This window comes from Myodes glareolus, chromosome 4, assembly GCF_982192425.1.
Source record: "Myodes glareolus chromosome 4, mMyoGla1.1, whole genome shotgun sequence".
NCBI classification, from domain to species: Eukaryota; Metazoa; Chordata; class Mammalia; order Rodentia; family Cricetidae; genus Myodes; species Myodes glareolus.
The window spans coordinates 110,463,444-110,604,183 of NC_142029.1; the positions used below are offsets into that span (position 1 = coordinate 110,463,444).

Here is a 140,740-nt window from a genome sequence, read left to right on the forward strand (position 1 = left end):
AAACACTGATGACAACTTATGCTGGAGAGGTTGTGGGGTAAAGGGAACACTCCTGCATTGCTGGTGGGAATGCAAGCTGGTACAGCCCCTTTGGATGTCAGTGTGGCGATTTCTCAGAAAATTAGGAAACAACCTTCCTCAAGACCCAACAATACCACTTTTTGGTATATATCCAAAGAATGCTCAATCGTGCCACAAGGACATGTGCTCAATTATGTTCATAGCAGCTTTGTTTGTCATAGCCAGAACCTGGAAACAACCTAAATGCCCCTTGGTTGAGGAATGTTTAAAAATGTGGTACATTTACACAATGGAGTACTACACAGCAGAAAAAATAATGCCATCTTGAATTTTGCAGGAAAATAGATGGAGCTAGAAAACATCATTTTGAGTGAGGTAACCCAGACACAGAAAGACAATTATCACATGTACTCACTCATGGGTGGTTTTTAAACATAAAGGAAAGAAAGCCAGCCTACAAACCACATTCCCAGAGAACTTAGACAACAATGAGGACCCTAATAGAGACTTACATAGATCTAATCTACATGGAAAGTCAAAAGTAGAAAAAGACAAGATCTCCTGAGTAAATTGGAAACATGAGGACCTTGGGGGAGGGTTGGAGGGGGGAGGGGGGAGGCAAGGAGGGGAGCAGAGAAAATGTAGAGCTCAATAGATATTAGTAAAAGTTATCAAAAAAGACTTAATTTCCTCCTAACTTGAATTTGGGCTGGCCCTGATACTTAGCCCAAAAAATGCATCAAAATTTACAATGTCTCAGGAAGAGCACTAAGAGTCACATTCAGCTGGAGAATGCTCTCAGGACTCTCTGAAAACCCAGCGACCAAGCAGTGAGAGACAGATGTCTGTCTGGCCCCCACAGCCAAAGCACAGGAAGGTAGACACCCATTGAGCAGTCAACCAAGTCCTGGAGAGATGGTTCAGTGGTTAAGAGCGCTGCTTGCTCTTACAAAGGTCCTGAGTTCAATTCCCAGCAACCACATGGTGGCTCACAACCATCTGTAATGAGATCTGGTGCCCTCTTCTGGCCTGCAGAATACTAATAATACTGTATACATAATAAATAAATCTTTAAAAACAAAACAAAAAAACCAACCGAACAAACAAACAAACAAACAAAAAAAAAAAACCCGAGCTGGCAGGAAACATGCCAAGTGAAAAGAATACGCCACTTTGGACCTTCCAGGGTGGCTTGGTCTACAAAAACACAGGTCTAAAGGGTCTCAGCTAGAAGGCAATAGAGTCGCGGTGCACCGTCTGACGTTCTCAGCCTACTGCGCTTACTTTGATTCCTCATGTTTTCCTATTAAAAACAGAACATGTCCCAATCTCAAGTTTCCACCTGGGGATTTTCTTTCCAGACTCCAGCTGGGTAGAGTACATAATTTGTCCACTCAGCAGCTCAACAAAGAGAAGCTCTAAGTGCCAAGCAACTAAAGCAAACGCGTCTCAAGAAAAGAGATTAACAGCCCTCTAGCTGGCTCGCCAGAGAGCTGCCCTTTTCTACATTTCTGCTTCCGGGTCTGTGAAGCCAACGGGCTCCAGAGAGGAGCCCGGGAGCTGTGAGAAATAAAGGCTCGCTGCGCAACACTGCGCGTGCGCTAACGAAGGCAAGGCTGCGCGTGCGCGGAGCTGGAAGTGGGCGGGGCCTCGGCACAGCGCGGCCTACCCGGCGGCCCCGGCGGAGGCGGGACCAGGCAGCTTCCCGCGGTCCGCTCCCGCCATTGGCGGGCCGTTTGAATGACGGAAGTGACGAGAGCCTGGCGATGGCCGTCCCGCAGGTACCCGAACGGCTGCTGGGTAGCCGGGCGGCTGCGGACGCCCGTGTGCCGTGAGACCCGACCGCACACGCTATCAGGTGAGTGACGGAGGCCCGGCGGGGTTCTCCCGGCAGGCCTCGAGCAGGCGGGCGAGCCTCCGGCCCTTTAAACCGCCCCGAGGCCCTCCTGTGGAATCGGCCACCCGGAGCTTCTCTGGTTCCCTTCTGTCGCACCCAACTTTGAAAAAAATAGCAGTCCCAACCGCGCGGGTTGGTGCACCTTGCGATCCTAGTACTTGCGAGGCGGTGCTGAGGCCCGAGGAGCGCCTCGAGTTCAAGGCTAGCCTGGGCGACATCGTGACACCTTGCCTCAAGAAACACAGCAGCGAACGGTTGTCGTCAGTCCTTTTGTTAGAATAGGTGCAGCGGTTTTGCACTAATTAAGCCGCACACGTAGTCAACAACGTCTAGTGGGTATTACTCCCCTTACACGGAGTAAAGAAACAAGACCCAAGGGGTCTGAGACTTGGCCACTGCCTTCTGCTAATGCGTGGCAGGCAACGTTTGCTCTTGCATCCGCGTGGTTTCAGTCAGGTATTTAATGTTGTGATTACTGTGTGTCAGATACTGCCTAATCCTCAGAATGAAATATATCAAGTTAAGCCCTATAGCCATTATTGGATAGTTGCAAACCGGAACTTAAAAATCCACACTGATAGTGAGTAAACCAGGAACAGGTGCAGAAGAATAACTTTCTACTATTGGAAACCGTATTCCTTTCTTGGAGTCCCAAACACCCTTGGGAGTTAGTTTTTTTGTTTTTTTCTTAAGAATATTAGTGGGATGTATTGGAAAAGGTTTTATTGAAGCAATTACTCATATTTGCCATCAGAGCCCTCTTGTGTATACTCATGACTGGGTCCACCCATGTGCTACTGTACTAAATCACTGTCTCACTCAGTCTACCCTAAATTATAAAGTGCAAGACAGTTTTTTAGACAAAAACGTAAGGTAATGAGTAAGACCATACTTGTCCTGGCCACTCTTATAGTGGAGAATTTGCTGAAGAAAGTATTGGCTCCCTCTAGATTACCCAAACATTTCATCAATACAGTATTTTTAAGTTATTTTTAGTTATTTGCATATTGATAGTTCTAGAAGAGTCTACCAAAGGCAGACAGTGATGTGTGGAAAGCTAAAGGACAAGTCGTCCTTTGTGAATGTACATACAGATCGTCTGTATTCTAGGGAGATAGCGGGTAAAGCTCATTCCTGGAGGGCAGTAATACAGCTTGCCTGCTTGTCACTGTGAAGAGACCAGAGACATGCATTCATCTCAGATAGAGTCACAATGGTGTGCTGATGCCACGTGACCGTAGCAGCAGACTGGAAAGCATTTTCAAATTAGACCAGCTGTGAATGATCACATTCTAGTTGTCCACACCACCTCCCTCTAGATGACACCATGCTAAAATCTTAGCTCTGGAGAAGAGTGGATTATAGTGCAGTGGAAGCACCACACGTGCAAAGCCCCAAGTCCATCTCAGAACCACAGCAACAGAAAAGAAGTGTAGGGGGACATCAAGGACACCCAAAAAGTAGCAGTAGAATAGACCTGGCAATCCAGGATATACTTCATATAGCCAATTAGTAGTATTCTGAAGGTTTTTTTTTTTAAATATGGTCATTTTGGGAAAAAGGGGATAATGTATATTCTGGTTAGTAGTTTAGGTCGTCATGACGCTGAGTCATTTGGGAGGAGGGTTTCAGCTAGAACATGCTCACACAGTCAGCCGTAGGCACAGTTCTAATACATTTTCTTGGTTAATACTGATTGATGTGGAAGGGCCTGACCTGCTGTGTACTGTGCCGTCATTGGGCTGGTGGTGCTGAATGGTTTAACAGGCTGAGCAAGCCAGTGAGCAGCACGCCTCTACCCTGTATCAGCTCCTGCTCCCATGTTTCTGCCGATTGAGTTCCCTCCTTGACTTTCCTCAATAGTGGACTGTGATGTGGAACTGTAAACTGAAATAAACCCTTTATTTCCAAGTTGATTTTGGTCATGGTGTTTTATTGAAACCATAGACTCCTTATATAACATGTTTGCAAATAAGCTGGACTTTGCTCACCTGTTATTTTACTTGTGTATATACATGTATGTCTAAGTAGTTTGTTTGTTGCCCTGTTTTAATAATGTATTTTATAGACATTCATCAGTTTATTTCTCTTCAATTTAGATCCTTTATATTTAAAATACACAGAAATGAAAAGAAAGGTAATGAACACTGGAAAACTGAGATTGAGTCCTAATGAGGAAGCCTTCGTTTTGAAGGAAGATTATGAAAGAAGACGGAAATTAAGATTGCTTCAGGTATCATTTACTTGAGTTTAAATTTTTTGTCTTCCTCAAATCCTTGGTATTTTTTGGATTAGGTCATTCTAAACGAAATGTTGCATTTAGGAGCTTTCTCTCTCCTTGAAAGAGACCTGGCTCTTGTTTATAAACCAGTTTTGTACCATTTGACAAATGAGCGGATGGTGAGCAGATTGGAGAGGAACTGAAAGGTAGATGTTCCTTCACTCAAGTATTGGAGGATAGTTATTTAAATATGTATGGATTTTTAAAATTTTTAATTCTTTGGTAATTGCATATATGGATGTAATGTATTTACACCATACCCACTCTCTCTTATCCCTCCATTTCTGCCCCAACTTCCTCTCACATTCTCCCTACTTCACACCATCTTTTTCTTTTACTTTTTGTTCTTCTCCAGTAACCCACTGAGTCCATGTAATTCCGCCTGCACCTGCATGTGTATCCTGCTTCATTGGAACACGAGCAACTTACCATTGGGCCACATTACTGAAAGAAAACAAACTTTCCCTGCCAGCTATTGGCTCCCAGTGGCTCCTTAGCTGGGGTGGGGCCTCATAATGTCTGGCTTGATCTTATGCAGGTCTTGTGTCAGCAACCGTTAGTCTATGTATGCAACAGTTTGACTATCAGGAGACATTGTTTTACAGTAATCGTTCTCAATTTCTGGTTCTTAGAATCTTTCTGCTCCAGTTCTACATGATGCGTAGTTGGTGAAAATTAGAAAAGAAAGCTTAGGAAGAATTTGGAGAAGACTACTGGGAAGATGAAACAGGCTTATTTATATGAGCTTCTAAGACAAATTTATTAGGAAATTTAAGATTGCCCTCTCTAGCAATCTAAACTTAAGCCTTTGTGAATGATGTGTGGCTTTCTATGTAGAAGCAGAGATAATGTACCTAGAGAGGGAGCTCTCATCTGACCTTCTCGGCTATGAAACTTGTGCAATCACCTTTTCGTTTTAGCATTTTATATGTTATTGGGGTTAGAGAGAGCAGGTGAAACAAGTCAACTAAGGGACTGTAGAAATAGCTTTGGGGGTTGCTGAGTAGGTTATTACCAAGCTTGGCAGCCCAGGTCCTATTCTGGGGACCCTCTTGTTGGAGTTCATGCAGGTTGACCTCGTTTGACTCCTGTGCTATGACACACATATACAAATAAATGATTATAATAAAAAATTTGTTTTTTCTCTGTTCTTTTTTTGTTTTGGTTTTTGTTGCTAACTATGGCCCTTACTTAACAGGTATTTGGGAAAATTGAAACACCTGAAGAGAATTCATTTGAATTTCTATTCTCAATTAGATTTTGGAAATGTTTAAACCCCCTTCATATATTTTGTATGAAATACTCATCTTTCAGGTTCGCGAACAAGAAAGGGGCATTGCCTTCCAGATCAGAGAAGACATAAAACAGAGGCGAAATCAGCAGTTTTCACGTTTGGCTGAGGAACTAAGGGCAGAATGGGAAGAAGCACAAAGCCAGAAAATACAGAACTTGGAAAAACTGTATTTGGCAAGTTTAAGACATATGGGAGAGGGACATCGACAGGCTAAAGAAAATGTGAGTGAGCTCATCTCATCACTGCGCGAGACAGGGTGCTTAGAATAAAGTACGTTTATTAAATGCTTACATGCTAAGCATGTTTTAATGTGTAGAACTGGGAGAGGCAAGCTGACCTTTATTTTCTAAATCAGTTTAATCTACTGTGAGAATAATGGTGTTATTTGTTTCCTTGCACACCTTTCTTCCTCTGATGTTCAAGTTAGCATTATTTCTTCCAGTGCTTGCCTATATAAAGACAGTAACCTATGCCATCAGAAATTGTCTGTCTCAAGCAATTTGAGTAGATTCAGGGACTAAATTCAGATTCATTCCACTACCTCTAAATCCATATTAATGAATACGTATGCACTTGTGTTTCGTTGGTAGCTTTTCTAAAGGCAAGTAAAGCTAAGTGTTTCAACAGGGCCTTGAGTTCATTTGCTACTTATTGTGATTTATGGCTAGAAAATAGTTTGGCCAGGTGTTGTGTACCTGCATGCTAACACTCGAAAAAAGAGACAGGAGGACTTCCTTAAGTTCAGAGGCAGCTTGGTCAACATAGTAAGTTACAGGTCAGTCAAGGCTACATAACAGAACTAAATAAAAAGGGGAGGGAGGGAGAGATAAAGGAAAGAAATGCTAGTTTGTCATCCCAAAGTCAGTGACACAATAAACAGGCTGGCTCCAAAAAAGACAAATCTTTAATTACTAAGGAAATACCTTGAAATGATGTGGCATCTTGGTTTCTGTGTGTTTTTACCAATAGCTCTAAGTTCTAATATTATTTTGTTTATTTACATATCTATCTGTTTATTTATTTATTCATGCTTTTTTTCAGGTCAATATTGACCTTGTGTTTAATTTTTTCCCCAAGCCTAACTCATTTGAAGGACACCCATATAATTTTTGCAGACCAGAGAACCTCTTGTATTACTATAAATTGGATGTTTTAGTTTAAATAAAATATTTTAGTGGTTAATTTAATCTTTGTCCAAAGTAGCTTGATGTTTTATGTTTTCATGCTAAGCTAAATGATTACTACTATGATATGGTGGTAGTGGTACCATTCCTGTGCTTTGGAACATATGGTGTCCTTATGGGAAGGGATGACAGAATTGAAAGATAACTTCTGGGCTGGAGAGATGGCTCAGCGGTTAAGCGCTCTGGCTGCTGTTTCAGAGGTTCTGAGTTCAATTTCTAGCAACCACATGATGGCTCACATCATCTGTAATGAGATCTAATGCCTTCTGGCATAAAGTTGTACATAGATAGATAGATAGATATCTTAAAAGAAAACTTCTGTTGATCTCAAATAGACACATTTCTGTTTATCTTGTTTAACATGACTTTTTAAGTAATGTGTACTTGTAGGAACCTGACTTGGACGCTCTGGCTCAGCGGGCAGCAGAAAGAAAAAGAAAAGCTGAACTGAGGCATAAGGAAGCCCTGAAAGTGCAGAAAAACCAGAAAGAAGTGTTGATGAAACAGAAGACCAGGTGACATGATGACGTTTACCATATTTTCAGCTGAAACCGGTGTGGCTAGAAATAGAGGGTGTGTAGCAGGCTGTGTGAGGACATGCTAAGTAAAAGGTTGTGTAGACATTGTGCTCTGCACTGCACTCACGAAGCAGTGGGGGTGGTTTTCCTAGCTGAACCAACATTCTGAGTTCAGTAGTAGGGGCCACGTTTCTGAAGAAATGTATGGACATTTCATACTTAATATCAACCAAAAAACTTTCTGATGTAAAAAGGACGTTTAAAAAAAAATCTATGTGATTAAGAGCATTAAAGAGATCTTTGGGCAGGACATGGTGGTGCACACCTTTAGTTCCAGCACTTGGGAGGCAAAGGCAGGCAGTTTTTTTGTAAGTTCAAGGCCAGCCTGGTCTACACATCTAGTTTTAGGCTAGCCAGGGACAGAATATTTTGAGACAGAATACTGAGATTCTGTCTCAGAACACACAAGCACAGGATGTTGTGGACTGGAAAACCTCAGTTGTTAGTGATTTTTGCATGCTGTTACCAGTCTGTACTGGTCAACTGGTCATTTTACACATGGTCTATCTTTAACATTTCCAGTTCTGCTTGTTTTTTTTTTTTTTAGGTTTATTTATTTATCATGCATATAGTTTTCTGCATGCGTGTATCCCTGCAGGCCAGAAGAGGGCACTAGATCTCATTATAGATGGTTGTTAACCACCACATGGTTGCTGGGAATTGAACTCAGGACCTCTGGAAGAGCAGCCAGTGCTCTTAACCTCTGAGCCACCTCTCCATCCCCCTCTAGTTCTGCTCTTACTGTAAAGAACTCTAAACTAATGGTTCTCAACCTGTAGGTGGGGTCAAACAGCCCTTTCACAGGTCACCTAAGACCGTCAGCCTCTCAGATATTTAGATTATGATTCATAATGGTAATAACACTACCATTATGAGCTGGCAACAAAATAATTTTATGGTTGGGGGTCACCACAATATGAGCAGTTGTATGAAGGGGTTGAAGTGTTTGGAAGGTTGAGAACCACTGCTCTCTATGATTATTCAGTTGAACCTCCGGTCCTTAGATAAGCCTCTTGTAGTTGGTAAACATGTTTTTACATGTATGTTTGGTCAAACAGCAAATTGAGTGTGGACTCAGCTAGAAAATGAGTTTCTGCCTTTTATGTTTTTAACTCTGTGCACTGATATCAAGTCAATGCATTTATTTTCCTCTTGGTGACAGCAGGTATTACCTGAGAGACTGACTGGTGGCATCTCTTGTCTTTTAAGGCATATAAAAGCTCGAAAGGAAGCATTGCTTGTGGAGAAAGAGAGATCAGCTAAAGTGGCCAGGCTGCCGCCTCCTGTCCCAGCCCCTTTTGAGGTGAATTGCCTAGAGCTTTGTTTAAACAAGTTTTAGTTGTGTGATATAGGAGTATATATGGAGTGTTTTAAAATTCTAGATTTTGTTTTACCTATAATGTTTTTAAGAACTTTAAAAAGTAATAGTACTGACATTTTTCTTGGTTGCCTAATGCCCACTGTGTGTTGAGTTTTCCCCAGTGGGAGTTTTGTGTTTGCAAAGCATAGTGATTTTGATTTTTATAGTCCTACTAATCATTCTGCCTTTATACATATGTATATAGATAGATAGATAGATAGAGAGAGAGAGAGAGAGAGAGAGAGAGCGCGAGAGAGAGAGCGAGCTTTATTTGTCAAAAAAAGTTACATTATTTGTCTTATAGACAGCTCTTATTCTGGATTTGGTTCACAATCTAATAAAGAAGTAGAGCTCAGATACACTTAAAATTTTGTTTACAAGCATAAGGTCATGCAAAGTTTATTTATAGAGTATGGTGTATGCTTTATGATCGGGCTCAATTCTGTTTCCGTGTTTGAAACAGTTCAATTTAATGAGTACTAGAATGGACCTACTTGCGCACCTATATTCTCAGCACTGGTGACGCTGAGGCAGGAGGTGCCTAGTGAGCAAAACAGTAAGATTTGCTACAAAAAAGAAGAGAGAGAATAGGAAAAAATCAGTTCTCTTATTTATATTAGCGTTTTAGTGCTGATTAGCATTAGTGATTGGAGTTACTATACAGATAACTATCAAAATAAGTTACTTTATGTGAAAAGTTAAATAAAGGCTTTTTTTAAAAAAAAAGTTTGAAAACTTAATACTGGAATGAGTATGTCTATCTTGTCTTTGTGTATGTGTGATCAGCGTTTGAGTGTCAGGCCCTGGGGTCTTCCCTGCTCTGACAGAGCTGCCTGCCATGAAAGTGTCCCATTTCAGCCACTCTCCCAGGGCCATGCAAGATATTAGAAAGGAAGGCAATATTTTAACCTATCATGCCTTTTGATAGCTTTTTAATTTCCAATATTCATAAGCCAAAATAACTTTAGTTTCTTAGAATACTTTTTCAGAGTGCAGGATAGGAAGAATAATTAGTTCCAGGGTAGTAAATTTGTAAATATTGTGCTTTTCTTTTTTTCTTTGGTGTAGGGGTGATATCTTTCATTTTCATGAGTATCATTCTGGAGCTACTAAGTTTTATTATTCTGCACACAGCTATTGTCATTATTCTTTTTTTTATCATTCTGAAGTTTATTTCCTCGTTATTGAAGAAAAGGCTCTTTAAGCTTTCTCTGTATCCATGGTTCTCAAGTGTTCTGTAGCCCAGCAAATGACTCTGGCTTCTTGTGATCATACTTAGTCCCACTTCATTTGTATGTCTTTCTTGTGTTTTGTTGTTGTTGTTGTTTGTAGATATATCGCTTATAAATTAAGATCTGGGTGATTGTATTCTTGTTTGGCTTTATAGTTGGCTCTTTATTCAGACTACCCAGGTCTTTGGGGAAGAAGGGTATCTTAGAATATGTCTTGAGCTGGTTGTGAGTTGGTGATATAAAAGGAAAGAATAGGACTTTGTTTAAAGGTCTAAATTGTGGAATATTTGGGGAACCTTGAAGGTAAGTTGTACCCTTTAAGGACCTTGTGTCATATATATAGAATATAGGTGCGTCTGGGTCACTATTTTTTCAAACAGATAAAAATCAAATACTGAGAAACCTGAGGAAAGGAGTGTGAGCTATTTAGACTTCTCAGACTAAGAATATTTTAGCAGGGCATGGCAGCACTTTGAACGCCAGTCTTGCCCATGTGGCAAGTTGGAAGCTAGCTTAGACTGTGTGAGACCCACTCATGAAAAACCAAGCAAACAAATAGTTTTGCTTAATCCAAGGAAGAAATATCGTTTTGGATATACTAAGCAAGAACTGTCCCTATGATTTAGTGGGTGGGCTCTGTTGCATATCTGTGGTTTTAGTATGTCTTGTTTACTTACCCTGATGGCCATACAAAGTAAAAGCCATATCTGTTTCACAAGTGAGAAAAAATGGAGACAGAGGATTAACTAACTTGACTAGAGAACCAGAGTTTATATCAAGACCTGATTACAAGCTCTTGTTTTTCCTGTGGCACTTAGCTTCCCATGAATCCATTTCTTTAGACTTCACTGAGGTAAACTAGTCTGCACAGGGTCTGCAAATGTAAACAGCCATGGTATTGAGAACCTCAGTGCTGTGAGAATTGTACTGTCGTAGGTAGTATAAAAGCTTGCTCTTTCTTTTTTGCACTGCCTTTGGAGATAGTACTAGATACAGGAGGAAAACAGGCTTGTTTTATGTGTAGTTATAGGAGTTGTTGCATACACCCCCTTTTGCTGGGTGAGCCAATCTCAGCTGAGTTCTGCTTTAGCCTGCACCCTGGTGGTTTAAGTCCAGGGATAGCTTACAGCAGAGCAGAGCTCAGGCTGAGCAGTTTAGAATCATTTACTAATCATTCTAACAATGCTGGCAGTCCGTGGACTCATTTGTTGAAACTCTAAAGTCTAACTCACTAGAAACTGTTGTAACTAACAGTTGGTGGTGATTATAGTCTCAACAGGGAGTCTCGATTTCAGTCTACCATGATTTTGGGAGAACTGGTTCTTAGGAGTTTATATTGAGTCATCTGTTTATATCCACTTTTAAATATCGTTGTGAAGAAGTATGTTTTATTTGTTTGGTTTGGGTTTTTTTTTTTTTTTTTTTTGGAGGGGGGTTGGTTTAGTTTAGCTTGGTTTTAGTTTTTCCGAGACAGGGTTTCTCTGTTTAGCTCTGACTGTCCTTGAACACTCTCTATAGGCCAGGCTGACCTTGAACTGGAGACGCCTCTGCTTTCTGGAGCCCTGGGACTAAAGGTGTACGCCACCACTGCCCATCATGTTGTGTAATTGTACTGAACTGTAGTTCACAAATTAACTGCTAGCACATATTTGTAATCCCAGCTCCTAGGAGGTGGAGGCAGGAGGATCAGGAGTATAAGGACATCAACTATAGCAGGTTTGAGACCAGCCTGGGCTACGTGAGAACCTGTCACAGAAATAAAATAATCGGCTGATGTTTCCATGGATGGGAAAATGTTTATAGGTTTTGGTTGTTTTTTTTTTTTTTGCCTCAGTTATGAGACTTTGAATGGAATCACCCTGTTCTCACCCTTTGCTCCCTGTGTGTTCAGGTCCCCTCAACACCTTCTGACTTGTTTAAAGGTCTCAATTTGTTCTGAACATTTGCCACCTTAAAAAATTAATAGCAGTGCTAGACATTATCACCAGAGATCTGATTCTAATTGATTTGGCGAAGGACCAAGATGTCTAGTTTTCAAAAGCTATTTAGGTAATAATCTTAGTTAGCCCATTCGTGGTACTTGGTTTTCCTTAATCTTTTTATGTTTTCTTCTTTTTCCTTTTTTGAAATTTGAGTCCTGTTTTTTTTTTCCACTCATTTTTGTTAAAGTTGCATCTGATCATTTCTCAATTATACTTCTCCCTCTGAACTTGTCAGTATTATCTCTTCGTGGTTTAACAGGTGCTTTCTCAGACACATTGTAAGTCCCACAATAATTGTCACCATGACCAAGTGACATAGAGATAACTTTGTGCATTCTTTTCATAAGAAAACTGAGGGACAGAGCCAGCACCAGGAACAGAAGAGACTCGAGGAAATGGGACTGTTCATTTCCTGTTGGCAGTGCCTAGCTTGGACAGAGTAAGCACTCGGAAATCCTTTGTTTAGTGTAGCTGATTTTATTACATGTCAGGACATAATAAATTGTAACAGGCTGAATTACTTTTATGCCAAAGTATTGGAAGCAAGGAACTAGCTTATTTCATCTTTTTGAGACTTGTGGAATTAGTGTGCTTAAATATTAGCCGTATGATTAAACATTGAGGGATGAGACTAATGTGAACTCTAGTGGAATTTTTGTGATTAGTTGTGCTTCTAACTTGATTTTGTCTTGTAGGCATGTTTTTATTCAGGAGATTTGAAAGTGCTCTCAGTTCTGGAGATGGAGCTCAGTGGAAGAGCACCTCCCTGGGTATAGTCCCCAGTAAAGGGCACAGTAGAGGAGATACTATAGCAAATATAAATGTCTCTTTAAGTAACTTAGAAGTTAGGGTGAACTTCTGAACTGAAATAAAACATTGACATATCTAGAAAGTCTATGAAATATTAAAAAATCCAGTATTTTTATTAAAACTTGAAGTGATTTGCCAGGTGGTAGTGGTGCGTGCCTTTAATCCCAGCACTCAGGAGGCAGAGGTGGGTGGATCTGAGAGATCTAGAAGACTTACTTTAGAAACAGATAACCATGACATGTATTAGTCACTTGAAGGCATTAATCTATTCACTAGAAGAGCTTCCCTAATAACTCCAGAAATTTCTACCCTGTTCCCTCCTAACATCGCCTAGTGAGGATTAAATTTGAACAAATTTTAGCATGGATTAATACACAACTTTGTGGCAGTGCATGTCTGTAATCCTAACACTCTGGAGTTGGGGCAGACAGATTGCCATAAATTCCAGGCCAGCCAGGCTACATTGCAAAATATTATTTCAAAAATAAAAACAAATTTACCTTTTGCATTAGATCTAGGTTTATTGAAAATGTGTGTTCCCTTAATGGAGATGGCTTAAAAAAAAAAAGAAAAGAAAAGAAAATGTGTGCTCTTTACCTAAACTCTTATTTTATATGCTATTTTCCAGAACATTGAAGTGAACAGAATTCCTTCCTTGAAGACCAATAGTTCCACCTACCATCACATTTCAACTTTTGTGAGTAGACAGATGGGCATAAAGCAGGTGATTGACTTTGTTCATAGTTCACTGGGTCTTTGTGTTCATCGGTTGAGGTTTATCTTGAGTCTTTGTCTAGTGTGGCCATTTCTCAAAATTTGAACAATCCTACTAACTGTTCTAGGTTAAAAGAACAAAAAGCCTTGTAAATGTGTTTTGACTTTTCATGTCAGATAGATGGTTTTCTCCTATGAATGGAAGAGATGCATGGCTATTTGTGACTATCTTTTAAAATAGTAAATATATTCTTATGCATTGTACAAAATAGGTTTTATTATAACATAAAGAAGGTTTTAAAACTTTTGATCATGAGTAGACTCTTTGCAGAAATACAACTTTATATAGAAGGTGAACTCAGAAAAATATCAATGAATGATCTTACCACCAGAAGACAAAATGGTTAACATCATATGGGTTAGAGACTGTCTTTATGTATAAACATGCACACAAATAATATTTGTGAATGTTTTACTTTGCATTGTGTCTGTGTGCCATATCAAATGCCTGATACCCGCAGAAGCCAGAAGAGGTCATCTAATCCCCTATGACTGGAATTATAGATTTTGTGAGCTGTCATATGCATCTGTCTTCCTATTCCTTTATCTTTATAGATATTATGGCTTAAAAGTCTCTGCCAGTATTAAGAGTGAACAACTGATATTTCCTTTTTATAATTGCTATTACTCTGTAACAGTAATTTTGCATTTCTTTTTTTTTTTTGTCTATTTTGGGGGTGAGGGTTCTTGTATAACAGCCCTAGCTGTCCTAGAACTAGCTCTTTAGACCAGGCTGGCCTCAAACTCACAGAGATCCACCTGCCTCTATCTCCTGAGTGCTGGGATTAAAGGTGTGCTCCACCACCACCCGGCCTGTCTTGTTTCTTTTTGAGAGAAAGTCTCATCATATAACCCTGGCTGACCTGGAAATCTGCCTGCCTCAGCCTCAGCCTCTATGCTAAGATTAAAGACATATACTGGTATTCCTAGTTAATAACTTTTGTTGTCATTATTGTTCCAATTTATTGATATAATTTGATTAGATAAAGAGCAAGCTTTTTCACTTCTGGTTACATTCAAAATGCTGCCTGTGTGTTGAAGAGATGGCTCAGTAGTTAAGTGTTTACTGTGCTTGTAGAGGACCTACACCCACTTGGACTTCTAACCAGCTTTAACTCCAGCTCCAGAAAATCAGATGCCCTCTTCTGGACTCCCAGGGCACCTGCACTCACACATGCACATATACATAATTAAAATAAAAGTTAAATAAAATGCTGTATATATTTGAAAGTAGATGTTCAAATAGTAAAGAGTAACAAGTTATCTCACTGGCATAGTCACTGTTTCTGCATGAGTTCTAGGAAACCACGGTTATATTTAAGTCATTATTCTGGCCTTCTTAGGTGAATAAGCATTGCATTTAGAGGAATTTCTTTCTGTCTTTTTCTTAAAGATTTATATATTTATGCACTTTATGTCTATAGGTGTTTTGTTTGCATGTATATTTGTGCACCAGAACAGGGTATTGGATCCCATGGGAATACAGTTATAGATGGTTGTGAGCCACCATATTGGTGCTGAGAATTGAACTCAGAACCTCTGGGAGAGAAGCCAGTGCTTTTAACTACTGAACCATCCCTCTAATCCTAAAGGAATTTCTTAAAAACATGGAGTACTTATCTTTGAATGTACAAAGCCTGACGTGTTTTTAAATGTATTTAAGACTTTATACTAATAATCTGATTATTTTATAGCCAAATGCTATGATAATTGCAGATACTAAACATTTTACTATTTAATTTTATATAAGTAGAAAAAATTCTATTAGTGACATTGTTTTTAAAGCTATTTCTTTGTTTCACACACACACACAAGATCTAAATTTGTGTTGTTTGACTGCTAGCCAGATGCTCTTTTGGCTGCTGAAGAAGAAACTAGACGACTGGAAGGACTACGGAGACAGGCAGCACAGCAGAGAGCGGAGCAGTTTGAAAGGGCACACGTGCGGGGATCGCGTGCCATGAAGAAGGTCCACTTGGCCCAAGTAAGACCTGCCATCTCCCTGGGAGCTGTTGCTGGTAGACTGGTTGGTGGCGTTGTAGAACTAATAGTGAAGGAGCTCTGCTCTAGAGTGTGGATACAGTGTTTCTTTACTGTCGCTTCTCTTGCTGGGATAAAACACCCTGAGAAAAACAACTTAAGGAAGGACAGGTTTACTTTACCTCATGGTGCAAGGTACAGTCCATCATGGAGGGCAGGTCAAGGAAGCAGGAGTTGAGGTAGCTGTCACATTACAGCACAACCAGGAAGTGAGTACCTACAGCCGCTCAACTTCCTTTCTCACACAGTCCAGCACCCAGCCAGGGAATGATGCCATCCACACTGGGCAGGTCTCTTCCCTCTCCCCTGCCCCCAGTTAATGCGTTCAAGATAATCCCCCACAGCATGCCCCAAGATCTGTCTCCCAGAGGATTCTGGATTCTGTCGTGTTGACAACATTAGCCATCACAGAAAGTCTCTGATTTGTATGATTTCATTATAATTTTCCAAAATCCTTTTCCATCCTCTTTTAAGCTCAGGTTAAATAACGCTGTTCTCATAATGTATCTTTGTTTTATACATGTATACATGTTTACTGACACATTTTCCTTTTACATTTATTCAATCCAAAAAGAGCCTGAGAAAATTAGTCAGTTTTTTTGATGTAGTAATTTTTTATTGCATTTGTGTTTATAAATTTGCATAATTAATTCATTAAGGATTTTCTGAGCAAAAGACTTACTCTGGCCCCTTTGAATGTCAATTCAAAGGTAGACTCATGTCCTTACTTATTCTTGAAACACAGTGTAAGCATGATTCATCTTCTGTACGTTTCTCTCTGCCTCTGAGTTTGACCACATTCTTGTACTTTAAACACTCGTCACCTTAGGAGAGGGTTTTTAAGTGTGTCACTGAACATTAGGTGCTTATCCTAAGGAAGTCTACTTGGATAGTTTTCATAAGTTGGAAGTGAATTATGTCTTAGTTAACTGTCTGAATTTATTCATCAAAGAAATAAACCTATAAGAAATAACAACAGAAACTGTGAGAAACAGCTATAAGTTGAACACATTCTTCCATAAAAGCAGCAGTGTTGATTGTTGATTGGCCACAGAAGTGAGCTTCCATAGCTTGCCTGAACTTACCTCTGTGTTATTTGACTGTCTTAAGCTTGCCTTAGCTCACTTTCATCATCTGTTTCCTGAGGCCTGCCTGAAGCTCATAGGAACACACATGGAGTTTAAACATTCCCTGTTATTAGGAAAAATACTAACGGAGTGATACACCATGCTCAGGTGAGCCAGAGTAATGCATTTACTGTACTAACAAGTGACAGGTGTGCTATCATTAGAAAACAGCTGTTTGGGCCACTCCCTCCTCTTCTAGACTAGTGTTTCTCACACAGGAAAAGTCACCCAAAACTGTGGCATCTCAGTGTTAATAGATTCCATTACCCTGTCTGAACCTTTGCCTAAGACCTTTTGGTCCAGGAATGTACTTACTGCTGGGTCTATTGTTTTTGTTTGTTTGTTAATTTTATTAATTTTTTTTATTTAACTCTAAATTTTTTCTGCTCCCCTCACTGCCTCTCCTCTCCTCTTCAACCCTCTCCCAAGGTCCCCATGTTCCTGATTTACTCAGGAGATCTTATCTTTTTCTACTATCCATGTAGATTAGATCTATGTATGTCTAGGTTCTCTGGGACTGTGATTTGTAGGCTGATTTTCTTTGCTTTATGTTTAAAAACCACTTATGAGTGAGTACATGTGATAATTGTCTTTCTGTGTCTGGGTTACCTCACTCAAAATGATGTTTTCTAGCTCCATCCATTTTCCTACAAAATTCAAGCTGTCATTTTTTTTCTGCTGTGTAGTACTCCATTGTGTAACTGTACCACATTTTCCTTATCCATTCTTTGGTCGAGGAATATTTAGATTGTTTCCAGGTTCTGGCTCTGACAAACAATGCTCTTATGAACATAGTTGAGCACATGTCCTTGTGGCACGATTGAGCATCCTTTGGATATATACCCAAAAGTGGTATTGCTGGGTCTTGAGGAAGGTTGTTTCCTAATTTTCTGAGAAATCGCCACACTGACATCCAAAGGGGCTGTACCAGCTTGCATTCCCACCAGCAATGCAGAAGTGTTCCCTTTACCCCACATCCTCTCCCTGCTGGGTCTATTGTAATTAGCATTTGGATTCTGTCCCCCTCTGGTTTTGTATATTTTGCTTGTAATCCCCTTGCCCTCTACTTTAGCCATACTTTTAGCTCTCTGTGTCCTTCTCTGGTTCCTTCATAGCCATACCTATATGCTGCCCTTATTTTCTTCTTCTACTTTGTCCTCTTCTGTGTGACTAAATGCTTACCCAGAAACCGAGGAGATTTCTCTGATTACCCCTTTGCCTTCTACCATCAAAATTAAATTAGCTAACTTCATTCAACTTTCGTGTTAGTAGTACTCTGCACATAAAGTGATACACAAATCCCCTTAAGTCATGGAACTCAGCGTTTGCAGTGACGGGAAGTATCATCATTAAATCTCAGTCACTTAGGACCTGAGAAGTACCGAGAGAGCTAACGATGGCACATTGCAGGATTCCTGGTAGTTAAACAGAACGTGACAAAATGGTTTTCCTTTGCCCTGAGAATGGTAGTGCCAGACACTTTTCAGACTTTATGGTCTAGGAAGCATCACCTCTCAGTGCTACCTGCTTTGCCCCATTACAGCCTAGGGTTGATACTTTCCCCTAATATTCTCAGTATGTTATCCAGCAGATATTTGTTGACTAGATAAATTGGAGAAGTATGTCATATGTGAGAACAAATGGGAGAGGAGGGGGAATTTTAGGCCTTATTCTTTATACTTTCCCCTCTCCAGTTAATATAACTATCTGAAGTTTGACTTGACTGTCATTAATCTGTTTATTCTTGAAGAACCAAGAGAGACTAATGGAAGAACTCAAACAGCTGCAAAAAGAGGACCTGGCACGTAGGAGACAGACAGTGGCACAGATGCCACCACAACTCGTTGAACTGCCATACAGACGCAGTGAGGTGAAAGAAGACTGGCAGCGAGAGCTGGAGTGCGCCTTTGAGGATATGTATAACGCAGACAGGAGTAAGGGGCTTTCAGCGGTGCTTTTACGTGTTTTGGTGGGAAATAATATTTGTAGTAATAAGCAGTGTTTATTTTGAAATGAGTTATTGTACGGAAAGGGCCTTCATGCTTTAGACTTAGGATTTTTGTAGTTAAATTCCTTTTTATCCCCATCATATTAGAAGGAAAACATGTCTCTTTGTTTCTTTATTCAGAGGTGAAAGGAAACCTGATTTTGCATCTTACACCAGAGCCTTTGCTTGACATGTCTGAGCAGCTCCAGGATGAAGAACTGGACCTTTCAATGGAACGAGAAAATCGAGGTGAAAATGAGAACTTTCAAGTGCCAGTCAATCACTAAATTAATATATTCTAGTGGAATAGGTCGTAAAAGCCCCTAAGCTGAATGTTAAAACTCACAGTAAGGAATTTTAATCATTAGCTAAGAGTTAGGAAAATCTGTTTGATTTAAGCACCAATGGTAAGGAGTGTCTGTGTATTTCTGCCATCAGGGATCAGTTCCCTACTTGGTGGAGGGAGCCATTCACACATAATACCATCTGGAGATCTTTAGGTTGTGTGAGTTACATCCTTAGTTCTGAATTTATTTGAAGGATCAGCAATTTTTAGAGTTGACCAGATTATTAGAAATCCTATTGTGTTCCACTACTGCTGGGTACTTCATGTAGCATGATGAGTTATACAGACTTTGATCTCCTATCCTTCACACCTGGCTTCAACGTTGAGCTTTCCCACTGGTTGTCCCGTATGCTTAACACTCATCCAGCACTTAGTCATCTCTAGCTTACTGAAACCTTTACTTTGTAACTTAAGTGAATGATGGGGCCAGCAAGATGTCTCAGTGGGTAAAGGCACTTGCCTCCAAGCCCCATGACCGCAATTTAATTCCTGGGATCTCCATGGTGGGGGGAGGGAACCAACTCCTGCAGGTTGTCCTCTGACCTGCACGTTCCCTTCCCCCATAAATAAACGTAACAAAGTGAATGATGGTGTCATGGTTACCAGAGGCAGATCAAACGTTTTTTTCTTTCTTTTCAGTATTGGCTTAAAGACCCAACTCTACACTATTGATCTGACCTCATTTTTCCTCTTATTTCTACGTATATTACCTTAATGTCATGCCTCTTGGGTTTACTTCTCATTCCCTGCACCCTACACTGTGAAAGTGGCTCTTTATGCTCTGACTTGGTGAATAGTGTCTTCGAGAGGACATTTTGTTGTTGTTGTTGTTGTTGTTCATTTTGTTTGTTTGTTTTTATCATTTCATCCAAGGTTTAGGGGTTTTTTTGTTTTGTTTTTTTGTTCTTTTTGGTTTTGCGAGACAACATTTCTCTGTGGAACAGCCTGACTGTCCTGGAACTCACTCTGTAGACCAAACTGGCCTTAAATTCACAGAGCTCCACCTGCCTCTGCCTCCTGGGTGCTGGGATTAAAGGTGTGTCACCTCTGCTGGCTGAGTTTAGTTGTTTTAATGGAATTTATTGTTCATATTTCTAGTTAGCCAGAATTGAAGTCTAGCATTACCTGAAGAAACACTCTGTTTCCTACTGAACCTAGTTACAATCTGGCATAAGTTGCTCGGTCTTAAGCTGGGTGTTGTGGCGCAGCTGTAGTTTCAGCTGTTGAGGAGGCTGAGCCAAGAGGACAACCAGGGGTTTGGGACTAGTCTTGGCAAAATAACAAAACTTTGTCTCTTAAACAACAAAGAGCTAGGAATTCCCATTACCATTCAAAACTAAATCCTTACTGAAAAATAATCACAAATAAAAATTGGCAATGTAACTCAGTGGTAGAGTGTCTCTCTAGCATGTGTCAGGCCCTTGGTTCCATCCCTAGTATGTACACACATACATAAAAGATGGGTGGATGGAAGGAAGAGAAGGGTTGGAGGGAGGGAGGAGGATAGATAGATGGAGAGAATTAATCTGCCTTAAAATGGGAAGGTCACAGAGTAATGATTTAACCTCAGTACATGGCTCTGTGTTTATGAAGCGCTAAGGAGCAGGATAAACTAGTGTATGGTTGTGAAGTAGAGCGCAGGGGAGTCACCTTTTGTGTTTATTGACTGGGAAGGACAAAGCCTTGTCTGTGCTGGAGGTGGTGCACAAGATAGGCACTTCTGTGACATTTGCTGCAGTGTGCTGAGCTGTTTGTTACATTTCTAACTCTACCAGAATTTTTTTAAATATGTATTACGATGTACTACTTTGCCAGTTTTCAACCTCTTTTGATATAGGAGGCCACTTGTTTGTTCCTGCCTGCTTACCCCCAAAATAACCACACAGAAACTGTATTAATTAAATCACTGTTTGACCTCTTAGCTCTAGCTTCTTATTGGCTAGCTGTTACATCTTAATTTAACACATTTCTATTAATCTGTGTATCGCCACGTGGCTGTGGCTTACCGGCAAGGTTCAGTCCAGTGTCTGTCTCTGGCAGGACTGTGTGGTTTCTCCTTGACTCCGTCTTCTTTCTCCCAGCATTCAGTTTAGTTTTCCCTGCCTAACTCTGTTCTGCCCTACTATAGGCTCAAAGCCATTTCTTTATTCATTAGCCAATGAAAGCAACATATATACAGAAGGACTTCCTGCATCTTTGTTTGGTATTCTTAAATTTTTCTTTGACTAAACCAAAGCACAGTTTGGTCCCCCATAGAGAATTTTTAGTTAGCTTATGCTATCTGTGTGGAAGGATGCTTGCAGAAATACCTTGTTTCTGATTTTTGATGAGTGAAAGGGTTACTTAAAACCACAGAAAAATTTGCACCACGTATTAGGAAGAATGATTTGAAAAGAGGTGCTTTACTTCAAGACTGTAAAGTTGTTTTTCTCTGTAGCCTGCTAAGAACTCTTGGACTATTCCCTAGCACAGAGCACAAAACCTTCCAGTGCATGACTCAAGCATTAGCCTTACTCCTAAGCTGATTAGGAGTTACGCAGTCTGTCATCACCTAGCCAGCAGAGTGAATATCCTCCTCAGAGTTAAGCTTGAAATTAGTGTATGTGTATTATGTTGTTGGAAAATGGTCTAAATTTGAATTTAAACTGAAAAAAAAATATACTTCATTGTTAAACTAAGACCAGTTAGCATTGTTGAATATATTAACCTTTAAATGCTGAAAATAAAGTTGTGCTTTTGCTTTAAGTAATTATGACAGTGATTGAGCATAAAGATAGAATCATTTGCCTAAATGTAATGGTTTAAACTTTTTTTTTTTTTTTTAGTACCCTTTACAATGAAGACCCAACAGATCCCCTCAAGAATTCTTTTTAAAAGGTTGTTAAATAAGATTCGAAGCCAAAAATCTCTCTGGACAATTAGATCCGTGTCTGAGGACGGCAGTGAACTGACTGCAAGCAGCAGTGAGACTGAGAGTAGAACACCAACCATGGAATCAGGAACCGCTGCCCTCGAGGAAAGAACACTGTCCTCCGAGCAGGAACAAGGTGCTTTTTCCAGTAGTCTGTCTGATGGCACACAAACCCTCTTTAGATTGTTTAAAAAAAAATGTTCACACCTGAGTTGGATTTTAGCACCATAGTAGAGATTGAGAGCCCTGGTTTCAAGCCTGTATCAGTGATGGGATTGGAGGGTTGGGGGGAACATGGTGGTTGTCTCATGCATGAGAAAACAAAGAATAGAGGTCAGAAGTTAAGAGACAGGCTGTGGGGCTGGAAAGATGGCTCAGAAGTTAAGAGCACTGGCTCCTCTTCCAGAGAACCTGGGTTCAATTCCCAGCACCCATGTGACAGTTCACAACTGTCTATAGCTCCAGTTCTAGGGGATCTGACACCCTCACACAGACATACATGCAGACAAAACACCAGTGCACATAAAATAAAAATAAATAAATTACAAAAAAAAGAAAGAGAGAAAAGAAGAAAGAAAAAGAAATGGGCTGGGGATGCTCAATGGTTAAGAGCACTTTGCTATTCCAGAGGACTTAGATTCAATTTCCAGCATGCACGTGGTAGCTCATAGTCTTCTGTAACTCCAGTACTAGGGTTCAGACCCTCTCTCCTGGTCTCTGAGGATACTAGACAGTTAAATGGTACACAGGCATACAGTAGGCAAAACATCCATACACACATAAAATTAAAATTTAAAGCTAAGAAACAATCCTGTTACTTAAAAGACCACAGAAGAATGCTGAAAACCTTAATGACTCTCCTGAATCACTTTGCTCATTGTGCGCACTCCTGGAAGTCAGTGAACCACATCAGTTAGTCACTTGTGATGTTTAGGCTATTGTTTTCTTGTTTCTGTGTTGTTACTGAAGTCCGTACCCACATCCTTGTTCTCCGTGTACTGTGTGTGTGTGTGTGTGTGTGAGAGAGAGAGAGAGAGAGAGAGAGAGAGAGAGTTATATGTATGGTACACCATATGCCTGGTGTGCATCACTCTCATCTGTTTTATTCAGTGCATGTGTGTGCACGCATGCACCTGACCATGTGCACCTTGTGCATGTGGAAGTAAGTCAGAAGGCGTTAGAAGTTCCCCTGGGAAGGAACAAGACTGGGAAAAAAAATGTGTAGCTCAATAAAAACAAGAAATAAAATTTAAAATGATTGGCTACCAAAAAATAAAACAAACAAAAAATATCCCCTGGAACTGGAGTTGCAGTTGGTTGTGAGCAATTATATGGGTGTTGGGAACCAAACCAGGTCCTCTGTAAGAGTGGAAGGCACTCTTAAGCAGCTGACTGTCTCCAGCCTCCCCACATCATTTGTTTTTAGTAAGAATTTTTAGAAAACTTTTAATTAAAAGGCAGACATATGTTAGTGTTTTTGGAGTGTATTATATTTCTTTACATTCCTACCAGAGATCCTTTCCTTATTTAACTCTAAAGAATGGGGGAGTGGATCTTAAATATTGGTTCCATGGGGGTCATGCAATGATTGGGGACAGACCACCAAAGTCTATTAAGCCAGAAGCAAATTTTATTCCAGGAAAAAGAAAAGAAAAACATATCTCCATGGGGCACAAAAGCTTATCAGCTAGCTATGACCACAGCCAGAAATGGGCTCATATGACTGTTGCAATGGGCTGTTTCCAAACTCCCCTTTTTATAGTAAGAAGCAAGCATTAGGCATGAACAAAAGCATTTTTACAATCTCAAGGTAAAACTCAAATACAAATTGCTTTTTTTTTACACTTTCCATTAGCAGGATTTTTCAGTTAGTGTTTATATTTAGCCCATTTTTTTCTTTCTGTCACTTTTTGATGGTGTTTACCAAAGCTTTACTTACACTCCCCTGGTACTACCAGTTTTGCGTAGCAGGGAAGGGTATGGGACAATGCACAACAAAGGTACATCTCATCATTTAAGTTAGCTCACATCAGTTGCTGGTCATGAGTGGCCAGGGGCTGTCTAAAAGCAGAGGGCCGCTTCAGCCTTGCAGACAGAGCTGTGGGTTGTAAAGCAAAGTAACTCACTGTTAATAGTTAATCCTTAAGCTGCTGACAGTCTGCTTACAACGTTATATTTCTTTATTTCTACATTCTTATTTCTGGAACCTACATTTCTATATTATTTTTCTTGGACTCTTCATTAAGTATATTTTTAGAAGTTGCTAGGATCATACTAAAAGATCTTGAATTATATATATGAGCAAATGAGAATTGTGAAGATGTGATCTGATTTCAGTTGTATTTCTTAGAGGTTATAAGTTTTTTTTTTTCTTTTTTTTGGAACATACGTCTGTATGTTTATGGAGATGTTTTGCTACCGAACTTTTGAGTGGAATGATTGTTGGATTTTATACTGCACACAAGAACCCTTGACCTACAGCCTTTACTAGGCATTCTAAACACTTATTTTTTGTTTTTCTCCTTTGTGTTTTCTTTTGCTGCCCCCATTGGTCATTGCCCCCAGAGCCCATTCCTCGGATCTGTTTTTCCTTCGTTCAGAACTCCCTAGCTCACCTCAGATTCACACTGTACAATATTATGTATTTACTGATACCTTTTAAAGTGTGTGTTTCCCAAGTCAGCCTGTGGGAGCCCTTGACTAAAGGTCAGAGAGTTCAGACCTATTCTACTCCTTCTAGGTTATATGACAAGAGGTTTGACCCAAGATGTGGCTACTGACAGGATGTTTTGACCTAGGGTGAGATTACTTGATGTTTGGGGTATTGAGAAGGTGATTACTTTGTTTGTTCTTTGTATCCTGGTAAAGAAGCCTCTTGCCTTCCCCGTCTTCTTTGGATTGGGGTGTACGAAGCTTATGAGAAATAAACACAGGTTGAATGTCAGTATTTATTAGATGCCTGCCTGACTCTATCAGTTGTCTCTAGTCTATTTATTCCTTAATCCTCACACTTTCCTCCATGCATGAAGGAATAAGCCAGACTGGACCCTGCTGTTGTCGCCCGGATGCAACATAATGGCATCAGCCTCCTTGAATTCCACTCATTATTAGATACCTTCACTTTCAGATCTGTTATCATCTTACATTTGCCCCAAATTGAATTCTAGATAACTCCCAACCTATACAGCTGCTTTTTGTCCCCTCGTCTCCCCACAAGTCTCCCACATTCCCTACCTGGTAATATGTTAATTTATTTGCTGAAGCAAAAAAGTTTATATCATTCTGGTTTTCTTATTTTATTACCTACATCCAAACCATCAGCAGTTTCAGCTAGTCCCACACTTAAAGTATGCCCAGAGTCCAGCCATTTCTCTCCACCAACCTAGTTTCGGCTGCATTCGTTTTCTAGTGCAGATTCTTGTCATGCAGCTTATCTTGTCTGCAGCTTTTGCAGCTTCCACTAGAATCTCTTCATCAAGTGACTGTGAGAACCCTGGTCAGCTCATTTTCTTCTTCTGCATCAAGCCCTACAGTGAGAGTCAGACTGTTGACAAAGGCTTCACACACACACTCTGTGGCTTTGTTCCTTCCACATCTCTTGCTGTCACTGCGCTGTAGACACTTCGTACTGTTGGTGTTAGGCCAACATTCTGTAGGTGTTTCCATGGCTGTCTCCCTTCTGCATGAGTCTACTCACCTGTTGCTTTCTCAGTGAGACTTTCTCTGCTTACTTTATATAAAATACCACCCTCTGCCTTCCCAGTAATGCGCTCATCTCTTTATAATGTCTTTCACCCTGCTTTCTCTCCATAGGTCTTACCAATAAGCAATAGACTTACTTTTCTTGTTTATCTTCTTCACAGCTAACCCATTTGTGAGAGAGGAGCTTAAAGATTTTATTCATTGCCTTGTGAATAAAAAGTACTCAGTTTTGTTGAATTTGTTGGATAGGTTAAAGCAAGATTTGATAAGTCAGATATTTCAAGCCATAAAAATAGAAGTTTCCTTTAGAGGAAGACTTGAGGGAGAAGAGAGCTTACATATGACCACCTGAGGGATTCCAACTGCAAAGCTGTAGGCGGCCAGACAAGTAGAGAGCAGTGCTGGACTCCCGGTAAAAGGAATTCTGCTGTTGAATCTGTAGTTACATTTGAAAATGCCACCACGGGGCCTGGAGAGAGAGCTCAGCAGTTAAAAGCACTGCCTGCCCTTCCAGAGGTCATGAGTTTCAATTCCCAGCCACCACATGGTGACTCACAACTATCTGTTATGAGATCTGGTGCTCTCTTCTGACGTGCAGGCATACTGCAGACAGAACACTATACATGATAAATCAATAAGTCCTTAAAAGAAAGAAAGGAAGAAAATGCTGCCACATGAGTAGTCGTTATCCCCTTCCAGCTGACCATGCGTCTTGTCTGTGGGTCTTTCCGTGTCTTGAGTGACCCTAAGAGTGTGTGTGTGTGGAGGGGGGGATTGTTCTGTTTCCCTTTGTTTCCCTTCACAGGACCTTCATATCTATTGATGTGTGGCTATGTCTGTTCGTCCTCTCATATGACCTCCTTCCTCACTTTTCAGTGACTGCTTAGAGACTGTTTTCTCAGGGAAATCACACCTGCCCCACTAATCTATTGTCTTTATGGTGTTTTATGATATAGCCTGTTTTCTTTACACAGTTCCTGTTTTAACTCCCTGCATTTTTATGAGAAGGTTGTATGGTATTTCTGCCCCATCTTTCAGCCTTCAGACCTCTGTGAGGTCTTGTGTCAGTCAGCACAGTATCACTTGTCACCTCTGTGCAGGTAGCGGGCTACCCTGGTATGATGGAATCCACATCATAGTTATCCTAGGAAAGGCACCTCTTTAGTCTTTGATTTTTCTTGTAATGTTTGGCTTAGGTTGGGAGGTTAATGTATATAACTACCAAAAAATGACCGAGCCTTCACTGAGGGTCCACTTTCTGTGGACTAAGATAGAATGGTTGATCTGATTTAAATGCAGGTTTCTGTTATTTTGTTCCCTTTAAGCTTAACATCATCATACTAACAGTGGTATCTGTTACAGTCATGGACAGTGATAAGCTGACAATTGAATCTGGACCGCTGAGTAGTGAAGACAAGCCATTTTTCTGCCAAGCAGATGCTGGAAAGGAACAAGGTATTTCTGTCATATCCTCAAATTAAGCTAGCTTGGCTTCTCACATCTTTTTCGTAGTAAAGAAGGGTACTGCAGGGGAGTCATCTTTAGGAATTACTGAAGCTAATTTTTGTTCGGTGATCCTCCTAGCAGTTGCTGCATTTCCACCTGTCACAGCTGTGACACAGTGCTCAGCACTACTTCATCCTCAGGAAGAAGCAGTCAGAATTCGAATGTCAGCAAGGCACAAACAGGTCAGCAGGCCCTGGAATTACAGTTTTGTTTAACCTATGCAATTCTTCCTAATCTCTGATTCTTTGATAGTGTCTTTTTAATCTGACATAAGCATTTGGCTGATAGGATGCATTTGGTTTCTGCTTACACTCATTTGCCCCCTAGGTGTCTGCTGTGTGCTTCTTTTCCCTTTCTCTAGGTTCTCTCTTAATTCCCTTCGCAGTGCCAATGGCAGATTTAAGACTACTTACTTCATGGATAAGAGGTCCTTTTGGTGATGACATGTATTTATTCTTAATGCAATGTATGTGACCTTTTCTCTCGAGAGTCTCTTGTTAGAACAATGTGTTCTTGTTATCTAGATAATGGAAATAGAGGAGCAGAAGCAGAAGCAGTTGGAATTACTTGAACAAATTGAGCAACAGAAGTTAAGGTTAGAAACCGATTGTTTTCGGGCTCAACTGGAAGAAGAAGAAAATAGAAAGAAAACTCAACAGCCTGAGGTAGGAGGCCAGAAAGTAGCAGTCGTGGTGTTGAGGTTCCACCTGCTTTATGAATGTTTTTATCAGTGTGTGTGCTGTGCCATAGAGATGTGACCAGGTTTACTAGTAAGGTGTGTGCTGAGCTTTTTGGACTTACCTGTCATTGTAGAAAACATTAAAGTGCTTTATTTCTTTATTTTTAGGTTTGCTCTGCTCCAGTGTCACATGCTATGATTTCTGATGAAGACTGTCACAGGCAGATGATTCGTAACTATCAACATCAGCTTTTACAACAAAACAGGTGTGGACTGGGCTACATCTTTGGGATTTATTATTTGTTTTATATAAGTATCTAGTTGGAATTCTGTTAGAAATTGCCATAGTGTTTTTTTCAAGGGCGGTGAGTATATATTTTTCTGTGGTAAATATGGCCATTTTTAGATTGCTACCTACAAGGTTTAATGTGTAAATATTTGAGAATGTGAGGGTTCTTTTTAAAAAAAAAAAATTAGTAATATTTGTTTTTATATTTGTTTTTGATAGGTTACACAGGCAGTCTGTTGAAACTGCTAGGAAACGATTACTTGAATACCAAACTGTATTAAAGGAAAGATACCCATCCTTGTCACCCACATCACTGATACCTGATTCTGTTATATCAGGACCAGCACAGGAATCCCAAAAGTGTGCTGCTGCAGCAGATCACTGGGTTCCATGCCAGAGACTGAAGCTGAGTCCCAACAAATATCAACCTGTGCAATCCTCACAGATCCCCGCATTAGATCAAAGTCATATTCAGGCAGTAAGACAAGGTCACTTTCCACAGAGGCAAGGAGAAACAGGTACATCAGAGATGTTAGCCAAGCAGTCTGTCGGGTCACAGAAACACCTGCAGCAATTCTCTCAGGCAGAAGCACATCAGAGAGACTATAAATTTGTCCCTAAAGATTCTCATGCACCTTCAAGAACTTTGTCTTACGATAGGCCACAAACATTACTGGATACTGAAGAAGTTTCTAAACCACTGAGGGCGACAACTTGCCAAACTTTAGATTCCAAACATATATCATCAGAGGATAGTGAAAATATATCTTCTAAGCCAACTGAACCATCTTCATTTCTCCCACTGGTACCTGAACGTTCTTTTACTAGTCTCCCAGTTAAACATGAATCTGGAAAAGTTCAAGAACCCTTTACAACCATAAGCAAAAGTACAGTTTCCGTAAACCAGTCTGTAATCAGTCAAACGCATGATCAGCCTTTGTCATCTTCAGGCACTATCAAAGCCCAGCATATTAACTTCAAGTTTCCCCAGGAACATTTAGAACCACAGAAGGAAGGTCTTCAAGCGAGACAAGAGGCTCAGGAAAAGCTTGCTTATTGCACACAGAAAGAACTGGAAAAGCAGGCTGGTCTTCCAGTATTCCCCTCATCATCATCTGGAGATTTATTTTCTTCACTGCCGTCTGCCTCAGCTGAATCAGGAAAAATTCAGGCGTCTTCAGCAGAAAGTGAGGCCACTGTTTCCTCAGGCAGTGTGGACAGGCTTTGGGGTTTTTCACAGCCTGCCTCGTCACAGCAAACTAATTTGGAATTTCTCCAAGAACAGATCAGTGTTCAGAAGGATAACCTTCAGGCTAGGCGGGAAGCCCAGGAAGTTTTGCTGGCACATAAACAGAGTAAACTGGAGGAAATTGTACATTCTGAGGAGACCAGGCCCTCTGGGCCACATCACATGACTGAGAAGTCATTTAGTTCACTAACGTTGACTGATAGACAGCCTAGAAAAATCCAGGAACAGCCTTTACCTACGAACAAGAAAGGGCTTCTCCCAAGCCAGTCTGAAATCTCAAGATCTCAGGATGGGTCTTCAAGTTTTATACAGCAGATCCCACCTATACACAGTAGTTTAAAGTTGCTTCAAGAACGGCTAGCTACACAGAGGGATGCAATTCAGGCTAGAGATGAAGGGCAAGAGGAATTACTTTTACATAGGGAAAGAAGTTTGGGAGACACTGTGTCTGGACCAGTAAAGTCACTCTCCTCAGTGGTTACTCAGCATTCAGATGCTTCTCGTGTAGTTTCAGAAGTTGGGCCTAAGAGGTCCCAGGAACTATATTCATTTGAGAAGGAGAATATAGTTCCTGCTAGTCATTTGATCACCCCAGCACTTCAGGAGGAGACTCGTGGCTTTCCACACCACAGACAAGAACATTTTACAACACTCCAGGAACAGTTAGACTTTCAGAGGGTTATACTTGGTGCTAGAAAAGAAGCTCAGGAATATGCATACAAAGAAAATGAGTTAGAAAAAGGACTTCGTTGTCAACAAACTGGCACCTTGTCTTCTTCATCCCAGGGAGCTGAATGGGAAAGATTCCAGGAGTTTATGTCAGTCAAGAGTGACAGTACAGAGCCCTTAAGCCTTAAAATTCTAGGATTTCAGGAAAGACTGGTTAGATTTTCACAACATACATTTCCTATGCAAAATAATTTGGAGGAACACCACGGATGGGAATTCATAGAAAAAGAGAGTTTTCAGTTTAGTCCTCAAACTCGAGAAAATTCATCTCAACAGACAGGTCTTTCTTCCTTCATGCCCTCGTCATGTGTGTCCTTGCCTTCTGCTGACTCTGCTACAACACAGAGTGACAGTAAAGTAACATCAAGCCACCTGCAGATACCAGAATTGCAGGATAGACTTTGGAAGATATCCCAACTTATCCAGCCTCAACAAGACAGCTTGAAGGCCCTTCAAGAACAGTTAGCTACACAGAGGGAAGCCATCATCCAATGTAGACAAGAAGCTCATGAAGAAATACGAAGAGAGTGGAAGGAAGGAGTGTTCCCAGAGCAGGTTGGTCCATCTCCCCTGATACCTCAGCATTCTCTTGCTTCATTCACTCTTTCTGGCTTTGAAAGAACACAAGAACTTTGCTCAAGCACCAGTGAAGATGCAGTATCTTCCAGCTCGTCTGATATGCTGGCTTTGCCTGGCAGGGCATTGGGTTTGTCACATACTGCTTTATCTCAGCAGAGCAATCTGACCGCACACCCAGAACACCTCCATGCACAAACACATTCCTTTCATTCTATGGAGAAAGCCCAGGAAGAGTTGATGTTTCCCAAACCATGTAAATTTGCAGAGATGTCTGGTGAACATTTTATCCATCCTCATCACGGTGACTTGGAGGCACTTCAACAGCAGTTAGATGTGCAAAGGAAAGCCATTAGATCTGACCAGGAAATACAAGAGGAACTGCTTTTGCAGAGGTTGAATACATTGGACCAAAGGGTAGCTTGTAAACAGATTAGCTCCTCTTCATTTTCAGAACAGATAACACTACCTATTGCCAACTCTGAAGGGACCCTACAGTCTTTCCCAAACAAAAGAGATGACCCTGAAATGCCCAGCTCCCATGGTGAGCTACCTCAGCAGAATAACCTGACCATGCAGTTGGACTTAGAAATGGTATCTCATAAAGACCTGCTTTTACACAAACAAAACAGCCAGGATAAAAGTGGCTCTCCTGAGCATGCCATCCCTGCTTTGTTTCTCACCAAGGAAATAGAGCACCCATTCATTCCATTACCTTTTGCAGAAGCTAAATCTGAAAGCATTTGTGAGGCATATTTACCTAAAAAGGAGCTTGCAGCTCCTTCTAGGGAGGCTGTGACCCCAAGAGCGCAGAACATACTTTTGAGTTACTCCCAGCCTGTCTTAACTCAGCAAGACAACATGACTCTTCAGAAGCAGCTGCATCTACAAAGAGAAGCTCTGCATTGTAGACAAAAAGCCCAAGAGGAATTAGTTGTGCAGAGACAGACAGCCTTGAAGCAGCAAATTGAAAAACACAAAGAGACTTTGAAAGAGTTCTTGAATATCAATCAGGTATGGTCTGAATTTAAAACTTGAGCATTACACAAAGATGTTTAAACCTGATTCCATTTTAATCCTAAACTATTGTCCTTTTGGTTATTGGGAGTATGGAAATTAAAACAAAAATTTATCTATTTCATAGGGTCATTTTAAATAGTCACCATTAAAGAATATCCATCTTCATTTTTGAGTTTTGTTGCAGTAGATTCTTTCCTGACCACGGATAAAAATTGTAAAAAGGACTAGTTAACAGATGTCTTTCATAATGTAATAGATCCTGTTTTCTGATGACTTCATTGACATTTGTATGTGAATCAGATTCCCTAAGTGGCATATGGTATAGCTGGCATAGTTGGAGGCTGATAGAGACAAACCTACTACTTACATTTTAGTTAAGAAGACTGGTGTGGTCACTCAGACATTGCCATCTAGTCTCATGAATAGGAATGGCTCTATTCTATTTTAGACCATTTCTTAGGTTTTTTAGTACAGAATTCTGCAGCACATAGATGTTCGGGAGGCACCTGGGTCTAGAAGTTAAAAGTCTTAGAGTTGTGAAGGAAATGTAAAGGGGAAAGCACAGAAACATTCAGGTCTAGTCTGTCAACAGATGCAGAGGGAGCTAGGACTTGGATGTGTGGCTGTATTTTCTGCACTAGGAGTGTCCTCCCTTCAGTGTTGGAAGTATGACTCAATCTTGGCCTGCCAACATAAAACAGAGATGTTTATTATGAGCTGTACCTGGGGATATGGGTTCAGGTGTTCCCGAATAACATGTTCCACTATGGAAACAGTTACAGAAACTTATAGTCACAGGACAAAAGAAAATGGTGAATTCCTGGTATTTTCCAAGTGTTTAGTCGGGCCCATGAGGCAGGCGACTTGCAGAGAACTGTTGTCGTGGTGGAATTAGTAATTCGCTGTGCTCTGACTTAAGATGTCAGTTCTTCAGGGATCACCCCCATTTCCCTATCCACTTTTTCAGGCAAGGAAGCCCACAGGAGAAAATGACTTGAAAATTCAGAATATAGAACAGCTCGGAGGGTGGCTTCCTCTTGTCCAAGGCCCTGCCTGGGGCGTCTCTGATCCGGAGGGGTCTAATGGTGAGCAGCCATGTTCAGCAGACGTCCATGATGAGCACAGTGGTGAGATGGTCCCTGTTGTCTCTTTATCCTGCCTCTTTGCCTTCATCCCTGCAGCTTGCTGACTGAAGAAAAGCTTCCTGTGTGTTCACAATGTTTCATTTGTTTAACCTTATCTTTGACCTGATAGGTGAGAGTCTGGGCAAAGATCTGAGTGGTAGAGCCTCTAAGCCACCTGTCTCCAAAGTGAAATGTGGTTTGGACTTAAACCAGCATGAGCTTAGTACGATACAGGAGGTGGAGTCACCAGCAAGTGGCAGGACTTCCATGCCAGGTAAACAGTTTGGCAAAATTCAACATGTTACTAGTTTGCTAGCTTTCTACATTTTTTCAGTATGCTAAAATATATTCAAGAGCTGGTCTTTGAGTACTTGTAAAAAGAGAAACTGATTTACATAAAAATAATCCAAAATTTGGAACCAGAGAGATGGCTTACCAGGTAAAAAGTATTTTCCTGCTCACTATACAAATCTGACAGCTGGAGCTCAATCTCTGGATCCCAGGTGGAAAACATGAGCCAACTTCTTAAATGTAGTCCTCTGACTTCTACATGCCTGCCATGATACACACACACACACACACGCCAACGCTCACATATATCACATATACTCACAATAATAATAACAGAATTTATTGAAGTATTTAAAGTTTTGACTTAAAATATGGCACTGCAGCTTTGTTCTGTCTCACATGGTGAAGGCAGCATACACTAAACTGTAAATGTTAGAACTCTAAGGGAAAGTTTTCCTGGCAGTCGGAAGCCAAGGACTATCTCCAGCTCAGCAGGGAAAGGTATCCCAACAGAAGTGTTAGCAACTCTGTTTCAGTGGGGGATGATTTCTCCAGAAAAGATTTCCCTAATGCAAGGGTAGCAGCTCTCCTCCAGCAGGGGATGGTATCCCCAGAGAAATGTTACAGTTCTGCCCTGCTCAGGCCAAAGTTGTTACTGTAAGCTGTACAGCTTGGATGGAAAGATATCCTGGCATCCAGGAATCAAGGAATACCACTAAGTCACATCGCACAACAGACCTCACACAAGAGATTTATCGGGAGGGGGAAAACAGGAGGTGGCTGCCTCTTCTTAGACAAGAAGCAACAAACTGAACAGGATACAGGGCTTAGAGAGTTTCTTGGAAAGGGGGTGGAATTTTTCAGGGTGGAGCTTTCCACAGTGGAGATTGGTGGCATTTCATGTCCAGAGCCTGGGCTTTTTACTCTGTAGTGTCGAGGGCAGTGTCCAGCAGTTATTCTGTGGGTGGAACCTGGCAGTTGGAGGTCCTCAGGGGAGGGGTCTGGCCACTTGTGTGGCTCAAGGGTCTAACAGTTACAGCTCTGCTTTGCTAAAGGGTTTTCTCACAGAGATGTAGCTCTGCTCTGGTGAAAGTAAGTCATTAAAACAAACGTCACTTAAGAGATTTATTAGGAGGGAGGAATCCAGGAAAGTGGCTACCTCTGCCAGGGTGAAAAATGGCAGCCCCGAACTGGTACCAGACTTTTATAGGGTTTCTTAGGGGTGGAGCTGTCCAAGGTGGAGTTTTTCAGGGTGGGAATTGGTAGGATCTCAGTTCCTGAGTTTGAGACAAGCTCAGAGTGTAGGGTAAAAGGGCCAGCCAAAGAAACACACCCTGGCCTTGAAACCAGAGCCAATGAAAGAAACACACTTTGGTACTGAAACCAGAGCCACATCTGCCCCTGACCTGCTGAGCATGAAAACCAATTCCTGGGCATAAAATCTAGCCAGTCAAGCTTGTCCAAGCTTAAGGGGATTGAAATCTGACCAATTCCCATCCTGAAAAATCTCCACCCTGGAAAAACTCCACTCCTAAGAAGCCCTATATAAACCCTGTATCTGTTCTGTTGGCTGCTGCCTTTTTCCACCCTGGCAGAGGCAGCCACTCTGCCAATAAACCTCTTGAATGAGGTTTGGGTGAGACTTTTCCTTTGCTGGGGTGGAACAGAGCAGAGAAGTAACCTCTTTCACTGGAGCAGAACTGAAGCACTCTGGGGAAACCTTCCCCAAGCAGCACAGAGTTGCTATACTGTTCGGGGGTGAGCAGAGTTGTAACAACTTCACTAGGGTAACCCTCCCTTGCGGAACAGAGTTGTTACATTGAGGAAACCTTTCCCTGGAGCAGGGCTATAATTTACTGTTCTTATGGTGACTTTGTGGTACTCTTTGGATCACTTTTTATCCGAGCTGTAATGCTTACACGGATAGTGCATGGATCTAGTGCTCTGGGATTGGTTAGTTTTTGTGCTCAGGAATTGGTTGGATTTCAGTTCCTGAGTTAGGGCCAGGGTGTTCTTTCAATGGTACTTTTCATCCCAGAATAAGTAGCTTCTCTCTCACATGGGAAGGCATTGTGCCCTGTAAAAAGCTTTCTGGCAGTGTGCACTGATCAGCTTCTCTCACACATGGGCAAGGGCAGCGTGCTGTGGCCAGGTCTGCTCTCTCTCTCACACACTGACACAGTGCTTCCTTCCATGTCCACCATTTAGACACGTTTCAAATGTGGAACTCAGTTCTCTTTTCCCTTCTGCATCTACTCTCCCTACTGCATCTTCTCCTACATGTTAATGAAATATTTTAGTTATTTTCTTTCTAAATAGGCTCTCACTTTGTAGTTCTGTCTTACCTGGAACTCAGTGTGTAAACCAGACTGGCCTTGATCTTTTTCTTTTATAGGATAATGATGCCTAAAATGTTGACTTTACCAACAATTAGAACATATGTGTTTGTTTACTATACTATTATGTCCATACACCTAAAAACTACTTCTTGAAATCCTTGAATTTCTTAACAACCTTTAGATTTTAGAATCACTAGATAATTTTCGTGATGAAATTTACCAAAGCAGGGCTTGTTTAGGAGAAAATCAGCTTTTTGTTGCTTAAAAAGGTACATGGGAGGGTAATGTTATTATCAGCCATTTTGGTCAAGCCTTTGTTTCTTATGGAAAGACTGTGAGAAGACAGGGAAACAGAGGCCCTTTCTGTTCTTAGTAGGAATAGGCATGATATGTTTCATGAAATGAGTCAGGATTTTATGCCTGGCTTTGGAAGCTTTTTCCCGTTCAGAAATTAGTTTACTAATTCAGAATGATTGTGAGGAAAGTCATTGTCACTGATTCCAGTAGTTAACTTTTGAGATTACAAAATGTCATCTTGTATAAAGAGAAAATCCACTTCCTCTTTAAGGGTTGGCCCCTCCCTTGATATCCTCCTAACACTCTAGTTCTCTTTGAGCTCTTACACCCACCCATGTACACTCCCACTCAATCCTGACTGGAAGCCGAGCCTTGCAGTGTAGCTCAGACCATCCGCAGATTACATATGTGTGCCTGGCTAAATAAAGTAAGGTCATTCATAAAAATGGCATTTCCCCCAAAGAAGTGAAAATTGGTTGAGAAAAGAGTGGGGAAGCCTTGCAGTGCATTTTCATTCACAGAGTAAAGCTTGATGGAAATTACATATGGGTAGGGCAGGTAGAGGGGACACAGACTAGTCTGTATTGATTTTTCTTTTCTCTTTTTTTCCTTCTGGATAAATTTCCTTAATTCTTTTATTCTACTGAACAAAATTCTTTTATTTATTTTTGATGATCCAATTGCAGTTAACAGAAAGTCACTTTTTTCTTTCTGATTCCTCCTGTATGCCACCCTGGTAACATCCTACTTTTGTATTGGAGTTACTTTAAGAGTTACTTTTTGGTTTGGTTCTGTATTTTCTGTTGATCCAAAGTTTTATTTACTGTTGAATTTCATGGAAAAGGTGGGGCATTTTCATCAAGGACTCTCAATAGGAAACTCTCTCGTGCCAGCCCAAGCCTGGCTACTGTCTGGGTGGAATAACAGAGTTTATAGGCCTGACTAAACCACCAACACTTGAACCTTTAAGAGTTCAGATTTTCAAAAACTATTACCTATTATATATGATAAACAGCCATTTATTCACTAGAGAGGTGGTTCAGAGGTTGAGCACTTCCTGTTCTTCTAGTCCCCAGCACACAACCATTTTAGCTCCAGCTCCATGGGATTCAGTGCCCCTTCTGATCTCCAAGGGCACTGCACACATGGAGTATGAATACACACACACACACACACACAAACAGGCAAAACACTCAAACACTTTAAGTTTTAACTGGAACTTAATGAATTGGTTATTCCTCCCCTCCCCCAAGGTAAATCAGACTTTTGTCAAGATCGAGACCCCTTAAGGGTCTCAGTAAGCAGAGAACAAAGTTTCCTGGGGAGTCCACTGGCATGTGACCCATTTGGTTGTCACCAACCACCTGCCCAGAACAGCAGAAGCCATGACTGTGATGAAGCAGGTGAGTTGAAGTGTTACATTATACACAGGACATGTGGATAAAAAGTGGTTGCTGGGGTCTGTGTAGTAGTGGTAAGTGGCTTTGGTGACTGTTGATAGTCAGATCACTGTGGTACACCCATGCTCTCTTGATTTATGTAGTCACTAACAGTCACGAGGATGAGGCTGGGATGTATGGATACCAGACTGTTCAGGAACTCATTCTTCTGCCTCTGTCTCCCAGGTGACAGAAAATCTTTATTGTAAAGTCTGTCAATTCCACCACCCAGGGGCAACCAAAGCTAATTTTCTTGCTTTTGAATTTATGGATACATGTAGACATGAAGCTATAGATAAGAAGCTAAAATATTGCTTGCTGGCCTAAAAAAAGACCCAATACCATTTTACTAGTTGTAACATTCTTTTCAGTAGTTATTTTTGTGGGATTTCTTTTTATTTTAGCTTCATTTAAACACAAATAGTTAATATGTGAATTGTAGCTTCTGGAGGGTTTCTGAGAGGGAATGACTCCAACATCTGCCCTTTGTGTTACAGTGAAACAACAGTATAGGACATTGTCATTTTTGATATTCTGATATACTTTTCCTTTGACTCTTCCAACTCTAATTAATATTTAAATATTTTACCTCTAGACTAGCAGTGACTAATTTTTTTATTAAAGTAATGAATATTACCCTAATGAGTATTATAGATGATAAATAAATTGGTATTTTTTTATGTGGCTAGAGATAAGGCAACAATTTAAGAAATAAAAATAAGGTGTAGAAATGTAGGGAATGATACCCTCTGGTGCTAAAATTTTACTTTGTCCTAATTTCCCCTACCCGTTCTGAACCCTCCAATCCATCTTTCAGTTAAAGTCAAGGAATCTGATGTTGAGAATCATGCAGTATTGAGTCATGCTGTCTCAGAAGAAGCAGCAAGTACATACCTGGGTCCAGCTGGGAAGCCAGATGACAAGGTCAGTGATGCTACTTTGTGTACTATATTGAGCTGTTTGGTTCCATGTTTCTGTTTAGTTTGTTAGAAACTTTGTTCTCTGAGATCTACTAAGGTGGATCAGTGATGAAAATAGCCAAATCTGAGCATCAGAAGACCTTTTGGTTTGCTTGGTGCGTGATCTTTACAGTTCTGAGAAGCAAAACTACAAAATATCTTAAATAGTTAAGGAGGTCTGTTGTGTGATGCGAGAAGGGGTGCATGCGTGTGCAGCTTAAAGCAGTTAGGGTCTGTGTGCGCTGAGAGGTGTGTAGGGGCGTGTGTGTGTGTGTGTGTGTGTGTGTGTGATCATTTCTGAGCAATGATGAAAAGGCTTTAATACTGAACCTTGTCACTATGAAGGTTTCTACACTTGACCTGAGCTCAGAATTGACAACTAGCACTGTTGATTTGTGGTTTTTCTAGTTGTCCTCCTGATACATTATGATCCAATATTGTCTTTGAAATTTTAGGCTGAAACACAAGAGATGTCTCAGGAGCTGTTATCTTCAGTAACTGTTTCTACTGGAAGCTTTTTAAGTTATGAAGTCACAGATTTGAGCCTTACAGATCCAGGTACTATCAAACTTTGTGAATGCAGTGAAGAAGCAGCACTGGCTGCACGCCAGTGTGGTGATGGAGGAAGCGGGGCTTCTCCATGCTGTGTCCTGGTGGTGTGTTTGGGGGAAAGCTGTCTCAGGCCTACAAGGAAAACCTCACTGTTGAATAGAATATAAACGACAGTCGTGCACTCCGGCACTCACAGATTTCTTGGTTGCATCAGTCTCAGTAATATATACTGCTATGACATGTTTGTGAGGAAGTAGCCAGCCATTAAATTAATGTGTTACAAATGTTAATTAAATGTTTTGATTAAACTCAAATTTTAGAGTCATTTTCGGAACAGACGGAGCTTCAAGAACAAGACTCTACCACTAAACAAGAAGAGACTTCTCCTTTTAGTTGTGCAGCTCCTTCACCGCCAGTCAGTTATCAGCAGCCGCACCCCTTGGGTGCTAATGAATCTCTGTTGCCCAAGGAGGAAGAAAAGGCATCTGATCACACACATGTTCAACAGATCATAGACAAGGATTTACATGAAGCAAATTTGATACCTGAAAAAAGAGACTTTCAGGGTAAAATTTAAAAGATATTTTTCTAGCTTTCACCTTTCATCGTCTTTAGTTTTAAGTATTGTTTGAGGTTCGTATTTTTATCACCTGTACATTTATGCCATAGATATTGAGGGCATTTATGAGACAAGGCATCTGGGAACACTCTTAACTGGATAGTAGGGGCCAGCCAAATGGCTTGACATTAAAGGTTCTTGCTGTCAACCCATGACCCACTTTACGTTCGGTCCCCAGAATCCCCATGGTTGAGAGATGACTTCTAAAAGTTATCGCTGTCCTATACACAGCATTGTGGCAGGTGCCACAGGTACACATACATGTACATCAAACACATAAATAAATGAAGATAATTTTTAAACAACAAAAGTCTGAAGAGACGATTAATGAAGACATCTCCCTACAACTAAGGCAGGGATTTGAGTGAGATTCCTGCCATGAAACCCTTTAAGAATTTGAAATTAAGAGATTTGCACATAAGATGCACCCCAGTAACAAGACAGTATAACGAACATTTCCCATTTTACATTATTAATCATGAAGTGAGCTGAGTAAGAACTCAAAGCTTATAGTTAAGTTTTCCCAGGTAGTCTTATGTGGCTTGCATTCCTAATTAACCATAGAAACCTTTGAAGCTGGTAAAGTGGAGATTTGAATTTTAGTTTCTAGACTCACTGGATTCCATTTACACCTGGTAACAATCATGACTGAGCATGGAAAACAAATGGAAGTAATCCTGCTGTATCAGAAATGTCTGAACCCTTTCCCAGGTCTCATTCCACGGTTAACCATTTAACCTTTTTCTTTCCCTCCCTCCAAGTTTCAGGTGTGGACCTTGACTTTCCAGAACTGGAACATATATTTCCACACTTGCATCATCAACTCTTTAAACCCTTGGAGCCATATCTAGATTTTGACTTATCATCGTCCTCTGGGATTTCTCAAGACAACAGACACTTTCATGAGGTAAATTAAAGTTTACATTAAGTGACTTGTTTCATTCTGTTCTCTTTTTTGTAGTCCAAGATGAAACTTTATAAGTTGCCAAGACAGGCTGACCCATGTGGTTGGGCTATAGGTGCACACCACCACGCCCAGCCTGTCTTTCAGGGTTGGGAAGTTAAGACTGAATAGGCCAAAGTCCTTGCACTCATTCTTCAACACCAAGGAGGGAGGCAATACTCAATAGTGACATCGATAAGTATGCTGTCAGAGTTGACTAAGACCATTTCTATTTGACAACACAAATTATAAGGATTGATTTATTAGCACGGTTTTTCTAAAGGCAGAGGTTTACAGAAATCAGAGGAAGTGGTTAATTATCTCACAGCAATTAATCATTCCAGGCAGGGCATGGATTCGTGAAGTTTGATTTGACTAGTAATACAGAGTCAGTATTTCAGCCTTTGTTTTCAGCAGAGCTCTGAATCTTCATCTAAGATTAAGGAGTCCTCCAGAAGCACAGCATGTTTCACAGCACTGAGGGGCAACTTGCATTCTCTTAATTCAGAACAGCCCGTTAACCTAGCTCGTGCTGCAACACGGAGTTTTGCTGCTGAAGGTACGTCAAAATCCAAGACATTCCTCTTTTTGAGGATCCGTTTAAGTATGTTATTCAAAACCCTGGTGATTTATTCTGCCCATATATCAGCTTTCCCATCTAAAACAGGTCATAAAACCCTGTTTGCATTCTACTTAAAATGTGGCCTTCTCTTTTAACTGTAGGACCTGAACAATCTTTCAAGCAGCTTCTACCAGAATTCTCTTCACCGGAAAGCCAACATGCTGATCTACCAAGTATTTACAGCATCGAAGCAAGAGATGCCTCCCAAGGCATGGAAAACCATGACTATTCTGAAGAGACAGAAATACTACAAAAGAAAAAAAGTGTTCATTTTCAGTCCTCAGCAGAGAACCTTAGTCCAGTCTGCAGTTCTGATGGTGCCACTGTATTTAATCAGCTACACCTGCTGCAGGGCTCTCCAAGTTCTTCTACCCCTATGTTGGGCTTTGAGGAACTGTCAAGAAAAATGGTTGCAGTGCCACAAAGCCAAAGGCTCACTCAAGATAAGAAAGAAGCTATAAATCCACATGTAGAAAACTCAGAAGGGTCTCATTCATTGAGTGTTCAAAATGAAATGTCTATTCAGAACAGAGTTAAAACTGAAACCACAAACCCATCTCGGCTATCACAAGCAGAGCACATCATGAATTCATTTCCGAGCTCTATTCCTGTCTGGGTAAGCGTGTTTTGTAAAATCATCTTCCTGAGAAATCTTTCCAGCAGAATTGAAAACTCCATACAAGTTTGGTTCAGTTTGTTAGGTTACTTTTCCATCTTTATAGTCAACTGTGGTCTTACTTTATGCTAGGAAGGCAGAGATGGGCAGGTGCTGGCCAGCCAAAAGATTGAAAAAAGAAAGAAAAAAGCTGGCCTGGTGCCACAACACACCTTTATTCTCTTGTGGGTCTGAATTCAAATGCAGACACAGACGAAGGACAGCCAGGAGATCCCAGTTTTTCCGCACTGCTCCTCCCATGTCCTGAGTTCTTTTACAAAGACTAACCAGGTGGCACAAACCCTTAATCTCAGCACTTGGGAGGTAGGTAGATTATAGAGCGAGTTCCCGGACAGATAGGGATTTTACAGACAGGCACCATATGGACCAAAACATGACATGTTCCTCTTTGAATTGTTAAACAGGAAACAGAATCTGGCTATGGTATAATGGAAGAACCAGATCTCACTCTAGTAAGCACCAGCGACATCAGCATTGCTGAAACAGATCTTGCTAACTTAACCCTTGAAGAGAGAGACAGTGAAGCACAGAGCTGTTCCCAGGTAAATGTCCTTAGCCCTGTGGTAGACTGGCATCTATAACTGAAAACTGAAAGTCTTGTCATCCTCTCAGTCAAGTACAGCAGGTTTTGTACCTTAAAGAAACAGGTGAAGTTAGCAACTTTGCCCAGTGGTACCTTGTCTACAAAGGAAAATGGGGGCCCAAGATTTTGTTTAATGCTAGCAAACCGTGGAAAACACAGCAAAACAAAGTTACTTTCTCAAAATCAGGCAGATGCAACTTCAACAGGAGCTATATTAGAGTCTTGTATGGATCAACTCCAAGTGGCACCTTCAGGTAAGTCAGCCCTTTTTCCTTCTTTTTGAGAAGCTCTCTGGAGCTATGGTTGGAGTCTGATCTGGAACTAGCACTTGTAGTCCAGGTTGGCCTGCCTCTGTTTCAAAGCACCCCACTGCCTATCCTAATGTTTTAAGTGAAATGAGGATGTCTGTAAAAACCTTTTTAAAAAATTTGCAGTCACACCAATGAAAAGAAAGAAGACATTTATGGATCGATCCTACCAGAGACAGAGAGAGACGCGGAATAAAGCACAACTCACAACAGGTATGCTTCCTTATTTTTTAAAAAAGAAGGTAAAGAACCCAAAGAAATCCTTTAACCTATCCCTTGATCTTAGGTTTGTCCCTGAGCCGCGGGAAGGGTGTTAATAAAGTCAGAGCACCTCTCCCTGAAGAGAGAAGGTCCACACAAGCCCTCATACACCAGAGGGCACTAAGGTATGGGCATTGTTATTTACTTGTAGTATTGACTCATTAATACCCATTTAATCCCATGTACATTTCTTACAGATTATACAGGCAGTTAGCTGAGGTAAAACAGCAAAAAGAAGAAAAAACAAAGCAAGAAGTCTGTGCCCAAAATAGAGCAAGGGCAAAAGAATTTCATAAGGTGAGCAGGAGCCAGTTTTTCCCTCTAAAAAGCAAACAATTCAAAAACTAAATTAATTTTCATTCCTTCTGCAGAAAACACTAGAGAAACTTCGAGCCAAAAATACATGCTGACTTCCTATAAACTGTGTAAAGGGTTTTCTTTTAGTTTAATGTATAAAACTAGACAAAATTATTTATTGTAAATAAATTTTTATTTAAGGGATTTGATTCCATCTTGAGTCGCATGGTTTCCAGATTTCTGAAGGGAGTTAAAAAGAATTAAGTTAAGCTCTCACACTTCTGACTTGGGGAATGCATGTTATCTTCTCAGAAAAACATAACACTATCAAGTGCCTGCTTTCTTCTGTGAAGAACATCAATCTTTGGTCACAGCGTAAAGAGCTTTTGGTTTCACAGCCCAACAAGCCCTCTTTGAAATGACCTTCAGTGTGTTTCTTGTATACGCACCTTTCATTCCCCTTTCACTCTGATTGTGCTCTTTAGCCCTGCATAACAAAAACAAGGTAGGGGTCAGCACCTGAGCATTCTGAGATAATCATAGATATTTACTCATCAGGAATAAAATGTCCCCAACAGGTTAACTGCTAGCCAAGTAGCACATAAAAAACCTATTGGGAATTTTTTTTTATGGTCATGTCCACAGCAAATGAGAAACTGCATTCTCAAAGCCTTGGTAATGACCATTACAATAAGAACATTAAATGACTATTACAACTACTTGCCTTTTGTTCTCTTTTCTCCTTGAATTACAGCCAGAACAGTCATGACTAATTCAAAGTTTTTAACCTGTGGGAAAAAAATGTATGATGAAGATTAACATTACTCATTAATGTATCCTAAAAGCCACTGCCCAAAATTATCAGTGTTTAAAGTTCTCATGTTAAATTGTTCCATGTACTAAATATTGTCTGAAGACATGGCCCTTGGGAGAAGGCAGGACTGTTCATAGCCAGATGGGCTATGAAGCCGGATTGTCTTGCTCGTATATGTAAGCCACATTCCAGCACTGCTCAGTGGATTCAAAGAGCCTTTGTGTTTATATTTGCATATATGGAATCTGGGGAGACCCACCAAAAGACGATGTTCAGAAAGGCTATTTCACTCAGCCCATTCAGAGCAGTTGAACATTGTCTATCATCACAACATCATCTCTTACTGGTAGTGTCTTTCCACCAGAGCAGCAAATTTCAGTCTATCATCTCAAGTTAACATCTTACCAAAACAATTCTGGCGCCTTCTTCAAACCAGTTTTTAGGAACCTAAAAGATTGAGCACAGAAATAAAAGAAATATTATCTATGCAGTATTCTCAGTATTCTGCCTACAGGCCAGAAGAGGGCACCACCAGCTCTCATTACAGATGTGGTTGCTGGGAACTGAACTCAGGACAGGCAGTGCTCTCTTCAGCCGCTCTGACATGTCTGCAAACCCAAAATTATAGTGGGCAAATGTAACAGGCCTCATTGTCACCACTGTAATGCATCTACTGTGATGGAAGCATGACCTGTGTCTCAATGTAGCCACATTTACCAGTTCTGGACACTGACTGACGACAGCACCCATCTTAAGTAGATAGAATGAGGCTCAGTCTCATGTATTGTGCATCAAATAAAACCATCTAGAAGCAAACAGAAATGGGGCCTTACCATTTTAAGCCAGGCCTCACTTGTTTTGACACCTAAGAATAAAAAGAGTTAGTAGTTCATCAAGCAGATGATAATGCTTGCCACCAAGCTTAGACCAATTACTCCCTAGAAACCACATTGCAATCAAACTTGCCCTGACCGCCACAGGGCACCCATATCCAGTATAAAATAACTGTATCATTAGAAATACCAGGTTTATCTTGCACAAAGCCAAGAAACCAACGATGCCAGATAGTGAATTTCTATTGCACTGTCTTTTGAACACACCAGCAGGAAAGGACTGCTGAGTGCAGATACCATGCAGTGCCAATTCCTAATAAGAAATTTATCATTTTCTCCTCTAAGTAACACAAGCATTCCACATGTTAAGAAGGAGGCTGTATGGGCTTTCAGCTCTTCAGTTTATGCAGCATTCCATGCTCACTGAAAATTGCCCAAATCATTAACTGGCTAAATGTACCTTCTCTTTGGCTGCACACACTGCTGGTTGATTGTTTCTCAATGAAGTCAGAGTTCCCAGATTCGGCTATCATGGCTACAATGGTTCTGAACTGGTACTCTAGGTCAGATGGCTCTTTACTGAGCCACCTACTCAGCAAGTTTCCCTGTTCCCCAGGCTGGTCTCCAACTTGATCCTTGCTCCCAACTCCTAGGACTACAGGAGTGGGATACAGGAGTGTATCATTAAAGAACGCAGACATCATTTCTAGACATGATTTCTTAGCATGACATGAAAATGTTTTTTTCTAGTCTATACATAAAGCAATTGCTTTTGCTTAGAACACACTAAAAACCAATAGGAATTCAGTTTCACTTACCAGTGTGTTTGAAGAGTTCTGCTCACTCATTCCTAGAATAGTACATAAGATTTTAAGATTGGATTTCCAGTTATGAGAACTAAGTTCACTGTCCAGACTTAATAGCTGTATGTCAGTTCTATCAGAATTAAGTTTTAGTTCATGTCTGTATCATTCAGCAGCTGAACAGTTTTATTCATCATTTGAACTGTACTATACTTTCCCGAGATACAGTACCACCAGACTTACCTAACAACATACTAATCATTATGAAGGCACGCCAGGGCCTGAAGTTTAAAAGAAAAGGTGATATTATTGTTTCAAACTTTTTAGATGTCTTGTAGTTCCTTTCACAGACCTAACCATGAGCAGCCCTGTGAGTCAAGCAACCACAAGTTACTATATGAGGCGTTTCCAACGATGTGTGGCTACTGGGGAAGCCCCATCGGGATAGACCTCAAAAAGCAATCATCGTGAAGCTTACATATGAACATCTACAAATAGGAGCTTAAGGAAATCACAAAAAGTCATCACAGAACAGGGTTAGGCTCTCAGAAAGCTGTGTTCTCAAATATTAATCAGTTTCACCACATGGTAAGAATTCTTCACCAAACTGTTCTAATCACCAGTACACATACACTATTACTTTATTTACTTATTTATTTTGGTTTGTTTTCAGGGCAGGGTTTCTCTGTCCAGCAATGGCTGTCCAGGAAACTAGCTCTTATAGACCAGGCTAGCCTTGAACTCAGAAATTCGCCTGCCTGTCTCCAGAATGCTGGGTTTAAAGGTTTGTGCTACCACTGCCTGGCATATACTAAATGTATTTGAGAATAATGTTACAAATTTCTGCAGTAAGTATATAACTTTGGTATATACTGAAGGCCTTATAGCCTTCAGAGTTTATTCTTGCATTATCCTGCTAAACTTCTCATTCCATACTGTTTCTAAATATGCATGCTTGACCATCCTCCAGGATTTACAGAAGGCTGTAGCACTCCCCTTTCACACAACTCTGAAGATACAAATTGACACTTACTACATTGAAACAAACATCCCCTCATGGGTATCTTCAATTCTGACTTCATAAAGCCTTTAAAAAAGAAACATTCATCATATTAGATACCTATACTTCAAAGTCCAGGATAGTGAAGAATCACCTCATCAAAACCATAATCCCTTGATGCTGAATTATATTCCTTCTTGTTTGTATCAAAACTCATATTGAGCAATAAGTTCTGGGTTGCAAAAGAGGATTTATTTTTGCACCTGTCTAACCTGCTTTTGTCCACCAGCTGAACAAAAACATATACAAGTGCTGCCCAAGGCCATAAAAATCGTACACAAAACATCCTAGGGGAAGACACTCTTTTGACTAAAGAACTCCTAGTCAGAAGCTAGCACACGGGTTGAAGCATCCTGGAGCTGTGTTTGGGAGGAGTGTATGAAAAGACTGTTCACAGAAAAGAACTCTTAGAAGTTGTGATTTAGCTTACATCCCTCACAATATGGCTGGTTAATAACCATCTTGTAAACTGCAAGAGTCCTGATACTTTCTGGCCCTGGGTACTAGGATGTATACACATTCGTGCAAGCTAAACACTCACAAAGATATGATTTTGTTATAAAAATTTTGTTTGAACCAGTCACTGGGCTGAAATCAGAAAGACGTGTAGGATTTCCTATTAGCATTTTTCTTCCAGGATCAATATCACAATCGTTTTTAATGTTACAGTATCCAAAGCTCTAAAAAGAAATTATGAAGTATTCACTTTCCCAGTCCTCTGTGGCTTCTTTCCCAGGCCGGTTCAGGTCCTTTCTTCATGTATTTGGCAAATAAAACACCTGTAGTCATGTCTTTCTATTAAGTCACTGTTTGAGTGCTCTTTACCTTCTCGGACAAGTCAGATGTACAGCTCATTCCCAGGCCATTCCGCGTGCTCTCTTGTGCAGTATCTTTACCCTTAGTTATTTTTAGATAATGCAGATTCTTTCTTAGTCTTCTTTTGTTCTAAATTTCTCTTTGGAAATTCTGAGCTTATTATGAAGCAACTGTTTTGCTGCATTTAATAGAAAAATCACGGTTAGCAACTAAGCTCACCACTGACAGGTGGATAAGGGCTACATCTATTTATTCAAAGTCCAAATTAACTTCTACACTATTTTCTCATTTGTCATCCTACACATCTATTCAAATGTTAATTACAAAGCATTTTAATAAGTGCAGAGAAAAGAACACTGGCTTCTCTTCCTCACAGAGGACTAACATTCAATTCCAAGCACCAACATGTGTTTAACTTCAGTTCCAAGGGGCCTATGAACTCTTCTTGCCCTCCCCAGATTATCAGACATGCACATGTTTGCAGGACACACTAATACATAATTTATTAAGCAAAAAAATCTTAAGAATGGAGTCATGCCTATAGCTGAGGAAGAAAGTGCTAGGATGTTAATCCACTGGTCTGTGGTCTCAGGGTTCAATTATCTGACAAAATTAAGAAATGATACTGACTTCCATCCTCCACACTTACATGGAAGAGTATGAGTGTGTATGAGTACCTTGTCATAATGTAAATGCATAGCCCTGAGCTTTGAATCCCAACATCGGGGATATGCATTAAGAGCAGCAAAGAAAAAAGCTCAATATCAAATATCCTTGATTATTTCCATTCTTATGTCTCCTACACTAAGTTTAAACAAAATTTTTATAGAAACAGCTGTATACAACTTCTACATTCCATAAATAAAAATCAGCCACTTACAACCAATTTGATATCACATTCAGACTCAGGATTTGTTGCCTCATCTTCTGTTCTGTAACATCAAAAACATGTATCACAAACCTTACCTTATATTTTGATGCTATGAAGACCTATACTCTAATACTTAATATCCTGTCTGTAATTCTCCAAACTGATACCCTGTGCATCTACTTAATATTAACATAAACAATCCTAAATAAATGTGGTGGAAATTATGGTTACTGCTTCAGCATTTAATTGGTGGATGAGTAGTTTAGCAAGGTCACCTGTCTTTACTACTAGCACTTGGAAAAGAGGTAATGAGTTCAAGCCCAGCCTAAGCTATATAGCTAAATGTGGAATTGCACACTAAGTTACCTTAAAAAATAAAAACACAAACAAATTATTCTAGGAACAAATTATTCTTCAAGGTCCAACTTACAATGGCTCATCAATGGGAGAAAGAGGACCATCATCATCCATGTACTTGTGTCTCCGGCTGTCAAAGTCTTCCTTTTCTAAATCTTCCCCAGCATGCATTTGTTCCAAACATTCCTTAAGATGGTGCTCATACTTGAGTTTTTCAATGTGGTGAAAAAATCCTCTTGCAACAGCTTGCTTCAAGTTAGAAAACACAATTCCTTAAATCAAATAAAGACTGAAATTCTACAAGGGGCTGGGAGATGGCTCACTGTGCATCAAGTGGAAACAGAAACCATGTAAATGCTGAGCGTACAAGGTAGTTCTACTACAATTCCTGACTTAGAAGGTGTAGACAGTTCCCCAAGAACAAGCTCAATATAAAGATAACCTAAATTTGCTAGCTACGCTAAGGGTGTACATGCATGTACATGAAGAGAATGACATTAATCCTTGTTTACAAATTCCTACAGAATTTAATACTCAAATATTTGAAAAACTTATCTGGGTACTTAAATTTGTCTGCTTTCATGTATATGGGTGTTTTGACCGCCTGTATATCAACACACTACATGCATGACTGGTGCCCTCAGAGAACAGAAGGGAGCATCACTGGGGTTAGAGATGGCTGTGAGTGACCATGTCCTTAAATGTTCTTCAGCTATGTAACTCTCTCCATGTATCACTTGTCCTAGTTAGCTTTAACTCAATTGACACCGCTCAGAATCACCTAAGATGTGGTCCCAAACTGATGGACTAGTCCTCTTATAGTGTAGATTGCCTAGACTGTGGGCGGTAACATTCTCTGGGCAAGGGCTGCTGGGTTAACAATGCATGACGACCAAACAGCTAACAATCAGCATCCTTTATGGTCTTATTCTCCAGCCCTTTGGGTACTTCTAAAAATGGACTTGAGGAAGTGATGCCTCCTTACTTTGAAATGACAGGTTTGACTTGGGCTACTGAAATGAAAGTTGGTCATGGTATACTTGAGAGTAGTTAAGACAAGGCTTTTCTGCATAGAACACTTGGAACATTATTCTCTGAAACTGTATGCATACTAAAAAAATGCCAGTGCAGACTTCACTCAGAAACACTTGAACTGAAGGCTGGAACAGACTTTACATAGAAGCCACTGTTTAGTGTCAAAGTAACCAAGTGTGTTCCAGGTACGCCTTAACTAAGAATGGCCAACAACCATGTCTTCTAGTCTACAAAGTTCTGTGATAGTCAGAGCTGTGACAGAGAAACCCTGACTGGAAGAACTAAGAAAGGTGGGGGGGGGGGAGACAACAACCCATTCAATTTTACCACCTACATGAGAATGACTCACCTCGTATGTTAAAATTTTCTTCCAAGGTAAGGGTTTTCTTCCATTTTCAGATTCTAAGAATGGAAACACAGCTCCTTTGTCTTTAATTTGTTTCACATCTATTTGTGACCTCCTAGGGTTTCTAGTGTTTTTTATTCCAGGTGGTCTTTCCCTTGGTCTCAACTTTGGCTTGTATTTCCTCTTTTTCCGTTTCTTTTTCTTAAATCTTTCAAAAATGGCCTTTAACGTCAAAGGCCTTGGTTCTATAGAGGAGTCACTTGAAGAGTCAGTTTCAACGTTCCCAGGAGAAATGACACATTTTGCAGTAGGGTTTCTTTGCTTTTGTGTGGGTAAAGGAATGTACTGTGTTTTAAATAAGCTTTCAGATGAGTCATCACTAAAATAAACAAATAAATAAAATGCATTACTCAATTTATCACTAGAAACAGTTCCCATTCATGAGTGGTGAGGCTGCTCAGGCAGTATTTACAACTCCAGCTTCAAGGAGCTCAGTGATTTCTCCTTTCTGGAAAACCAAGAATTCCTATGATACAGACCGTAGGCAAAAGTACACATAAGACAAACTGGATGGAAATGTTCAAAGTTTAAATGTACATTTTTTCAAAAGCCGCCCCCGCCATCATACCCAACATTTTAGAATGGACCAAGTACAGTTAGTCAGTCTGGCCATCATATTTAAAGCACCAGCTTGTTAAAATGTCCAATTTTATCTTTCAAGAGAAAAACTCCACAAATCATCTGCTTAACCAGTAAAGCACTACCCTGGTTCTGACTACTACAATTTCGTCAGAACATGATAAGAACATGTCCCATTTTTATGTCAGAGTTTTCTGTAGTACAATTAGCAGGGCATGTTAATACGCCTTTAATCCCAGCTCTTGGGGGCATAGGCATTGTTGTTTGAATGAGCCCACCAGTGGTCACCTACTGAGTCCTTGTCTCAAAATAAATTGAACTGTGCACTGAATCTAGTAGTTTACCCACCAATCTGCCTTACCTGTGGTTTCCAGTGTCGTCAGCTCTATCAGGTGTCATGCAGTCAACAGAGTTCCTTTCTGATTGAGCCATCACTTTCTCTCTGCCTTTCCCAGTTTTCTGCAATTACAAATTTCAGTGTTATGCACCTTCCCGAACATCCAAGAGTCTTCATTAAAGTTCAGCATACACTACCATGTAAATTCAGATAAAAATCGATCTGAGGATAGTCCACTTTAGATCACATTCAGTGGCTCACAACTCTCTTAAAACTCTAGCTACATGAGATGGTATGCTTTTTTTTGGCTTCCCGGATACCACCAGGAATCCAGGCATAAGAAACCACATTCCAATGCAGTCTGTTTTCTATCTAAATCTACCTAACAAGAGCACCTCAGTAACTTTACCACCAGCCAGACACAATAATTAATATAGTAGTACTAATTCCAATGAGTAACCATGGAAGGCTGAAACAAAATCATTACTGAGATTGTGGCTCAAAATTAAACTACTGGTCAAAACGCCCACAGGCCTGTAATCCCTACAGTCAGGAAAGAGCACACACGAACCTCTAGGGTGAGACTGGACAGATGGCTGAACATTAAGAGTACTGGGCTGCACTTTAGTGGACCCGAAATTAAATAAATTCCCAGCACCCACGTGGCTGCTTAAACAGAGAAACCCTGTCTCGAAAGACCACCAAGGGGGGGTGGAGTGCTGCAACCAGTTTTAGGGGATTCCATGACATCTAACCTGGGCACTGCACACACGTGGTGCACATAATAGGCAGGCAAAACACCCGCACATACAAAAAAAATAAAATTTCAACATTATTCTAGGCTACACAAATCCTAGAGCTAAACTAAGCAGAACCTTGAAGGATAAAACCAGGTGACTAAGACTTTAGACATCAATTGTTTAAATTAATCCATCAAAACAACAATGTGGTCGGGCAGTGGTGGTGCACGCCTTTAATCCCAGCACTCGGGAGGCAAAGGAAGGTGGATCTCTGTGAGTTCGAGGCCAATCTGGTCTACAAGAGCTAGTTCTAGCAGGCTCCAAAACAGAGAAACCCTCTCTCCAAAAACCAAAAAAAAAAAAAAAAGTACCACACTTAGGCCGTTTGTATCAACAATATATCTGTGTGTAAATTCTAAGGTAACTGCAAACTACACTGCAGCAACCTATCTAGAAATCAGTCACCCCTGTATGGTGCTTTCAAATTGTGAATCTCCAAGTTTAGAGGCCACGTGGTGAGTGTCAAGCTACTGGTGCGAATACACGCCGTGAGCAGACCGACGAGAACCTCTAAGCGCGTTAAGAGACGTAGGCAGGGTGCACACGGCACCTAGAGGACCTTCCTGGCCGGATTCTCCTCGGTACCTCCCGACAGCGACGGGGAGCGCGGCCTGCGAAGGCCTGGAGCAGGGCCCAAAGCCCCGAGCAGGGCCCGCCGCGCCTCGCCCGACCTCAGTGCCGACTCCGTGCAGACAATCGCCAAAGAACCCCGGCCTGCCTTACCCGTGGCCCCCACCGTTTGGTCGCACCAGACCGGGTTCCCCACGCAAACACAAGCGTCCTCCTCCTCCACCACGTCGAAAAGAGCGTTCCCGCCCGCTGCAGCTGGACTAGGACAGCCGAAACCTCGCGTGAACTCGTAGCGGCGGGTGGGTACCAGAGCGCGGCTACGCGGTGGGCGTGGCCATGTGGGTGGACTGTGGTGGGCGGGCCTCCGAGAGGGGCGGTACCGGCTCGCCCTCAGGCTCTGAGCTGGCAGAGGAGGGCGAGCAACAGGACAGGGAAGCTGTGCTCCTGAGTGGAAAGAAGGCATTCCTGCTAGCGTGAGGACACTGCGGGTCAGGTGAGCGTCCATTTGCTGTGGCGGCCGAGTTCCCCCTCAGACGCAGGGTGCCGGCTCTTCCGGGCACCCTACCCTCCAGGAGTTGGCTTGCAGCAGGCTAGGGCTGCTTCCCTCAGATCCTGAGCTGACTGAACAGTGTAAACCAAGGCTTCTCTTTAGCAATGAGCTGGTTTGAGTTATTTCCCATGCTGCATCTCTGTATTGTTTGACAAGCCAGCTAGCAGGGCTACCTGCCCTTAGTCAGCGGTTGTTATCATTTTGTGATTGGATACGCCTTAAAAGTCTACTTCTGATCAGCCAGTGCAATCGCTGTAAACTCCAAGACAGGCATCGCAAACTGTCACATTCAGAGCCCATGTGTTGCGAAAGGACCAGTGCAAACTCAAAATGTAGGGTCCTGTTCAAAACTAAAGAGACAAGTAGCTGGGCATGGTAGGAAATTCCAGAACTGGAGAGTCTGAGCAAGGAGGATTGCCAGGCCAGCCTAGACTACATGGTGAGACCCTGACTCAAAAAATGTTATTCCTCTAAATAAAGAAAAAAAATAGAATTATTAGCACAAGTTTTACCATCTTTCTTTATGTGTGTACTGCCAGTGCATAGGAACTTAATGAGCAGCAGGGCGGTGGTGGAGAACGCCTTTAATCCCAGCACTCAGGAGGCAGACTCTATCTAGGCCAAGCAATTCTACAGAGTAAGTTCCACGGTACCAGGGCTAGCTACACAGAGAGACCCTGTCTTGGAAAACCGAAATAGAAAAAAAGAAAAGAACTTAATGAGCAGAATTGTTGGAACGTTCACCAGAGAAAAGCCTGTATTAGCCGACTGGCAGCTATACTGGGTGTTCAGGATCCCAGTGTAACCCTGAGCCAGGGTGAGCTTTTAAGCAAAAAAAAAAAAAAAAATCATGTCCTGGTTGGGCATACTTAGGTAACATAAACAGCCAAGCAGAACTACGGAAGCTAAAGAGCACATTTAGAAACTGTCCCGGAACTCTGGACTTTGATCCACAGTTTTGATGGATTGGGCCTTTGTTTTAGTCTTGGCAGGTGGTGCTGTCTATGTTCTGAGTTTCACAGCCTGAATGGCACTTCCATCATGGAGTCAGCTGTGCTCGGGTCTTAGGGCCTACTAAGGTCAAAGGACCCTGGTAAAGAATCACTGAAGTTTGAGGGGTTAGAGAGATGGCTCAGTGGTTACGAACACTGGTTGCTCTTCCAGAGGTCCCTGGTTCGATTCTCAGAAGCCATGTGGCAGCTCACCAACATCTGTAACTCAGTTCTAGTGAATCCGATGCCCACTTTTAGCCTCTGCAGGTACCAGGTGTGTACATGGTGTGCAGATGTACATGCAGACAAAATATCCATATTCATAAAGATAAAAAGAATCACTGCAGTTTGGATTTCTGCTTCATAACTTGTACCAGTTCTGTATTGTTACCGTAGCTGTGGAACGATTTACCAGACTAACTTACTTGCCTTCCTTTTACTTCCTAATCCCTACACATTTTGCCTGTAGTCTGGAATTTGTAACACTGACTATCTGTGGATTCCCAACCATGGCAATCTACCAGGATTAAGTTCTAATGGGACGTTAAAAACACCTTATTAGGCCAGGTGGCAGTGGTGGTAGCACACACCTTTATTCCTAGCTCTCTAGAGGCAGAGTCAGGCCAGCCTCTGAGTTCGAGGCCAGCCTGATATACATGATATACAGAACAAATTCCAGGACAGCAAGGGTTACACAGAGAAACACTGTCTTGAAAAAAAACAAAACAAAACCCCTACCTTATCCAGTGGGTGACCAGGTGTGGAGAGCATACCTTGGGCCTGCTCATGCTTTACTAGCCTATGAGTTTTCAAACACAGTTCAAATGTTAAGTTGTTGGCCTAGAGATATAACTCAGTTATAGGGAGCTTGCCTAGCATGCATGGTCCTGAGTTCAATCCCCGGCACCATCAAAAAGAAACAAACAAAACAAAAAAATCAAAACAAGACAGAAAACACAAGCCCCCTGTATGTGTAGTGTTTGATACACATAGATCTATACGAATACCGGGTCCTGGGTGACTGACTATACAATTTGCACAGCTGTGAAGCCAGACACGTGCTTGAATCGTGCCAGTCTGGTATATCATAAATGCTTACTGATGAACTAATAGAGCACCCATTGTGTACAAGATACTTGGAAGAGAGTGGAAATCAGTCTGGGAGGAAGATGAAGCTTAAGCGTGACCAGTTCTGGTGGGTGCTGCAGGGTCACTGTGAACACATACTTCCTTTTGTCAGATGAAGGGACCACTTCTTCGCTGCTGATTCAGCTTGGGATAGGAGTACACACTGGATTCACGGGGCTGCTTTTGAGTTCATTGTTGCTGTTGTTTGGCACAGGCCTCTCTGTGTAGCCCTGACTGTCCTTGGCGTATTTGTGTCTGTTTACTGTGACGTGCTCTTGCTGTGCATTCTGGGAAATATAAAATTATATTGGTTAGGTTATTTGTAAATTAAAGTAAAAAATTTGACTTTCAGAATCTAATCATTCTACAGGTTTCCATTTCAATTGGTAACTAAAATCGTCTCTTATTAAAATGATAGATAAAGGAATAAATAATTCAAATGTAAAAAGAAATGAAATTTGACATATAACATATTTGTTATATGTTTGAATATAACATAATTTTGTGGCTTCAAGGGAAAAATAAATGAACTCCTGTTGGTTGATACTGAGATCTACTTTAGAATAAAATTTGTTCTCCATTTAGAAATACTAATAAGCATAGTCAGACCAGCAAGCTGGCGGGTGGGTAAAGGAACTTACCATCAGGACTGACTGTCTGACTTCAGTCCCCAGCATCCATGTGTTGGAGAGGGAACCAACTCCTGTAAGTTGTCCTGTGATCTCCACAGGTGTACTGTGGTGTGCATGCACACACATGCACACACACACACACACACACACACACACACAAATAAACAAATGTAATGTTAAAAGCAACTTAAGTCTAAGAGAACTAACTTTTAGTTTAAATGTCCAATAAGAGAGTAGGAAACATGATCTATCATGTGTTCTATACAGATATAACAGTGTAGACTCCTGTAAAATGTACATACATACACACATGCACACATATAGTAAACCATTTGTTTGTAATCCTTATACATATCTTTAGTTTCAAGGCCATATTCTTAGACCCTCCAGTAGAAAAGCCCAGGTTTGAGTTGAGTATAGCACTCGGTGGGAGAGCGCTTTCCTGGCATACCTGAGGCCCTGCTTCCATCTCAGTACTGAACACAGAAATGAAAGAGAACAGATTCAAGTAGTGATTGGGTTGGGATATAGCACTTAGCTGAGACTCTGGGTTCTACACAAAACACGGCCAGGAAAGAAGAAGGGAAAGGGAGGGAGGGAGGGAAGGAGGGAGGGAGGGGAGGTGGAAGGGAGGGGGGGACGGAGGGAGGGAAGAAAATAGAAAAACAGACTAAAAGGAAGAAGAGGGAAAGGACGGTAGAAAAGAGGCCCCTGCTCCCGCTCACATGGAATGGGCACGACGATGTTTGGGGCTCTGAGGGAAGCGTGGGGCACTTTGCCCTCCTTATGTAAGTGAACTCTGAGGATCTGGAACCTCGGTGGCCTTTGCCTTCATCTGGTAATTGAACTCTACTACTCATTTCCAGAACCCCGGGGACTCGTCCTGCTGTGCCCTGCGCTCTCTCGTGATAGTTACCAATAGCTGCTGTGCCTGAGCCACCTTGCTGAGAAGAAAGGAAATGGCTTGTATTGAGTTTGCTTTTCATGTGCCAAGTCTGGAGGAGCTTGCTGAAGGTAAAAATGATGTTAACCTTGGGATTTTAAGGACTGTTCCAGGAGACAAAACCAAAAGATCCCTGAGATACATATGTAGCGAATTACCTATCTGTATCTTAGTAGAATGGTACTTTTTATTTTAGTATCTGTTCAGTATTCATTTTTTTAAAAGTTCAAAATTCTGTCTCAAAAAATAAAAGAAACTTTTGTAAGTTTTTATGCTGTGTTATTTGTAAGCATTTATACTTTCTAGCACATCTTGATCTTAAAATAGAAGTTGTTTAATTTCAAGATCCTTAGCAGCACATGAAACTGCACATAGGGGCTGGAGAGATGGCTCAGAGGGTAAGAGCACTGGTTGCCCTTCCAGAGGTCCTGAGTTCAATTCCCAGCAACTACGTCTAGGCCTGGTGCCTTCCATGCCAGTAGTACATTGTATGCTTAATAAATAAATAAATCTTTAAAAAAAAAAACTGCACATAGTACCTTAAAGGCCAGTCCTCTCTGCATACTGACATGTATGCAGAGAGTTTTAAATATTTTGAAAGATAATTATACACAAATTTAAAATTCATTTTGTTCCCAACCCTAGTGCTAGTTCCTTCTCTGCTTTTTCTCCTAGAATTAATCATCATATCACATTTATAACGATCCTGTGGCTATCTACTTTGTGCAATGAAAATTAGCAGAGGGGCCGGGCGGTGGTTGCACACGCCTTTAATCCCAGGACCTGGGAGGCAGAGGCAGGCAGATCTCTGTGAGTTCGAGGCCAGCCTGGTCTACAAGAGCTAGCTCCAGGACAGGCTCCAAAGCTACAGAGAAACCCTGTCTGGAAAAAACAAAAAAAAAAAAAGCAGAGAGCAGTGCAATGCTAACATATTCTTTAAATATATCGTCTGCTAGGGTGGGGAGATGGGTCAGTAGTTAAGAGCACTGACTAAACTCAGGAGACCAGAGTTCTGTTCCTCGAACTCACGTGGCTCACAATTGTCTGTAATCGTTAGTTCTATGGGATTCAGCGCCCTCTTCTGGCCTTCTTCAGCCCCAGACACCTACATGGTGCACGGACATGCACATGCAGGCAAAGCACAATAAAAATAAATAAATCATGAAAACAAAATATATGGTCTACTATTGAGTATTGCTCATAGTCCCGAATATACTTTGCCTGCCTCCTGAGTGAGTTGTCAATTCACTTCCTTAAATTTGCCTATGTTTTTTCTTCTTTTTTTTTTTAATATTTCTTTCTTTTTTTATAAGATTTATTTATTTATTCTGTACATAGTGTTCAGCCTCCATGTATGCCTGCAGGCCAGAAGAGCGTACCAGATATCATTATAGATGGCTGTGAGCCACCATGTGGTTGCTGGGAATTGAACTCAGGACCTCCGGAAGAGCAGTCAGTGCTCTTAACCCCTGAGCCATCTCTCCAACCCCTTGCCTATGTTTCTTATGTTTTGTTTATCTTGTTCCAACAAGAATTTAAGGAAGTTCCCCCAATCTAAACTAGAGAAGAAAAAAGATGGATGAGTGCACAAAATGAAGCCCACCAGGTTTGCATTCCAACCTTTGGTGTTTCAGCATCTGCCCTTTCCCTGATGTGTTAGGTTCCATTCCGTGGTAGCTTCTGTCTCTGTAGCCAACCCTTACTTCTCTTAGCGTACTGTCTGGTAGTTAGCGTGTGTTCTTAAAGAGACTGAATCAAAAATGTACCTGCTTTTTGCTTTTTTTATTGCTTTTTTTCTTATATTTTTTTATCCTTAAAAATATATTGCTCTGACAACTTATGCTGGAGAGGTTGTAGGATAAAGGGAACACTTCTGCATTTCTGGTGGGAGTGCAAGCTGGTACAGCCCCTTTGGATGTCAGTGTGGCGATTTCTCAGAAAATTAGGAAACAACCTTCCTCAAGACCCAGTAATACCACTTTTGGGTATATATCCAAAGGATGCTCAATCATGCCACAAGGACATGTGCTCAACTATGTTCATAGCAGCTTTGTTTGTCATAGCCAGAACCTGGAAACAACCTAAATGCCCCTTGACCGAAGAATGGATAAGGAAAATGTGGTATATTTACACAATGGAGTACTACATAGCAGAAAAAAATGACAGCTTGAATTTTGCAGGAAAATGAATGGAGCTAGAAAACATTATCTTGAGTAAGGTAACTCAGACACAGAAAGACAATTATTACATGTACTCACTCATAGGTGATTTTTAAACATAAAGCAAAGAAAACCAGCCTACAAACCACAATCCCAAAGAACTTAGACAACAATGAGGACACTAAGAGAGACATACATAGATCTACTCTACACGGGAAGTAGAAAAAGACAAGATCTCCTGAGTAAATTGGGAGCATGGAGACCTTGGGGGAGGACTGAAGGAGGGAGGGGAGGGGCATTGAGGGGAGCAAAGAAAGTGTAGAGCTCAATAAATTTTAATAAAAAAAAAATATATCGCTCCTGGGGCAGATGAGATGGCTCAGTGGGTAGAGGCGTTTGCAGCTCAAGCGTGACAGCCTGAATTCCACCCCTGGGACCAGCTCAGTAGAAGAGAACCAGCTCCCACTAGTTGTCCTTTAACCCCTGTATCGGCGAATCAATCCCACACCAGTTATGTTTTAAGGGGTTATTTATTTTGGGGGGTAAAACTTACATACACCATAAACCGTCAGGAAGGGAGCCAAGTCGCAGGAGCCGGGAGCAGGAGCCAGGAGCAAGCACCGGAACCAAGAGCCGGAACCAAGAGGGCCTGATCCGGATCTGCTTCTCTTTTTAAAAGAGAAATATACCATGCCCCAGTGGGCTGGTATTTCAGCAGCTATTGGCTGACGGAGCGGAAGTCGCTCCCCGCTGCACTGTGGGCTCGTATTTCAGCGACTATTGGTTGAGGCAGCAGAAGTTACTCCCACAACACCCCTGTATGCACGTTAGCATGCATGAGCATGCTTACCTGTGTGCATGCATGTGAGTGCACGTGTGCATGTCCTATAAATAAACAAAACACATGTGTTTCTGTTAAAGAGACCTGCACTGTAGCGGTCCTCCTTGCTAGCCATGGAAGAGCCTATTCTGGTCCACAAAACTATAGCTGTTCTTTTTGGTTTGGTTTGGTTTTATCTTTTCTTTCCTTCTTAGTCCATGTTTGACTGTGTGACTGGCCCCTTCTTTTCTTGTTCTTTCATCCCTCTTGCTCCTAGATCTTCTAATCTCTCTGCCTGCCAGCCATGCCTGGCTTTTCTCCTGCCCTGCTATTGGCCGTTCAGCTCTTTATTAGACTATCAGGTATTTTAAACAGGCAGAGTTAAACAATGGCAACATAAAAGAACACGACACAACTTTGCATCATTAAAACAAATTTTCCACAGAATAAATAAATATAACACATCTTAAAATAATATTCCACAACACAAAGCTGTCACTCATTTAATTGGTATCAGAGTCTGATTTTCACAAGTATCATTCTTCACTGGTAAGGTGCTGTGGGATGCCAGGTTATTGACATACTTTTGTAAATTATTATCTAGGTATCTCTTGAACAGAGTCAGGAAGATTTCTGAGTTTGAGGCCAGCCTGGTCTGTGTAATGAGTTCTAGGACAGCCAGGGCTTTGTTGTAAGACCCCTATCTCAAAAAACCAAGTAAAATAAAATAAAGTTCTAGAAGGAAAAAGCCCTGGAATGTTAAGACACTGTGCTTTTCTACATTGTATTATGGCATAATGCACCTACAATAAAGAATAGCATTTGCAGAATGTGAGCACATGTTCTTAGGTATGGTGGTTTGAGTGTGTATGGCCCCCATAGACTTCTGTGTTTGAATGCTTGGCACTATTAGGAGGTGTGGCCTTGCTGGAGGAAGTGTGTCACCACTGGGGCAGGCTTTGAGGTCTCAGAAGCTCAAGCCAGTTCTCAAGCCTGGTGCCTGCAGATTCATAGGTAGAACTCTCAGCTCTTTCTCCAGCAGCATGTCTGTCTGCACGCTGCCATTAAATGTTTTATAAGAGTTGCTGTGGTTATGATGTCTCTTCACAGAAACGAAACCCTAACTACATAACTGCCATTCAAGTCGAAATCGATATTTGGCACCCTAGTGGGCACCCTCTTGGACCTTCCGGTCAGCCTTTCTGTCCAGAGGTGACCATTGTTCATCACCCTTGAAGCCTGCGTTTGAAACAAACTGAAGTCATGCAGTCTCTACTCTTGTTTGGCTTCTTTGGCTTGAGGTCTTGTGTGTTGTTTTTCTCTGTGGCACAGTGGCCGTACCTGATCCATTGCTGCCTCAGCTGCTGACTGTGCCTCCACAGCTGCCCATGCCTCTCTGCTGCTAGCGTGGCCCCAAGGCCCTAGGTAGCCTCTGATCCCGCTCCTGCCTCTCAGCCTTCTCCACACAGGGAGGCAAATGTTGTTTTAACTAAGTCTCTACCTTTTTCTTTTTTCCCCATAAAGACTCAGGAGCCAGATGCTGGGGTGCAAACCTGCTTACTCAGAGGGGCAGAGAAATCAGCCAGCTGACCTTCCTCCTTCAGAAAGAGACTTTTCTCCTGGCCTGTCTGAAACAGAACTCCTCCAACCAGTTGTCCCTCCCCACTACCTCCTGACTTCCCCTCACTCTCTGTGGTTACTTCCAGTCACCTTGCTCTGCCTCCTGACCTATGGTTAATTTTTTTTAAATAACGCAATCTTGGGGTTCACAGTGTGATAAATATCCCACAACACTTGTCTGTAACTCCACTAAATATGTGGCTTGAGATTTCATTAAATTTTTTGAAATTTCCTCCTTGAGGGAAGCTAGCCCTTGCCTGTGTGCAGTCTGTTTCCTTTCTGCCATCTTAGTTTCTGTGGCTGTGAAAAGACACCATGACAAGACATGAAAACCTGTCCTTCCCATTATAAAAAAAGAGGGGCAGACCCAGGGCTTGGTGAAGGCACCAAGGCAACTTCTACAAAGGAGAACATTTAACTGGGACTTGCTTACAGTTTTAGAGAGTTAGTCCCTGATCTCCTTAGAGGGAAGCCGACAGGCATGGTGCTGGGGCAGTAGTGGAGAGCTTAAATCCTGATGCCCAGACAGGAGAGAGAGAGAGAGGGAGAGGGACAGAGAGAGAGAGAGGCTCTGGGTCTGATGGGACTTTTGAAACCTCAAAGCCCACTCCCAGTGACACACCTCCTCCTGCAAGACCACACCTTCTAATCCTTCTCAAACAGTTCCACTCCCTGGTAACTAAGCATTCAAATTTATGAGCCTCTGGGGGCCATTCTTCTATAAAGCACCACAGCAAGATTAGTGAATGTGGGTATTTGTATGTCATAGAATCCATTATATCTTCTGATCATGTCAGAGCCCAATTTTCTTCTTACTTGACCATTCCTCAGCTGGGGGTACAGGTTAGCAGTAGACCATGTAGTTTCCACTGAAGCCCTGGGTCCATCCTCTTTTGTTTTTTGTTTGTTTTGTTTTGTTTTTGGTTATTTATGACAGGGTTTATCTGTATAGCTCTGGCTGTCCAGGAACTCACTCTATAGACCAAGCTAACTGAAATCTGCCTGCCTCTGCCTCCCTAGTACTGGGATTAAAGATGTGGACCACCCCTCCAGCCCATCCCTCTTTTTCATAGTGTAAGTTTGGACTGGGAGTCTAAAACAGAAACTTTGAAGGAAGATTTAGTATATAGTGGCCAAATTTTTGCCTAACGCTAAATAACTCCTTTGCATGTCTCTTATCAGTTTTGCAGAAGGGGCTGAAGGACAACTTTGCTGATGCCCAAGTCTCCGTGGTTGACTGCCCAGATTTAACAAAGGAGCCATTTACCTTTCCTGTAAAAGGTGCGTTGTCTTAAAAATACGAGTTTGGTTGTCAGTCATACTCTTTTTCAGAAGCCGATATTATTTTCCTCTAAGCTGTTATTACAGCTTTCAGGCTCATTTTGGTTTAATTTCCATGGATCAGATTTCACTGTGTGCTCTCGTGCAAAGAGTAGGCTGCAGGTGTGTTCATTAGTTATGGAACATGCTCAGTAGGGCAAGATTTGAGAGCACAAGAATTTTGTTTTTAACTTCCCAAATGACTTACAAAAATTTCCTTTAGGGGACTGGAGAGATGGCTCAGAGGTTAAGAGCGTTGGCTGCTCTTCCAGAGAACCTGAGTTCAATTCCAGCAACCACAGGGTCACTCACAACCATAATGAGATCTAGCATGAAGGCATACATGCAGGAAGAACACTGTATACATAATAAATAAATCCTCACAACAACAAAAAACTTCCTTTAATTTGTGGTTGTTTTATTTATTCAAGCTCAGAAAATATCTGAGGCAAGAGGCCTATATTTGGGGACTGGAAAGATGACTCAGCAGTTAAAAGTGCTTTTTGTTTTGTTTTGGTTTGGTTTCTTGAGACAGGGTTTCCCTGTATAGCTTTGGAGCCTATCCTGGTGCTCATTTTGTAGACCAGACTGGCCTCAAACTCACAAAGATCCATCTGCCTCTGCCTCCTGAGTGCTGGGATTAAAGGCGTGCGCCACCAGCGCCTTTAAAAGCACTTTTGCTCATTTGGTTCCCAGCAGGTGGCTCACAGCTGCCTCTAACTCCAGCTCCAGGGGATCTAAGGCCCTCTTCTAGACTCGGAAGGGGTCTGTATTCCTGAGCCAATATCCCCACACATGCATACATCATATTCATAATTTAAAATTAAATAAGTCTCTTTTTAAGTCTTATGTTTGATTCATCATTTAAATGCTTAGACTCCTTCAAGAAGTTTGCCAGGTTTGAAGTGAGAAGATAAAGGAGTGAATATGGGCTGAGTAAACCAGTCTCAGTGTGACAGACAGGATAGACTATGGCAGCCAGCAGCACTCCAAGGTAAGTGCTGGCTCCAGCTTAGCAGTGAGGAACCTGGAGCTGGAGGGGCTCAGAAAACTCAGTATCAGTCATAATCGAGACTAAACGCAGGTGTGTTTCAAAAGTCTAACCTCCTTCACTATGCCCTCTAGTGAAGAAGAAATAAAGGTTAGTGCATTTTATATTTCTTTTATTATGTTAATTGACATATTTGGTTAAAAAGTAATCTGCTTGGAATTCTTAGATGCTAGTCCTGCCTCTCCTGTCTATGAGTTCTATTGCCTGGACTAAGCCCCATAATGTACCACTGCCTTAAATACATTAAATAGGAAAGTTTAGTTTCCTGTTGAAAGGAGTCTTCTAGGTTAAACAGTTTTTGACTGTGAACAGACCAGATGGCAGACTCTCTGAGCACCTTAAAACCATCTTTTAGATGGTTAAATACCATCTTTTTTTAATATTTGTATATTTATTATGTACACAGTGTTCAGCCTCCATGTGTGCCTGCAGGCCAGAAGAGGGCACCAGATCTCATTACAGGTGGTTGTGAGCCACCATGTGGTTGCTGGGAATTGAACTCAGGACCTCTGGAAGAGCAGGCAGTGCTCTCAACCTCTGAGCCATCTCTCCAGCCCCCATCTTTTTTTTTTTTAAGGTTTATTTATTATGTACACAATATTCTGTTTGCATGTATGCCTGCAGACCAGAAGAGGGCACCAGACCTTATTGCAGATGGTTGTGAGCCACCATGTGGTTGCTGGGAATTGAACTCAGGACCTTTGCAAGAGCAGGCAATGTTCTTAACCACTCAACCACCTCTCCAGCCCCCTGTTAGATACCATCTTTAAAACATGTATGTGTATTAGTGCTGTGTCTGCAGATATGACTGTGCACCTCATGCATACCTGGTACCTGTGGAGGCCAGAATAGGACACTGGATCCTCTGGGACTGAACTTCCAGACTGGAGATGGTTGTGAGTGCTGGGCACTGGGCTCAGGTCTTCTGGAAGAGTATCCATGCTCTTGACTGCTGAGCCATCCCTCCAGCCACAGTTAAATCTTGTGAACAAACAAACTAAAATCACCTCTCTTCCTCACCCATGTAATCGCCCACAGTTTCTGATTTTCATTTTCAATAGAGTAGTTGTTTCTGCAGCTACCCTTCTCTGTCTAGCCATCTCTTCATGATGCTTTTTCCAGGATCTTTTCCCAGCCTTCACCTATTTTGTATACTTTTTCTGAGTCTTTCATCTAATCTTGTCATTTTAACCAGAATCTAGCACCTTTGAAATCTGTCTTAACTAGCTCTCTAGGACTTTTCAGTTGTGTGTGGTGCATCCCTGCCTGTGGCTCCCTCTCCCCTATTCCTGGGACAGCTAAGAGCCCTGCCGCAGTCCTGCAGCCGTCACCGTCTCTCTCACTCAGTGCACAGTCAGTGGGTAATGTCTGCTCTCCACAGACACAGACTTTTTGCATCTCTCCTCCATATACCAGTCAATTACATGGACTTCAATGAACGATACCATTGCTATCTCTCCTCCATATACCAGTCAATTACATGGACTTCAATGAACGATACCATTGCTATCTCTCCTCCATATACCAGTCTATTACATGGACTTCAATGAACGATACCCTTGCAAGACTTCTCAAGTAAAAGATAATTTCTAATCTGCTTTGAAAAAGTGCCTTCTCCAAAATTGTGTCTCATTTCACTGTTATAACAGTTACTAAAAATGTTGTTCGAGGGGCTGGTGAGATGGTTCAACACTAAAGGCTCTTGCTGTCAAACCTGATGAACTGAGTCCAGTCCCCAGAATCCACATGGTGGAAGGAGAAGACTCCCACGGTTGTGCTCTGACCTCACCACCACACACATGCAAAATAAATTAATAAGGAAAAAATGGAAGTAGAGGGACTGGAGAGATGGCTCAGTGGGTAACAGCTCTTGCTGCTTAAGCATGAAAACCCAAGTTCAGATCCCAGCACCCACATAAAAACCTGAAGTAGCCATATGTACCTATAACCCTAGCACTCTGGAGCAGACTCAGAAGCTTGCTGGGGCTACCTCCAGGCTCAGTGAAAGATTCTCAAGGAATAACATAGAGAGAGATAGAGCAGGTCACCAGCATCCTTCTCTGGTTTCTACTTGTGGCATACATGTGCAGTGTATGCACATAAACATTTGCATATACCATAGACACATACAACACACGAGTATATACACATACAATCAATCAATAAGTAAATAAAATGTAAGTAGAGAACCCAGGGAGGGGCAGTTTAGTGGCAGGATATGATTTTAGTCCTGGGTTTAAACAACAAAATACACAGGCTGGAGAGATGGCTCAGAAGTTAGGAGCATTGCCTGCTCTTCCAAAGGTTCTGAGTTCAATTCCCAGCAACCACATGGTGGCTCACAACCATCTGTAATGGGGTTTGGTGCCCTCTTCTGGCCTTCAGGCATACACACAGACAGAATATTGTATACATAATAAATAAATAAATATTTAAAAAAAAAAACAAAATACACAACTACAGACATACACACTAGAAACTTCCTAGCATCCAAAGGTTGTCTGTCATACTTGTTATTTGTAAAAACAGCTTACAGAAAGATTTCTCAGCATGGATCTAAAAAAATTCTACCAGAGCAAAATGTTTTAAAAATTTAAAAATACAACTTAGGCCAAAAAAATTTTTTTAAATAAAAATGCCCTTAATGGAGGGAGTTTATTTGTTTTTGTTTTTCAAGACAGGGTTTCTCGGTAGTTTTGGAGCCTATCCTGGAACTAACTCTTGTAGAACAGGCTGGGCTCGAACTCACAGAGATCCGCCTGCCTCTGCCTCCTGAGAGCTGGGATTAAAGGCATCACTACCACCACCCAGCAATAGGGGGCAGATTTTTAAGGGATTAGGCAAATGAATTCTAGAAACTTCACCCACAAATTGGCCCCTGCCCTCTCGATAACCAGTTTTCGATGTGCCACCAGCTGCCCAGCCATGCTCAGTGCTGCTGCCAGCGGCAGTTGAATCAGGTCCGAGCGGGGACCACTTGTATCTTCTCATGTCTGTTAGTTCCAACACCGAGATTCTCTTACATCTGTTCCTTAGCGTCTTCTGGAATCTTGTGCTTGAATGATATGCTTGCCTGCTTTTAAGATGGCTTGTGTTTTCTAGGCATCTGTGGGCAAACTAGAATTGCAGAAGTAGGAGGTGTGCCTTACTTAATGCCTGTTGTAAACAAGGAAAAAGTAAGTATGCATTTATCCTCTGTGCTCACAGACTGTCGGAACTGGGTTGGCTCCTGTTTGTCACTAAGGTCACTGGCGAGTGTGGCAGTCAGGCGAGGAAGCAGTGGATTATTGTAAAACATAAATCAGGAGAACATTATAGTACAACTTCAATAACTTTTTCCTTTTTATAGGTTTATGATCTAAATGAGATTGGAAAAAAAATAAAGCTGCCTGGGGCTTTTATCCTTGGAGCAGGGGCAGGCCCATTTCAGACGCTTGGGTTCAATTCTGAGGTCAGTATGTGAATAGCATTGTTAGTTTGTTCATGGGACATTTGAGTTATTCAGTGACCTGTCAAAAGCTACTTTTAGCTGGGAGTGCTGGCTCGTATCTGTAGTTCTAGCACTTCAGAGGCTGAGGCAGGAGGATTGTGGAAGTTCAAGGCCATCATAGGCTACATGGTGGATTCCAAGCCAGTCTGGGTTACAGTGGAAGCTGTCTCAGAGGAAAAACAAAACAAAACTGTTTACCTTCTTTTTGAGTGAGTTATAAATAGTTGATGAGTGGCTGGAGAGATGGCTCAGCGGTTAAGATCACTGACTGCTCTTCCAGAGGACCTGGGTTAAATTTCCAGCACCGACATGGCAGCTCACAACTGTCTGAAAATCCCGATCTAGGGGATCTGACACCTTCACACCAATGCACATAAAATAAAGATAAATAAATCATAAAAAATTAGAAAAAAATAAATAGTTGATGATTCTCCAGGTTTGGGCCAGGTGGACACTCCATTTGATCTGGTGCCAATGAAGCACTTATCTTTACTTCTGATTTTTTTAGGGAACAGGTTAACCCCCAAAGAGGGGGTGTGTGTCCTTATCCCTTTCTTTCTTTCTTTCTTTCTTTCTTTCTTTCTTTCTTTCTTTCTTTCTTTCTTTCTTTCTTTCTTTCCTCTTGAGGCCGAATCAGGCTATGGAGTCCAGATTGGCCTCAAAATCACAGGCCTTTTTCTCCACCTGTGCAGTTCTGGGACTGCCATGTCCACTGAACACCTCAAGGTTTTATTCTCACATATATTAGGATCCCTCAGTTCTCTACATGTCCAGTTTTGGGACTGCCATGTGCACAGCACACCTAGTGATCTTTATTCTCACATATATTAGGATCCTCACTTCTCTACAAATCCTTGTTGCCATATAAAAGCAGCTCTGGATTCAAAGAGAAATAATGGGGGATGGCTCCATGTTAAAAATCAAATATTAAGAAACTATCAGAATGAACAAAGACTATTTAGAAAAGTTAGTGGCTAGTACTAGTGTGTGTCATGCATACTACATATGGTGTATCATAACGTGCTTTGTGCCGTTTGTACTAAATTCAGTATTGCTACATATGCCTTATGATAGCAAGCTACCATTGTTTGTTTATATCTCATGTGATGAGACCAGACTGCTATTCCCTTTGAACCTTATCAGATAGAGTGATTCTTAAAAATCACAGAATCTCTTTTGCAGAAGCAGTGATATAATTTTCCCCAGTGTTCAAGACAGAAAAAAAAAAAGAAGTTAAAACCTATAATTAGACATCTTGAGCCTTGCAGCATGGCTCAGGCCTGTAATCCTAATATTTGAGATCAACCTGATCTGCATAGCCAGCCAGGGCCACAGAACATGGCCCTATCTCAAAGTGTGATTATTTAATAAATAAAAAGGCATTTTGCCAAATATGCCAGATACAGTAATACCAGAATTGAGGCCCGAGGATTGTTCCTAAGTTTGTGCCTTCCATGCCAGCTTAGCCTTCATAGCGAGTTACTGGGTACATAGTAAGAGTTGTCTCCAAAAAGGAAATCTGGTAAACACTTTATAAAACTGAGCATGGAGAAGTGGCTCAGAAGTTAGAGGACCCAAGTTCAGTTCCAAGCCCCCACATGGCAGCTCACAACCAAGTCCAGTTCCAGAGGTCCAGTGCTGCCTTCTGACCTCTGTGAGCACCAGATATGACACACATATGTGCAGCCAAAACATTTATACACATAAAATAAATGAAAATTCAAGCTGGGCTGTGGTGGTGCATGCTTTAATCCCAGCACTTGGGAGGCAGAGGCAGGTGGATCTCTGAGTTCAAGGCCAGCCTGGTCTATAAAGCCCCGAGTTCCAGGACAGGATCTAAAGCTACAGAGAAACCCTTTTTCAAAAAACCAAAATAAATAAATAGTTAACTTAAAAAAAAAACAAAAACAAAGTGAGTTATGGGACAGCCAGGACTGTTATACAGAGAAATCTTGTGTCAGAAAAAAAAAGAAAAAATTAAAAAACCATTTTATAAGATGTTTGTGTTAGATTTCTACAGCCGTGACAAAATAAGCATCATTAAAAGGAAACACTTGTTTGGGTTCATGGTTTCAGAAATTTCCATTCGTGGCTGATCTTCCCAACTGCTCTGACCCTTTTGGTAGCTAGAGAAAAACACAGTGAAACAAACTTCTCGCTGCATTGCTGCTCTGCAGCAGAGAGTGGGGGAGGGGGAGAGCGTCCCCAACCTTTGATTCCCACAGAGGGATTAGTCTGTTCCTGTGGCACAAGGGAATGGTTGTGTTGTTGTGTGATTATAATTTGAAATAAGGGCAGGGAATATAGGCCAGTGGTAGAGCTCTGATCTAGCACAAAGCCTGGCTTCACTCTCCAACACCTCAAAAATATGTGACTATGTTGAGAAAGAGACCTGGAATAAAATTTGTTAGACTCTGAAAGAAAACATTTCATTCATTAATACAGTAAAATTGACTTTTTTTCCAGTTCATGCCAATAGTTCATACAGCAAGTGAACACAGCCGCCCTGTGAACGAAAGTTACTTTGCCCGTGTTAACCCTGCAGACGGAAAATGCCTGCTGGAGAAGTACAGCCAAAAACATCATGATTTTGGATGCGCACTACTGGCGAATCTTTTTGCCAGTGAGGGCAAACCTGGCAAGGTGAGTATACCCATCACAACACAATTCAGCTAAAAATTTGAGCTTTTATTGCCCCCAATATAATTCTGCCCAGAGAGTCAGATATGCCAATGCCAAAACTTTTATATAGCTTAATTAATTAAATAAAAATTTCAGAACAGTATAAGGAAAGACAAAATCTTTTTTAAAACCAAAGTTCAGAATATCACTTAGTGACGAGGACGCTTTTCTGAGTAGTAGAATAGGGCACTGACCCAGTGCTGTTGCCTGTGAGACACGGAGAGCACACCTATGTCGGCAGCACACAGGCGTTTATTTCAGAAGAGCCCACAGTGTACTCGAAGTGGTGGTAACAAAAACAAGAAAAGGATGGGAATGAATGCCTGCTTGATCTCAGTATGAGCCTCTGTGAGGACTTAGATCTTGAAAGAAGAGCCACTTCAGCTACTTGAGAAATGAAATAGAATCTAAAAGAATATGGAAAAACTTCCTCCAGAATTTTATAGGAAGTGTCTACATATCTTCAGCCCCCATTACCAGAAATGAATCCGGTTAAGCCCAGTAATCTTCCTCAGATAAAGTTCCCCAGTAAACTTTCCCCAGGTCTCCAGAGTTCAGCACAGGACTCAGTTCAGGGACTCATGAATAAGATTTATCACACATGGCTGGGTGTGATTTAATTACGACTCAAGCATTGAGACACCTCGCCTCTAATCTGTGCTGGGCAGACAGGAATCCTGAGCTGGCGGCAGTGGGTTTCGTAGTGGTACACTGAGGTAGTCAGCTACACAGAATTTCAGTTTGTGCAGTGATGTGCACCATCTCACCCTCTGCAGGTCATTAAGGTGCAAGCCAAGAGAAGAACAGGAGAGCTTAACTTTGTGACTTGCATGAGGCAGACTCTGGAGAGGCACTACGGAAACAAGCCCGTGGGGATGGGAGGCACCTTCATCGTGCAGAAGGGGAAAGTCAAGGCCCACATCATGGTGAGGACTCTGCGCCTACCTGCCTAGACACACAGCTTCTCGCGGTTTGAGGGGAGGGGCAGAGTATCACTGTATAATTCAGGCTAGTCTCAAACTTACTAAATAGACTTTACTATTTTAATTTACTAAATAGTCTTTGCCTCAGCCTCCTGAGTGTGAGGATTACACATAGATACCACCATTCATGGTAAAGTTTTTAATTTTCTTTCCTTTTTTTCTTTTCTTTCTTTCTTTCTTTTTTTTTATTATGTATATAATATTCTATCTGCGTGTATGCCTGCAGGTCAGAAGAGGGCACCAAACCCCATTACAGATGGTTGTGAGCCACCATGTGGTTGCCGGGAATTGAACTCAGGACCTTTGAAAGAGCAGGCAATGTTTTAACTGCTGAGCCATCTCTCCAGCCCCTTCTTTTGGTTTTTTGAGATAGGGTTTCTCTGTAGCTTTGGAGCCTGTTCTGGAACTAGCTCTTGTAGCCCAGGCTGGCCTCGAACTCACAGAGATCCGCCTGCCTCTGCCTCCCGAGTGCTGGGATTAAAGGTGTTTGCCATCACCACCTGGCAAAATTTTTAGTTTTCACTGGCCCAATAAAACATGATCAACCCCAATCATAGGAATTTACCCCTGTGGTTTTGTTCATTTTTTGTAAATTTTAGCTGTGATATTATATCTTTGCTCCATTGAAGGTAATTTACATATGGTACAGAGATCACTTTCATCCCTTCATTCCTTTGCATGTGTGTGTCCAGTTTTCCCATTGGCTGACACTTGGCACTCTTGTTCAAAATCATTCACCCAAGACGGGGAAATGAGTTGGTAGGTTTTTTAAAATTTATTTATTATGTATACAATATTCTGTCTGTGTGTCTGCCTGCCAGCCAGAAGAGGGCACCAGACCTCATTACAGATGGTTGTGAGCCACCATGTGGTTGCTGGGAATTGAACTCAGGACCTCTGAAAGAGCAGGCAATGCTCTTAACCTCTGAGCCATCTCTCCAGCCCATGAGATGGTAGTTAAGAGCACTTGCTGCTCTTTAAGAGGACCGGGGTTCAGTTCCCATCCCCCACATAGTGGCTCACAACCGTCATTAACCCCAGTTCCAGGGAATCTGATGCCATCTTTGGGATACTTGAGCTCCAGGCATGCACATGACATACACACACCACGCAGGCAAAACATGAAAACACATAAAAAGAAAAATAAATACCTTTTTAAAATGAAAAAATCATTTGCCCCCACTGTACCTCACCCCATGCAAGACTTTGTTTCTGTTTTCTCCGTTCTGTTGCATTGGTCTCCAGGTGTTCTGGTTAGCTTTTTGTCAGTTTGACATAGGTTAGTTACCTGGAAAGAGAGAACCTCAATGGAGGAACTGCTTCCATTAGACTGACCCGTGAGCAACTCTGTGGGGTATTTTCTAAAGTAATGCTTGATATGGGAGGGTCCAGCTTACAATGGGCAGGGTGGTATAAAAAAGTAGGCCTTAGCCAAGCAGTGGGGGCTCATTCCTTTAATCCAGCACTCAGGAGGCGGAGGCAGACGGATCTCTGTGAGTTTGAGGCCAGCCTGGTCTACAGAGCTAGTTCCAGGACAGACTCCAAAGCTACAGAGAAACCCTGCCTCAAACTCCCCCAAAAACAAACAATATAAAAACCAGGCCTAGCAGGCCCTGGAGGGCAAGCCAGTAAGCAGCTCTCCTTTATGGTCTCTGCTTCAGTTCCTGCCTCCAGGTTTCTGCCTGGAGTTTCTGCCCTGATTTGCCCTCATGATGAACTTTAAACTGTGAGATGAAATAACCCTTGCTTGTTAGGGTCTGTAGTTGTGGGTTTTCTCACAGCATTGGGAAGTAACAGGTAGAACATCCTGTCTGCACCTGGCACGCTGTTAACTGCAGTAGACTTGTACATTTAAGAACTAAGAAGTGAAAACTTCTCATTTCTTTTAAAGTATTATTTTTAAATTTTCATTGATATTGAAATTTTAGGTGGAATTTTTCACTTAAAAAGAAATAAATGATTTAAGTAGCACTTGATTTGGTGGTGCACATCTTTAATCCCAGGACTTGGGCAGGCAGACCTTTGTGAGTTCCAGGTCAACTAGAGATACATAGTGAGACCAGCATTTTTTTAAAAAAAATATTTATTTATTTATACAATATCCTGTCTACATGCATGCCTAAAGAGGGCACCAGGCCTCATTACAGATGGTTGTGAGCCACCATGTGGTTGATGGGAATTGAACTCAGGACCTTTGAAAGAGCAGGCAATGCTCTTAACCGCTTAGCCATCTCTCCAGCCCGAGACCAGCATTTTTTAAAGATGTATTTATTTATTATGTACACACCATGCTGCCTTCATGTACACCTGCAAGCCAGAAGAGGACACCAGATCCCATTACAGATGGTTGTGAGTTACCATGTGGGTGTGGGAATTGAACTCAGTTCCTCTGGAAGAGCAGTCATTGCTCTTAACCTCTGAGCCATTTCTCTAGCCCAAGAGACCAACATTTAAATAGCAATTACATTGATTTTCTCTGCTTTGTTTTTTGCCATGTTGGTGATGCAAACCCAGGGCCTCACAGTCATCCCTAGCAATGATGAGTTTTGTTCCTGGGCTTTGCTTTATGGGTGGGGGTGGAGTTCTAGGGATAAAGCTAAGGCCTTATACCCATGAGGCAAGGACTGTAGTGCTAGGACACCCTCAACCCTGGACCAAGTTCTTAGTCATCTCTGCCTTCCCTAAACACAGTACATTCTTCCATTCCAGTTTCTTTGTGTTTATTACTGTGTGTGATGTATGTGTGAATGCAGGGGCCCACGTGTGGAGGTCAGAGGACAGCTTACGGAGGCTTGTTCTCAGGGTGAGCCACCTGCTCTGGAGGCCTGGAGACAGAAGGAGAAACAATCTCTGTGTAGCTGTCATCTGGCCTCCATGCCGACTCTGTAACACACCCCCATCATGCACACATACATTAACAATCTCTTCTTAAATAGAAAATTGGGTTTTTTTTCTTCCATCATAAGTTTCAGGGATCATGTTCAGGTCACCATGCTTCCATGGCAAGGACTTTACCTGCTGAAGCAAACTACCGGCCCCACTCTAACTTCTTTCAGCGGTTTGGATAGCTTCCTCTGTGTTCTCTCACCTTGTTTAAGCGTATTATGAAGTATCTTATTCTCTTTAATGCCTCTGCCGACTTGTAGCGCCTTGGTTCTCCATCCACCCACTTGCTGTTCCTGGCATCAGTTATGAGGTACAAATCAAACTCACAAGAATTGGGGCTGCAGCTCGGTGGAGAGGCCTTGCCTAGTATGTGCAAGGCTCTAGGTTTGATCCCTACCACTGGAAAAACAAAACAAAACAAAACAAAACAAAACCCAAAACTAGGGTGGAAGGATTGGAAAGGGAGAGCCAAATAGCTCTGTGATAGAATGCTTGCTCAGAAGGCAGGAGGTCCTGGTTTCAACTCCAGAACTGTGTAAGAAAAATATTAGAATGGAGAGGCTGGGGCCGTGGCTCGGCGGTACAGTACTTCATAAAGTGTCAACAAGTCTCCAGGTTCAATTCCCAGTATCACACACACACACACACACAAAAAATGAAATTAAAATCACACATTAAATGGAAAACATATACAACTGAGGAAAAGTAAAGGGAGATAGTAATTGCCTCATTCCTTCATTAATTTAGGAATAAGTTTTAGCTTGTACAAATTGGTTGGCTATCCATAAAACTGGGGTATGAAATTAATGCCAAAACCAGTCAGTGAGATGTATAAAATTTGCAATGAGATCATACTTTAAACATTTTTAATTCTCATTTAATATTCAGTGTGTTTTCCTGTTTAACCATCTCTTGTTTTGCAGCCAGCAGAGTTTTCTTCCTGCCCACTGAACTCGGATGAAGCAGTCAATAAATGGCTACATTTTTATGAGATGACGGCTCCTTTGGTTTGCCTACCAGTCTTTGTCTCCAAAGATCCGGTGAGCCTTCACCTGCCGTTTACTGATTTGTTTGTTTGCTTTTGTGTGTGTGAACAGGCATTTTAAGTTACACAGAAGTTGTTCTATTAAATAATAAAAGATCTGGGTGTGGTGGAACATGGCTTTAATCCCAGCACTCCCTAGGCTCTGTGAGATCCAGCCCATGCCAGTCTCAAAAGCAAATAAATAACAATAATAAAAGCACAAGATTTGGGTCTCTTACCATTGTGTTTGGTGCTTATCATATTTTAATGCTACGGGCTGAAAAGAAGTGCTGTCAGCTAATTCAAAGAGAGTGTCTACCAAAGCGGTGATGGGTAGGCCTTTGGAGCCAGTGACTGTTAGTTAAGATTTTATCTTAACTGTAAAATGATCAGTTAAAAGATTACAAACGACAACATTTTGTAGTAGCAGAAACATCGTTAATGTGTCTTTTGACACATTGAGTCCCTGAACAGAATCCCACATAGGTATGAATGAAAGCCAAAGCATTTAAGCTCTCAGAGACAGAGATCTTAAGCTATATTGTAATTTTGTAAAGAAAAAAACTAAGCTGGGCAGTAGTTGTACACACCTTTAATCCCAGCACTCGAAGGCAGAGGCAGGCGGATCTCTGTGAGTCGAGGCCAACCTGGTCTACAAGAGCTAGTTCCAGGACAGGCTCCAAAAGCTACAGAGAAACCGTCTCGGGGAAAGAAAAGAAAAAAAGGAAAAAAACCTAAACTTTATTACTTTTATGTATATGGATGTTTTGCCTGCATATATGTCTGTGTATTATGTGTGTGCCTGGTGTCCCTGGAGGCCATAAGAGGGTGTCAGATTCCCTGGAACTGGAGTTCCGGATGATTCCAGTTGCTGTGTGTGTGCTAAGAACGGCACCTGGTCCTCTGGAAGAGCAGCCAGTGCTCTTACTGCTGAGTCATCTTCCCAGTCCCCTGCCTTGTTAATTTTTAAATAAGCAATTTGTAGAACAGTGTAGAAAGCTACAGTCTGAATAAAAACATTAAAGTCTTCCCAGAACATACAGGAAGTTGCTTATATCTGCTGCCTTGAGGAAAGGAAAGGCAGAAAAAGAGAGAAGTTACATTTTAGTGACTGTTACTTGCTGAACCCTCTTGCATCCTTGCCTCCTTCGGTTTTCTTATCATGCGATTCTATTGCTTAAACACTAATCAGCTGGAGATGTAGCTCAGTGATAGAGTCCTCACCTGGGTCTGGATTCAAGCACCAGCACTACAAAAAATTTAATTGCAGGCTTAATGATAGATCCTATGATCTGTCCTTCAGGAGATAGCAGGTAGGAAGATTAGGAGTTCAAAGCTAGTCTCAGCCGTGCAGTAAGTTCCTGACTCAAAGAAACAAAAATAATTTTAAAAAACTTTTAAGTAACAAAACGCTTCTCCTCCTTAAATACATTGTAATCAAAATAACTTGAATCCATACTAACAGACTGTCTGTTGTCCTAGGGGCTTGATTTGCGACTGGAGCACACCCACTTCTTCAGCCATCATGGAGAAGGCGGACATTACCACTATGACACTACCCCGGACACAGTGGAGTATCTTGGCTACTTCTCACCTGCCCAGCTCCTCTACCGCATTGACCAGCCTAAAGAGACCCACACGTTTGGGAGAGACTAAAGCAAATGATGCTTACTTAGATGGAGAAATAATTATCTAAATTTAAATCACTAACTCCTAACTCAGGAACTGATACTAATTCAATAAATCCAGTAGAGGGCCTGGAAGAGTTCTTCCCTAGCAAGCAAAGCTCCAGTTCAATCCCTAGCCCAGAAGAAAAACAATAAGTGATTTCACTATGTAAACACTATTTCTACGGCATCTGAAAGGCAAGGATATGGATACATGATACTTATACTGCTTTGCATCTTCATGTGAAGGAGATTATTGGGAGCATAGGTACATAATTAGGCATACCTCTTGCCTTCTCCTTAAACTGGAACCTTATGCCAGGCCCCCAACATGGACTTAACAGGATGGTGGGGGAGGGATGGGAATCCAAAGATCTGTTTGTTCCTCTTCCCAGCATGATTGCATTCAAGAAATCTTTTTATGCTTTTCCAAACAATGACACTATTACTGTGTGATCGTTGTTAATGTGTGGTGATGGAGCCTAGACAACTCCTTGCTGTTCTGTGTTACAGAACCTGTGATCATTAGCCAGATCCACTCTCCAACCTTGATAATGTTGACAAGGTGTGGGTGGAGGAACTCCTTAGAATCAAGCCATAAATGTCCTGATTGTTTACTTTGTAATGCACACGCCTTGTGAGTGTAAGTCCCCAAATTATTTAATAAACATGATTTTGAGGCAAAACTAAATAAAATCATATTTAATATGATAGTTTCTTCTTACTATCTTACCTCCACAAAAACAATACTACAGTTCTTTTCAAAATGTGTATGTGTATGCTACATGTGTGCATGTCCTTGTGTGTAGGTGCATGTGAATGCATGTGCATGTGGAGGTTAGAAGTTATGCCCAGTGTCTTTGATTTCTCTCTACCTTAAATATTGAGGCTGGCTGAATCCAAAGGTTGCTGACCGAGCTAGGCAAATTAGTCAGAGCAATCCTGTCTTCACCTCCTGAGCACTGGGATTACAATGAGCTGCCACATCCACCTGGCTTTTTAATGTGGGTTCTGGGGATCCAAAGCCCAGTCTTCATGCAGCAAGGGCTTTATCCACTTTATCTCCACAGCCCAGTGTTAGTTTTCTTTCATTTCGCTACCCCTGCCCTCTGGAGCTGAGTGAGGTGTTAATTCACCATTGTAGCACAGAGCCAAAGTGAACATACAGTAAATATTTGTTCCCTGGGTGGATTATGCCAGACATGTCACTAGATCCTGCAAATGTTTAGTTGGAAAAATCAAACAAATATGACGTGTTTAATATATGATCAATATGTGAAGAAAATCCAGCAGGGCTGGAATGTAAAGAGAATGATTATTTCCTTGTGGGGTCCCATGCTGAGAGAATGGATTCACTTCCTTAATTTAGTTTAAATAATCAAGACTAATGAAATCACACCCAACAAAGTGTAATCCTGATGTAATGAAGGTTTCTAGTCAGATGAGGCCGGCTACCAGGCCTGTCTGGGGAAAAAAAAGGCCTCACAGAACAGGGCAAGACTGGCTTTACTGGCTCCTGCATGAGCTTCCCACAGGTATCAAAGGAGCATGGGTGCTCTTGTCAAAACGCAGGGCAGAAGGGAAAGTGGAGACAGTACAGCTTAAAGGCTGTCAGCAGTTGTCGTGAAGAGACAAACCATGCAACTCTTATATAGGGGAAATAGTTAACTGGGGCTAATTTGCTGCCCAGAGGTTTAGTTCATTATTGTCAAGGCTGGTGAAAGACCCCCGATATGGGGAGACTCTCACTCAAGCCTCAGGATGACACGACCCCCCCCCCCCCAACTCACGAGAGACCGTCCTTGCTGCAATCACATGAGGTTTTAATCAAGACCAGTGCACTGGGGCCGAGACTCAGAACCCATGCAGGGGAAGAGTTCGACCCCAGTAGCTGGGAGAAGGGGTTTTTAAGGGAAGAAACCACAGCCCAGTAATCCGCAAGGGGTAAGGAGGATGTCACAGAAAATTCCGAAAATACCAGTGATCACAAGGGGGCAATTCCCTGTTCCTCAAGGTTACTCTTAAGATTATAATCAGCCGGTTCCTGAAACACAGTATCCCAAAAATACCAATGATAATCCCTGTTTCTCAAGATTATTCTCAAGATTACAATCTAACTTTATCTTCAGCTAGTTCCTGAAACACTGAACCGCCTAATCCTAGGTTTCTGATTCTTCCCTCCCTGCTTAGATTTTTGGCTCTATTTTTTCCTGCTAGGGGGATCTGGATTTATCCAGGTCTTTCACTGGAAGCATGGCGGAGTGCACCAAGACATGGTGCTGGAGAGGGGCTGAGAGTTCTACATCTGAATCCTCAGGCAGCTGCAGGAATGAAGAGGGAGCCACTGGGCGTGGCTTGAGCTTCTGAAATCTCAAAATTCACTCCCTGTGACATACTTCCTCCAACAAGGCCACACTTCCAATCATGGCTCTCCCTATGTGTCTGAAGATTATTTTCATTCAAACCACACAGCAGTCAAGCAACAAAAGTAGAACTGGGAGCTGGAAAGATGGCTTGGAAGTGCTTGCTGCTCTTCCAGAGAACCTGAGTTCATTCCTACCACCCACATCAGGCAGCCCCCAACTAACTAACTCCAGCTCCAGGGATTCCAGTGCCATCTTTTGATCTCCATGGACACCTGTACATGCACTCAGGGACACACACACACACACACACCACTGCTGCAACTGGACTGCCACAGAGTTCAGTTTAACTCTGACTGATACTCGTCAGCATTCCCCTGGCTGAATGCTCTCTGCTCTGCCTGGATGGGAACCCAGGGTAGGCAGGCTTATTAACCACTGGTGTCTAGCAGCTTCCATTCAGCAGTGACAGCAGTGAGTGCTGGCAGTCGGGTGGGGCCGGGGCGCTATCAAATGGCACTCTCTAGGGCTTCCACTTTCCCTTTTCTTTACGTATGCCCTGACCACTCTAGGAACTTGACAGCATCTTCAGCTGTAAGTGCCATGGTCACATCCAAACTCGACCGAGCTTGTGCACGTATATCCAAAAATGCTAAGACTAAACCTCAATTGCAAATATAATAATACAATTGCTGTTTGTTTAACCAATCATATTTGAGATGACCTAACTGTCCCTGAAACTCCCCTTTGCTGTGATTTAAAAGGACCCTGCATACTCCTCCCTGGTCCTTGCCATTTTGTGCAGGCGAACGACCCCGCATATGCTGTAATATTAATAAACGCTCTTTGTTCTTAAATACTATTTGAGTCTGGGATCTTCCTTCAGAGTTTCTCGGACCCTACCAAGTCACCTAGAGGAGACACCTTTTGGGTGTGTATGTAAGGGTGTTCCCAGAGAGGTTGAACTTGGAAGTGAAAACCTACCCTGCTAGGTGGTGGTGGTGCACACCTTTAATCCCGGCACTTGGATTAAATCCGAGGCAGGCGGATTTCTGTGAGTTCGAGGCCAGCCTGGTCTACAAGAGCGAGTTCCAGGACAGGATCCAAAAGCTACAGAAAAACCCTGTCTCGAAAAACCAAAAAAAAAAAAGAAAGAAAAGAAAGATGGGCGGATCTATGGACTAGTGATCTAGACTGAATCAATGGTGGTGGGGGGGGGGGATAGGCTCGTGTTTCAAAAAAAAAAAAATCAAGCCGGGAGGTGGTGGTGCACGCCTTTAATCCCAGCACTCGGGAGGCAGAGCCAGGCGGATCTCTGTGAGTTCGAGGCCAACCTGGTCTACAAGAGCTAGTTCCAGGACAGGCTCCAAAGTTACAGAGAAACCCTGTCTCGAAAAACAAAAACAAAACAAAACAAATCAAACAACTAATCAAATAATTAACCAAATAACAAGGGAGCTGTGCGCTTCTATAACAAATTAGGAAAGAAGTTATTTTAAAACCAAGCAGCCAACCAACCAGTTAACCAACTGATAAACTTCCTGCGGGCGGTACCTGATAACCAGCTCACCCCTCCCTGCCTTCCCCGCAGCGGTCGCGTCTCCTTCAACCGGAAGCTTCCGGCTCCGCCGTGAGTCACACCGGAAGTGTCCGGGCATCTGGCCCTCCATGCCTGCTCTGAGTGTTCCGCCCGACGCGGCGCGGAGCATTGTGGGCGTTGGTGAGCGGCTGGTTTCGGTCCGGGCGGCAGCGACCGGCTTTCGAGGAGCGTGGCGTCTGGGCTCCGCCGTGGGGCCCGCAGGCCGCTGCCAACATGTCGGGCGTGCGAGCCGTGCGCATCAGCATCGAGTCTGCCTGCGAGAAGCAGGTGCAGGAGGTTGGCCTCGATGGCACCGAGACCTACCTGCAGCCGCTGTCCATGTCACAGAACTTGGCGCGCCTGGCGCAGCGCATCGACTTCAGCCAGGGCTCCGGCTCCGAGGAGGAGGAGGCGGCGGGGCCCGACGGCGACGCGCAGGACTGGGCAGGCGCCGGGGCCGAGCAGGACGACGAGGAGGGTGAGGCTCTGCTCGCGTTTCTCTCTCTGCCCTGAGGGTCTCCCCGAGGGGTAAAGCGCATCTTTAATAAAGTGCGTGCCACTTTGCTCCTTTGGGCTGTGGATGTGAGTAGCAGCCGTGGCTGTAAAGACGTGTGTTGATTGCCGTGGAAGGCCGACCTCGGCGGCACTCGGGTCGTGTACCAGCCTAGCAGGCCAGGAGAAGCATTCGGCTTTTTATTAGAACATTCGGCTTTAGGGAGATTTTAGGTGGAGACGGGCGATTCTTCAAGATGACCTCGGAAGCTTTTAGGTGAATGAATTACAGGGAAACAAAACCGATTTGGAGAAGCAACCAGACTGGATTTTAGACTCTCCTTATTATCAGAGGATTAAGAAAAAAAAACACACACACAGTTATTGATTGAATGATGTGACAGGATCGTTATCAGTGGGGATGCGCGTCGAGTGTGGTAGCTCTTGTGTTCCTAGAACTCGCCAGGCAGAGGCAGGTTTCTAAATGATCACAACAGCCTGAGCTAATACTGAGACACCATCTCAATAAGTAAAGATGTAAGCGTTTTTCATATACTTGGTAGAAAATTAAAACATTGCTATTATTCTGTATTGGAAAAGTAGATCAGCTCAGCAGTTTTGTATCTCCTTTGTATCTTATGGTTGGGGTCAGCATAACATGAAGAACTGTGTGGATCTGCTGTGCTGGTAGAGGTGTCTTCAGGACACGGCAGTGAAGGAAAGGCAAGTGGCAGGAGAATGGGAATGTGTGTGTGAGTTAGCGGGAAAACCTCTGCAAGGGTTTACCCCAGCTGTCTGGTGTGTCTCAGACGGGAGGAGAGTCAGGCCTGGGAATAAAGGGAAACTTGGATTTTCACTCCCTGATGCTTTTAGCTTGAAATCTGTAAAACAAGCTTGTATTAAAAATTGATTAATGGGAAAATATGCTCTTGCAGCCAGTAAGAATGCTGGTGTTGTAGACCATTTGGGGCTTTGCCTGGTGTTTGCTGTGTAGAAATCCACTACTGTTATTCAAGTTCTAATGCTGGAAGGAAGCAGGTTATTTTAAAAGTGCTGGGGATATAGTTCAGGGTTTGTCTGTCATGAGTGAAGCCCTAGGTTTAAAAAGATTTGAGTGCCTACCTGAGCTATAATGACAGATCTGGCCTGTGGAAGTTAGGCCGTGTCTATTTTTCCCTAGAAGGAGTGCTGTGTTCAATGTGACCAGCTCAAGACAGGGTGGTGAGAAGGAGATGAAACAGGCGCTTGGGAAGAAAACTTTGCTTCTGCTTTTCATACTTTTTAAAATAATTATTTAAATTCATTTTATGTGCATTGATGTGAAGGTGTCAGAGCTTCTGGAACTGGAGTTCCAGACAGTTGTGAGCTGCCATGCAGGTGCTGGGAATTGAACCTAGGTCCTCTAGAAGAGCAGCCAGTGCTCTTAATTGCTGAGCCATCTCTCCAGTGCCCCTTTTCATATGTTTTTTTAAAAAATATTTATTTATTTATTATGTATACAATATTCTGTCTGTGGGGCTGGAGAGATGGCTCAGAGGTTAAGAGCACTGACCCCTCTTCCAGAGGTCCTGAGTTCAACTCCCAGCAACCACATGGTGGCTCACAACCATCTGTAATGAGATCTGGCGCCCTCTTCTGGCCAGCAAGCATACAGACAGACAGAACACTGTATACATAATAAATAAATAAATCTTAAAAAAAAAAAACCAATATTCTGTCTGTGTGTATGCCTGCAGGCCGGAAGAGGGCACCAGACCCCATTACAGATGGTTGTGAGCCACCAAGTGGTTGCTGGGAAATGAACTCAGGACCTTTGGAAGAGCAGGCAATGCTCTTAACCTCTGAGCCATCTCTCCAGCCCCCCCCCTTTTCATATGTTTAAACCTCTAAATGAGCTTCTTTCTTTTATTCTGTGTAACCAGTACACATGTGTTTTGTTTTTGTTTTTTTCCTTTCTGTTTTTTCAGGGCTGGTGAAATTCCAACCTTCTCTGTGGCCTTGGGACTCAGTGAGGAATAATTTGCGAAGTGCCCTCACGGAGATGTGTGTTCTCTATGATGTCCTCAGTATTGTCAGGGACAAAAAGTTCATGACGCTGGACCCCGTCTCTCAGGATGCGCTTCCTCCCAAACAGGTAGGTACATGTGGCCTCCGGCCGGACAGCCTCGCTTCCAGTTCAGCACCAGCAGCTGGTTGTATGCATTTTTTCCCTTTTCTTCTCTTGAAAAATTAAATGCGTGAGCTAGAGAGCTGACTGAAGGATTAAGAGCGCATATTGTTGCAGATGGCCGGAGTTCAGTGCTTAGCACCCGTGTCAGGCAGCTCACAGCTGCCTCCAGCTCCAGCGGCAGGAGATCTGACACCCCGCTGACCTCTTCATAAGCTCAGACTTACATGCTCGCATAATAAAGTAATGGTAAGAAAGAGAAAAACTAAGTCCAGGTGAAGATGTAAGGACCGAACAAGCACTTCCCAGATGAGAGCATCTTTGAGTCAGGCTCCTTGCAGAAGGAACAGAATGATGTGGCTTCTCAGGCCAGCCTGACCCAGCTTAGCAGACTGCTGAAGTCAGTTGAGGTTGGGACTTTTCAGAGCATTATGGTCGTAGAGAACTGGCCTTTTTATGAGATGTCTGCGTTTTTTCACTTTATCTTCTGATGTGCTCCTACGGTGAGAAAATTTGCACCTACTAGACTTGCCATTTGGAAGTGTAGCTGTTTCATAAAGCACACGGCTGGTCACTGTGGCAAACACAGTCTGAGGTCAGTGCGTGTAGTCGGCGTGTGCTGTGGGCCTCCCACCGGTCACAGTTCCGCAAGCACGTTAGTGGGCTGTGGTGAGTTTAAAGTGCATTCACGGGAGGCGCCTGCTTGGTCATATGCTGACTACTGAAAGCTGGTGCTGATGTGTGCCGTGTAGGTGGTGGTTTCTATGCATAGGTTATGTCTAGGCGGGGTTTGGAATTTAATGTGCCGCAGGAAGTTATGAACTGGGCAAGAGCTAGGGTGGTGAAGAAGCACAGCGCCCTGGCCTAGGTTTGCCCCGGCTGTGTATTGCTGAGTTCTAGTTTCTAGACCACTGTGGTGGTTTGACTTAGGTCTTTGTGTAAGTTTGTCAAGAAGCAGGTTACTTATGTTTTTAAAAAAGGTTTTGCAAGGGAAAAGTTTTTCTCAAAGGTTTGGTATATGTCACTTCCCCACCCACCTGCTTTCTTCTGTGTGTGTATCCGTGTGTGCGCACACGTGTGGAGGTGTTAGAGGACAGGCTCTGTGTGTGTATCTGTGTGTGTGCACACGTGTGGAGGGGTTAGAGGACAGATGTTACTTTGGGTGTCTTCCTCAGTTGCTCTCGGAATCATAGTTTTGAATCAGCTACTCTTTCTGAACGTAAAATTCACCGGTTGGCTAGATGGAATGGTCAGCATGCCTCCAGAATTGTCCTCCCTGGGGCTTCCTGGGCTGCAGGTGTGTGTGGCTGTGCTGGGGTTTATGTGAGTGTTGGGGCTTGCATGTCGGGCCCCTTGCCGACTGTCGTCCTTCTTCCTCGCTGTGTTCGTTTGCTGTAGTTACACATTTCCTGGTTGAGAGAACAGGCAGTTTTACGGTTATCTGAACTAGTGCCCTCCAACTTTGGGTAGAAACCTTGCTGGGTTGTTTTGGCAGAGTCCGCAGACCCTGCAGCTGATCTCTAAGAAGAAGTCCCTTGCCGGAGCAGCTCAAATCCTACTCAAGGGGGCGGAGAGACTGACCAAGTCCGTGACCGAGAACCAGGAAAACAAGCTCCAGCGAGACTTCAACTCTGAGCTCTTGAGGCTACGGCAGCACTGGAAGCTGAGGAAGGTTGGAGACAAGATCCTGGGTGACCTGAGCTACAGAAGCGCGGGTACAGACATCTGACCGTAAAAACCGCTTTGTGTGAGCAGAGGGTGTGGTGAACTGTGATGTCTCCCCGTCTCCTGTCGTGATCATTGCTGAGTTCCATGTTGTACAGTGGAATTTAATTTCTTTACCTGTGACCCGAAGCTTGCTTGCCAGGACCTGCTGTGGAACACCTGGAGTCTTAACACTTGAAGGCGGAGGTGGGAGGGTCAGGAGTTCAAGGCTAGCTTTGCCTACATGAGACCCTATCTTAAAAACCCCACACAGACCATTCTTACAGTCTTATAATAAACAACCTACCCTCAGTTTGAAAACCTTTTAGATATATTTAAGAGAGAATTCAGCGCTCACTGGAGATAGCCAAGCGTTCCTGCCGGGCTGCTTGAGAGCAGTGGTAGAAATGCATGAGGCGCCCTGTGCCACAGTCGGGCACAGTGAGTCAGGGCTCAGTGCCCGCACTGAAATGAGTTCCGCTACAAGATGAGTTGGTGCTTTCTGGTTTTAGGCATTGTAAGTTCTTTCTCCTAAAGCAGTTATGAACAAATATTTAGTTTCTCCTTGACATGGTCCTTTGAGGTTATGGAAGAATTTAGTTGCATTCTTTCACTGCAAGAAGATCCTGAATGTCCTCTCTTTTTAGACAGGCATTGGACCCAAGCATGCACTCATGATGTAGCAACTACTTAGCCTTCTGACCTGCACAGAGGCGTGTCAGCAGTAGAGGAACTGGCTGGAAATAGTAGTAAGCGTTGTTGATCTGTCCTTCGATGCTGAGTTCAGAACTAAGGATTGAGTTCTTAGAGCACAGTGCTGCCTTTGCGACAGGTGCAGGATGGCGCCCGTGCTTGCCTAGCGTCATTTGTTGTTGTTGCTTTTACCTGACACACAGACTCATTGTACAGCTCTGACTGGCCCAGACTTCACTATGTGGACCAGGCTGGCCTGGCCTGGAACTGCCTCTACCTCTCTTCTTCCTTTTTTGGTTTGGCTCACTAGGGCCTCCTTTCTGTCCACATGCACATGTCCAGTGGAAGGAATTCATGCTTAAGTGATGTGTTATGCTTGACATTTAGTGTTAAGTTAATGTGCTGTGTTAATTATTTTAATCTTTAATGCCCAATTAGGGTCTCTCTTTCCCCATCATGGCACCTTTGAAGTGATTAAGAACACAGACATTGATTTGGATAAAAAGATCCCAGAAGATTACTGTCCCCTGGACGTCCAGATTCCTAGTGATTTGGAGGGGTCTGCGTACATCAAGGTACCTATTGAGGCTTTTTCCAGTCATTTCTTGCCAATTGCCCTGAGGCAGCTTTGCTAATGTTTGTCGTGTTGTCTAGGTTTCTATTCAGAAACAGGCTCCAGACATTGGTGATCTTGGCACAGTAAACCTGTTCAAGAGACCATTGCCCAAGTCCAAACCAGGTATGTCATGGCCTCTAACCTCCTTCTGTACTTACATAGTCAGTAAACCAAAGAGAGAGCAAGAGGGAAAGAGGCGTTCGGTGTGAAAACGGTAGGAAGGATGGCGTTTAAAGGCAGAGTTGCGTCATGAAAGATGTTTTAGCACTGAGGGCTGAGAGAAGGAGGGGTTCTCAGACATCCCAGAGCACGGATACGGGTTTCTCAAAGAACTGTCATTGGCTTTGGGTTTTTAAGATCACCTCCGCCTCTGTGCTGGCTGCATGCATGAAGTGCCATGCCTGCTTCTAGAAGTGTACTTGTTATAACTTACAAGCAAACCACTAGTGAGGGGCAGTGTCCTTGTAGACTGCACTGTCCTAGCTGTCTCTGTGGGACAGAAGTAAGACTTTCCCGCCCGTCCAAGGCTCAGGGACTGTCAGAAAAGTGGAGACGAAGATGTAGGAACCAGACGTGGGGAGGGTGCTGTGAAGCAGCATCATCGGGGTGGGACACAGCACCACACGTGTGCTCTCTGTGCCCGTGGTTACCTGCTACAGACTTGTACAAGACTAGGCCCTCACCATTTCACCAAGATGGTTGAGGGGCTTGTGTAGCCCTATACTGTTACTGAGGGACTATAGGCATCTCATGATTCCTAGGCAAGATGTATCATTTTCCTCATTCCTCAGTGGTATAATACAGGGCGGCGGGGGGGGGGGGCAGGAGGAGCTCCAGGTTTTATAGCCAGCAGCATAATCAGCCAGGTGAAGTAAATTTGATTCATCTTCGTCAGCTGTCCCTGGTTCATTGTCTTAGTGAAGCTGTCACTGGTTCAGACTTCTGGAGTCTGACACCAGGTCGTTTATTTTAGCCATATTTAAGCACGGCACAGTTTTGAGAAGGTTTCTGATAATAGTTAACTCGGTGCTGTGAGTACAGCAAAGCTTGAGACATAAATTGACATTGAAGCTTATAGAGTACGTCTGGCTTCTTCCATAAAGATGGGTGCTGTTGACTGGAAACAGTGCTCAAGGCTTAGGGTCTAGAGAGCACAGGTGGGGTGAATATAAGGCCCATGGAGTCAGGATTTGGCCTGGTCCTAAATTAACGTTGAAGTCATTTAGGCTGATCTGAAAAGTGACATTCTCATAAGGATGGGATTAATAGACTCAGAAGCAACACCCAAGATATAGAGGGAAGGGGTCTGGGATAAAACATAAATTCTGGGGGATGTGGGTGAGTCTCTGCAGACAGCAAAGGATCACAGGTTATAAAATGCATCCTTACCCAGTATTCTGCAGGAAGACAGGTAAACATCCTTCCTTTGAAGAGATAAGCCTGTGTGTTTACTTTTTCTGGCATCTCCAGTACTTTTCTGTGTACCCAAGAACCTCTTGCCTGGGTTGGAGAGATGGTTAAGAGCACTGCCTGCTCTTCCAGAGGTCCTGAGTTCAATTCCCAGCAACCACATGGTGGCTCACAACCATTTGTAATGAGATCTGGTGCCCTCTTCTGGCCTGCAGGCATACATTCAGACAGAATACTATATACATAATAAATAAATAAAATCTTAAAAAAAAAAGAACCTCTTTCCCTCTACAACAAAATAATGTCAAAAAAAAATAAAAAATCATATCATGCTCAGTAATCTCAATCTCATTCCTGTAAGTAATCTCATCACATGCTCAGAATGGTCACAAACACTCTCTCTCTCTCTTTCTCTCTCTCTCTCTCTCTCTCTCTCTCTCTCTCTCACACACACACACACACACACACACACACGAAGATGGGGACTTTGGAAGAAGAGTTAGAGCCGGAGAGGAAGGGATAAGAGAGACAGTGGTGAAAATGAACAAAAGTCTGTTTGCATCTGTCAAATTGTCAAAAAAATTTAATGCAGTTTTATGTTCGAGAAAAGACTGTGCCAGTATTCTGAGCCTTTGATTGTGAGGTCGGGTTATCATTGTACTGCTGTGGACATTGAGATTATACATGTCTCTCTCTTTCAGGTTCTCCACATTGGCAGACGAAATTAGAAGCAGCACAAAATGTTCTTCTTTGTAAAGAAATTTTTGCACAGCTTTCTCGGGAAGCCGTTCAGATTAAGTCTCAGATCCCTCACATTGTGGTGAAAAATCAGATCATCTCTCAGCCCTTCCCAAGTAAGAGCAGGCAACCTGCTGAGAGGCCTGCGAACAGAACCTGGTGTGGGTGCTGTGCATTATGGCGGCCAGCAAAGCTGTGGGCCTTGGTTCTCTGTCCCGAGTGTGGCACCTTGGGCTTTCACAGGGTGTTAAAACCATGTGGTGTTGTGGCTTCAGACAGCAGTAGCTGCTGTCAGATTGCATTTCCTGTGAAGGATACCACCTTTTCTAAATGAGGTGCCACTCTGAGTATTCCTAATTTGTAGAAAAGAGTTTCTGTTCAGAAGCAACCAGGCTTAACCTAAAAATCAGTTGTCACTAGCTATATACTTGGTTTAGGTGGTGGCTCTCAAGACCCCTTTGGGGTTACATATCGAGTATTTTTGTTACAACTCATAACAGTAGCAAAATTACAGTTATGACATAGGAACAAAATAATTTTATGGTTGGTCACCACAGCATGAGGAACTATATTAAAGAGTCAGAGCATTAGGAAGGTTGAGAAGCACTGGTTTTGGGTTAGACATGAACAGTTTTTCCCTATTGCTTTTGGGAGCAGGGAAGAGAGCCTGATAAAACCAGGTACTAACTCCATGTTGAAACAGAACTAGTAAAGCTTGCTTTTAAGATTCTGTGCCTATGAAAACAAGAACTGCGTTTCCCCAGTTCAGCTCAGGAGCAGCACCGCGCCACAGGCTGGAACTACAGCTGTCTAAGTCTGTGGGAGCCGACCGTGTTAAGTCAGGGAGGTCTTCGGAGTAGAGGTATTTAGGAGACAAGTTGACAGGATTGTCCTTTGTGAAACTGGCCTCCAGTTCTTGGCTTGTCTGCATCTATCCTGCCTCTCTATACACAGGCTTGCAGTTGTCCATTTCCCTGTGCCACTCCTCAAATGATAAGAAGTCCCAGAAGTGTGCCTCAGAGAAGCCGGGTCCAGAGGATCACCTCTATGTCCTGGAGCACAACTTGCACCTGTTGATCAGAGAGGTAACTCAAGTTTGGCTCTGCGGTGCACAAGCCTCCCCCATGGAGTCAGTAAATTGAAGCAGTGGTTTGAAAGAGCCTGCTATGTGCCAGGGGATTCGGAGATAATCGGTGCATGATCCTTGCTCCCGGGATATCTTGTAGAGCTAGGGATATGCAGCAAGTTCTGCAGTTACCATGGAAAGCTTGTGCCACTGGACAGAGAAAGGGTGGCTCTTGTCTGGAGGCCTGAAGCTGTACAGTAATGTCCTGTTTTGAGAATCTTTATAGATGAATATATTCCCGCCTTCCACCCTAACCACCACCCTCAAATCCCAGGGTGGTGTTCAGTTGGTCATAATGGTATACAAGTCTGTGTTTTTAAAAGGGTTTTTCAAAACCGGGCGGTAGTGCTAGGATAGTGCGTGTGGCCTTTAATCCCAGCACTTGGGAGGCAGAGGCAGGCGGATTTCGAGGCTACCCTGGTCTACAAGAGCAAGTTCCAGGACAGGTTTCAAAGCAACACAGAGAAACCCTGTCTCAAATAATAATAATAATAATAATAATAATAATAATAATAAGTAAAAAATAAAAGATTTTTCAGACTGAGGATTTCACTCAGGGCTGAGCAGTTGCTTAACATGGGTGACGCTGTCACTTTTATCCTAGTATTATATGTTTCTGGGGTCTGCCAGACAGTCTAGGACAGTTGATTAACTATCTGTCATGAGATGAGACTTAGTGAAGAATGCTTTTTAATTTAAAACTTTCAAGGTAAAAATGGCAGCTCAAAGGAGTCCTCCTCTTTACAGACCTGCGTCATGCCCATGGCCACTCGGTGCTTTCCCTCTGTACCAAGAAGATGAGGATGATGATCTAGTCCTGGCTAACCTGCACCAACCCATGTAGACCAGGCTGGCTTCTGCCTCCTGAGTACTGAAATTAAAAGCATTGCTACTATGTCTAGCAAGATCACTTTTTACATTTGATTGTTTCCAAAAAGGAGCCTGTCCTGGAACTAGCTCTTTTTCATTTTTGTTTTTGGAGACAGGGTTTCTCTGTGTAGCTTTGGAGTCTGTCCTATCCTGGAACTGGCTCTTGTAGACCAGGCTGACCTAGAACTCACAGAGATCCACCTGCCTCTGCCTCCCGAGTGCTAGAATTAAAGACGTGCGCCACCACTGCCCAGCTCTATTTCCAAAAATGAGCCAAGCTTTGGTTAAACATTTTGGCCTGCTTATGACCCAGGTGCTGGCTCTTAATGACTTTTTTTTCAGTTTCATAAACAGACGTTGAGTTCCGTGGTGATGCCTCACCCAGCGAGTGCTCCTTTTGGCCACAAGAGAATGAGACTTTCAGGGCCTCAGGCTTTTGATAAAAATGAAATTAATTCAATACAGTCTACAGAAGGACTCCTGGAAAAAATAATTAAACAAGCCAAGCATATTTTTCTAAGGAGCAGGTAAGAATGAAGAAAGTTACTGGTTTTCTGTGCCATTGGTCATTTTCCTGTTCCCTTTCATGTTTGTTAACTTTGAGTGTGCATAAAGATTGTTTCCCCAGGGAGAAAGCGACTGAGAGTAAGATCATGGTGATCTCTCTCTCTCTCTCTCTCTCTCTCTGAGCTGCCGTCTTGGTCAGTGTAGCCCTGGCTCTACTAGAACTTGCTGTATAGACCAGGTTGACCTTGAACTCACAGAGCTCTGCCTACTTCTGTCTCCTGAATTCTGGGATTAAAGATGTACACCACCATGCCCAGCCAATCTTGTTGTTGTTGTTGTTTTGCAGTGCTGGAGACCAGCCCCGTGTGTGCTGGACAGTACTCTCCCACTAGACCACCTCATAGCCCCAGTAAGACGGGGGCTTACACCTAAGGCCTACACCTTAGTCTGGACTCAGGCTTGCTTTCCTCCCGCCTCCTCTTCTGTCGGCAAGTGCAGTGCACTAGCTTTCTCTCTCCTCTCTTTCTTAAAAACAAACAAACAAAAAAATTAGAGTCATTTTAATCCTTAATCTTATACATTTTTCTTTCATTAAGATATTTTGGCAGTTATATAACATAACATTAGACAATTAGACACATATTCCATGATTTATTTCCCCAGTTACTTGCTGGTGTGTGTGTGTGTGTTAGGCATCCTTGTATACCTGTCCGCTGCAGGTTTTTGTAGCATTGTTCAGGAAAGGAAAGGAAGCTAAGAGCAAATGTTGTGAGTGCACATACCTCCTGGGCTAGTCTCCTGTGTTCTGTTTGCCCTCAGCGCCTTTCCGTTTCTGATAAAGTACTAGGGCCAGACAGACAATGAGAACCAAGGGCCTTGAGTGGGCTAGTGGGTACACATACTTTATGCTTTGATTTAAGCGTGTGTAAGATAAGGATTGCCGCTTCAGAATTTTGTTCCTGGGTTTGGGCTCTGAAGTTAAACCCCTTGTTGTCCCTCAATTATTTATGTATGACCGTGGGCAAATGCTTAACCTGTTTCCAAAGCTGCATATAGTAAGTAGTCCTGCCAACCTACCACTTAGAGCTAAAGGCAGAAGGGTTAGGAATTCAAGGGCAGTCCTGGCTACAAGAGACCATATCTTAACCCACCCTTCCTCATTCAAAAAGGAAAGAAGGAAGGAGGCTTTCTTAGGTAATGGAGTTTACCTAAAGCCAGACAAGGCACACAACTGTAATTTCGGCACTCGGGAGGCTGAGGCAAAAGAATCATGAGTTCCAGCCAAGCTGGGATTACAGAGGGACAGACTGCTTCAAAATCTAGATAAAACAAAAAACAAAAGCCAGTGCCTGCCAAACACACAGGGCTGTTAGAGAGAATAGATGATAATGTTCTTGACCACATGCACAGTTTAGATATTTAAGTGTAGCAGGCATTGCTATCTTCGTGGGTGATGTTTGGATTGGGCTCAAGACTCTGGTTTGCCTTGATTATGACTTTTAATAATAACAGGTCTAGGTGTATCCCAAGTCACTCGTTGCCAGAGATCAGGCACTAACATCTGTGAATGGTGCATGACAGATCAGTACCTGGGAAGTGTCTTGTCCTGTGAAGTAAGTTTTCACGAGCAGGACAAGATGAGTGGAGTCGTAAGGAAGCAGCCCGTCAGGATCACGAGAGGTGGTGTGAGTGTGTCTTGTGCAAACTGAGAACAGCACAGCACTGTGTATACAAGGGCTTCCAGAATCACTCACCTTTCCAGCAGGGATCTGATGAGAAAGCAGGCAAGCTGTGAAACTTTTTAGGTTTTATAAAATTGATGCTTTCATTTATATGGTGATTTTTAATTTTTTAATTTTCTTTTTGAAGAACTGCTGCAACCATTGACAGCTTGGCAAGTCGCATTGAAGACCCCCAGATCCAGGCCCACTGGTCAAACATCAGCGACGTTTATGAGTCTAGTGTGAAGGTTTTGATCACGTCTCAAGGTTATGAGCAAATATGCAAGTGAGTGTTGCCAGGAAGTCCCACAGGTGGATGCCAGGCACTGCCGAGCCTTTTTTCCCAAGGACTCTGCAGTGCCAGGTTGTCATACGGTTCCCATAATTACATCACGATAAAGTGTTTGCAGAAACGAGAGATAAGGGCTGGAGCGATGGTTCAGCAGCTTAAAGTGATCTTCCAGGGGATCTGAGCTCTGTTCCCAGCCCCACGGAAGGTGGCTCACAACTGCCTGCACCTCTAGCTCCGGGGAGTCTTAGATTCCCCTCTGACCTCCAGGGTGCTTACATACACCCTGATACATACACACACAGATCTTAAAACCACATAAACTCTCGTTTACAGTTTTGTGTTGGGCCATACTCATAGCTATCGTTAGCCACCTGCAACCTTTGGGCTACGTATTCAACATGCCTAGGTTTTAAAGTGGAAAATGACTCACTTGCTGAGACACTCTCCAAGCCTGCATCAGTTCTTGGCTACAGGCTGTGCAGGTCTAGTGAGTCAGGTGTGAGTTGGCCCTCCGAACCAGCAGTCAGCATTGTCTGCTCAGGGCAGTCTGCGTTTGTACTTCTCTTCTGACTTGGCGTTGCCCTTGGTTCTGATCCATTAGTTGATGATTGTGCCTCTCAACCAAGTTGACCGTTGTGTGTCTGCGAAAGAGCGGCATGGTCCTTGTTCTGGCATTCTTAGGCAGAACTTGGGTAAGGTGTATTGCTAGGATGCTTGTTTGGCATGTACAAGACCCTGGTTTCCATTCCCAGCATTGCAACAAAAAGAAGTGTATTCTCAGTCTGATCCCCAACACCTTATGATAAAATCAGGTGTGGTAGTGTACACCTGTGATTCCAGAGTTTGGGAGGGGGAGGCAGAAAGATCTGTTGAGGTCAAGGCCAGCCTGGGCTTTACAAAACTGCATTAAAAAGGAACAGCTTCAGCCTCTTGTGTTGGTCTGAGCAATTGTATCCTTCCCACATTGGTTTGAGAGACCTGACCCTGCCTCTCTAGGCTCTGCAAGTGCTTAGTTGCTAACTTAAGACAGAGCTAACTGGCCACTGTGTCCCCTGTGAAGGAGGAGCAGGAGATCTGGTGCAGTCTTGATCTTCAGTGTAGCTAGTTTTAATAACAATAAACAAGCATGAGATCAAATACAGAAGGTAAAAGTATGTGAAGGAACTGAGGGGAGGGGGCTTTACATGTGTTTCCTTATTTGGGGGGGGTTGTCGTGCATGCATGCATGGTACATGCATAGACATAGGGGACAGTCAGTAGGGATTGGTTTTCTCCTGCCACCATGTGGGTAGCTAGGATTGAACTCAGGTCCTTAGACTTGGCTGCAAGAACCCTTATCCACTTCTTAAGTCAGAGCCAGCCCCATGTATCCTGCCACTTGGGATGTCCTCCAGCTAGCCTGCTGTGGAACTAGTGCCCGGTATAGCCTGAAGAAGGCTGCCTTGGATCTCATCTCATTTGGTGGAGGCTAAGAAGCCACCCTCCTCTCTGTACTATAAAGTTAGTTTAGGTTGTCAGAACTGCTGCTATGTTTATGCATGCTGTCAACATGATGTAAAGATCCTTGGGGCTGTACAAACTAGAGTGTGTGTCTGCAGGTCCATCCAGCTGCAATTGAACATCGGTGTTGAGCAGGTGCGCGTGGTGCACAGAGACGGGCGGGTGATCACGTTGTCTCACCAGGAGCAGGAACTGCAGGATTTCCTTCTGTCTCAGGTATATTGCACACTGTGTGTTTGGTTAGAGTTTTTGTTGTTTTATTTCTTTGAGATAGGATTCAGTGTGGCTCAGCCAGCCTGAAGTGAGTTGTGCAGCCCAGCGATCCCCTTGCCTCTGCCTCCTGCTTGCTCGGATGGCAGGTGTGCAGCACATGCCTGGCCACACTTGCAGCCTAAATTCCCTTGTTTTATTAGCTGCTTGACGAACAAGCTGAGCATGGAGTAACTGCAATGGTTACAGAAGGAGAAACCGTTGTTTCTGCCCTGTCGTTTCTTTCCAGTACGCACTTTGGTTCATCTCGTCCTGGTTTTACTTGCACTCTTTGTGATACAATGAACCATCAGTTCTGTAGCCAGCAATCTCTCACGACTGTTGGGAAATGGATCCTTTCCAGGAGTGGGGAAGCATTAGCCCAAGGAAACCAAGGAGAGGAAGACAGATGCAAACTACAGCAGCCATTATCCATAGTAACAAGTGTGGTGCCTCAGTCTCTGTTTTTGGAAGAGGCCTCATGTCAAAGAGCAGTGCAGAAAGTACTGGGTTCTAGTCCCTGCCCCGTGGACTTGTGTTGTGATGCTGGGGTGCAAGAAGAGCAGGAGCTTTGACCCTGGGGGGCAAGGTAGTCAAGATACCAAGTAGTCAGGTGTACCTGTGAGGGACACGGCTAATCTAACCCTAGCTGGTTACGCTGAAGTGGGTTTGGTTAACTGAAGTACACAGACAGATGTGTTGAGTGTCTCAAAGAATCGCATGTCTAGAGACCAAGGTCTGCAAGTGGACAGGGACCAGGGAAGGCAGGTAGTGGTGGGCTGCTGTCCTGCTACTGTTGCCTTTACTGCTGCTGCCAAAGCGCAGCCCACCAGGGTGGGAATGAAGAACAGGTGGGGTGTTGTTTACAGAGTCAGCTGACCCTATGAGCGGCATGCAGTGGTCAGCTGAGGTCAGTAGTCTTCTGGCCCTGGGGGCTGTGACTTAGAACAATCCTTTTGACCAAATGAGCAGCCTTTTGTCATGATACCCAACTGATCTAGCCAGAGACAGGACCAGGAAGATAAGACCTGACCCACTCTGCTCCTTACCATTCTGCTGACTGCATTTAGTAACTCCTGCTTAAATGGCTGCCATTACCTGAAGCCAGAGAACACAGAAAGCTAATGGAGTCTGCACTCTAGGCCAGTGGACACAGAGAGACAGTGCCAGGCAGCCGCACCCTCTGCAGTGGAAGGTGGGGCCCTGCCCTCCCCTCTAGCAGTCATGTCACACAGGAGAATTCCCCAGATTTGGGCCAGAGGTTAAGAGCCCAGCAAACTTAGGGTTGATTACATCGAATCACCAAAGTGTGCCCGAGCTTGAGTCACACCTTCTCGTTCACAGATGTCACAGCACCAGGTGCACGCGGTTCAGCAGCTTGCCAAGGTCATGGGCTGGCAGGTCCTCAGCTTCAGTAATCACGTGGGACTCGGGCCCATAGAGAGCATCGGCAATGCCTCCGCCATCACAGTGGCCTCCCCAAATGGTGACTATGCCATTTCAGGTACTTTCCGCTGCTCCATATGGGGTAACTCTGTAACATTCCGCTTTAATAACTAAACGTGAGTAGAAGTCATCTGACTGAGATGAGCTAACATGTTTACACTGCTGTTTGCTGATATTTGTTACTCAAGTCAGGAGTGAGTGTGTGTGCGTGTGTGTGTGTGTGTGTGTGTGTGTGTGTGTGTGTGTAGGGGAGGGAGGAAAGTGTGGGAGAACTTACTAAGCAAGCTTCTGTTCTTAAACTGAGGCTACTGGTAAGTTCACGGGGCCGTGTTTTAGATCTCACCTGCATCAGTTCAAACTTCATTGAAACCAAGAGTTCTTCCTTTATTTCTTTATCTGGGAGACCAGGTCTTGTGTGGAGTTTAGGCTGGCTTCAAACTCTGTATAGTTCAGCCTGGTATTGAGTTTGCTTTGTAGCCTAGGCCAGCCTTGGTCCTCCTGTCTAGGTCTTTGAGGGCTTGAATTGCAGGCATAGGTCACAACACCTGACAGACACATCTTGTCTAATTTTTATAGGACAAATAATTCAAAGATATTTAAATCATCTTAGAGTATGTGTATGAGTGTGTGCAAAAATTTAGCATTTGGAGGTCTGACAAGATGGTGTAGCAGGTAAGGTACTCGCCACCAAGCCTGATGACCTGAGTTTGATCCCAAGATCCACATGGTGGTCAGAGGGAACAAATTGGAAGTTGTCTTCTGACCCACATGTACACACACGCATGCATTCATACATACATATATGTGCATAAATTAATAAATAAATTTAGTATTTTGGAAATGAAGCACTGCCCTTGAACTTACTATGTAGCTAAAACTAGCCTTGAACTTGTGATCCTGCAGACTGTACCTCCTAGGTGCAGGGGTTAGGGGTGTGCACCACCATGACCAGCTCTTGAAACCCTTGTTAAAGAGATTATCTAAGCTGTTGGGTAGTTTTCTTTTTTTTAAAAAAAAAAAATATTTATTTATTTATTATGTATACAATATTCTGTCATTGTGTATGCCTGCAGACCAGAAGAGGGCACCAGACCCCATTAAAGATGGTTGTGAGCCACCATGTGGTTGCTGGGAATTGAACTCAGGACCTTTGGAAGAGCAGGCAATGCTCTTAACCTCTGAGCCATCTCTCCAGCCCCTGTTGGGTAGTTTTCTGTGCTCACAGAACGAAGTGTAGGTTTTCCATTACTTCATAAGTTTCAAAGTGTGTGTACTGATTATTGGTTTCGTCAATAGTTCGTAATGGACCTGAGAGTGGCAGCAAGATTATGGTTCAGTTTCCCCGGAACCAGTGCAAAGACCTTCCGAAGAGTGACGTTTTACAGGACAACAAGTGGAGCCACCTGCGTGGACCATTCAAGGAGGTTCAGTGGAACAAGATGGAGGGCCGCAATTTTGTTTATAAAATGGAGCTGCTTATGTCTGCGCTGAGCCCCTGTCTGTTGTGATTTTCTCCAGAACAAGTTCCAGAAGCATTGACTTGGATGTTTGCAGGTCAGCTACAAGCACAAGAGAGAGAGACGTCTTCCATATAAGTACTGGCGCTCCTGTCCTTCACAGGAGCCCGTGTGACAGTTAGCAGCTGGCATCCTCTCACTTTATAAGTGACGAGTGCTTTGGAAGAGAGAAGTTTCTGTACTGTGGTAGTATACAGTATGGGGAGATGTAAAATAATACATTTTTTATACAGCTAATGTGAAAGCATTACTAACTTAAGGGCTTGAATTTGCTTTTTAAAATAAAATAAAATAAAATAAAAATCCTATCTTTGATGTTAACATAAGCTTTGTGTTTAAAATCTCCAAGTGCCTTGTGAATTTCTTACAGCCCATATAATCTGTGTCTCAAATCAACCATTCCTAGTGTTTTTTAAAACCACCTAAGAACGTCTCATGATGCAGAACACTGAACATACCAGACCTTTCTCTGAAACTCACCAAGGTCACCTACAGGAAGCAGCCCCTCACCCCAGCACTGGGGCTCTTGGGTATTTGGGAAGTGAAGTGCCTCTTACTTCCCTGGGTCAACAAGAGCAGCTAAGAACTTTCTCAGAAGGGAATGCAGAAGGAGACGGTGTGGTCTAGAGCTTATTTCTCACTAGTCTGTCTGTCCATGTAAGTGGCTACCCACTCCAGATGTGCCTGCCCTGCTCTCAGTGCTTTCTGATTCCTCTGCAGAAAGAGGTCATCAGATCTTAATTTTTTGTGTGAGATTTTTTTTTATTTGCTTTGTAATTTGAGACATAATCTTATTCTGTACAAAGGGTGACCTTGAGTTTGTGACCGTTCTGCTTCAGGCTGAAGTGTGATGTTAGACAGATGACAAGTCTGGGTGTTTTTCGCCTTAAAGGTGTCGGACTCCGTGTCCTGCTCCACTTTGTACAGAAACGGAAACAGCTCTGCTAGTGGCTGTAGAAAAACCTCACAGAGCTGACTGCACTGGACTTAGAATTACTTAAGAAGTCTACTTTGTTTAGTCAGTAAAAAGTCCTAAAGCAGGCAAAGTGTGAGGTTCCTGAAGAAAGACATTTGGAGGCACAGGTGGGCCCTTTACACCAATGGAATTTAGCCTTCCCATATGTACACTGTAAAACCAAATCTAAGGTAGATATTTTGACCCATTCTACACTAGCAGTGTCCTCTTTCACCCCAATACTTAGACAAGCTTCCCCTCCACTTTATTAAACAACTTTATTAAACACTGAATTCCTAGAAGGTGATAGTCAAAGACATCACCAGTTTGGAGCCAGACCTGGGAGGGGCATCACCAGTGGGGAGCCAGACGGGGAGGTAGCCCCAGGGTAGTACTGCTGTGTTAGAGTAAGGATGGTCTTGGGTCCCGGCACCTAGACAAAATGCTAGATGATTATAACGATCTGCCTATAGCCTGCTTCCTGTGAGAGAGCTGGGGTCCCTGGAGCCCTCACCCTATAAATTGGAGAGCCATCAAGGGAGATAGCTGACGTCCACCTCATGTTTCCGTGTGCACACATGCATGCACACGTGTACAGTGCTCACATGCACACGCACCACACGTGATAAAAATGTGAGTAGGATATTGTGTGCCTGTAATCTGAGGTAATAGCAGAAAGTTAGCCTAAGATTTTTATTTTTGCATGGTGTGCTGTAAGCCTTTGATCTCAGCGCTTGGTAGGCAGAGGCACATGGAGTTCCCGGTCATCCAGGGCTACATAGGGATGTCTCAAACTACAAACTTCAAACCCTGTCTCAAAATATAAAAAACTAAAAATCTGTCATGAAATAAAAAGGATTTTAGTAAAGAGACGTGGGATAATGCCAAGACACATCAGGAAGAGCCATAGGTAATGTGTACAGCCGAGTTCAGTCTGACTAAACAGGCTGGGGGCTGAAATGCAGCCCGACACGAGAGTGCTTGCGTAGCACACATGAGCGCCTAGGTTCACTCCAGATTTACAGAGGGAAGATGAGTGTGTCGTTGTTGAAATGTGTACTGTAGTATATAGATGTATTTAGGTGTAGGTGCGTATAGACAGGTACTGTTCCCTCTGAGGAGAACTGTCGCTATTAGGGACTTTTATAGCCCATTGGACTTTTCATAGGGCATTTATTATTTTTGCAATTAAAGATTCTTGAAAGGCAGGAGAAATGATTCCAGGATTGGCAGCTGAGATGGTCATATGGAGAAGCTCACACGCGGGCACCCCATCCTCCTGTGGGTGAAAGAGGATGTGTATCTTGTGGCAACAGGAGTTCTCAATTCGCTCTAGAGGCCTGATTTCTGGAAACATGAAGCCAAAGCTGGTGACAGCTGGAGGAGTTTCCATGGTGCCAGCACCCAGCAGGTTGTCAAGGCAACTGCATCTGAGACACATTCCTGGAGCTCACCCTGCCACATTCAGGTCCCTGGTCATTCCTTGGCACTCCAGCCTCCACTGTCTCCGCCCTCTGAAAGGTGTCCAGAGAGGTACGTGCTGTGCCCGTGTGGCAGCTAAAATATTATTATTTTAAATATTAAAGAGCTAAAATAAAACGACAGTTGCTGAGGCCCACAGGGATTGTAACTGCCTGAGATGGTCTCAGGCATATCCTGAAGCAAAACCACAGTGAGGAACAGGCAGTGATGTAAGGCTGCTGGGACATCTTAGCTAGGAGAGACAAGGCCTGAGGAGGACACCAGATGCTGAGAAGACAGTTCTGAAGGTGTTCTGCAGGGCAAGGTCTGCTCTGCTGAAGCAGGGGCATGGCTATCTCCTGGTCTCTACCCTTTCCAGCTGGAGCAAGAACTTTAGAATCACAGGTGAATTTTTGGAAGTACACATTTCAAACTGATCTTCTGGCTACAACACAACAGTTTTGTTTTTCAAAGGTATGAACATATGTTGCGGGTTAGGACCCACGGAAGTTCCCTTGTCATTTAAAACATGGATCTGACCCGGGCTATGCTTGACAGTTCTGTGGTGGTCAGAACCAACTGAAAACGTCATCCAGAGTCCTCGACATTTAAAAAAAATATATTATTATTTTATGTGTATAGGTGTGTCGACTGTACCACATGCATGCCTGGTGCACAAGGAGGCCAGACAAAGGCATCAGATCCAGTGGAACTGGAGTTTCAGACAGCTGTGATCTGGGAATCAAACCTGTCTTCAGGAAGAACAGTTTAAGAACAGTTCTTAAACTCCGAACTGTCTCTCTGGCCCCAGCATTGGCCTTGACAGGAAGGTGCTCACACAAATCAGCTAAGTCCTTATTTTCAGAACTATTTATTTTCATTCATTTTTTAAAACAATTTTCCACAGTCTCTGAAACAACTTATTATTTAACATTACATTGGTCATTCTCTATAATTTAATTTTTTTTTTAGAAAAAAACAAAAGAAGACAAAACTTGAGACCCTAGAATTTAAAGAGGGAGTGACTTTGAGTGTGCGCAGGAAAGCCCCTTTCCAAAGAGGGCAGCCGGAAAATGGCTCCATGAGATTCTCCCAGGACCATGTGATTTGCAGATACTTTGCACATGGACGGCTTCTTGGGATCCACTTCCATCTCTCTCTGGTCATAAGGCTTAAGCCCCGACTCCCAGCCAGGGGTGTCGGACACCACAAGCTCCCACTGCGGAGAACCGCGGACTTCTGAGAGGCACGTTTCCTCGGGTCTTCTGTTCCCCAGTGGACCGCGTGGAAACTGCCCTGGTTCAGTGCCTGCTTCCTCAGCCTGCTGCTAGGAAACGGGGCACAGGTGTGGGTGTCTGGACATGTGTACAGGAAGTGGCAGGGGTGAGTGCCTCTGAGTCAGGTGCACACCGACTGCTCCCACGGCCGCTGCCTGAGCCCCCTCCACAGCCCAGTCCTCTAGCTCTGAGGAGAGGTATCTCAATGGCTTCGCGGGTAACTCCCATTGTACAGGACTATCCTCCATCTTTAGGAGATTTCCCTCAGAGGAGGGGGCAGGAAGTATCTTGGAACCCTCTCTTGAGTATCAAACCACCCCTCCCAATCAGTTGTATGCAGTTCTGTGGGAAGAGGCAAGAGCATACAGGTAGGGAAGCAATCATGGGAAGTCATCATTGCCCCCGTGCAGACTGATGTTCTAAAGCCGCCTCTGCCCATATCCCCTCACCCCCTGCTCTGTAAGACACCAAACACGTTCATTGGTTCCTGGGTGAACTTTGGTGACCCTCTACCTTGGCTGTTGGGACTTGAAGAGGAGAGGAAGTCAATGTTTATATCTCCCCAAGGAAAGAACTTTTAGCAACAATTCCTTACCCACCACATGGGAAGTTGAACAGATGTGGGCATTGGGGACTCGAAAGGAGGGAGAATAAAAGGAAAGTTATAGTACACTTTATCTTTGTATGCATGACTGCGGCCAAGGGCCTGCATATCATCGCGGAGCGGGAGCTTTAATCTGCTGCTGTGGCTACTGAAGCGAGAAGGGAGCCTTGCCTGCTGCTATAGCCTGGTGAATGGAAGCTCAGAAGGGGGCGCTGCCTGCTGCTGTAGTCTGGTGAATGGAGGCTCAGAAGGGGGCGTTACCTGCTACTATAGCCTGGTGAATGGAGGCTCAGAAGGGGGCGTTGCCTGCTGCTATAGCCTGGTGAATGGAGGCTGGGAAGAGACCCGAGGCCAACCAACCAACCCACAGCTCAGCTGGAGCCCTGATAACCCAGATCAGTGATAAAAAATTTAATTTATTTTCTAAATTTTATTTATGTATATGTGTACACCATGTGCATGCATGGAGACCAGAAGAGAGCATCAGATCCCCTGGAACTGGAGTTACAGAAGGTTATGAGCCACCGCGTGTGCACTCGGAACTGAATCTGGGTCCTCTGCAAGATCAGCAAGGGCGCTTAGTGCTGAACCTTCTCTCTGGCTCCATCCCAGGGCATCTTAGACCGCTGCTACTCAATACAGCACTTTCCCACAGAGCTTTTCAGAAGCTTCAGGGATTCTCACACTTTTCTTAACCGCTCCGAGACATCTAGCCTAATGCTGGCTTCTCCTCTTGCGCTGTGAGGTAGGTGAGACCACATCTTCAGCCCCGGATCTGACTGGAGGCCGAGTGTTGATGACCGGATAGGATGAAACTGAACGAAGCCTGACCTTACAGTTGTTTTCTGTTGTACCGCCGCCCATCCAGCTGCCTTGGTCAACACAAGTCGCGTGTTCCTCACACTAAACTCAAGGTTAGGCCACCTGATTAATTTTGTGTGGGGGGGATGGGAACGCCATCTTCTGCTTCCCCGGTGTACTCAGTTGGGCTCCCTGAGGTGCAGCGGCTCCCTGAGGTGCAGCACTCGATCTCATGAGACCGACTCAGAGCCTCAGGCTTGCTCACACTGTCTGCACAGTCGTGTGTATGCAACGGAAGACAGGGAGACGGAGGCTGCAGCAGTTAGTAGGCAGACACAGAGAGCATGTCCCAACGCTGGCTGCACGTGCCTCTCTGCAGACACTCTGGCCCTGGAGACAGGGACTCCTTCATCAGGCCGGCGTGGGATGAGAGCCAGTACTGTAAGCAGCTTCTGGTGCCTGCCGGTGTCATTGGTTAAGGATCAGCACAGCCCTGAAGCTGCAATCAAGAAAAGTTCCCGGCTGAAAGCCTCAGTTGATCAAGTCCTAGAGCGGGCTTCCCATGGTGAGCTGCCGCCTCAGGCTCCCCCCCCCCAGCAGCTTTCCGATCTTGCAGCTGTCCCGTCAGGAAAGTTGACGAGAGGCTGCAGCGAGGATTGCCTCAGTCTGTTCCTCCAAGTGCAAAATACTGTTTTTCTCTTGAGGTAGCAGTGTAATTGGGCACAGTCTTGGCTAACACTCAACATCTTTCATTTCGAGCTCCTCAGTGGTGCTTTCTGCGAAGGAAAAGACAAGTCAAAAGGCTGGGGAGATGGTTCAGCTTGTTAAATGCGCAATCGTAAGAACCTGAAGCCAGAGCCCCAGAACCCATGCACAAAGCCCCAATCTGTAATCCCAGTGTCGGGGCACTGGCATTTATTGGGCAGCCAGTGATCTCCAAGTCAGAGAAACTGCCTCAGAAATAAGGGGTGGAGTGTGCTTGAGGAAGACACCCAGTGTTGACCACACACACACACACACACAGACACACGCACACACACACACCCCAAGATGTTGAAAGCCTACCACACAGTGGTTTCTTGCAGTGAATGAGGTAACAGGTGCCACCTCTGGCCTCAGACACATGAAGAGATCATCACAAGGCCCAGAGCATCACCTCTGAGCTTGTGTCTCCTCTTCCTTTGGAATTTATGCGCACACTGGTTGCAGACCCACATGAAGCTGATCAGCACCACAGCCACAGCGGCCAGCAGAGCAAAGAAGACAGCGACAAAGTGGAGGTCTTCATAGCGGATCTCTGTGGGAGAGGAGGGAAGGTAAGGTCTCTCTCTACTACAAAGTCGCCCGCCTGTGCCTATAGTTGAGGGAGCCCTGGGCTCTCTTACCAGACACATGCAGCATGATCGTGCCAAACTGTCTGCTCCCCAGGTGCTCCGTGACAGTGATGATATAGTAGCCAGAGTCCCTCACGCCCACACCAAAAAGTTGGATGGAACCATTGTCGAAGGTGCAGACTCTGTCTGAGTGGCTTTGGGAGACATTGGCTGGGGTCCCTGGCTTCCACTCCACGATCTTCTGCTCACCCCAGTTTGATGTGTACTTCCACTCGATCGTGGGCACTCCATGGCAGGAGTACTCCACTGACAGCAGGATGTCTTCCTGGACCGTGGCATTGATGGCTGACCGGGGGATGTACAGTGACACCCCATGACCTGTGGGCACACATTTGAATCTACACTTGAATCAACTCATCAGTGTCTTGGTGAGCACCTATTGCGTGCCAGCTGAAAAGGCACAGAGCCAATCCCCGCCCCGCCTCCCGCCCCTTCCCCCCGTTCTGTTATTATATTCAGCAAGGGCTGGAATACTAGGGACCAGTGATCAGGGCAACCTGTTTATTGTCAATGGCCAGTGCTCTGGTGAGAATGAGCAAGGCTAACATTAAGCAGTGGAGGGGGATACGAAACGGCTTGGGAAGACCTGCCAATCTGAGAATGCCATTTGAGCTCAGAGCCAGCGGACAAGCGAGAGGAGGAAGCCCTGGGAGGGAAGATGTGGGGTAGACATCTTTGGCCGACGCAAACAGAGGTCTGAAGCCTGTGTCCTGAGGGTGATCAGGGTGTGTTTGAAGGCGGCCAGATCACTGGAAGGCAAGGAGCACTGAGCAGAGCTTAGGATACAAAGCTAGAGACCTGGACAGGAGTCTAGGCATGTCAGGAGCTCAGACTTCATGGGAACAGCAGGGTGCCTTATACTAAATTTATGATGATGTTAATATTGGCCATGGAGACCAGCTTGGGACCTGGGGGTAAGTGTGGGAAAAAGAGAGGCCACCAGGTGTTTATTACAGGAGAGAAACAGGAAGTTAGATTCTTTCCAGGGTGGGCCTGGAAAGATGACTCAGCGGTTAAGGGTGCTCTCCCAACACCCACAGGGCAGCTAACAACTGTCTGTAACTCGAAGATCTGACACACTTACACAGACTTATCTGCAGGCAAAATACCAATGCATATAAAATAAAAGTAAATAAACAACAGCAACAACAAAATAAAGGGCAGGGTGATTTAGGACCTGCAATAGGAAGCACATGAGACCGAGCATGATGATCAGCTGGGTATGGGTGAAGGGCAGCGGCATCAGCAGAGATTTCTGCTGGCTGTGTGAGGGAACAGCACGGCCTACACTGAGTACCTAGGTCCTGTGTGGCACAGCGCACACCAGGCAGCAGGCCCATGCTATTGAAGCCTCCCGTATTCATCCAGCTAATCAGCGGTTAAACCTCAGGCTCATCACGATTGAAAAGCCTGGCTGGACTCACTCTGCAGGGCTGAGGTTTACACATGGGCGGCTGACTTCAACTAGAAGGCCAGTGACAGGCAGCGAAGCGAACAGAGTGTGGGCGGCGCCTCTCACACACAGGAAGGCTAGAGATAGGAGAGCGAATGGCGCACTGCCTAGTTTTGTGTCAACTTGACACAAGCTGGAGTCATTTAGGAAGTGTGAACCTCAACTGAGAAAACACCCCACCAGATCAGATGGTGGGCAAGCCTTGGGTGATGTAGTGCATGTTCTTGGGTGATGATCGGCGAGAGAAGACCCAGCACACTGTGGCTGGTGTCACCTCTGGAATGGCCCTGGACTGTAGACGGAAGCAGACTGAGCCAACCGTGAGTCAGGAAGTTGGTAAGCAGTGTTCCTCCCTGGCCCCTGCTTCAGTTCCTGCCTCCAGGTTCCTGCTTTGAATTCCTGCCCCAACTTCCATCAAAGGTAGGCTGAGATGCGGAAGAGGAGGTGACACACCCTTCCTCCCTATGCTGCTTGTGGCTGTGGTGATTTATCACTCAGTTCCCACCTTTTCCTGCTTAGCTTTCTCAGCCTCTGGTGCCCAGCTGCACCGGATCCACGCTGTCGCCTGTAAGCAACCCCGCATGTAATGTGTCCGGATACTTTCTAGTGTCTTCTGCCATTGATAATAGTACCCCACTTGTACCCATTTCCTAAGGCCTGGCTGGGAAACCAAAGCAATGCAATGGATTTCATGCTTTAAAAAAAAAAATGGTAGTAGGGCGGGTGAGATGGCTCAGTGGGCTAAGAGACTTGTCACCAAGGCTGATGGTCTGAGCTCAGTCCCTGAGACCCGTATGGTGGGAGGGAACTCATTCCTTCAAGTGGTCCATTGAGCTCCACTCATTCCCATGGAAGGTGTGTGCAAGCATGCATTCCTTTTCCACACAAAATTAATAAATAAACTTAGGAAAAATTTTAAAGTGGTGATAATTTTAAGTGATTTCATGTGATCTAGAGAGATTCTGCCAAGAAGCAGGAAGACATTTACTTCCTCCTTCTAGGCAACAGTAGGGAATAGATATTTGGTTTGTCTCCACTTCCTGTCGCTCTGCTTCTAAAACCCTGGACTCTTCAGAGTGCCCCGAGTGCCGGTGAGACTCTGGGTGGGACTGGTGGCTGGCGACCTTCAGAGTTTCAGGACTGGTGGACCTGAAACCACCAGTCCACACCAGGAGGACAAGGAGTGATTGGAATAGTGGAACTTTAAGGCCTCTCCCAGCCTCCGGGGAGGGGAGGTGGTGGCTGCTCCCCAGTGGTCTGCGCACAGTCACTCACGGAGAAGCATTGGGAAGACCCGAAAGGACTGTGCTCGCAGAGACCTGGACTGTCAAACACCCAGAAGCCCACAGGGCAACTCACCCAGAGAGGGTAAAACGCTATGACTTCAAAGCTCAGACACAACTAGGCTTAACTAGAAAGCCAGTGGCTAGCAGTAGTGAGGGCAGAATGTGACAGGCCACCTCCCACACACAGCAGGACCAGAGAAGCCCTCCCACGGCCCTTTTTCCCGAGTCTGTCTCCCTCCCGTGTCCATCTGCAGGCTGTGCAAGATCCTCATGAATGGGTAAGTGTGTTTCATGAGCTGTTCTAGCAAATCAGTGGAGTACAAAGAGTGGGGCGTGGCGACTTGTGACGTGTGGCCAGACTGTCAAAAGCATGGGGACAACCTGAGACTTCTTAAAAAAAGAGCTATTTATTTTTCTTTTGTGTGTATACATTGCCTACATATATGTATATGTACCATGTACCTGTTTGATGCCTGCAGAGGCCTCAAGAGCATGTCAGAACCCTTAGAACTGGAGTTAGCCATGTGAGCTGCTCCATGCTTGCTGACAATGGAACCCCTGTCCTCTGCAAAAGCAGCAAAGTGTTCTTGACAGATGCACCACCTCTACTGCCCCAACCTGGGCCTTTTGACTGGCATCTGAAGACCAGGGCAGGCAGCCTTGGGGACTGAGCCATAAGGAAGTACATTACAGACACTCTGAAACTGTACCTCAGAGCAGGGGTTCTCAGACACCATCATCCACCCCTGAGATTTAGATTTTCTTAGTACATGTTAATTTATTTATGGGCGGGGCTGTGTGTATGTGCAGTGTGTGCCTTGGTGCAGGCATGGAGGGTGGAGGGAGTCAGTTCTCTGCAGTGGGTCCTGAGGAGGAAGCAGATTGTCAGTGTTGGTGGCTAGCACCTCTCCCCACTGAGCCGTCTCTCCAGCCCTGTGAATAATACTATTGCTAATGTACAGTGCATCTTCAAAGTTCCTTACTTGTTCACAGAACAACCCCTTGTGTTCTGAATCCACTCACTGCTCCGGGTTCTAACGCTGTGTTTGTCCTCTTTAATCCAGCGGAGCTTCCACACCTTAGAGGTGGCGTGAGACTTTCATGACAATATTTTAAAACAACTTACTCTAGATTTGTTTGGAAACAAGGTAAGACCAACATAAAAATGAGGTCTTCATGTTGCATCAGTCCAGAAAACAAATAATCGAAGTTTGTCCCATGACTGGGGGAGCCAAGTTGGATAAAGCACCTGGGTTGTGATTGGCATGACCCTCCTTTTCTCTAAAGAACATACGACTACCTTGTTAGACAGCGTTGGCGCATTTGGAGGTTTTGGCATCCGTAGGTGTGCCTCACCTCTGTTAGTTATTTCAGAGGTGACTACAGTTGTAAAACATGACTTTTTTTGTTTTTTTTGAAACAGGGTTTCTCTATATAAAAGCCCTGACTATCCTTGAACTCGATTTGTAGACCAGGCTGGCCTCAACTCCCAGAGATCTGCCTGCCTCTGCCTCCTGAGTGCTGGGATTAAAGGCATGTGCCATCACTGCCCAGTGATTTTTTTAAAATTTTACCATTCTTCTAAATTTATTGGATGGTTCTAATCTGTTAAAAATAATAATAACAAGGGCTGGAGAGATGGTTTAGTGGCTAAGAGCACTGGTTGCTCTTTCAAAGAACCTGGGTTCAATTCCCAGCACCCACATGGCAGCTAACAACTGTCTGAAACTCCAAAATCTGGCACCCTCACACAAATATACATCTAGGCAAAATACCAATGCACATAGAATACAAATAAACTATAAAAGAAAAATGTTTAAAAATAGTAATAAAAGTCATTTCTCAAGAAAGACCTGTCTCACACAAGACAGAAAGGTCTGACCTCATGCATGCAATGTGGTGTGCACGCACCCCCCACCCCAGTATAAAAAACAAGCTCTTTGTTTCTCAGGATGAGCACAGTGGCCTATAATTCCAGAGTTTCAGAAACTGTGGCAAAAGCGTGGGAAATTTCAGGCCCTCCATCATGAGTCTGAAGCTGATTCGAGCCACATAGTAAGACCCTGTCTCATGTTCAGGAGGGTAGGGTGTTCTTCCTAGTGCTCCTGTAGACTTGTGGGTTGTTTTTTTTCAGATCTACTCTGTCATACTCTGTTAGTATGTAATATGTCCTACAAGGGAGTTTACATTTGGCCAATGGGAGCTTCTTCAGGCCTGTCAAATGTCCTCTGAGATGTCCTTGCTGATCTTTTGGCACTTTCTTGAACTGATTACATTTTAACAAGGACCCTCAGGGTCCAGAGCCAAAGAATGATAAACACGAAGATTCTGGTGCCAAGACAGACTAATGAGGAGATCTCTGAGGGTCAGTGGTGAGATCTCTGAAATATAGTGTTAAGGAGACCACTTCGGGCCAGTGGTCTTCTTGAATCCCATGCTCCACCGTTTCTGGTGGCCACATGGGCATCTTTGAGACAGAGGTCTGGACTAGCGCTATGCACAGGTGGATTCAGCCTCTCTAGGTAGAAAGACTTCCTGGCCAACATTCCCTCCAGATGAGAATTCAAAGAGCTCAACTTGCAGCCTCCGCCAGGACTTTCCCTCAAAGGACAGTGTGCTCGGCTCAGGCCGCCATTTCTAGTCTCAGGCTCCCTAAAGAAGCTGCCCTTCACCCCTGCCTGGAATAGTAATGAGATCACAGGAGCTGTCCAGGGTTGGACTGCTGACCGTTCCTACGAGCACCCTCACCAGGTCAGTGTGGTACCGTTAATTATCCTTCAACAGAGAATGTGGGCCGAGTGCAAGACTCCTGGAATAAAGAAGAAAGCAGGTCAAATTCCAGGTCAGCCTCAGAGGGTCAGACTCCTGTGTGCCTTCATCCTGTGCCTCCTGTAACCAGCACAGTGTGGGTGCAGGGCGGCTGGACAGTCCATGTCTTCAGTCACCGAATACCCTAGTAACAGTGAGAGGTGTCGGTTTTTCCTCCCAGGAAAGCTGCTGCTTTGTGGCTGGAAAGATTAGGCTCATTTACCAGCCAGCGTCAGGGAGGGCAGGGCCTGGTATTAAGGATTTATTCTTCTTTTTCTCTTTTTGCCTCTGTGTGTGTGTGTGTGTGTGTGTGTGTGTGTGTGTGTGTAGGTCAGAGGATGTAGATTCTGGGGATCAAATTCAGGTCCTCCAGTGTGCACAAGTCCTTTTACCTGCTGAGTTGTCTCATCAGTCCAGAATCTAGGCTTTCTGTATTTGGTGTCCTTTACAAGCTGTCTGTTACTCTGTGTGTGTGTGTATGTATGCATATATGTGTGTATGCATGTATGTGTATGTATGTGTGTATGCATGTATGTGTGTGTATGTGTGTATGTATATATATGCATCTATTTATTTACCTATCTACCTACCATCTATCTATGTATCTACCTATTTATCCATGTACCTACTTATCTATATATTATATATCGATCTACCTAGAATCTATGTGTGTATGCATGTATGTATATAGCTATCTATAGTCTATCACTGATTATGATTTTAAGCTTATTACTCATTTATCAACTATTATTATTTATGTTCTATCTATTATGATCATTTATATATCATCTCTCTAATCCTATCAGCCATCTACTTACAATCATCAATCCATCTGTAACCTGTCATTTGTCTATCATCCATACGTCTATCAATTTATCACCTATCATCTGTCAATTTATCCTCGATCTACCATGTATTTGTTTATCTATCCATCTATCCTCTATATCCAATTTTAATTTATCCATCATCTATCCATCTATATCATCTCTCAATTTACTTATCATCTATCTACCTATCATCTATCAATCTATCTATCATCTATCAATCAATCTAGCTATCTAGCCACTTGTTTTGTGAGGTGGAGGTGGCCCTGGCTGTCCTGGAATTTGCTTTATACACCTGACCTTAAACTTGCAGTGATCCCTTTTCCTCTCAGTGCTGAGGTTACAGGTTTGAAGACCTGTGCCAAATTTTACATTAAGTCACTTTTAATTATTTATTTTAGGTTGTTTGTTTGGTTGGTTTTGCTTTTTCAAGACAGGGTTTCTTTGTGTAACAACCCTGGCTGTTCTGGAACCCACTCTGTGACCTGGAACTCATAGTGATCCATCTGCCCCTGTCTCCTGCGTGTTGGGATTAAAGGCATGTGCCACCACCGCCCAGCACTGTTTGTTTTTTGAGGCAAGGTTTCACGTGGTCCAGGCTGGCCTTAGATTTTTTGATCCTTCTGTCTGGGAGTTATCGATGAGTGCTGCTACACCCTGCTTTTTCTTTTCTTTTCCACTTGATCTTAGCCAAAAGGCTGAGAAACATTTTTTTTTTCCCATTTAACATGAGAACCAACAGCACAGCCACACAGCCAGTCTCTGGTTAAGGTGGGGTTTTACTGCAGCTTTGCCTGGCTCATGGCTATCTTATCCACCATCTCTTTATCTTCCTTTCCTGTGCCTCTGACCTCAGACGTGAGTGGTGATTATTGCAATATTTGAGAGCTATCTGGTGACAAACTCGCGCCCTAACCTCCGCGGCGTTGTGTGTTTGGTAGGGTTACTTGCAGGCTAGAGAGTTGGGAGACCACTAGCCCCTTCCGTAGCCTTAGGGATCATCATTTTGAGCATTTTAGCATTTTAGCACCCAGCACGGGGTCTGGCCCCGTCCTGGAGCTCACGCACTCTGAAGACCAGTAAATGCAGGTCCTGCTGGTCAAATTGTTACCCATTTAGGGAGGCCAGGAAGAGAGTGTGAGTTGAGTTGGCAAGAGGACCCCTTTCTCATCTCCAGGCCTGCCAACAGACAAACGTCTAGGGGGAGAAATGACAGAGGCTTAAGCAGCAGCTAAATTCTAATGTTCTGGCCAGACAAAGCTAGAATTTGGAAGACACCTTTGTGTGAAGGCAACCAAATACTGCCTGGTCATTTTAGCTGCCAAGAATTATGTTAATGGCTGACATGTTCACCTACTTTACGGGTCCTCTTGGTAGTTAGTGTCTGGTTACACAGAAACCAAAGTTCAGCTCACCCTGCAGGAGTCCCTACTAACTCACTGACCTCGAGAAGTTACCCCAAAACACTATGGGCAGAGATAGGCTCAGGCTCAGGCTGTCAGGCTGCCCCCTTCACCACGATTCAGAATTCATACCCCCCCCCCCAAAAAAAAATTCACTCTGGAAGAGTGAACCATTATAGCCTATGAATGGCATCCCAGTGCACCAGACCCAGATCATAGTTCAAGGAAAACGAGGGCTGGAAGTTCAGTGACTCCGCCATTATCAGATTGGCAGAGATAAAGACCTTTGATAACATTATGTTGTTAGGGGTGTGTATAGAAGTTCTACCCAAGCATTGCTGTTGATTGTAAGTGGGTGGAAGCCGGACTGGAAAACCCTTCCAGTCACTGGGCTCCTCTCAGGGCACCTTTCACTGCTACACTTCTCACAGCCTGTGTGTCCTTACTTGTGTGGCTACTAAACACCTCTCCCCTTTAGATTGTAACTTAGCTTGCTTGGTCTATGTTGCACCCCAAGAATCCTGCAGGGCACCTGGAACATGAATGGGAATTCCTGAGTCTTCCCTTAATGGGTTATGCAGCTGGCCTGCAGGTATGGGGCGCAGAATGCAGAACTAGGTCAAACTGGAACAAGGTTGGAGCTCAGGCCCCGTGTCTAGCTCTGGTGGGAACCCCAGGACCCAGTTTACCTCCCCTAGAGTGTCTAAAATCAGCAATGACTCCTGTGTTTAACATGTGCATGTAGGCATGCATGCCCCTGCTTCCAAGGATCCCACAGAGCCCAGAACCTTACAGGGTTCTTACAGTTCTTGCAGATGGCAGTCATACATGGAGACAAACCCAAGAAATCCTATTAGCGAATCAAGGCCTTCAAAGAGAGGAGTCGTCAGGGGTGGGTTTCAATACAGCCTACTCTTTACTGTTGTGACTCTGGCCTCATGGCTCACCGATGAGCTAGGCCTTTGTTCCTCTTCTGTAATGATAGCTATGTAGTAGCTATGGCTACTACATAGGTCTGGAGTCTTAGAAGGAATCAAAGCAAAGTTGCAAATGCCAAACCTGGCCCAGGACTCCAGCCTTCCAGTAAGTACAGAGTAAACTGGTAGGCATGGGAGCAGGCAGTCCTGCCTAGGACGCCAGCAGGAAGACACTTGCTGTGCCCCTCACACGGCTGCGGACATACCAGGAAATCCACCCCCCTTTTGAGATAAAGTCTCCTTATGCTGCTCCCGCTGATCTGGAACTCACAGATTCCCCCTGCCTCTATTGAGATTAAAGGCACACCACCACGCCCAGCAAAACCCCCACAATTTTTAAAATAAAGAAAAGAGACAAACTTCTGCCCCTGACCCTGATGAGGACACTCTGTGTCCTCCCCTGCCAGGGACACGACAGGGAGGGAAGCAAGGGAAGAGGACAAAGGGGGCGTGGCAGCAGCCGAGGAAGACAGGAATTGCAGACAGCGCAGAAGACCCCAGAGTGGGATCTAGCTTGACATGACTGCAACCATCTTGGTTACAACCCCATCCTGCCCATCAGCTCACAATGGCATGTTTGAAGCCTTACAGAACAAACACAGAACAAACAAAGCTATTAAGACAGTAAGCTAAGCATGCAGCTCTGGGCTCTGACACCCAGATAATTCTTGACTGACATCTCCGTTTCATAGTTTGCTTTTCTTCTTTTGTGAGAAAGCCCATGCTTTTTTGAGGCAGGATCTCATGCAACCCAGGTCATCCTTGGAATCACTATATAGGTGAAAATGGTCCTAAACTCCATTTCCTCCTGCCTCTACCTCTTTACTGCGGGGATTATAGTCAGATACCACCATGTTCTCTTCCTACTGTGTTGGAAGTTGAACCCAGGGCTTTGTATACGCTGGGCAGGCACCCTACCAACTCCACATCATCAGCTTGTCTTTGTCTAGCTTAGCATGTAAACCCCTACCTCCCACTTCTGGGCTCCATTGTGTTGTAGGAACCTACACTCCCTGAGACTCAGGAAGTTGTGTTCTTGGCTTTTAGCTTGATATGTTGCTCCTTTGGCAGCTGGTTCTTGCACACTGCATTTTGATGAAGTATCTGGTTGTTTTGGCTGCATGTACTCTAGAGGTGTGAGTTTACACAAACCCCTACCTCTCTCATTGCTTCCCCTTCTAGGGATCTTTCTGGGTTGGCAATCAATACGTCAAAGGAAACCACCTGCGGGGAAGAGAAGTGACCCACCAGCAAAAATTAACTTCAGGGGCACAGGGCTCCTTTGTCTTTTGTCCAGGTCTTCTCTGATTCCATCCACAACACTCACATGGGTTAAGCTCATCCTCTGGTGGGTTAAGAAAATATGTTCCCAGACTCCACCGGAACTAGTTTGCCGATGTGGGACAGAAAGTGACCGTAGACCTGACCAGGCCAGGTGGGAGTCACAGGCTGCACTGAAGACGCTTTTCCAGACTTGTGCCCTACTTGGGGCTCCACCTTCTTATCTGCCTGTTAGTTTAAATGGTGTCCCCCATAGACGACAGCATTCTCCTATCCTGCCTTCTACGGTGATCTTTAGAGACTGTGTCTTTACAGAGGCCACTAAGTTAAAACGGGGTCCTCTGGGTGAGCTCAGCTAGCCTACATGCAATTGACATGGTGCCTTTTTAAAAGGGACTTGGACCCAGAGAGGCAGCATCATGGGCTGGAAGGTGAAGGCGGAGATGTGGTGGGATGTGCACAAGCCAAGGAACACCAGAGATTGCCAGCAGCCAGAAGCAGCCGGGAGAGGCCCGGAGCAGAATTCTTCATAGCCCGCCTGCGCTTCAGCTCTGAGTGCCATCCAGAGGTGCAGCTGTGGGAAAGCAGTGCCTCTGCGACTTTTGTCTCCAGGAGTCGGGGTCATGGGGTATTTAGTTTGCAAAGTGCAAAGGCCTTGACTCTGGAAGGCCTCAACGCGGGTTCCAACTTCCTTTTCCGCCTACATCTCCCATGATTCCACTTCACCCCCAACTCTAGTCTCCCCAAACTATGAGCCACTCCCCAGTGGCCTTAACCTTAGTTCAGCTCACCCCCTCCCCGGTCTCAGGGTCATCCTCTCTCTTCAAAGACTGTCTTAATATCATGTGCTGCCTGCCAGACCTGTTCGCAGGGCTGCTGAGCTGAGCTGAACTTTAGCCCTGTTGTATTAAGAGCGGTGTCTGGCAAATCAAGCCACGCCTGCTGCAGCCTTTTCCAGGTACAGGTGTGAGGAGCTGACCTTTCCCCTGCCACCTAGGAATGAAAGCAAGCCAGCCACACACACACCAGGGACTTCCCAGCAGACCCGAAGCTGTAGTTCTGCCAGCTTGCTTTGTCCAATGAGAAAAAGAAGCCTCCCTGGTTTCAGGCCCCGGCACTCTATCTGTGACTTTCAATGACTCCCCTAATATTCCTTATACCCTGAAGGATATGTTCTCTCAATACCTTCATCTCAAGCCTCTAGTCTGTGTCTAACTCACCTAACACGAAGGAAAAAAGTTTTAGCTCAAAAATATCTCTGAACTCTCATCATAAAAAATGTCAAAGGGCTGGATGATGGGGAAAGGCAAGGGGAAGATGGGGATTCTGTTTTAGGCCTTGGCTTGAGCCTAGGGCAGGGATCTTATTAATATAAGGTTTCCGCAGAGGGGGGCAGATAAGCAGAGCTCCATGTTAGGCTCCCTTCCGTGCTTGGTGTCCTGGGCGTTATCTCCCTCCTTCTCCAGCACTAGAGTTTTTTCCAACAACTGTCCACCTGAGATCCATGGCCTTCCCAAGCTCCACTTCTTACATGGCAGGGCGTTGAGCAGAAGAGGAAGTGGATGTGGACTCAGTGAAAATTGGGCTGGTGGCAGGTCTCAAGCTCCTGGACTTGGCTCCCCCAGGGAGGCAGCATCAAGAAAGGAATGTATGAGCATTGCTGCTCAGTCACAGCAGCTGTTCTGACAGAAGGGCTATCAGCAAGTGACATTTCCCCATGATGGATTTACTGAGCCGGGAAAGTACCAAAAAGCCCTGTAGGTCACAGGAGACTGACACACAGGACCATAAAGTTCAGTGTAGCTAAAGAATGATGCCCTCTTCACTGACCTAGGGACAGGAGTCTCCCCATCAGTCCTGCAGATCAAGCTTTCTCTCTTCATTTACTCATTTAGCCTTCAAGACGTCCTCTTTAAGACAGATCTCCCTACTCCAAGCTGAGCCCCAACCTCAGTGCCCAGTGCTAGTGACCTAATTCACCCTCTTGGGATTAGACTTTCCCAGGAGATCCCTCAGAACCTGTAGCCCCTGATGGCCAGTCACCATAAGTGTTCAGCAATGTCTAAGAGCCAAGTAGCCTTGTTCCCTTCCCTAAGCCCTGTAGGAAAGTCTTTGTAAGTCTGTATGGATGAACCACATAGGAAGCAAGACTCTAAGAATGACGGCGGATGTTTTCAGACACGAAGGGAGGAAACACAGGGACACTTCTAAGCCAGTTCCTCCCCTAGGACCAGACTAATAGACATTGTCTATGAGAGACATGATTTGCCTGACCACACTTTAGCCGGAGAAGCTCAAAGGCGGAGCCACACAGTCTGATCTCTGTCCTCAGCAATGCTGGTTTTATTGATCTGGGGTAGGGGATAGGTTACCTGTCTTTTGAAAAATTACTTATTTGTTTTATTGAATCTTGTGTGTATGAATGTTTTACTTTCATGCATGTATATGCATCTTAAGTGTACATGGTGTCCAGGGAGGTAAGAAGAGGCCATTAGAATTCCTTAAAACTGGAGTTACAGGTGGTTACGAGCCACTGCGTAGGTGCTGGGAACTGAACCTCTGGAAGAGCAGCCAGTGCTCTCAATTACTGAGCCATTCTAGCCCCCCCCCCACCATGTCCTTTGTTTGTTTGTTTGTTTTTGGTTTTTGACACTGGCCTTTCAGAGTAAGTTCTAATGGGCAGCACCGTTTGGAACCCTGTTTTGCCCTGTGAACTCTGACCTTATGAGGCTGGGACTCCACTACGCCTCTGAGGCTTCTCTCTGCCATCTAGGGATTCTCCACAGCAGGGATTCTCTGGGTCAGCACGGGGCAGGCTTGAACTACCCCTATGGTGTTCCTCAGCAGGCAGAGGGCCCGCATGCATTCTCAACAGGCTGGACACGTGGACAAGAAATGTTCTTTCTGATTCATTTTGTCATCGCCCGCGTTCAGAGGGCTGATTGGTATCCAGCAGAGGAGACAATCATTTATGAGAAAGCCACTTTGAAACTCTGAACTTGGTAACCTCCCTCTTCTGATTCCTGTTTTAGCTGTCTATGTAAGCACAGGCGCACACCACATAACTGTGGGCCACACACGTACCTAACCAGATGGTGACGTCAGAGACATCCTGGTTTCTGTGAGCACCCCCTAAGATGTTTTCATTCCACCCAGATCAGCTGATAATGCAAGTCTCAGGATGTAGCCCCATCTTCATGGCATCACTGTGCTCTTCACCCCCAACCCCACTTTCCAGGAGGAAGGCGCAGGCGCAGGACCAGGGCATCTGTGGCTCTTGGCGAGGGAGGACTCTCACCCTGGCCTTCAGGCCGTCACTATCCTTCTCTGTCCTGACATAATAGCGAAGACAGAGTCTCATTTTTTCTAAGTTTGTGACAACACATGTAGTCTGCACCTTCCATTTCTGGTCTCCCAGACTCACTCTGGAATGAGTTAACTCTGAAGTGCTACTTAAATGCTGTCTAAGGAAGATGTGGGTGAGCTGCCAGGGACAGCTCATCCTGAAGCGAGGTTCTTTCTGCCTGTGCATTGGGAACTACAGAAGCTACATATTCCAAAGTGCGTTGATGTGACCGCCCCTGGACAGTGCAGGGAGGACAGGAGCGACGGGATCTGAGCTTAGTGTGGCACACTGTAAGACTAGAGAGTCTCTCTGGTTAGATGCTCTGCCTTCAGGCATGCTAAGGTGACCCCTGATGTTCCTCCAGGTAGCCTGGAAGAACAATGTCCCCTCTTCTCTCATTTGTACCAAGGCAACCTGACAATCTCTTAATCAGTACTGCTTACTTTTCTGTTTGGAAGAACATGTCTACAGCTGCATAGCTCCACGGTCAGCCGAGCTGGACCTAAGACGCCCACATTCTTCCTTTATTCTGTCCTGGCCCCTTATGAGTGCCTCGGTTCACAGACACCCTTACCAAGGCTGTTCACCACACCCCTGCTGCTCTTTTCCTGATATTCCTTTGTTATCATCATTATTATGTTTTTTATTAGTATTGTCAGGTTACGGCTACATCTTTAAGATCTGACTTCTTTTTGTTTTTGATATGGTCTCATGATGTAGTCTTAGTAGACCTCATAATGTAGAGCAGGCTAGCCGTGAACGCCTGCGTGCTGGAATCAATGGTATGTAACACCACATTCAGCTCAATTCATTTTCCCTCTTTGGATTTGCTATAAGCAGCCAGGAAGAACCAAGCCCCTTCTCCGACATTTTGCTTAGAAATCTCCTCAGTTAAATAACCAGCTGCATTGCTGGCAGCTTCTCCCTTCCACAAAGCACTAACACGCAAAGACACTCAGTTTGGACGTCTGCTACTTTACATGGATTCTCTCTCCATTGTCCAGCAACACTCCTCATTTCTCTGTGAGACCGTACCAGAACTTCCCTTCCAACCTATTGTAAGCTCCTCAAGACTTCTCCAGTCTGCACCCGGTAACTGGTTCCACAGCGTTAGATGTCTACGGCAGCAGCTGTCCACTTCTCCATGCAACTTCTCTAGTTCGGGTTGTTGTAAGAGTCTGGACCAAATGATTGACACAAGAGGCGCTTGTTTCCTCCCCCTCAGTTTTGGAGGGTGAGAAGCACAAGATCCAGGGGATTTAACGCAGTCGTATTTTATCTAAAAACTATTTTGCCTTTACTTACTTGGGTGTATGTTATTCATGTGGGTGCAAGTGTGTCATGGCATGTGTGGCCTTCACAGAGAGCAGTTCTCCCTTTTCACCTTGGGGGTCCCAGGGTGAAGCTCAGGTCGCCAAGACTTGTGAAGAGTGTCTTTACCTGCTGAGCATCTCACTGGTTTAGCAACACCTCCTCTTGGCTTACTAACCTGCTCCCTGTGTTCTGGCCAACAGAAGAGTTCTGATCTCTCATTGGTAAGAATGTGAACCTTACCACAGGAGTCCCAACCTCACGGCAAGGGCCCTGCCTCCAAATAACATCACATCAGAGCTTTCGACCAGCGGATTCAGGGGTGTGTTTTTAGTCCATTTACAGAGAAAAATCTCCCGAACACAGGCATTCTGTGTGTCTGGGGCATGTTTTCACACAGGCTTTGTGGATTTGAAGATTCATTCTCTCATTTTTAACAATGTTGTTTCTTCCTTTTTTCTTTTTTTTCATTTTTTTCTTTGTCTTTTTTTTAAAAATATTTTTATGGTTTATTTAATTTTATTTTATGTTCATTGGTGTGAAGGTGTCAGATCCCCTGCAACTGGATCTTCAGACAGTTGTGAGCTGCCATGTGGGTGCTGGGAATTGAATCCGGGTCCTCTGGAAGAGCAGTCAGTACCCTTAACCACTGAGCCATCTCTCCAGCCCCTCATTTTTTTTTTTTTCTTTTCGAGCAGTGTTAGGTGCCAAGCACAGGGCCTTGTTCACATTAGAAAAGAGCTTACCATTGATCTCTGTCCCAGCTCTGCACTGAAGGATGCAGGGAGCCGGTGAGAAGAGGGTAAGGTCATCCCACACCACTAGTGTCGGCTGCAGCTCAGGCCTCCCCCAAAGAAAAGAGTAGGTCCTGGCTAATACTGAACAGACACTAGGGTAGGGACTGATCGGAACGGACAGTGCTGGCCCTCCTGACACTCACAGCTGTGCAGGGAACAGCCACTAGGTGATGTAAGCATTCACCTGGTCTTCTGGCTTGCACGTCCGGAACATCCTGTGTCCCCTCTGTCACGCTGTCATGGTGGCTCCTACCCAGCTGCTAGGTTCAAGTTAAGAGTGAATTCCTTTGCATAGAGAGTTCTGGTTTCCCAAATCTGAGTTCATAGTGTTCCAGGAAGGCAGCACCTACCTCCTCCAAAGGCCACTTCAAAGGCAAAGCTGTTAACCACAATGCTGCCTGTATCTACTGTGCCCTGCTTGCTTCCTGCAGGGAAAAGACAGATCCAGACGCTACCCCCTGAACATCACAGGCATATGCACCGAGAGCAAGAATGGAGCTTGGAAGCATGTGCCTGAGGCTTGGAAAACAACGGGAAAGGTGGTTGTTAAGAGTCCCCTTTACTGGACTTAAAAGCTGCTGTGTTCTGCTCCCTAGCTGCAGGAACAACAGCCTCATCCCATTCTCACTGGCTCTTGCAAATACCAGTGCTGTTCTCCAGGCAAAGAGGAGAGCTTTTTTCACAAAGGGCTCAGTGTGAGCCCCAACTTCACTACACACTAGGTAGGCAGTCCCTTCCTGTGTTCAGTTTCAGCACGTGTAGAACACAGAGAAAAGTGGCTCTGATTTTATAAGTTTTTTTCTGAGGACTAAACCATTAGGAAGCTTGTACGGGATCTGTGAGCAAACGGGCTTGATAAGAGCCAGCTCTCCCTACTAGCTCTCTCAACTCCAGTGGCTCCACTCTGGCCCTCTCTAAACCTCTGTTGACTGATCTGAAAGATGGGAATGGTAATAATTACAGTCTTTGAACAAGAAAGTAAAAATGCAGTGTAATCAATCGGTCGTGTCTATAGATGATGATGGACGCGTGCAAAATTCTGACTCACCGGTGATTCCAGTGATTCTAGCGCTGGCACCATCTCTGGGCTCACGCTCCAGTGAACCTCCGACCCCTTTTCCTGAGCCCCAGGCTCTCTGGAAGTTAAGGGAGGCGCATAGACCCAGGAAACTCATAGAGGGTGTCTAATACCAGGCTCTGGTGGTGAGCGAGCAGGCGACTTGGGGATTTGCAATCTGGTTATTTCCAGGAAGAAAATAGAAATTTCTGACCAGGAGCAAATGAGTTATCTCCAGGCCGGCTTCCTGCTCTGATAACCGCAGCGACAGCGACAGCGGCAGCGGCCCAGGGCACCAAGGGAGCCTTAGCTCGGCCTAGGACTCTGCAGCCGCGCCCCGCCCGCCCGCCGGGAGGCGGCTAAGTAACCCTAGTACGCATCCCCTTGCTCTCCCGGCCATCACCAAAAGAATCGCCCCTTCCAGCGATGTTGTTCCCACTTGCCAAGTCGCTCCCACCTGCGAGGTACTTACTCTGCAGACAGCGGGCGGTGGCCACCCAGAGCGCGAGCAGCCCCAGCGGAATGCCGCGGGTCCTCCTCCCGCACCACGGCGGCCTCATGAACGGACAGCGGGCTGTACCGGCCCCGCATGGGCCTCCAGGAGGCGGCTGGGCCGACTGCTTGTCCTCGGCGCCCTGCAGTGCGCCAGCCTGACCTCCCTAGCCTCAGCTCCGCTGCTCGGCCCGTCCCAGCTCCTGCAGCTGCTCCAGCGCCAGAGGTAGATGACCAGGTTGTACTCTGGTTGAACCAGTTCCCCGGAGAGAGGGAAGAAAGGAGGAAGGGGAAAGGGAGAGAGAAGCGAGAGAAGGAAGGACTATGAATATGGAAAGATCTGGGATAATGGGAAGGCACGCACTCCGAGGCACTAATGGCAAATAATGAGCAACTTCCTGAGAGTCACACCCACTGTATCAATTCAAGGTTCAGTGCAGGAAGGTGGCTGGGAGAGAGCGCTAGTGCCGTCGCCCAAGGACAAAAGAGGCAATCTGAAGACTTCGTGGGCAAGGGGGAGATTTTTAGGAAAATCAAGTGACAGCCTGGGGTGTGAGGAAGGGGTGACAGCTGGGGAAACTCAGGCTGGCTCCGTGTGGAGCATAAGGACAGCAGTGCCAGTCATCCATGCAGCCATCCAGCCGGGAAAAGGTCGGAAAGCTGCTGACTGCGCCGGGTCCAGTACAGGCTGGCATTTTGGTCCCTCACAGGACAGTGGTGGAATGATGCCCAGCACTGAGCTACGCTAGGAAAACAACCACATTGATTTGAAAAGCCCGGAGAGGTGGCCCACACCTGTAACCCCAGCATTCCGGAAGCCGCAGGAGTAACTGGGTACTTTAGGAATCCAGGTCCTGGTGGACCTGGAAACAATGACCACCTGTGATATAGTCTGCCTGGTCCTGGTAAAATGAAGAACGAAGGTGCTGCAGGGCCTCCAAGGGGATGTGCCAGTCTGTGAAGCTACAGGAGACGGGGAGATACTGACACAAGCTAGTTCCGGCTTACTAATCCACTGGTCGGAACTAGATTTCCTCACTTCCCTTGCAATCACGGGACAGCTGGATGAACAAGCATCAGTGATTCTCACAAGGGCAGTGTGCTTGGCTGTCTCTAGAAAAAGCTTTTGCTTTCCTGGTAGAAGGCATAGAAAAGGCTATGGGCTGAAGCATTCTTTTCTGAAAGGAGGAAGAGGCTCCCAAAGCACGAGCAACTTAGAAGATCCAGGGTGCCAGGGCAGGTACACAACTCTTGGATTATATAAGCAGTCATAATTTCCAGGGGAGAAAAGACTCTTCCGTGGAGCTACCAGGCAGTTGTGCAGGGAACTCCAGTGGTGCAGCTGAGGTGGGCTTTTCTGGAACCCATGCACCCGATCCTTGCTAATGGAAGCAATGTTAGTGAACTCCTTGGCTTGCCAACCAGGAATTGGAATCCTTTGTTTTTGATCTGTGGAGAACAGAAGTATTCTCTCCAGGAAAAGTCACACAGTTCCTGCCTTGAAAAACGTTCTTTTTCCCTAGATATATGGCCCCTGTCATACATCATGAAGGTTCAAGTGAGGACAAACCTCTCTAAGTAAGGATAGAGAAACAGAAACACAGGAGGTACCCAGAAGGCCCTGGCACGTAGCATGCCCTCCCAGGAGACTGTGGCATGTAGCTCGCCCTCCCTGGAGACCGTGACATGTAACTCGCCCTCCCTGGAGACCGTGACATGTAACTCGCCCTCCCTGGAGACCATGACATGTAGCTCGCCCTCCCTGGAGACCATGGCATGTAGCTTGCCCTCCCTGGAGACTGTGACATGTAGCTCGCCCTCGGGGCTCCTTGCTAATTCCATGGCAGTCCCTTTCCTCATTGCTGTGACAAAGGCACGCAATGGAGAAAAGGTTGAGTTGGCTCAGTTTCAGGGTACAGTCCTCTGTGGCGGGAAACCATGGTGACAGGAACCTGAGGAGGCCTCCGCACTGCTTCTGCAGTCAAGACACAGAGAGGGACAAATGTCATAGATCCGCTTGCTTTCCCCTTTGCATCCAGTTCAGGATCCTGGCCCTGGGATGGTGCCACTCAAAGTTAAGGCGGGACTTCCCACCCCCCAATAACTGAATCTGGACAATCTCTTACAGGTGTGCCAAGTGGCTCTGTCCTAGGCAATTCTAGAACCATACGTTGACAGTTTTAACCATCACACACACGTTCCTTGTGAGAGCAACAGGGGTGACATCCTGTGTGCTGTAGTCAGGAAGGGACACATCCCAGGCTAGCCACTCACAGTGAACTCTTCACCAGCCAAAGTGTTGGCTCGTGAATGGAAAGATGAGACCCCCAGGAACTCCCCTGGGAGTGACATGTGGCCATTGCTGGGACTGCTGAAGCACAGGACATGAACCTGTAGTATTAGCACACCACGTCCATCCCATGAGAGTCCTGGACTAGGAATGAAGCCAATCAGACACGAACCTGCAGTACTAGCACGCCATGTCCACCCCGTGAGAGTCCTGGACTAGGAAAGAAGCCAAGTCAGGCAAGGTGACTCACACTTATAATCTCAGTACTCAAGAAGCTGAGGCAAAAAGATTGCAAGTTTAAGGCCAGCTGTCCTACATAGCAAGATCCTCTTTCAAAAATAATAACTAAGTCATGGTGGTGCATGTTTTTAATCCCAGCACTTGGGAGGCAGAGGCAGGAGGATCTCTGAGTTCCTGGCCAGCCTGGTCTACAGGGCAAGTTTTAGCACAGCCAGGGCTACACAGAGAAACCCTGTTTTAAAAAAACCAAATTGAACCAAACCAAACAAAAATCATAGCTAAATAAAATGCTTTACAAGTGAAAAGCAGAAGCTAAGATGAAATAAACTGGGCTGGGAGCCTGGGAGACGTAGTTGCAGCGTGTGCTCTGAGTTTGACGCTTGGTTTTACCGGGTGGAGCAGGTAAATGCTTTTAGTTGGTGCTTTTGTTTTTGGTTTTCTGCTTGACAGGATTTTTGTGACATAAATCTATGTTGGTCGAAGTGTTTGACATTGCAGTGTGTTCAGGGGAATACGTTCAAGACATCTATCGTGCTGCATAGCACAGCAATGGTACTTAACGGTGCAACGTTGTGTGAATGAGTGCTGAGTGAGTGGATGAGTGGCCCCATAATGCAGTGGTGACCGTGTGCGGTGCATCATTTTAGATTTAACTAGCTCACAGTACATACACACTTTATTAATTAATTAATTAATTTATTATGTATACAGTATTCTGTCTGTGTCTATGCCTGCAGGCCAGAAGAGGGCACCAGACCCCCATTACAGATGGTTGTGAGCCACCATGTGGTTGCTGGGAATTGAACTCAGGACCTTTGGAAGAGTAGGCAATGCTCTTAACCTCTGAGCCATCTTTCCAGCCCTACATACACACTTTAAAACAGTAGATTGTGCAAATAACTACTATTTGTTAATTTAAAATAAAATAAAATGTGTGTGTGTGCGTGTACGCATGCACATGCATGCACCAGAAGTCAAGATCAATGATCTACATGGGAAGTAGAAAAAGACAAGATTTCTTGAGTAAATTGGGAGCATGGGGATTATGGGAGAGGGTATAAGGGGAGGGGAAGGAAGGGAGAAGAGTGGAGAAAAATATATAGCTCAATAAAAACAATTAAAAAAAAACAAAGTCAAGGTCAAGATCTCTGTGGTTCCTCTCTACCTTATTTGTTTGTTTCGAGACAAGGTTCCTCCAGAACTGAGAGTTCACTGATTCCGCAATATTGGGTGGCCAGAAATCCTCCTGTCTCTACTTCTTTGCTGCCAGAATTACTGCTCAGATTTTCTTTATGTGGGTGCTGGGGATCTGAATCCATGTCTTCCTGGATTTTACTGACCAAGTCACCTCCCGAGTTTTCCCAGTTTACAATCCCAGCTGATAGTCGGCAGCCGAAGTGTCTTCCTTGGGGCTGCGTTTGGAATGCTCATTCTCTGTCCAGTGGTGCTTTTTGGGTGTGCTCTGGGATCTCTAGGTGATGGACCCTAAAGTAGGTCCCTCGGGTCAGACATTTGGTAGTTGCCTCGTCCATTTTCCTACCTCATTCGACCTGATCTGCTGTGATGTGGACAGTGTTCCCCACACAGGCGAGAACGGAGCCCTGCCTTCCCCTCTTCGACAGACTGGAGCCTTCCCCACTGTGAGCCCAAATAAATCCTGGTCTACCAAGGTGTTTCTCTCAGACATGGCGCTCACACTGTATAAAATAAATGGCTATGCTCACAGTCAACAATCTCAGAACCAGAAAGAGCCGATCATCTTCGGTTTCGAATCTTATTAAAATTTGGATAAAGAGAGGGGCTAGAGGCGGGATCCAATGGGAGACCCTGGCTAACATCTTGAAGGTGAGCTTGATCTCAAGCACAGGAAATAAAACTGTTAGGAACAATTTTTTAAGAGTCTCCTGACTGAAACAAGGGGTTTTCTAAATGTTTGTCTTCCATATCCTTTGTATTTATTTGTTAGTTCATTAAACATTTACCCATAAGTCCCTGTATCTGGCACTATGGGCACTCCAAAGATGAATGACCCATGGATCTTAGTCCCAAGGGACTCACACACGGATGGAGGGTCAATGACCCAAATTACAGAGGCCCCTAGGCCCATAGTCCCTTTCTGTGAAGATAAAGGACAAAGGAATAACTTTGTTTCGCTTGCTGCCATTGACCTGGTTCCTGATATGTGGTAAACACTTAATGACTGTTTGTGAAATGACTGAATGAACCAGGAAGGCTGAAGCCCAAGAAGCCACAGAAGGAAGACTCTCGAGATTAGAAAGTTGGTAGGAAGAAGATGATTCAATGATGCTTGGGATTCCTCCTCTGACTGCCGCCCCTGTTTCTCTGGTCACAAAGCAGAGATGTGGACCCTCAATGGATTTAGACTGCATTTGGCGAGGGGTTAGGAACTGCACCGCAGGCCACACCACACTCCAGGCAGACGTCCCGGGAGTGGGGTTGCACTAGTTACTTGCCTTGTCCCTGAGACAAAACTCCTACCAAAGCAACCTAAGGAAGGAGAGGTCTCCTTGGCTAACACTTCAGGGGCATCATTCTACCATTGCGTGAACATGACTTAAAAATGGAAAACTCTGGGCTGTAGAGATGGCTCAGAGGTTAAGAGCATTGCCTGCTCTTCCAAAGGTCCTGAGTTCAATTCCCAGCAACCACATGGTGGCTCACAACCATCTGTAATGGGGGTCTGGTGCCCTCTTCTGGCCTGCAGGCATACACACAGACAGAATATTGTCTACATAATAAACAAACAAACAAACAAATAAATATTTAAAAAAATGGCAAACTCCAAGAAACTAAGACAAGAGTCTTGTGACCCCAGATTCTTCAAAACCACGGAACGGAATTCTTCTTGGATTAGGCTTCCATGCCCCTCCCAGGTGTATCAGATAGGAATGGGTTTACTTCCTGTTACTCATCACGGCTGGCTAACGTGTTCATCCGCTTCTGTGGAGAAACATGTTTCCGTCACAGGCAGCCTGCCTACCACGTGCAGCTTGCCTTCGTGATTATCCACCTTCCTCACGTGACTCTTAATGTGCTTGGGGAAGGTACTGTGGGTGGGGTTGGGGGGGAGGACATCTGGGAGGTACTGGGGGAACAAAGAAGGGGAGAAGTGTTGCAATACTACTTCAAAGTAGATTTAAAGCTGGGTGGTGGTGGTGGTGGTGCACTCCTTTAATCCCAGCACTCAGGAGGCAGAGGTGGGCCAATCGGTGCCTACAGAGCTAGTTCCAGAACAAACACGGTTACACAGAAAAATCCTGTCTCGGAAAACAAACAAACAAAAAGTATATTTAAAAAAAATAAAACTTAAATTAAGAAAGTAGACTGGGAGTAATACTGAGCGAGTATAACTCAGCTCAAGAGTCAGGAACCCAAAAAGTCTGCTGTTTCTTCAGAACCTTTAGCAGACTCGGTAGCCTCAGGCTCTGGGAATTCTCTCCAGTCAGCTTCAAGAAAACCCTGGTTTATTTTCTTGAAGCTGTAGAGCCCTTTTCCACCTTCACCAGAATGAAGTGTGTTGTTCCTCCCACCTACTCTTTCTGACAGCCTCATTTCTGAGGACAGACCATATTGTGAATAAGTTCTTTGCCACTGTACCGCACGCGAGTCGGGCAAGGGCCTGGAGATTGAAAGAACACACAAGAGACCTGGGTCATTCGAAAGTTTATTCAGCTTTGGGGGAAATCCTTAAATGCCTAGCTGCTGCACAAGGATTTTCCCCCAGGCAGATGGGAAATTACCATACCAAAGATGAAACAATGCCCTACAGCGAATCACCAGGTGGGGCAGAGGGAGCACAGGCACAAACAGAATGTTTTAGCTGGCTGACCAGAAACTGTCCTCAAGATGAACCCCAGGAACAGGGGCAGCCCTGAACCTTACATTTGTCATTCCAAAAAAACCACATGAGCTTGTGTGGCCTTATAGCTGGATATTCTGCAAACTTATCATCATGGGTAAAGGCCTGCACATGCTTCTTTTCTTTCTCTAGTTTTCTGAAAATATTTGGTTTTGTTTTTTTGTTTTGTTTTGTTTTGTTTTTTTTGAGGTTGGGTCTCACTATCTAGTCTTGTTGTCCAGGAATTCACCATGTAGACCAGGCTGGCCTTAAGGAAATCCTCCTGCCTCTGCAGGTTACAGTAACTGTGCCCACCGCTTGTTTCTTGGTGTATGATGTAATGTTACAGTGACAGGTAGGTGGCTGAATTAGGAGGCTAATGTGGTCAATGCTAGAATATAGAATACCTATATAAACCTTTATTAGGGCTGGTTCCTTTAACCTCGGCATCTGTGTGCCATCTGAGACTGGAAGAGTGTCTTAGTCCTTGTTCTGTCACAGTGAAGAGACACGAGGACCAAGGCAACCTTTATAAAGGAAAACATTTAATCGGGGCTGGCTTACAGATTCAGAAGATTAGTCCCTTGTCATCATGGTGGGAAGCATGGCAGCGTGCAGGCAGACCAGGTGCTGGAGAAGGAGCTGAGAACTCTATATCTGGATCAGTAGGCAAAAAGAAGAGAGAGATACTGGGCCTGGCTTGAGCATTTGAAACCTTAGAGCCCACCCCAATGACACTTCCTCCAAGGCCACACCCACTCCAACACCACTATTAGGCCACACCCCCTAACAGTGCCACTTCCTTGGGCCAAGCCTACAAATGTGCAAGCCTATGAAGGTCATTCTTCTTCGAGCCACCACAGAGAGTTCAGATGAGCTTAAGTTTAAGATGAGCAGGTTTGCCAGGTTTGCCGTGTCCGTGTTACCCCGGCTGAGGGAGAACCATGAGGTTTTGTGTGTGTCTCCCTTGAGCGCTGATGGTCCCAAGTGCCTAAACCATAAACTGTTTTCAGTCTGTGTGCCCAGAAGGGGTGCCTGATGATTGTGAGCCTTAATTCTGGAGTAGCCTGCAGATGCCTAAGGAGTGTTCACACTGGGCTGTGTTTGGAGCAGTCCTGAGTTAGAAACGGCTTTGTGATCTGAGCAAATGTCTCTACCTTTGTAAGCTTGGGCCACTCACTCTTTGGACGGAGTGTTATCAGTCCACAAGGCTGTCAGTCATTCACTAACAACAGATGCCAGTGCCGCCCAAGGTTACCTACCTGTGACTACACAACATCACATCGACTCCATGAGGAGATACTGCTATCGTAGGTTCCATTTGTTTTTTCATTCAAGTGACTGTGACACTCAGAACCCTAGATGAAGTCTGTTGACATTCCTTAAGAAAAACAGGGTGGGGAAGGTTATTTGACTCTTGCTTGAGATCTCTGCCAGTCACTCCTAAACCTCCCTGCCAGCTGCAGGCAAATCTCATGGTGACAGGTGGTGGCTATAGAATGTAATGTGTGGAAAGATCACAGAAAGGGGCTCCATCTATGCCCCTATGGGGATTTCATCGTTTATTGTGATGGCCATTCTTGCCTGTCTGTTAGACTGCATCTAGAATGAGCTAAAACTCAAAACTGGAGGGCACACCTGTTAGGGATTGTTGCTACTTTGAAGTGGAAAGATCACTTCCAACCTGGATCTTTAAGGTGGGAAACTACACCTCTAATCTGGGTCGCACCTTCTGCAGGATGCCTCTATAAGAACGTGGAAGAAGGAAGCTTTTGCTCTTGGCCTGATTGCTCTCTCACCTCACCAGCAAGTCCATCCCTTCGCTGGTATTCACTTCACTTCTTCAGCAGTCCAGAAGTTATATATAATAAATCCTACGTGTGTGTGTGTGTGTGTGTGTGTGTGTGTGATTGATATCTATAGCAATCTCTCTCTCTCTCTCTCTCTCTCTCTCTCTCTCTCTCTCTCTCTGTTCTGTTACTCGAGAGAACCCTAGTACATTCATGCTGAAGTGAGATTTTCTGATGGTGTGGCTGCTTTGCCATCCTCCATCCTCCTATAAGTAACCCCTCATTTATGCTCTGGAAAGAAGTCAGATAAATGCCTTGGGCAAATCACACTGTGGCGGAACAGCTACTCAGGCCTGCTACTGGGGTTCTGCCTGGGATGAGCAGGTGTTTGCTCGTGTATTCCTAGGAAAAGTTCATGCAGCACTACTTGCTATCTTTGTATAAATATTTACTTTTTACCTTTTTGAGGCACAAAATCACAAAGCACAATGTCAAATATTCCACAAGTCATCTCCAGCCTGGACCCTACGTGTACAGAGTTGCAACAGGCAAAAGTCAGTGGGGTCAGATGGTCTCGTTCTTGGAGCCTCAGTGCCTTGGTTTAGGGCATTATTATAAATATTTGGCAATACGTATTTGTCAAGGAAATAAATTCGGTAGACACTTTTCAATCGGCTGATTGTGATCCTTGTTTGTGCTCCCAGAAGGAGTCTTCTATACGCTTCCTAAGGTCACCCAGTGTCTGAAAGCAGCCCATAACCAACCAAAGCTGAATGTCAAAGAATCAGTGTTGGAAGAATCAGTGTTGGAGAAGGTGCCAAACCTCAAGGGTGGGCTAGTTGGTGTTTTGTTTGTTTGTTTTTGACCTTAAAACACTCTACTGAACATGAAAAGTCTCTTTAAAATATTCGCAGAGCTATTGCTGTGAACTGTTTCCAGCCTACTATCTGAATTATAGTTATATTATCTATATCATTACCATGCACAGAGAAAAGACTGGGCCTGGAGAGATGGCTCAGCAGTTACAGAGGACCTGAGTTCAGTTCCCAGTACCAACATTAGGCAACTCATACAACTTCCTGTAACTCCAGTTCTAGGGAAAGGGATGCCATCTTTTGGTCTCTGTGGGCGCTGCATGTGCTGCATGCATGTCATGCATGCATAAACGCAACAGGCACACATATACACTCAAATTATATATAAATATATGTATTTAAAGACAAGAATGTGAGTGTCCCACAACAGGAAAACGATCCAGGAAACTGAAGTAGACTTTCACAATGACCTTTAGTAGCCATTAAAGGAGGAAATGCACAGAAATGGTATGAGGAGAAAGGGAGACAAAGATGAGAAACGTGTCAAGATAGCGAAGGAGTGAGCGGAAGTTGGCCCAGGATAAAGGAGGAGAGGGTCAGCGAGAAGGGAGAGGGGAAAGAAGTAAAGACAGAGCAAGAAGAGGGGTGGAGGGAGGGTCAGGGACAGCGTAGAAAGGATTGTGATGGAGAGGAGATGAAGACAGGAGAGAGTCAAGGAGAGGAAGAAGCCATGTGCTAGGCAACCGCAGTGTGACCAGGACCAGAGGAAGATCCTTGCGACAGCAGCTCTGCCTGTGCTCCCAGTGAGCTGACACTGAGAGCATCTTCCGTTAATATGAGAGGCTCCAGCCAGCCTTAATGGCCTCTGGGCCTCTGGGATGAAAGGGAACTGGGTTGCTGCCATGTTGGTGGGTGGATGCCAGGCTGTGCTCAGATAAATATCTCATGCCAGACTAATCCAGCGTCTGAGTCAGGCCAAGGAGGTCTCAAGGCTGCTGAGTGATTGGGCTCATTTGTTTGAAGCAATCAGTCCCAGTCTTCCCCTGCCCCCTTCTCTGCAGAACCCAACAAGCAGTGCCACGCTATTACAGTCAGAGGGAAGCAGCCTGTGACAGTGGTGCCATCCAGCCCTTTGCATTCTCTTCGTTGGTGTCTGAACCTTGCCTGGAACCATCTGTCTTCAAAAAGCTCACAGCGTGGTTAGGCAGCGATAGTCAAGCATGCTGCTTATAGGACTAAGCTGTGTCCATAAGGAGATAAATACCGCATCTCCTTCAGACGTCAGTGACTCAGTGAAGATGAACTGAATGGATGGTGGATGGGTTATTGATGGATGATGGATGATGATGGATGGATGGATGGGTTGGTGAGTAATAGATATTGTGAAATTCATGTTCTGCTGTCACAGAGGCCGAAGGGTTACTCAGGGATCAGCTCAAATACAATTTTCTGCAGTCATGTCTGACCACAGGGCACTGTAGAGAAAAGGACGTGCTCCCCAGGGAAGTGACTTCGGCTGCTGCTCGTTCCTGGAAACTTCGTGTGAAATGTAGCCATGACATCTGCTCTCGCTGATGATTTTGAGCCACATTATCCCTCTTGCATCCCTCAGGGAAGGCAGCTGCGTCAGCATGCATGGGTGTCCCACATGCCTGTGTCTTCATTTGCCTATGGCGCATCCAGTTCCTGCCGTGTCTGTGCCCAGAGTATCTGTGCCAATGGCCACACTGTCCCAGCCAGCAGGCCTGGAAGATTTGGCCACCGACTCTCTATCACTCGGTTCCTTCTGCCCAGTTGGCCCCTATTAGTCTCAAGAACTCATATGCCTTTAAGGTCCTTGTCCTGGGACACAGCCAGTGCTACAGAGGACATTGCAGCTCTAGCCATATACACACCAAGATCAGGCACAGCCGATCTCATAAAAGAAGCATTGCTCAATATAAAGCTCCGGATTAAACCCAACACGTCAGCACCGGGAAATCTCACCATTCCCCTCGCACCAACAGACAGGCAATTCGGATAAAAATGATTAAAGAATTGATGTTATGTATCAAGGGGACCTAACACATCTCTAGAACATTCTATCTATATACCAAGAACATATATTCTTCTCAGCAGCCCATGGAATCATCTCTAGAACACATCACATATTAGAACTCAAAGCATACCTCAACAAATATTGGAATATTAAAATAACAGCCCATATTCTGTCAGACCACTATCAAAATCTTTAATCCACTAAATTAGAAAATCTAAAAGAAGCGAACAAATTTCTAGACACATACGAGTTACCAAAATTAAAACAAAATGAAATAAATAATTTAAGAAGATCAAGAACTTGGGATGAGATTGACGCCACAATTATCTTCCAAGAAAAGAAAGTCTGGGTCCAGGTGGATTCCAGGAGAATTCTGGAGACAGAATTCGCGACAGTCACAGAAGCTAACACCAGCACTAGTCAAATGATCATACTAAAGAAAGGCAGGAAAACTTCCAAACACTTCTTCTGAAACCTGTGTTACCCGGACTCCAAAATCAGAAGACTCAGGAGCAGCAATAACAACACTCTCCCGACCAGTGCACACACGGTTTTCCAAGTCACACCGAATTACCGAATTTAAGACTGCAAAACAAAGACTATTGCGGCCGCGGGACCTCCCACAGCCTGCCTGTGCTCACTGGGTTTTTAATTCCATGCTTGGCTTCAGCTTGTTTTCCATAGGTTTCTCCTGTCTCCGCTCAGCTCAGTTTCCTATCCTGCGCTGTACTCGTTGCTTCGCTTGGCCATTTGCGTGTGCGTTCTCGGGCTTCAGTCATTGTCCGGGTCCTCTGTAAGTGCATCTGGGCTTTCACTTTCCCCTTCTTTATGTTCTTTGAACACGTTGACCATGATTATAATCGTTACTTTGAATTCTGTATCTATTTCATGTAAGTTGCTCTCCTTGGGGACATTGCCAGAGACTTGTGGTCTGGGGGTGGGGGACACCTGTCTGTGATCATGACACCCATCGCGATGTATTTGCCAGCCAACATTTGCTGAAGTACTACATTTTTTTTCTTAATTTACAGATAGTGCAGCTCCCAGACACCATAAGAATTTAATACCTCAGTTTCCCACCAGGTGGCGCTCCAAGGCCACCAAGAGCAGGTTCTACTTGCTGAAGCGAGAAAAGGGTTGTGTGTGCTTTGGTGTAGAGGAGGATGGGCAGAAGAATATTTATGTATATGTTTGCATACATGGGCATATATTTCATACAATATATTCTAGTGATGGTTCCCCTCCCCTAACTCTTTCCAGAACCTCCCCGCCCCTCACTTACCCACACCCACAAGCTTTCTTCCTCACTTTGACTGGAAAGCAAACAGGCATACACTTTCCTGGCAAGGGAGACAGCGTGATCATGAAGGTGGCTTTCCCTTGCACTCCGGATGTGCTGACCCCTGTGATTTCCCTAAGTTTGGAAAATTCAACTGCATGATTTAGTGGGGGCCATGTTCACGCTCTTCTCTGAAAAGGGGCAAATAGAAGCAAACAGGCATCTAAAAGATAATTATAGTGAAACAGAATTAAATTAAACAAACCTAACCGATTAGGACAAAACAACACACAGGAAACAGTCAAAGAAAAAGCACAAGAAACACACAGAGATAGACACATTTACACATACAGAAATCCAGCAAAAACACCAAACTGGAAACCATAATATTAAAGCAAAAGACCTGTGAGGTTTAAATAGAAAAAAATAAGCCTAACCTAACCATTGTGAGACAAAAATTTCTAAAAGCACCATTGAGTTTGTTTGGTGTTGGCCAATCAACTGCTGGGCAGGGGGCCTGCCTTTAAATGTAGTTTGCATATCTAGGCAGACTTCATTGGAGAATACTGGTTTTTCCGTTGCTAGTCATTATCAGTTGGAGATAGTGTCTGGGTTAGAGATGAGGGCTTGTGCCCACTTTCCCTTCCAGAGCTAGGACCTCATCTGGCGTAGGGCTGCGCAGGCCCTGAGTACGCTGCCAGTTTTGGTGAGCTCGCGTGGTGGAGTCCTGTTGTATCTAGAAGGCCTTGTTTCCTTGGCGCCCTCCATCCTCTCCGGCTCTCACACTCTTTCCACCTCTTCTTCTGCAGGGTTCCCTGAGTCCTGAGAGGACGGATTTGATGGAGGCATTCAGTTTTGGGCTGAGTGTTCCAAGGTCTCTCTCTGCACAGTGTCCAGGTTGGCTCTCTGTATTTGTCCCCATCTGCGGCAGGAGGAAGTTTCCCTGATGATGGCTAAGCTGGATACTTACAGGTATGGTAGAATGTCATGAGGAGCCATGTTATTGCTGTGTGCCCTTTATAGAATGGCAGTATTTGGTTTTCCTTAAGCTCCATGGCCCATCTAGTTTCAGGTTTTTGGGGCATGGATTCCATCTCGTGGAGTAGACCTTAAATTTGAACAGATGATGGTTGGTTACTCCCACAACTTCTGTGCCAATGTTGTGTAAGCATATATTGCAGTAGGTCACCATTGTCGATAGAGGGGTTGGTGAGTTGGTATTTACCTTTCTCCTCTGGTACCTTCCAGTACCATGAATACCAGGGATGAAGGCTTTCTCTAGGTACCCGCTTGACTTCTCCATGTTCAATGAGTTATGTAGGTGTCTTCAGTAACAGGGACTTAGCATCAATTTTTGGAGAGCAACCAACATCCTTGGCAATAGCCTGGACTGCTTTGGTGTTTCCATGGGACCCCTTTGGCCAACAACTTGACTAGATATCGCCGATTTCTGGAACTGGAAGCTTTATTTGTTGGCCATATACTTTATGTCCAGTCACTATCTGGTGGCTGGCAGAGAGAAATCCTCAATATTTGTTGTGCATCTTAGCTCTTCTAGGGCACAGCTTCTGGAGTCTTTTCTGGGCTCCGGACAAAGTCCAGGCTGTGCTGTTTTGCATTAGTTCTGTAGCTGCCCCTTAAGTAACTGTTGTCCTAATCAGCAGTTACCGCTAACTCTGCAGGTACCAGCAGCGGTCTGGCCACACTGGCTGGAGCCAGGCAGGAATTCTGTTCCCTCAGGCGCCGGCTCTATCACAGCCTCTAAAGGGAACTTTATCTAGATCTTTATCCCTCTAGAGAACTCAGGACTCAAAGGCTGAGTGAAATCCTGCTTGCTCAGAGAGGCTGAACCTTCTCTTCTAGATCTACACCCCGCAAACTGCCCATCATTCTGTTCAACCCCCACTTAAGAACCCTACAGAAAAAAAAGAGAGAGCCCTACCTATACATGGCTCCTCCCTACCAGTTCTGCCTGCTAGTTGCTGACTCAGCCTCCTGTCCCCTGGTTAATTTTATTTAATCAAACAAATGGAGCATGCCTTTGTATCATTAAGCAAATATTCTGCAGCACAAATGACTGTAACACATCTTAAATTAATATTTCACAACAAGTCTGCAGCAAGAGCTTAATAAATGGGGGTAGAACTGAGCCCCCAAAGTCATCTTGTAACTAAAGCTTCCTTCTCTGTTGTCTTTCTTGGCCTATACTATCTGCCACATTAAGTCCCCAAAAGCATTTTGCTGTCTATCTTTCCAGTCTTCCCATGAGTCCCTGGCTGGTTTCTGGTTCCTTTCCAGAGAAGAACTTTTGTGAGCAGCCCCTTCTCCATCGCCAATGCCTTCACCCTCCCCCCACTGCCAATGCCTTCATCCTCCCCACACCGCTAATGACTTCATCCTCCCTCTTCCCACCCCTTCTTCCTCACTGCCCACCCTCTGATTGTTCATCTTTACAGTTGGCTTGACTGGCTTTGGAATCACCTAGGAGAAAGGCCTCTGGATGTTTGTGAGGGTTTCTCCAGGGGCTTAACTAAGAAAGGGAGGTGTACCCTGGATATGGTGGCACCATTACGGATGGGAATCTTGAATTAAATGAAAAGGAGAAAGGGGAGACGTTGACAGAACTGCCTCCTCACCCAGGACATGATCAAGCCCCTGTCCACAGACAGCCATAAGCCTTCCCACCGTGTGGACTGGATGCTTCAAAATGAAGCCAAAATGAACTCTCTTCCTTCATTCTGCTTCATGTTGGGTATGTTGTCAGCCATGAGCAAAGCATCAATGGCTCTCCTTTTCTTTAGGAGGCAACTTGACTGTCACATCACAGGTGAGGTCCAGGTATGGAGGCCTCTCATCTTCCCAACGCTGCATCGGGCTGCCGGTCCCCTGTGTCTTCTGCTCCTCTCCCGCGGAGCCCTCTGTCCATCATTCATCATTCATCGTTAGTTCTCCAGCGGGGTTTAGAGTGGGAAGGAGGAAGAGCAGGTGGCGTCCCAGGCAGACTGAGGCCTGTAGTGCACCCTGCTCTGAGCACGGAGGACGGTGCTCTGCTCATGGACTTGTAAGGGAGCCAGAGCATCTCAAAGGACTATTCCCAGGACAAGGGATCCGTCTGCTCGTGACGGTGAGTCCGAGACCTCTACTGCCGCCTCGCTTCTGCCTGCCACATCCTGAAGAGTTTCCCTTGGTGGCCTGCTCCAACTAGAAACACAGAAACTACTTCAGCAGGGCAGAGAGAGAGAGGCACACCTGCGATCCCAGGCTGGGGGACTGCAAACTCAAGGCCAGCCTGGGTCACATAGACCTTGCCTCACAAACAAACAAACAAACAAGCCGCTTTACTACGAAGAATTTCAAACTGAACAGGCACCATGACACCTACAGCTACAGCACGGGAGCTCTTCAGAAATTAAGGATAAAATCCTAGCATGATCTTGCAAGCTGGATATGGACCCAAGGAATTAAGAGCAGGGTCTCAAAGACATGCTAGTACAGCATGCTCATGGCAGCTGTGCTCACAGCAGGCAAAGGGCGAAGCCACCCGGGCGTCGTTAGTGCTCATTATGCTTTGGCGTGGATTGATTTTAGCTGGAGCTAAATGCTTCCATATGCCGTAAGCATTAAGGGGCTGAGTGGCTGGGAAACAGTGGCAGGAGGGGAGAGTAGAAAGAAAATCAGTAATAATGCATGAATCTGGACCCATCAGTTGTCATGGGGCAGGGGAGACTGAAGCTGGGAGAGCTGGTGAGAAAGCGAGGATGTTCTTGCTCCAGACAAGAGGTCAGCAACTCAGCCAGCAAAGGGGACCAAGGAACAGCTCAGGGGAGGGAAAGACCAGGGATGTCTAGGCTGATACCTACAGTTAGAGGCCCTGACCGCTGGGTTCAGGAAGGGTCAGAGCAGAGCAGGAAATTCTGGAGACGCCTGGGCTTTGTGTGCAGTGTTTAAGGGAGCCCGAGGGTCCTCGCAGAGTGGCGCATTCCCTCCCGGAGCGCTCTCGGGCCTCTTGTGTTTAGAGCTGCGGCTCTCACGGGGGTGGGGGTGGGGTAGTGATGGGTGGACCGACAGTGGGCAGTGGTGGTTCTGGAGGGAGGACAGTGAGGTTCTGGAGGGATTCTGGGATTAGAAATGCTAAGAACGGCTTGGATATGAGGTGTGAGGAAAATTGAGAGTCCAAAGTGGCTGTGGGCTTGTGGGCTGCACGTGGAAGGACAGAGTTAGCCCTCAGGGGATGGGAACAGGGGGACAGTAGGTTTAATTCTCTTCCTCCCTCTCCCCTCCTCACCTCCATCTCTTCTCCCACTCCTCTTTCCCTTTGTCTCTCCTCCCCTCCCCCTCTCCTCCCCTCCCCCTTTCCTTCCTCCTCTCTACCTTCTCTTTTCGCCTTTTATTTACCACCTCCTTCTCCCCTCCCCTTTCTTCTTGCCCCTTCCCTCTTCCTCCTTCTCCCTGCTCCCCTTCCCTCCTCCCCCTAGAAAGGCTCAGTTCCTTTGGTCCTCAGGGATGGCACCACATAGGAACCTTCAACTTACTTCTTGAGAGAGGAGCAGACAGAGGGAGGGCCTGGCCCTGACCTGGGGGTGGGGGAGGAGGCATTGCCTCCTTTGCTACTGTGCTCTTGATGTACGTGTGGCCCCAGGAACAGTGCTCCCCCCCACCCCCGAAGTCTTTTATTCACCTGTAAAATGGGTGCAGTAATTTTGACCTACCTCAGAGGCTGGACGGTCTAATTACTGGTTAAAGCAGTCTGAAGGCAGATGAAAGCCTGGCATAAACGCAGGCCATCATTACCCTGGATGGCGTTTCTCTTTGAACAGCCTGGAGACTGTCCTTTTGACTGAGGTCACCTAATTATGTCTCAGTTCCTTCAGCAGACAAGAATATTACAGCCTCCAGGCTGGCCACATAGACTTTAAACTTTGGCCCCTAAAAGTGATTTTAACCTCCCAGTTGCCAACTTTTGACCACCCCCAAATGACCTATGTAGAAAAGTCAATTTTGCAGACTTATGAAAAACCTGCTTAATCTAAACCCTTCCAATGGGTGTGAAGGGAAGGGGGAAAATTTGTCTTCATTTTTAATTGATGAAGCCTTCCTTTTCCTAGATCACAGAGAAAACCCAGACATCCGTGGGCCAGGGAGGGTGTCGTCACAGGGATGTTTATGAGGCAGAGTGGAGTCTGTTGGGCCTCGGGGGTCCTGTTCCTGAGACAGCACTTGCTTTGGGGTTCCCACTCAGATGCCCTGCCCTTCTGTGAAGCACGTTCCATGAAGACTGTGGTCCACCCACACCCACACCCAGGCTGTGGTCCAGCCACCTGCTTCTCCCTCGGGCATGATGATCCTTTCCGCCCACTTCTTGAGAAGGTGGTAGTCCACTCTGTTCCCCAGGACCACACACCCTTCTGAACTGTGAGGGGTCACTACAGAAGCTGTGGGAAATCTCACAGTGGCAGGCATAGATCAGGTCTTCCACACATCCTCACCTCTCCTCCTCTGAGGGCCTGAAGACCTTCGCAGCCTGACAGATGGTTCACCAGGGCTGGGCTGGGCTGGGCACCACTGTTGCCTCTTCTCGGAGGGACGAGACTGAACACCACAAGTGTCTCTCTCGTCTACCTGCAACCTCTGGAAGCAAAGTCCAAGACTCAGACAGCGATGGGAGTGCAGCCTTGCTCTCTATGACCGGTCAGGTCAACTGCTTTTGTGGCTACATTTGCCTGTGGACAGGCACATGGGAGGAGCAGGTTAACAGCATGCTCCAAACTGGAGTTGTCAACAACACTGAATATTCAACAGACTTGTTCCTGGGGCTGGAACCTGTGTTCAGAAACTGCTCCATTCTTTAAATACAAAATCTCATCATGGGATCTGACTGTACTTTTATCAGTCTCAAGTTTGGAAGGGGCTGGCTTTGTTCCCTTTCTTGAAAATCTGATGTTTCCTGGAATCGAGAGCTCAATTCTTGGTGTCCTCCTCCTTCCTTTCCTACCTTCCTCCCTCTTTCTCTCCCTCCCTTTCTTCCTTTCCTGTGTTACTGAACTTTCTTTGAAGTGCCAGCCCCCAAATAAAGATACAGAGACTTCTTATTAAATATGAAAGCTTGGTCTTAGCTTAGGCTTACTCTCAACTAGCTCTTATAACTTACATTAACCCATTTTTATTAATGTACATTCTACATGTGGCTCACTATCTCTCTTCTATACTGTTTATCTGCCTTCCTCCAATCTTACTGGCAAATCCCCCACCTCTCAGATTCTTCCCCCTGAGTTCCTCTCTCTCCCCAGAACTCTCACCTATCCTTTCTTGTCTAGTTATTGGCCATTTAACTCTTTATTAAATGAATCAGAAAGTGCCTTAGGCAGATGAAGTAAAACAGATCCATCTTTACAGTGTACAAAAGGACTATCCCACCAGGCAGTGGTGGCACAGGACTTTAATCCCAGCACTTGGGAGGCAGAGAAAAGTGGATCTCTGTGAGTTCAAGACTAGCCTGGTCTACAGAGTGAGTTCCAGGACAGGCTCCAAAGCTACAGAGAAACCCTGTCTTGAAACAAAACAAAACAACAACCCAGAAAACAAAAAAAGATTATTGCTGTGGGAGTTCCTTCAGCTCCTTCAGCCAATCGCCGCTGAGTTACCAGCCCATTGGGGCGTGGTCTCTCCCTTTAAAAAAAGCAGCGGCTGTCCTCCACTCTCTTTTTGTCTTCCGGCTCCGTTTCCGGCCCCTGGACTCCTTTCCTGTTCGCGCGGAGGGGCTGTTGTCTGGGACGGTAATCTGTAAGTTTTTTCCCCTTTGAATAAATAACCATTATATTAATCATAATTCCAAACTGGTGTGGGATTGTCTGTGACTTACGCCTTCATCTGGCGCCCCACGTTTGGTTGTAGAACCCCCCCTTCCCCCCCACTCAACTGCTTGCTACCAGCTCGGCTAGTCACGAGACCTCCCTCAGCTGCGGCCTGTGCCCTGTGTGTGGAGCCAGCAGTTCAGTTAAACCCCACGCCTCCCAAGCTCCACAGGCTCGGGACAGTCTCTGCCTGCCTGGTTTGCTCTTTTCTGAGTTGTTTTCAAATTTCCCTTGTAAGTGCGGCGCTTTAGTGGCGTGAATCAGAACGACTCGGTCACGTGGAGGCATACGCGGCTTCCGGGTTGCTCTTTTCTACCCCTGGATTCTGGGTTTCTGGTTCCGTGTATGGAATTGATTTAATTAAACTTTCTTTCTTGAGCAACTTATATTTCCTAGTTTTTAACAAATACTAAGGCAGACACTGAAACAGGACCTGTTTAAGTCACCTTTGCAGTGGTTCTAGTCGCAACTTGGCAACAGCGCCACCAACTAGACAAGAGGTAATATGGCAGTTTTTGTTTCCAACGCCAATTTTACTGTTTTCTTTATTAATACAATGGATTATGTCATGCAAGGTTTATATGACTATGGGAATATATTAATTTACTTGTTACTAGGTTTCAGTTTTCTTTTCAATATTTTATCATTAAGAAAGATACGACTTTTACGGACTAATATTGAACAACTAGTTGAAAGGATTAAAATTATTGAAAATCAGGGGTTATCTGAACAAGTGGATACTATGATAGACAAAATTGACTCCATGTCCAAGGGTACTAGGAAGTTACCTGAAAGGGTACAGGCTGTTGAATTTGACGTTCAGATGTTACCACAAAGTTTTGATAAGGTAACAGATAGAATGAACCTCCAGAATGGGAACCAAAAAACTGATACCTTAGTGAAATTACTAGAAACACGGGTAGGTCAGGAGATTCAGGATTTAAGGGAT

General features: G+C 44.3%; 5 protein-coding genes and 10 non-coding genes across 28 annotated transcripts; 5 read left to right on the forward strand and 10 right to left on the reverse strand.

The window, feature by feature from the left end:
- Positions 1–1,723: 1,723 nt before the first annotated feature.
- Positions 1,724–43,088, forward strand: Cep295 (centrosomal protein 295). Of its 9 annotated transcripts, XM_048433857.3 has the most exons (30): positions 1,724–1,879; positions 4,018–4,151; positions 5,514–5,714; positions 7,068–7,192; positions 8,465–8,558; positions 13,268–13,363; positions 15,257–15,397; positions 18,331–18,514; positions 18,709–18,816; positions 21,739–21,960; positions 26,889–26,981; positions 27,111–27,214; positions 27,557–27,697; positions 27,880–27,977; positions 28,220–31,568; positions 32,542–32,701; positions 32,829–32,972; positions 36,879–37,028; positions 37,882–37,988; positions 38,479–38,581; positions 38,896–39,141; positions 39,956–40,101; positions 40,552–40,696; positions 40,861–41,375; positions 41,840–41,977; positions 42,206–42,272; positions 42,453–42,539; positions 42,613–42,712; positions 42,785–42,884; positions 42,959–43,088. In XM_048433857.3, exons 1-30 carry the CDS (start codon positions 1,762–1,764, stop codon positions 42,995–42,997), a joined length of 7,455 nt encoding a protein of 2,484 aa, XP_048289814.3. In that variant the 5' UTR covers positions 1,724–1,761; the 3' UTR covers positions 42,998–43,088. The 9 variants fall into 9 exon arrangements, with proteins under 9 accessions (XP_048289814.3, XP_048289791.3, XP_087761988.1 ...); XM_048433834.3 differs by having other exon boundaries at positions 42,785–43,088; XM_087905862.1 differs by having other exon boundaries at positions 40,555–40,696; positions 42,785–43,088.
- Positions 38,085–38,164, forward strand: LOC125400924 (small nucleolar RNA U2-19). The gene has a single exon (XR_007232144.2). It is a non-coding gene; the product is annotated as a small nucleolar RNA U2-19 (small nucleolar RNA).
- LOC125400920 (small nucleolar RNA U2-30) lies at positions 38,323–38,392 on the forward strand. The gene has a single exon (XR_007232142.1). It is a non-coding gene; the product is annotated as a small nucleolar RNA U2-30 (small nucleolar RNA).
- Positions 43,089–43,108: 20 nt separating the features above from the next.
- Taf1d (TATA-box binding protein associated factor, RNA polymerase I subunit D) lies at positions 43,109–52,475 on the reverse strand. Of its 5 annotated transcripts, XR_015001940.2 has the most exons (12): positions 52,319–52,475; positions 50,820–50,917; positions 49,823–50,198; positions 48,512–48,687; positions 48,091–48,142; positions 47,220–47,388; positions 46,368–46,421; positions 45,578–45,615; positions 45,350–45,381; positions 44,532–45,186; positions 43,609–44,145; positions 43,109–43,371 (listed from the first exon to the last, which is right to left on the reverse strand). XR_015001940.2 is itself a non-coding variant. In XM_087905871.1 (6 exons), exons 2-6 carry the CDS (start codon positions 45,062–45,064, stop codon positions 43,337–43,339), a joined length of 246 nt encoding a protein of 81 aa, XP_087761997.1. In that variant the 5' UTR covers positions 45,065–45,186; positions 45,350–47,296; the 3' UTR covers positions 43,232–43,336. The 5 variants fall into 5 exon arrangements, 2 of the variants coding, with proteins under 2 accessions (XP_087761997.1, XP_085546031.2); XR_015737755.1 differs by lacking the exons at positions 43,109–43,371; positions 43,609–44,145 and having other exon boundaries at positions 44,330–44,563; XR_015001936.2 differs by lacking the exons at positions 43,109–43,371; positions 43,609–44,145; positions 44,532–45,186; positions 45,350–45,381; positions 45,578–45,615 and having other exon boundaries at positions 45,975–46,421.
- Positions 43,181–43,309, reverse strand: LOC125400903 (small nucleolar RNA SNORA25). The gene has a single exon (XR_007232134.1). It is a non-coding gene; the product is annotated as a small nucleolar RNA SNORA25 (small nucleolar RNA).
- Positions 43,448–43,569, reverse strand: LOC125400911 (small nucleolar RNA SNORA32). The gene has a single exon (XR_007232138.2). It is a non-coding gene; the product is annotated as a small nucleolar RNA SNORA32 (small nucleolar RNA).
- On the reverse strand, positions 43,965–44,034 carry LOC125400891 (small nucleolar RNA Z40). Its single transcript, XR_007232127.1, has one exon. It is a non-coding gene; the product is annotated as a small nucleolar RNA Z40 (small nucleolar RNA).
- Positions 44,332–44,470, reverse strand: LOC125400908 (small nucleolar RNA SNORA1). Its single transcript, XR_007232137.2, has one exon. It is a non-coding gene; the product is annotated as a small nucleolar RNA SNORA1 (small nucleolar RNA).
- LOC148122433 (small nucleolar RNA SNORA8) lies at positions 44,702–44,839 on the reverse strand. Its single transcript, XR_015737783.1, has one exon. It is a non-coding gene; the product is annotated as a small nucleolar RNA SNORA8 (small nucleolar RNA).
- Positions 45,466–45,537, reverse strand: LOC125400937 (small nucleolar RNA SNORD5). The gene has a single exon (XR_007232147.1). It is a non-coding gene; the product is annotated as a small nucleolar RNA SNORD5 (small nucleolar RNA).
- On the reverse strand, positions 45,660–45,790 carry LOC125400915 (small nucleolar RNA SNORA18). Its single transcript, XR_007232140.1, has one exon. It is a non-coding gene; the product is annotated as a small nucleolar RNA SNORA18 (small nucleolar RNA).
- LOC125400935 (small nucleolar RNA SNORA40) lies at positions 46,521–46,648 on the reverse strand. The gene has a single exon (XR_007232145.2). It is a non-coding gene; the product is annotated as a small nucleolar RNA SNORA40 (small nucleolar RNA).
- Positions 52,476–52,524: 49 nt separating the features above from the next.
- Bkgd (beta-keto-L-gulonate decarboxylase) lies at positions 52,525–76,823 on the forward strand. Of its 2 annotated transcripts, XM_087905869.1 has the most exons (9): positions 52,526–52,658; positions 56,334–56,481; positions 62,192–62,290; positions 66,483–66,556; positions 66,730–66,831; positions 69,337–69,513; positions 70,329–70,478; positions 74,345–74,461; positions 75,928–76,823. In XM_087905869.1, exons 2-9 carry the CDS (start codon positions 56,427–56,429, stop codon positions 76,099–76,101), a joined length of 948 nt encoding a protein of 315 aa, XP_087761995.1. In that variant the 5' UTR covers positions 52,526–52,658; positions 56,334–56,426; the 3' UTR covers positions 76,102–76,823. The 2 variants fall into 2 exon arrangements, with proteins under 2 accessions (XP_087761996.1, XP_087761995.1); XM_087905870.1 differs by lacking the exon at positions 62,192–62,290 and having other exon boundaries at positions 52,525–52,658.
- A 3,362-nt stretch (positions 76,824–80,185) lies between these two features.
- Med17 (mediator complex subunit 17) lies at positions 80,186–97,428 on the forward strand. The gene is made up of 12 exons (XM_048433820.3): positions 80,186–80,532; positions 82,514–82,680; positions 84,209–84,428; positions 85,549–85,685; positions 85,765–85,849; positions 87,838–87,990; positions 88,829–88,959; positions 90,213–90,397; positions 92,247–92,384; positions 93,989–94,106; positions 95,484–95,643; positions 96,882–97,428. Exons 1-12 carry the CDS (start codon positions 80,289–80,291, stop codon positions 97,091–97,093), a joined length of 1,950 nt encoding a protein of 649 aa, XP_048289777.1. The 5' UTR covers positions 80,186–80,288; the 3' UTR covers positions 97,094–97,428.
- Positions 97,429–100,373: 2,945 nt separating this feature from the next.
- Vstm5 (V-set and transmembrane domain containing 5) lies at positions 100,374–121,032 on the reverse strand. Its single transcript, XM_048433810.3, has 4 exons — positions 120,610–121,032; positions 103,586–103,912; positions 103,357–103,497; positions 100,374–102,976 (listed from the first exon to the last, which is right to left on the reverse strand). Exons 1-4 carry the CDS (start codon positions 120,695–120,697, stop codon positions 102,933–102,935), a joined length of 600 nt encoding a protein of 199 aa, XP_048289767.1. The 5' UTR covers positions 120,698–121,032; the 3' UTR covers positions 100,374–102,932.
- Between the last annotated feature and the right edge of the window lie 19,708 nt (positions 121,033–140,740).

Bases quoted from the DNA above. Each gene is read 5' to 3' on its own strand.
- Taf1d (XM_085689905.2), bottom strand. From the start codon at position 50,890: ATGGCTCAATCAGAAAGGAACTCTGTTGACTGCATGACACCTGATAGA. The intron at 48,143-48,511 runs GTAAGTTGGACC...TTGATGTTACAG, and splicing joins TCTCCCATTGATGAGCCATT to AACAGAAGATGAGGCAACAA. The intron at 47,389-48,090 runs GTAAGTGGCTGA...TATTAAATGCAG, and splicing joins AATGTGATATCAAATTGGTT to CAAAACAGTTGCTTCATAAT.
- Vstm5 (XM_048433810.3), bottom strand. From the start codon at position 120,697: ATGAGGCCGCCGTGGTGCGGGAGGAGGACCCGCGGCATTCCGCTGGGG. The intron at 103,913-120,609 runs GTAAGTACCTCG...GTGTGCCCACAG, and splicing joins CACCGCCCGCTGTCTGCAGA to GTCATGGGGTGTCACTGTAC. The intron at 103,498-103,585 runs GTAAGAGAGCCC...CCTCTCCCACAG, and splicing joins GATCATGCTGCATGTGTCTG to AGATCCGCTATGAAGACCTC.
- Cep295 (XM_048433834.3), top strand. From the start codon at position 1,762: ATGACGGAAGTGACGAGAGCCTGGCGATGGCCGTCCCGCAGGTACCCG. The intron at 39,142-39,955 runs GTAAAATTTAAA...CCTCCCTCCAAG, and splicing joins TGAAAAAAGAGACTTTCAGG to TTTCAGGTGTGGACCTTGAC. The intron at 42,273-42,452 runs GTAAGTCAGCCC...AAAAATTTGCAG, and splicing joins ACTCCAAGTGGCACCTTCAG to TCACACCAATGAAAAGAAAG.
- Bkgd (XM_087905869.1), top strand. From the start codon at position 56,427: ATGGCTTGTATTGAGTTTGCTTTTCATGTGCCAAGTCTGGAGGAGCTT. The intron at 66,832-69,336 runs GTCAGTATGTGA...CTTTTTTTCCAG, and splicing joins CGCTTGGGTTCAATTCTGAG to TTCATGCCAATAGTTCATAC. The intron at 70,479-74,344 runs GTGAGGACTCTG...CTTGTTTTGCAG, and splicing joins AAGTCAAGGCCCACATCATG to CCAGCAGAGTTTTCTTCCTG.
- Med17 (XM_048433820.3), top strand. From the start codon at position 80,289: ATGTCGGGCGTGCGAGCCGTGCGCATCAGCATCGAGTCTGCCTGCGAG. The intron at 85,850-87,837 runs GTATGTCATGGC...TCTCTCTTTCAG, and splicing joins ATTGCCCAAGTCCAAACCAG to GTTCTCCACATTGGCAGACG. The intron at 88,960-90,212 runs GTAACTCAAGTT...CTTTTTTTTCAG, and splicing joins TGCACCTGTTGATCAGAGAG to TTTCATAAACAGACGTTGAG.